This window comes from Alosa pseudoharengus, unplaced genomic scaffold (genome assembly GCF_046254945.1).
Source record: "Alosa pseudoharengus isolate Yale_2024_CS ecotype anadromous, Long Island Sound unplaced genomic scaffold, YU_APseudo_1.1 YU_APseudo_1.1_scf_11, whole genome shotgun sequence".
NCBI lineage: Eukaryota > Metazoa > Chordata > Actinopteri > Clupeiformes > Clupeidae > Alosa > Alosa pseudoharengus.
In genome coordinates, this window is record NW_027468576.1 from 25,565,940 (window position 1) to 25,708,902 (window position 142,963).

Genomic DNA, 142,963 nt, shown 5'->3' on the forward strand with positions numbered 1-142,963 from the left:
TTACTAAAGGACATTACTGTAGGCTACATAGTGGAAGGACAACACTTGAAAACAGGTTTACTGACCACACAAAGATATTCTAATGTTAAAGATTAGAATTTACAAACCACTGGAGAACAGCTGCACTTAGTAAGTAGATTATTTGACCGGAAGACTGTAGGAAGACTATGACAATAACGATGCCATTTGCAGGCATGTGAGGCCATGCACTCTGAATTATTCCTTATACTACCCATTCAGTGATATTTTAGGTTATCAGTCTCTCCACACAGGCCCGTGTGAAAAATATCTGGGCCACTGCCTGTTAAGAAGGGACAAACATATCCCGGCTGTTGATAGGCCTATGGCCCCGCCAATGGCTCCTTGAGTTGTTTGTGGATGCTTGTATATTTTGAAAAGCATGGTCCGTCACATGCGGTTTTATTTTATGTATTTATATATCAAATATTAAATACAACACCTACTGTTTCATTCTGTCCTTTCCTTGATTGCATCAATTAAGAATAACCCAAATGTAGGCTATGCTATATTGAAATAACAATATCCAAAGAGATATCTGTGTCCTTGTTGCACCCATGTCGTTTTAGTTTACTTAGGAAATTATAAAGCAACTTGCGAAACTGCAACATGTCAGTTTGAATCATGTCTATTAAAGACGCTAAAAGAAGGAGTCGGAAAGACCATGCGTATGTGCTGGAACAGCTGAGGCTATCGAAGGCCCGCCTGGAATGCGGTAACCGGCGAGAGGAACAGCACATTTATGGATACTGCCTACCGCTACGTAACTTCACCCATTCGACTTTGCGTCCCCGTAGAGGGAGCCGGACACGACCGTCTCCACACATTTGGGAATTTTGATTTGTGGTTGGCATTTTCTCCGTCAATACAACCTGAGATTTCTATGACAGAAAGAAGTGGAATATTACTCTGAAGGAGGTAATTTAATTTCAAATGTTTTTTTTTCGTGTGACAATGTATCATGATAAAAATGCACCTGCTTCACCTGTTACCGTTAATTTCCACATCAAGGAACAGTGAAGGCCTACTTGGCTTAAGTAAATAACAACTAGGTCTATTAATAAATGCAAAAATGACAAGTGATCGAATTAAATAGGCTACTAATTAATCACAGTAAAATGGGCAGGGCAGGCAATAGCCTATGTGTAGGCTTTGCCATGTAGCCTAAATTACTTTTGGCAACATTGGGGCTTTAGTATTCTTCCTTTTAACAGCATTCTCAGGTAACTAGAAGAGGTTTTGTTATGTATTGGACAAAAATCAGATGTCCCATTCCAAGAACATATTTCTGAGAAACTTTGTTCATTTCTTTTATTTATTGATTGTAGTCATCTGAATAGTTTAAGAAAGTATATAACTATAATTTCTTGTAAATCTCCTCCATATTCATGTCAGGTGAATAATGTTTGCCATAAATAGGTAGTATTTTGACCGGGCCTATATTAGGTGTAGGTTATCCATGATTCATATGGCAGTTAGGCTAATGTAGGCCAAACACTGATTTGTGCTTTTATGCCATATTGTTCTGATGAACACATTTGTGTACATTTGCGACAGTGATATAGTTTGTTGTTAAAATGATTGTGATATGTTAATGTGAAATAGATCAACACAAAGACATATTTAACACTAAATAAAAAAAATTACATTCAAATTCAGCAGTGCAAATTAGGCCTTTTGGATTTGGGCTACTTTGTCTTTTGTTTCAGGTATCTGAAACAGTGCAAGTCATTTAGGCAATGAAATGGCAGTGAGGCAGCGATCCAACTTCCATTAGTTTCAGCATTTGTAGTGGTTTTGCAAGATGTTCTGGAACCTTCTAGAACAAGACCACCAAAACAGTAAAAGGGGGGTAATCTCAACTGTCTTTTGTTCATTCCTAGAGTATTATCAGTGTCAACAGAAATAGATCAGTGACTGTCTCCTGGTCCTAGAGGTGGTGCCATGCCATGCAATACAAATGGCATTGTGTGAATCATCTATTGTTGGTGCCATGTGTAAGCATTCCAGGTTAGGAAAAAAAATAATCATTGTAAATCAGGTGATAAGAATTAACTAATTCAACAATGGGATTGAAGCAGTAAGTTGTTACTACGCAACTGTTAATGACACCATATTTATAAAGTAGCGCTGTCTCCTTTTATGCTATGCCCTTGGGTTTAGCTAGAAGAAAGTACTTTAAGCACAGCAAGTGTTGGGAACATGATACAGCTCAATGACGTTAAGTTCATCAGGGGCGAAAAGGTTTATAGCTCAAACCCAGCAACCAAGCATTTTGACATCCCCCAATACTACTACAGCTGCACAATTCAATTAATTTGGGAGTTTCACTGTAAAGGTGGTCCCTATGAGAAATAAAGCAGTACAGTAACCAAACAGTAGAGTAAATATGTCTTTACAACTCTGAGACTGGCACTGCAGACCGTTAGCCCTGGCAGCAAGAATCTCCTGGCACTTTTGTGAGGAGTCTGTTGACCGACATGTGGTGCTGACCCCCTCTCTGTCCCGCCACGTATCTCTGATCCAAAATAGCCCAGGTCACATGTCCTGAAACACAGAAGTGGGTTATAATTAGGGTCTGGACATTGTAGTGGCTCAGCATACTAGGGCAGCCGCCTCAATCTCTCTCAGCAATGGCTCCCACAGAGTAGGCCAAGAGGCCGCCATCTTGTTTCAAAGACACAACAACAGGGTAAAATTAACAAATTAAGGACTAGCCTATATATTTAGATTAAAAGATTTCACTATTCAAAAAACGGTTAAATGATTTTGAAGTTTTGTTGTTGAGGTTTTTGATGAAGGATATAGTTCTTAGCATACATTTTATTTTCAGGGTTAAAGGTTCTCTGAGTACGGTAGGGTAATGTCACTTTTGTTGATGTTTCAAGCAAAACAGAGAGCTAGCTCGCCCCTCCCTCCCGTGCAATTGAAGCTGGCGTGAACGCACATCTCGTCAGTGATTGGCTGGAACAGTTTGCTATGTTTCATGGTCCAGGCTGGACCAGGCTGTTTTTGTTGCCGTTTTTAAAGCCTGGGCTGTCCACAAAGACCTCGTTTTTTTACAGTGTTTTCAGGGGACAGGCAGCTAGCGGATCGTGATGAGATGTTTGCTGTATGTGACAAAAATGTTTTAGTTTAGAAACCGGGTAACATGACTTAAACTTGATGTAATGAAATTCAATGTCTTTTTTTCTTCTGAGCTGGGGTATACATATACAATATCCTCCCCTCTTGAATCCAAAGTTATATTCTTTTTAAGGCTTGGAGATTTGAATATTATTAAACATTACTTTGACATGCAGACTCATGTGCATCTATACGTTCTGTCCAAACAGCCTCCAGTACAAGGAATTTGAAAGTGGGCTGCGTCACTGAGTGTGAAGGAGAGCAACCATGGCTGAAGTGGCGAGCATGAGCAACCTGGAAACCATGGAGACTGTTGATAGCATGAATGACACAGAGGAGGTTCACACTGAGGAAGAGGAGGTTCACACTGAGGAAGAGGAGGTTCACACTGAGGAAGAGGAAGAAGAAGAAGAAAAAATCACAGAGGGGGTCCAAAGCTCAAATGACAACGCAACGACAGCAGATGAGGCCAAGGAGGATAAGAGTGCAATGGAAGAGGAAAAGGCTGACACAGTCAAAAGTGAGGATGCACAGGCTATGCAGGATGTAAAGATGGATGCAGAGAGTGTGAGTGAGGATGTTAACATGAAGGATGTACAAAGCAGTGCTGATACTGAAAAGGTAAACAATGTGGCCAGTATGAATGGTGATGCCAAGGAGCCTGAGACACAAACTATGAATGGAGTTGAGAGCATGGATGAGGACAAAAAGAAAACTGACAGTCAAGCAGACGCTAAGACTGAAACCAAACGGACCAGGAGCAGGAAAGGAGCCAGAGGGGAAGGGAGAGCTCAGAGGGACGCCAGCATGACAGACATAAAGAACATTGCCGATGTCGTATGTGAGGAAGATGATGATGTAAATGAGGTGCAGGTAAAACAAGAGGTACGGCACCACATGCCTTGTGTCAGTGAGTTACAAAGCTCAAAATATGAACATCCAGATCCATATCCAGAAGTCAAATAGTCAAATATCAGAATAGTCATCTTATGCGTGGTTATGATTCTTCTAGTGTTTTTCTCAGTTGCATTTATCTAATCTCTGTGTCTCTTCCATGTAAGTGACTCTATCTCTCTCTCTCTCTCTCTCTCCCTCTCTCTCTCTCTCACACACACACACACGCACACACTCACATTAAAGAAACTCTTCAAAGCCGCTAAGCCAGTGCAGAGGAGCTACGTGCCAAAGATTGGAAAAGGAGACGTAAAGAACAAGTTTGAGGCCATGCAGAAGGCCAGGGAGGAGCGCAGCCGGGCAAGGAACCAGGATGAGCAGGCTAAGAGGAAGGAGCAGTACATCAAGGAGAGAGAGTGGAACCGCCGCAAACAGGAGGTCAGCATTCACATCACCTCACATTGGCCAGCCTGACTGACGTTGTCTTAGCAGACATGGCTATTCATACCCCTGTTTGATTTCTGTACATTGAAAGTGGCAATTGATCTATTCATTTTGTATATTTATACATATATTTACATTTATATTGATATAGGCTATGATATGATTATTTATGTATGATGGATTCATACCTAAAATTGATGATTTAGTAAGACTTTACTTCTTTATTAAGAGTACAGTTGTCATATAATTGTTGTCTTTTGCATAATGATTGCCGCTCATCAACCGGATGTCCACTCTGTCTTGTCTTGCCTGTCTGCATGCCTGTTGATCCCTTACCATGTCACAGGAGATATACCCAATCAGCAGTTTCCTTCAAGGTCATGTGATGCCTCCCTTATGGGGATTAGGCGGTCGGGCTTGCTGGTACCAGCATGGCTCCTGAGCTAGCAACTGTGCAAAGGCAGATGATCCCAGATAAACCGTAACCTCTCGGCGCTCTCACCATCTGATCTGTTGCAGATAAAAGAGCTCTTGGCGTCCAGCGATGAGGAGGACGTGAAGCCGGCAAAAACGGAGAAATCGTACGTTCCCAAGATCACAGGTAGGGTTGACCCCGGAGATTTGACCTAGAGTGGAGTAGGAGTTCTGGACAGGGCAGTAAAACGTAGCAGCCTCTTCAAAAAAAAAGTCAAAAGCGACTTACAGGAGGGTGGCCATGTGCTTCTGCAGGCAGCGTGAAGGGAAAGTTTGCTGAGATGGAGAAACAGAGGCAAGAGGAGGAGAGGAAGAGGACAGAGGAGGAGAGGAAGAAACGCGTTGCACAGGAAACCCTGGAAAAGGCAAAGATCCAGAAAGAGCTGGCCAAGAAGGCCGAGGAGGTAAGATGGCAAAAGTTGAAGGGCAGTATGTGTGCGTGTGTGTGTTTGTTTGTCTGTGTGTGTATGTTTGTCTCTCTTTCTCTGTGTGTGTGTGTGTGTGTGTGTGTGTGTGTGTGTGTGTGTGTGTGTGTGTGTGTGTGTGTGTGTGGTAGTGAAGGGCAGTGGCAGTACAGATTCAGCATGCAAAGGTCAATGATCTGCCCCCCGTGGGGTGAATCTTGTTCCATGAATCAGTAATGATTCAGGTAATCCGCAGCAAACACCCTGATGAGTTATTTTAAGTAACAGTTGAAAGCTCTACCGTATGTGTAGGCTGAGCCTAAATCCTGCACTGGAGTAGAATGGCAGAAGACAAGTGTGTGGCGTCACTGATCTAGGCACTTAGATCTCCCATGAATCAGTTTGGGTAGGGATGTATTCTGGATCCCTAAAATTGTTAGTTGACTTTTTCTACATTTCAGATCATATACAGTATGCTGAATACGATACTCTAACACCAGTACAATAGGTCAGAAGGCAGAGTAAGTTAGATCTGGCGTCTATTTGGCCTGTTCAGTATTCAGCTCATTCACCTCAGCAAAGCCTCCCACTATCTCCATCTCTACAGTCACAGTCCAAAAAAGAAACATGACGCTGAATGTGCCATTAGTGAACAGGAAACCATCATCTATTAATATAGATCACTGGAGCCCTGGGGTTAAATGCACTCAATCCCCATCAACAATGCATTTAATCTTGTAATTTTATTTGCACAGGAGGACATGCGGGGTGCAGTAGATTTTGTAAGGTGTTAACTCTGGCCACTGACACACATTAAAGAGCCAGAGCCAAAACAGAGGAAGTTGGCAAGCGTGTCCAACGTCTACGTGAGAGACTGGAAAGTGTTTCCCACACTGCAGTCTGGCGAAACTGGCCACAGTCCCTCCGCACTTTCGGACAGAATTAGAACTCCCTATCTCACACTGACCCAGTGCAAATGGTGGCCAGAGAGGCCAAAGGAATGTCCTCCTTAGATACTGAGTGATCTTATCTAGAAATGCGTTTGTGTGTGTGTGTGTGTGTGTGTGTGTGTGTGTGTGTGTAACAGAGAAACCGTAGTGTATACTGTTGTTGTTGTTGTTGTTGTGATTGTGTGTCTGTCTACTGTTATAGTGAGCTTGTAGATTTGGTGATGAGTGTGTGTGTGTGTGTGTGTGTGTGTGTGTGTGTGAGTGAGTGAGTGAGTGAGAGTGTGTGTGTGTGTGTGTGTGTGTGTGTGTCTGTGTCTGTTTGAAGAGGAGAGAATGAGAGAGGAGAAAGAACGCTTCGCAATTCCTCCTAGAATGACACAATGCTGTGGCTGTCATAAGACACACTCTACTTTACAGGAAGGAGACGATACCATCCTGGTGCGAGTGGTCCCAGCCAAGCCATTCAAACCTCCAGGTAAGATTAAGATGAACTTCGAGGACATGGAGAAGAGCCGTGAGGAGGAGGAGAAGAAGAAGGCCGAGGAGGAGAAGAAGAAGAGATATGACGAGAACAGGCGCTCCTTCCGCGAAGTTAAGCGCCGCTCCATGGCCCCACAGGTGCACAAACAGATCCCATAAAAGCCTTTTCTTCCCTACAATGTGTTAGGGAGAAGATAATCAACATTTTACAGACGTTTCAGAGTATTGTATCAGAAAGTAACATTTCTGCTGTCAGCCGATAAATAGGCTACTATTCATTAGTTTACGATATATAGTATCCTAACAAGCACCTTTGTTTGGGTGTCTGTTCTCTCAGGGCTAAGCTACACAAGGCATGTAACTGAAACGATCCGTTCCCGTTGCGTCTGCTGCAAAAATTAGCTTCCACTTTTTGTCATACCCAAGAGTGCAGCTAATGTTCGACCGTGTCTCCATAATTCTGTTCTCTCTCTCCCACAGAATGAGGAGGATATGCAGCCCAGAGAGAGGGAGCAGGTGTGTCCTGGCAAGCTGAAGATGACGTTTGAGGAGCTGGAGAAGGAGCGGCAGGAGCAGCAGAGGAGGCAGGCTGAGGAGGAGGCCAAGCGGCGCCTGCTGGAGGAGAAGAAAGCCTTTGAGGAGGCCAAGTCCCAAATGGTAATGAACACAGAAACAATAAGGGCTGTACAATGTGGGGAAAATATCAAATTTTTTCTGACAGATATTCCAATTGTGATTTTATTTGCGATATAATTTTTGAGGCAAGATTCAGTTAATTATTTTAAATTTCGCTTTAAGTTGGGCCACTTCTGAAAGGTGAGCATGTAAGCACAGTTCTTCTGTTAACTGAGCTTCACTGTGTGTCACACAAGGAGGATGACATGAATATTAAAATAGATGAGACAAGATTAACCATAGGAACAGAGTTATGAACGGCACAATTAATTTCTGCCATTGCGATTAGGAAATTGCACTGGTCCAAATTGTGTTTTCAATAAAAAATAAATGGATTAATTGTGCAGCCCTAGAAATTAACAGACGGCTGGACATGATGGATTGATATAAAACTACATGCCAAAAGAACTGGCACAAGAACTCAATGCAATGTTTTTTCTAACTTGTCACATACAATTAATATGATATATGATATCTTGCATGTATTTTATATAATTCCTTGTTATAGTTACATTGTTGTTTTGTTCAGGGGGATGATGAGGAAAGCATGCAAGATGACCACGGAGACAAGGAGGAGTTCAGGCCAGGCAAGCTGAGGCTGAGCTTTGAGGAGCTGGAGAGGCAAAGAGTGGAGGAGGAACGCAAGCGGGCGGAGAAGGAGGCCAAGAGACGGATGGAGGAGGAGAGGAGAGCTTTCGCCGAGGCCAGGAAGAGCATGGTCTGTATTGCATTATCCTTCAAAGATATTGTTTTGTACTGACTTATTTTTTATATACTACACTGTGTATCATAGCTATGTCACTACAAAGGTACTGTACGCGATTTTTAAGACATTTCTAACCCGTAACACTATTCGTCACATTTAGCAAATATCCCCTCAGAATCTGCTAGCTGTCCAATCTGTGTACAAAAAAAAAAACGGTCATACACAGCCACAGCATCGTAACAAAACTGTTCAGTCAATCATCGAAAGGCGTCGACGGGAGTCTTGGGGAAGGGGAGTTTGGGGAGGGGAGGGGTGAGATCACTCTCTGGTATCAACAAATGTGATGTCATCCAGAATAGCTTACAGTATTTTTAATGACTTTAATAACATATGCAGTGTAGTGCCTGTTAAGTTTTTTGAGTATTACCGCACATTTCTGACTGACTGTCTTTTTTTTCATAGCTCCTAGATGAGGACGACGACGTCTTGCTGGCCATGATCAATGCTGAGGGTGCCAAACCGGGGAAGCTGGGCATCAGCTTCGAGGAGCTGGAGAGACAGAGGAGGGAGGAGGAGCAGAAGAGAAAGGAGGAGGAGGCCAAGCGCCGCTTGGAGGACGAGAAGAGGCTCTTTGCCGAGGCTCGCAAGAGCATGGTAGGGTGGGGGGGGGGGGGGGGGGGAACGATAGCAAAGAAAGACAAAAAAAAAAAAAAAAAAATTGGCGTGTGTCCCGTAACGTGTCAGCATGAATCAGACCTGCCACCTGTCCAACACTAATTTCTAACAAACAGGAAAATAGACTGCAATACCAGCGCATGTCTCCATCTCATTTTGCTTCCCTGTCAGTTGAGGCTGCGTTTAATGTGTCAATTTATGCGATGCTTAATTAAAACTAACACAGTTGAATTAACTCAATAACAACGTAACTGGCAAGTGTCTTGCAAAACATTGCATGCAGTCTTGCTTATTATTCTGATATCATCTGAGCACAGATCAAAAACAGATCAATACCCCTGAGCTAACAGTTTGTTCACCCTGAGTTCCACAGTTCCTAATAAAGTTCTAATGAAGTCTGACTTCAACTATCAACACAACAAGCCAGAGTTTTTTTTATTTTAACTCTAATGTGCTCAAATGGTATACGTTCAACGCTTCTCTGTTCTGCAAATTATGTTTTTAAGAGCCCAGGAGGGGATCAGGAAAGGTCAATGACTTCATATGGAGATGGAGAAGTAAGACACTTTCCATTTCACATTCGAATTGACTGCTGTTCCTATGTCATTAAGGCTATACTCTTGAACTCAGAGTAGGATGTTCTTACAAAACCTTGGCCAGTTGTAAGACATCTTCAAGAGAGTCCCTTGTTTTGTTATCCAAAGCTCCAAAGAGTGCATGCATGTTAGCCTGACGTAGCCAGACTCAATTCTATTTAGAATTTGAGTCTGATACTACACCATTGGGACGTGATTATGTGGCGTTTCAAGCGGGGAATATAGCCTATACCGTGCATCCTGTAGGGAGAACAGCCAAAACATCCTTCCTCTTGGGAAATGCCTTAATCACTGTTTTCTGTTCGTTTTTTAAAGTTATTGCGCTGTCAATATATTGCACAACAGATGTGATAGCAACATCTTAACGTAGCTTCTCAAGCGACTAGGGTTGTAACGGTACACAAAAATCACGATTCAGTGTGTAGCCTACTTCGGTTTTTAAATCACAGTTTGGTAAAAAATAAAAAAAATGGTACAGTAAGCCTGTAGGTACTGCTAGCCTAAAATTCACTGACATTATTTTTGATGCACAGTGGTATTAGTCAAATAGTTTTTGTTAAATAAAACTAAAAGTTGTCAAATGTTTTTTGATCTTAACTGACTAAACTGACATATGGTCCACTAATTATTGTTTGTGTGGGAACTTGAATTAGAAACATGGTCCGCAAGCAAAAAAGACTACTGTTGAAGACCACATTTGGTACATTCAGTAGGCCTATACATGTACTGAACCTAGCTTGCTGTAGGCTACCTAAATGGTTTGCTATGAATATGTGTACCTTTACACCCCTTCTAGCGACAGCCTTTTTTGCAAACAAAATCATATATCCATCATCGTATAAAGCCCGCCCAGACGATTTGATTGGTCGCCCAGTTTTCATACTGGCAAAGAGGCTTCTCAGGTCCAGACCGAATTTCCCGACCTCAAATTTTGTGGCCGGGTTAAATTCGGGCTGGCTTCCAGGCTACATGCATGTATGAATATACTGTCAAATGTATAGATGTTGTATATGTATGTCTTGTTGCGCTTAGAGCCAAGCTTGCTACGCCATCACCAGCCATATTCATTACATGCAGAAATCACCAGACTTTCAGACTAATACATAATGCATAGCTATAAGATCTGTAGTGTAGATCTGTAGCCAAGACTATGGGGTTATGCAGTGGCTGGCTGTTTGTCTCAACAGGTAGAGGACGATGAGGAGGGTCTGGTGAAGACAACATCTCAGGAAGCCCTGCACCCTGGGAAACTGGAGATCAACTTCGAGGAGATGCTGAAGATGAAAGAGGAGGCCGGGAGGAAACGCAAGGAGGAGGAGAGGCGGAAGAAAAGGGAGATGGAGAAGAAGGAGTTTGAACAGCTCCGACAAGAGATGGAGGAGGTCTGTTAGCTCTGACAGTGCCCTAACATTCAGATATAACAACTATTTCCACACTTTTAGTTTAGTATTCTTACTGTAGTGCTCAACGAGGAACATTGATGGTGACAATGGACAGTAATTAATGGTTTTAGAAGTCGTAATTTTATGTTATTATAGCATTTTATAAAATGACATACATGGGGTAGATAGTACTTTAACCATTCTTAATGACTTATTGGATTTCTTGAAGGATGAGGTGAACGAAAGCTCGGAGACGGTGAGTGCTGAGTATGCAGAGCTCACAAAGCTGAAGCGAACTGGTTCCATTCAAGCCAAGAACCTGAAGTCCAAGTTTGAGAAGATCAAGCAGCTGACTGACGAGGAGATCCAGAAGAAAATTGAGGAGGAGAGAGCGAGAAGGAAAGCCATTGACCTTGAAATCAAAGAGAGGGAAGCGGAACGATTCCAGGAGGTACTGCAAGAGCATGCTTTCTCACTCGTCTCCAATAGGAATTAACGTCTGTCTTTTTCAGAGATGAGTTGAGTGCCCGCTTTCCTGGTCCATGCCTGAGACTATTTCTATCTAAATAAACTCAATATTCATTATCACAAGCCTTGCTCTATGGCCATAATGAAAACTGGACCCTTGTATCCTTTGAAGCATTTGTCATAACAGAATTTAAGTTGAGGGGTTTTGTCTGCATAGGATGAAGAGGAAAACAGACATGACGCTACAAAAGAGATGGACGCGCCATTTAAGCAGAAGGTGGACATGCGTGCACGCTTTGAGCAAATGGCCAAGGCCCGCGAGGAAGAGGAGAGGAGGAGGATTGAGGAGCAGAAGTTGCAGAGGATGCAGTTTGAACAGCAGGAGATTGATGCGGCTCTCCAAAAAGTAAATCGCAAGAGGATGCCACTGTGCAAGAGCTAAGACTGACACTGAGTTTTGACCTGTTGCATGGACAGTGCCACATGCATGAGTGGTGTTTGGCGGCGTGATACTTCCATTTTAAAAAAAGAATGTGTTTTTTCTGGTAAGATTTGTGATGTGTTTTGTGGCAGACAAAGGACGATGAGGAAGAGGAAGAGGGAAGCATCATCAACGGCTCAGCAGCCTACGATGATGAAGAGGACCACGCCAGGTCCGGGGCCCCGTGGTTCAAAAAGCCCCTGAAAAACCAGTCAGTGGTGGACGCCGAGCCCGTCCGGTTCACAGTGAAGATCACAGGCGAGCCCAAACCCGAGGTCACCTGGTGGTTCGAGGGAGAAATGCTCCCGGACAGCGAGGACTACCAGTACATTGAGCGCGGGGAGACATACTGCCTCTACCTGCCGGAAACCTTCCCTGAGGACGAGGGAGAGTACATGTGCAAAGCCGTCAACAGCCGAGGCACAGCCGCCAGCACATGCATCCTCACAGTGGAAAGTAAGAGTGCTCCCCCCACTAAGCTCTTGCTTTCAAGTGCTCCCCCCACTAACTTCACTGCACGCTGGCATGATCTCCCCTTCAACATTTGCTGACTAACCCAGAGTGGACTGCATGCACCTCTTCCTCATCTATGTTTATTATTATCTTCATCATTATTGCCAACAGCATGGTCGTCAGCATCTTAATCATCCTCAAGCTTCTTTGGATAACAGCCTTCTCTTTTTCTTTTCTAGCGGAGGACTACTGATTCACCCCTTCTGTGGAACTTTCCCCTTGGTTTTTTTCTGTTTTTTTTTTTTGTAAATCTTGATCTTCATTTCTCATGGTAGGGCCAAACAATAGAGAGGAGGCAGCAGCATTACATTATTATGTCATATTTTCTTTCTTTCTTTCTCTTACCATTCCTCCAAAGGAGAACATAAACTGCTATCAGTGCAAAAATGTTGTTTACATATAACTGTACACAAACCTGCACTTACTCAAAGTAATTATGCTCAAATCTGAAAGAAATCTGTGCCAAAACTCAAGTTTTGCTCCCATGTGTGGTTGCTATCATGAACTGTGCACAAATTATACTGTTTTTAAAACTCTTACATGAAACTTTTGCAGGGTTTGGTCCGAGACCCTCATTATACTGATGATTTCCAACAGTAACAAATAAGATAAAATTATCTAAAATGATATTCCTTCTTATGATTTGATGTTTCTTTTTTAAGCTCAAAATGAGTATCAAAAGTGTAGTTTTGCATACCAATTAGAATTTCTGTTTAGAATCTTTTACTTTTACATTTTGTGATTTAAGTATCTGATTTATGTTCATTATGACTGAATGTAAGTTTTCATATCTCCAAAAGTTTTTCATGTACCGAATGTTGACTCTAGCAGAATTGACATTAAGGCACTGTAATAGCACTAGCCTATAACAGTAGTTACAAATAAGGCTTTGGTTAGACAGAATATTTGTGATAAATGAAAATTATAATAAAGAAAAAAACTTAAAATAGCAATCTGGTGACACCGGTGTCTTTTTCATAGTTAACGTAACATAATTTGGTTCAAGCATGAGTTACAATAAATCACCAAGTTGTCCATATCAGGGTTTGTTGGATGATGTCTTCTATTAAGATGAGGCTTGGCTCAGAGGTTGGCAACCTTAACTCTCAAAAGAGCCATTTTTTGACCAGAAATAAAAAAAAGAAATCTGTCTGGGGCCACACAAATATGTGAGCCCATGGAATCCAGGGAGGCCTCAGCATATTGGTCTGAATTAGCTGCACACCATCACCTACACCTATTTGAAAATATGTTTTTCTTTTACTAGGCCTACTGTTTGTTTTTTGTAGGCTAGCCTGCAGCCACATTACCGTAGTGAAGACCCTGTCAGTGCACAAATGAAATAAAGAAATGTTAAAGAATGGCTTTACTTATCTGAATGAATGTTACAACTGCCCCTGTGGACCAAGTACACCTGCCATAGACAGCAAAAGATAGGGACCGGCACTCTCCCGTACTCCGTCTCTTTTTCACTAGGTGGCTCTGTTGCTCGGCTCTTGCGGCTCTGGCGTGTACATTTTGACACGTGGTTCTGAACACAGAGGTAACCATAGAGACAGCGCGATACTGGCTAGCTAACTTGCGGCTAACAAATAGCTAGCTAGATGAGGAGTGGGTTTTTCTTTTACTGTCTATGGTTTGTTGTCGTCTGGGTCTGACCGGGTCTGGTGTTGACTTCGCCGATTCATATCTGCAGTGTAATTTGGTGTTTGCCAGAGCTATCAAAATGAGTGCAATACACAAAGGGTTTCCGAATTTGAGCTACCTATGGTGACGTTATTATGATCCGTGTTGGTCCCAGCTTTTCCAGTAACGACGTTAACGTTATGGGGAGAAGAAAAATGGTGGAGGAAGTATCTGCATCACTCGTCAGAGAATATCTCAGCCGAAAAGTAAGTTGAAAGCAAACTGGTAACGTGAGGTGAAAGACGTAATTCTTAGTTTCTGGAAATGGTACTTCTGACAGATGTAGCTAATATGGCAAATAAGCCTGGGTCATGTAATGTATGGACAGGCCCAGCCATCGAGTGACTGACTGCTCTGCTCTTCCAAAAAGAAGAAAGGGCTGAAGTTAGTTTGTTAGCATTGAGATATTCATGTAACTGCTACATGGCCCTCATCTAATTGCAACAATGTACATACATGGAAACAGTTTTGCCACACACTGTCCAAACACCAATCTTTCACAGGGACTGAAAAAGACTATTGCTTGTATGGACGAGGAATTACCTCGGTCAAGTTCCAGCATAAGCAGTAGGGAAGATCTGCGCCGACTTCTCTGTCTTGATAATCTTTACAAGAAAAACAAGGTAAGAATAAGAAGTAGGTATTCTGCCAACTTTAAGCAATAATCACTACACTAGGTTAAATACATCATAGAGCTATTGAGCCATTTTGGCTATGTTTTGTTACCCCGAGCGATTAATGAAAAATGGCCTCCATATGCATCACTATAGATTACATTTCCCTAACTTTTAGTTACAGGAGTTTCCATTTAAAACACTTTTGGAACTCATTGTGTGGTACCGAACTGAAGAGAGCGGAGGCACCAAGAGAAAGCAGCAAAGTAATGACTCTCAGCCACCTAGAGCTGAGAAGAACCTGACAAATTCTGTTGGCAGCTCTGTCATGATGCCTAAGGAGGCCAGTGGAACAGATGACAGCATAACAGGCTTTATTCAGCAGAAATCAAATGTGTCAAGGTATACACATGGCTTTTTGATACATTCTACTGTATTCTACTTTCAGTAGCCTAGAATGATGATTTCAATTGACATGGAAATTCAACACACAAGTAACATAGCCTATATCATTTACAGGTTGTCTAAAAGTGAAACTATCAGTTCACCTCCCATAGGGCTGACATCTTACTCAAAGGGTGCAAAATCTCCAGTCAACACTAATTCCAGTCTCACTAAGGGTGCATCAGACAGACTATCTTTGTCTAGCACTTCAGAGACTTCTAGCTCCTCCGTTGGGATAGACCAGTCTACAGAAAAGCGGAGCTTGGTCAGTGAGAGCCTTAGGAGCAGAAGCACACGGATTCAGAGGGGTATGATGGCAGGACCAGTAGCCAACTCTCCTCTGGTAAGCATTTGTCTCAGCCTGCAAGACAGCTGACACATTTTACTTTGTGTGTTTCCGTAGCTCTGCGTCAGAATGACCCCCCTCCCACTTCCCCCTTCTCTCTTTCCCATCAGGATGGTAGTAAAAAACGTGTAACACGCAAGTCGGCAGGTCCCTCTCCTCTCTCAGCAAAGGATGGAGAAGTGAAGGAGTACAACACCTGGTTAAGCAGCATGACTCATAGTGCCACGTCTGACAGCGTTTTTCCAGAGAAGGGTATCCCAGCACCCGCAGCCTACTGGGAGAGGGTCGAGGACTTGCCGTCCGAGGGCCATTCGCCAGCAAGGGCCTGTGGTGAATTTGAGAAAGTCCACTGGGACAAGCCTCAGTCTGACATGTAGGCTTAATATCTATTTACTTAAAATTTTCTGAGAGAAATATTCCTCTATTGTAGGGGCTAAATGTATGTCTTTTGTGTATTTCTAAATGTAAAGGGACAATTTTATGCAATCGCTTGCTTTCAAGATTAATACTCAGCTATCGTGCTGAGAATTCTTATTCACTTTCAGTTTGAGCATACTTTCAGTGATCCTGAAATTCTTACTAGAAATTTTTTTTTTTAGACCCAAACGGGAAGTGAGTCCAATGGCTAGTGAAGTTCATATGATGACGCTTGGTAAGTTGGTGTTCAGTCTTTAGCAGATAAGCAGCTGTACTGTTTTGTTGGTTTTCGTAAATTATGAATTCAAATACAGAGTATACACTGATGAATCAGAGTGCGAGAACAGAGCAAAGATCATAATAATCATTTAGTTATTTTTTTGTAATAATCTGAACATTTAAAAAATCTATATTATGTCCTCTTACCATGAAATTCAACTGTTGTGTTTGAAGGACAGGACGTTTTGTTTTTCATTGCACATAAAGTTTGCTTTTGAATTCTATATCTGAGAGTGATGTGTCTTTTCCTCTTCAGATGATATAGATGATAACGAGGAGGAGTTGTGCGGTCTCGCTAGACCGACTCTCAATCATTGTCTGCCTCAACACACTTTTGACTCGCATCCAATAGATCTTCCCACTGCCACTGTAAGAGTCCTTGGCCAGGAACTTCAGAGGGTGTTTTTGGTTGCTTTTCACATTTTTGGGTGATATATTTACTCGTTTTTTATATTTACTCGTTACTCATAATTTCTTGCAGGCCTTGAAAGAGCTCCTCCTTGGTTCCCCTGTCAGTTGCTTTGGTGAAGAATGGAAATGTCAGAGTTTCGTTTTTTCGGATAAACCCAGTTTAAGATATGGGATTATACAGAAAAAGGTGTGGCTTGAATTTAGGCTCGTATCCAGGAGAGAATGTTACAGTGTGCAATCTTCCATCATCATTACTACTCATTAAAACTAAGACGGTTGTCTGAATGTCAGTCATAATGTTTGAAACGGTGTTTAATTCATACTGTATGACAGCAAGTCTTGATAGCTAAGTGTCAAAAAGTTGTAATGTTACAATTTGCATTTCAATGAGTAATGTACTGACACTGGTTTGTTATTCTCCATAACAACAACAACAAAAATATGTATACACCTGTGTGTGTTCTGCAGGGAGGTCCTTGTGGAGTGCTGGCCTCTGTACAAGCTTGCGTTCTGCAGAAACTTCTGTTTGAGGACACAGAATGTGACTCACCATTTCGGTAAGTCATGCCATCACAGAACCCTCCTCTACAGACACAGTAGGACAGAAAGAAAGTGTCACTAAAAAGATAATGACCTGCTTTCGTCTTTATTTGAAATTCTCTGCAGGCAGTTGCAGCCATCACAATCAAAACGGACTCGCTGCCTCGCATTGGCTATCGCTGACATCCTCTGGAGAGCCGGAGACAGAAGAAAAGCTATTGTGGCGATGTAAGATTGTTGGCAATAGACAACAGTTTGCATGTGAGCATGAAGGAAATTAAATTATGAGTAGGATTACATTTGGTCCCCCAGCAAAGTCATTGTGACTATATGCTTGATCATTGCAGAAACTCAAAAAGAAGTCATTTCACTCCAGTGAGACACTACAGATCAGATGGTGTTCTGGAGATGGTGAGGCATTTAGACCTAACAAGCGTTCATTGGAAACATTTACAAATGTAATTTTATTGAAAATGGAGGCAATACATATTGTAGATGTGTCTCTATTTTGTGTAATGTCTCCATGTGTAATATTGCAGATTACCTGCAATACGGTTAACAGTTTGGAAGAGCTCAGATCATTTTTGGAGCAGCATATATTCCAGGTAAACCATGTTAAGACTCTTGATTACATGTTGTCTCTCTTTTGACATCTCACTCAGTTTCTTTTATAAATGTGTTCTGCGGTGTACTAGCATTGCTGGTATAGATGTTTCACACCTCTGATCAGCTCTTGTGATGTGATTGGTTGTAGTTTGAGTGCGGTCCCTTTGGGTGTATTCTACTCACTGTCTCTGCCATCCTCTCCAGATCGATTGAAGGGTAAGTAAGTAATGTTGGAGCACTTTGGCAGACAGATAGTTCTAAACAGACAATGTTGAAGATCCAAAGTGCTCTGTGCATTCCCTTCTCTGTTGGTTTTCATTAAAGGCGCCTGCTAATTCAAGGAATGTAGTTTGGGGAAGAAATGTCTATGCAAGAGAATTAGCTTTTGACAAATGGCATAGCTCTGCTCTTCTATGCTGTCTCCACAGTTGTAGTTCCAGAAAGTTGCGGTAGTTGCATTTTTAAAACGTGATGTAATCGCGTGCTACTCAAGTTCAAATGGGTTTGTCACAGTGTGCCAGTAGTAGGCATTCTTGAAGTGCACCATGTACATTTATTTGTTCTTTGTCTGCCTTCCTTCTCAGACTGCGCAGTGACATGGATGTGCCCACAACCACTCTGATAGGAGCCCACGGCTACTGCACACAGGTTTGTGACATGCTGAGGTTTCCACTGAAATGCAACATGTGGAGAGCTGCCAATGCTGACACACATCCAGCCCCGATCAGACTCAGGCTCTGATGATCCCGTGCAGAGAGGACTGACGATCTGAGAGGGAGCTGTGAACACAGTTAACGCAGTTAATGACAAAGGCTCCTTGTTTGTTCCAGGAGCTGGTTAATCTCCTGCTGTGCGGCAGGGCTGTCTCGAATGTCTTCAACGGTGAGATGACACTGGAGTCAGGGAATGGCATGTTCACCTTGCTGAAGGGAGTCTCCGCCCGCAGTGATATCGGATTGCTCTCCTTGTTTGAACATTACAATATCTGTAAGGTACGGTCATTTAAGACATTTATTTCAGGTCATACTGATAGAGGGATGATTGTTCATAGCTCATCTCTGAGCTATGGGGTAAATGAGACTTCTAGCTCCTCCGTTGGGATAGACCAGTCTACAGAAAAGCGGAGCTTGGTCAGTGAGAGCCTTAGGAGCAGAAGCACACGGATTCAGAGAGGTATGATGGCAGGGCCAGTAGCCAACTCTCCTCTGGTAGTCAATGTCCCCAATGCCCCCCGAGCGCCGCTGTTGTTGCAGGCAGCTCACTGCGCCGGGATTAGTGTGTGCTTCACCTCACTGTGTATTCACTGTGTGCTGAGTGTGTTTCACTAATTCACGGAATGTGATAAATGATATATGTAAATGCATTGACTGGATCCCCGGTCAAAGACTCTTGGAATACCATGGCGTCGTACTAAAGCGCCACCTTGTGGTTTGTAAGGAATCTGTCATTGTAGTGTAGTTAGACACTCACCAATAGTTACTGCATTGTAATAGCAATGTATGTTGCTAGACCACATTAGATATATGCAGATGTATATAATGAACAAAAATACATTTTAAAATGCTTTTTAAATTCTAAAGGTTGGGGATTACCTGAAGCATCCCAGACATCCAATCTGGGTTGTATGCAGTGAGAGCCATTTCAGTGTGCTCTTCGCCTTGAACAAGAACCTGACGTCTGACCTGGTGGAGAAGATGACCTTTGACCTCTACTACTATGATGGCTTGGCCAACCAGCAAGAGCAGATATGCTTGACCGTCTGTAAGTCCATCTGGCTCACCTGTCCATTCCAGTTCAGTTTCCCTTTGTCCTTAATTTTTAGTTCACAGGGAATCTAACTACATTTTCTGCTAACTGACGGTTTTCACTGTATACAGTTCCCTGAGCATGTTGAATTACCAAAGAAAGGTTGTGTTTTTGAAAGGAAGGCTGTGCAATTCCAATTGTGAACTTTGTCAGTTTTTTTTTGTTGTTTTTGTAAAGTTTGGCTCAAGTCCTTCTCATATTCTGGCAGCTTTCACTGACAGATACTGTATGCATGGAAGAAAATCAATTATGTGAATGTGACAGCGCCAGACTTAATTCAGGGCAAATAAATATAAAATTCAATTGTTGAACTGTAAAATCCCACCAATTATAACAAAAGACTACCTGCCTGCCAATCCTCTCACATAACAAGTGAGGGCTTTGGTGAGAGCAATGATGGGGTATTTGTTTAGCTGTTGAATTTCTTAACGGCTTAGTGTACCTCCATCAAACTTTCTGAATGTACCTGAAACATATAATATGTCATATAGTATGACACTCACCTGGTCTCTGTCCCTAGGTACTCGATTATCATGGTACTCAGTTACCTGGTACTCAGTTTGTGATCATGGCAGTAATTCATACCTATTTACTACCGCTTATCCTTCCTGCCGTCAGCAACAGGCACTTCAAAGATGACTGCCGGTGGTGACTGCGTGGACAGTGATCTTATTCCTCCTCTGGAGCACTGCATAAGGACCAGGTGAGGAAACTGACCCCAGACCACACCAAACTACAGGCACTTGCCAGAGCTGCTTTAAGACGAACAAGCATTTTGAAGAATTTGTAATATTATTTTTCTGGGAAAGCCACAGAAGTTGTTTATAAGCAAAAGAGCTGCTAAGCAGGGTGCTTTGAAACGAAGCAGCATTCTGCCTGAGGATTTATTGCTTTGCGGAACACTCATAACTAATAGGAAAATAATTATAGACCCATATCCACATCAGTTCACTGGCCCTTTTATAAGCAATCCTTTAGCAGCATGCAAATCATTTTATTTTATTTTGCTTTTCATTTTATTAATCATGTCTCTTTCTTAATCCGTAGATGGAAGAATGCAGTGGTCGACTGGAATGATACAGAGCCTATACTTTGATGTGACATTTATACACATCCAAACAGACAATTTAACATGGTTCGTTCCACAAGTTCACAGCTCATCCACATGATGTATAGCTTACAGTATTTACTGTGCATATGACTAACTGCATGTGTAATGAACATCTTAACTTGTCATTCGTATGAATGGGGCGAATCCTCAAAGAGCTATCCAATTCATCCTTTTAAAAAAAAAACATCTAGAGTATAGAAGCACAGGACACATATATAGACCATATATATAAACGTATCCTTCTCCTCTCTAAGAATTCCTCTTTTTTTAACATGTCCTTTTCCTAACATGATTACACCAGATCACCTTAACATTAACATTTACGATGTGCAGGAAAACTAAGCCTTTTATGTGCCTATGCCTAAATGAACATAACATGTACTGTATTATCATTTTTGTTTCTTTTTTAAAAAATAACAATTTATCTGGTCAATTAGACCTTTTCAATGTATTTTTCTCCATTGTCTTATGACATTGTTAACATTCATTATGCTTAGGTAATGTTTGTCCTTGATGTGCCTATACATGAGTGTATGTATGACATTATTTATTGGAGTACCATAAGCCTTTCAAAGGAATTGTTTTCCAAACAGTAAACATAAAAAAAGGTCTATTGTGTCTGCGAGGTTCTGTACAGTATCAGGGTTGTTGTGGGGCCGATTCCGATGTGAAATTATTGACCTTTAGGGATGTCCAGGATGAGGGCAAACCTCTTATTGATCATTGCTCTCTTCTGCTCTGTTTGTAGATGCAATAGTATCTCCTATAAGTGGGTAGAACCACGGGGCAAGGTGAAGTAGAGCACATGACACTCTTGCATCAAATGACAAAAAAGAGCAGATGTTTATCTTGATGTGCACAGTCTGTTATTGTTTTAAATTGTTAACAATATTTTGGGGGTAAGGAATTCACATAGATATTAAAGCCAAAGTGCTTCAAGCCAGCTGCTCGAAATGAGTCCAAGAGGACATGATGTCTGAGTCATCCCATATGTTCACATTTCGCCACCCCGACCCTCCCCACTCCCACGCCTCCTATCTCTTGACGTAGGGGATGCTTCACATCTCGTATGGCCAAAAGTGCGCTGAGACCTTGAACTGTGTGTCGGACATTTTTCTCAAACTGCCCCCCTCTTGGTTTAATTTTGCATTAGGCGCACAGTGGGGAAACCGTATAACAAGCTCAGACGAAGCTTTAGTGAGAGCCATTAGCCATCTTGTGAGTAATAGCCGTCCTTCCTGAGGTGAAAGATGATTGCATGGCCTAACTGATTCTTTTCATGTTAACTACTGACAGCATTCGTCAGCTGAATGTGTTGTGCAAGAGGAAGATGTGTCCTTTCAGGACCTGCAGGGGATCGAAGAAGTTTCTGCGTCTTCTATCTATAGAGCCCGTTTTCCACCTGAATACACCCATGGTTTTTCTGTTGAGTTGGCATGGGAACATGTCTGGAATGCGTTTATACGTAGGCCTACGTGGAATAATGAAACAGGTTTCCTTTGTTTTTTTCTAAGAACACTAGACCGGTCATCTAAGTGTGTCAAATGTGAACTAAGTCTTTGTAGGATCTGCAGGAGTTCACGTCAGATGTTAGCCTGGACTGCTATGAGGGGTAGAAGTCATTTTGTTCATTGATTCTACTCTTGTGCCACTGTGGTTAAGTCCTTCCATCATGTTGGTTTGGTCCTTATAGTTCAGGGGACATATTGGGCAACTGTACCACTCAGAACCACAACTGCCTCCCTGAGTGTGAACTCAACACTGTAAAAAGTTTAACGTAAAATTTACAGCAACTTGCTGGCAGCAAATAACCAGCAAGTTGCTGTATTTCACTCTACAGTACACCTACTGTATATGAAATCACAGTACCTATGCCTGATACTGTAAATGCAAACTACAGTAGTACTACCAGTGCTGTAATGTATACAGCATTGAATTGTCTACCGTATTTTTAATCACAGTACTTATTGATCGATCATACTGTAACTAAGTACAGTAGTAATACCAGTGCTGTAATATTATATACAGTAATTTGGGGAAATTCATATCCTGCTTTATCTACAGCCAGGATAAATTTGGCTAGGCCTAGGTATGGTTTAGGCTACACAAACTTGCATAAATAACCATTGACAACTTGTTATCAGTTTGAAAAGCAAGTACATTTATTCACTTTTTTCCTTTTAGAAATTCTCGTGTGCTGCATCCTAACGTTAGACCAACGGTTGCAGTCAGCCTGATCCACCACCAGTAGCAGAGTGAAGCAGCACCTAGCAGAAATAGAAGAAAAGATAAACAGTGTTAGATAACAATTTTCAACTAAAACTGAAGGCTACTTACAAGTGAAACTTTAGAATAATCATTTATACATATACTGTATGTTTTTTGAGTTTACTGTCAAAATGCCAGGCTGAAGATGGTGTTAGCATAACTCAGTTTTGCAAGGTATATTTAACGTTAGTCAGCTGGGTGAGCTCATTGATGATGTTTGCTTGCAGCAACAGCCATTCGCGCTGTTCGTCCGAACAACGGTTAATGATAGTCAGATGTGACTTAAAGTTAACTTATATCAATATTGCTAAAGTTCGCCTATTAAACTCACAAAACCGTACATGATTACGAGGAGTTAACGTTACATAAGTCAGCTAAACCTCCACGTTAACGTTGACCAGCAGCACATCATCTTCAGCCTAACATTGTGACAGTAACATACTAGGCCTAGCACTACTAGTGAATGTTTTATATAAATGATATGAATATAATAAACTGTAACTTACTGAGAACTAAGGTAGGCCTAATATAAATGAGACTGCCATAACATTAACGTTAATGCCACCGTCACAGCAACAGCAACTATAGCTAGCCTAACGTTAGCTGCTACTTAGTTGATCCAACAAGCATGGATGAGTTGAAAGTTAGACAGTACAACGTACATAGACTGTACATATGCCCGAATTTAATGTAGTACAATTTCACAATGAAACATTAACGTCCTACATAAATAAATGCTTACTTACCATTAAGGTGGAGCTGCGAGCTTGTCAGAGTGCTGAACACCGTTGGTCTGACTCTGACTGAACTGTTGCTCAAAAATGATCTCCCGCCGGACAGTTCAAACGTCGTCGCGCGGTGCACGTTTCAATCACCACGTCAAAATTTCCCAGTAAACCATAAATCCATGACTTTTCAAAATGATGATTTGGATGGAAAATCAACATAATATCAATGTCACTTTGCTATCTGGGAGCTTAACTTTGTATTTATGTGCAAAAAGAAAACAGAAAACCCCAACTGATTTTCCGCCATGTTTTTTCAAAATTTTCAAAAAGCTGACAAGTGAGGGAGGAGTCAGATGTATTACTGTGTTATGATTCGCAGCAAATTTTTATTACTGTAGTTTGACCATTTTTGACCATAATTCATAGCGAAACCACAGCAACATACTGTATTCACAAATACAGTACACATTTTCCCCTAAAACAGCAGTGATGCTGTGAAAATCACAGAATCTTGTTACAGTGAAGGTATACCAGTACAGTATGCATAGATACAGTAATGTGCCTGAGAAGCCATGGCCATACTAGTCCTGAACTTGGGCCATTATTACTGAAAATCACTTGAATGCAGCCACCACCTTGCCTGAGCATGCTGCTGCCGCATTATGCAGGCGTCTGTTTTCACAGCCACACAGATGTTAGCAGAAGATATGGTCGGTGGAGTGGTGCTTGGAGCCAAGCCATAGAATGTTGCTGGACTCTGGGTGCATGAGCTGGCTCTCTACGCTTTAATACTCCACAGGAGGAGATTTTTTTTTTTTTTTTTTGCAAATACAGAACTTGTTTTGCGGTTTTGGTTTTTTACGATCCCCCGCTTATCTGGAATACATTTTGGGGCGTAATTACTAGTGGATATAAAATTTGCTGCTTTCAAACTTGTTTTTTTCTCCACATAGCTCACAAAGGTCACTCTAAGTCAAGGTACTGCTATTGAGCTTTTATCAGGGCTTGACCGTGTATTTCATGTCATAACATATGAGTGCTGATACTCTCCATTCAACACAGTTGGGTCATTTGTGGTTTTAGTATATTTTATGGCAACAAAGTGTTGGCAAAAAAAATCACCTTTGACCAACTACCAAAAAAATAATATATATATTCTGCAAAGCAATTGAATCCGGTCTGCTCAACTATTGTGTTGTCATATGATGATATGACACCTGTGGCCCTGCGTGTGCTTACTAGTCAGGTAGCCTAATCTGTGCTCGATGCAGTCACAGGGAACCTCTCCATATTTTACTTGTAGATCTTCTTGTGCTCAGTCATGCCAGATTAAATGCATTGGCTCCCTTAAGCATGTGCTAATACAGTACCTATAGTGGGGGTAGGAGCACTTCTCATAGCCATCGTTCTTCCTTCTCAAGCCCTGTGTACTCTCTGAGCAGGTGAAGCTGCCTCTCTGCTCAAGTGCAGATTGGCACATGACCTCACAGAGACTTCACTGACATGTCATCAAAAAGATGAGTGTAATGTCTCAAACAGAGAATAACAGGTTCTGTCACCTGATGTTGTGCTTGCGGTTTATTTGTTTTATGTGTGAGTTAATAAATGCCTTTATATATGAAAAAATGATTGAATTACTTTCTGATGTCACCAAGACCTTTATTGCACACAGATGAATTCTTGATAGGTTTATTTCCTCCAAATATAACCACACTGGAGCTCAGCATTTGTTACTTAATAGTCTCTTAATAGACTCTTTTTTTCTTTTAGCGAATCTTCCTCACTGATTTGACACCAATCACACTCACTGAAATTTGGAACAGTAAATTAGTGGAGAATTGCCTTCATGTTGACCAAATTATAAATAAATTATTTCCACATTTATGTTGTGTAATTTTTTTACTTTTTGTCAAATTCCATTTGACAGTTTTCACAAAAGCATACTTTTGTCCAATCATCTCACCAAAAATGTTTGCATTTTCTATATGGATAGATCTTGGATATGGATCTTTCTTGATTTATTTACACATGCTTGCACACAGCATGCAAAAAAAATAACTGTTCAAAACCTTATATACAAAGTATCTTATTCCTACCACAATGACTGCTCAAAAGCTATATTGAAACAGCAGATATGCATTTTTAACTGAGCAGATCATTGACATATTGAGCAATAGCTAATTAACTTGTGTAAAATAGACAAACCACATACTGTATAATGTGATGTGGATGTGACCATGTGATCACAGATTACAAAAGGACAGGACATTTGTTTTTGTCCCTTTCCCTCTTGTCCCTTTGTATCTTCTTTTACTGTTTGTGCACTTTTTTCACATTTATAACCAAAGGCCATGTATGTTGAATATTATGTTGATCACTGGCAACAATTGTATAATTTTAATGAAGCAGGAGCTTTCAACTAGTTGTCTGCAGAGATGTAAAAGTTCGGCTTCAGAAAATAAAAGTCCTGCCATGTATTGGTTCTACCTGTGCACTTAACACAGGTGATTTCACTAATTAACTGATACCTGGCTTAAGAGTTGTCTTAATTAGAATCAGCTGATTATGTGAATGGTTGGAATAAAAGTGTGGCGGTACAAAATATGACTGCCATTCAGTCCTGCACATTTTCTCTGCAAAAATAAATAATGCTTGTCAATTTGTCTCTCCATCTCCTACTCCATCCCCTACTCTTGCAATTTTTTTATATGTAAATGAGTATGTGCATAGTGTGTATTTGTTTTTGTGCATATGGGTGCTTCTCTCTCTCTGTTTGTGTGTGTGTGTGTGTGTGTGTATGTGTATGTGTGTGTGTGCGTGTGTGTGTGTGTGTATGTGTTTATGTGTGTATGTGTGTGTGTGTGTGTGTGTGTGTGTGTGTGTTTATTTATGTGTGTGTGTGCGCATGCCTGCTTGCCTGCATGTGTGTGTGTGTGTGTGTGTGTGTGCGTGTGAGTGCATGCGTGTGTGTTTATGTGTGTCTATGTCAGACAGGGGTGTACGGTTAAGAGCGCTTTTTAACACAACCAATGCCTGCACTGTGGATGTCAGTATTAAACGACACAGACTTATATCTTTTTTAGAATTGAGTAAACAACTGCATTACAAACCATTTACAACAAAGACGTGATTGCTATACTTCCGAAAAGATTCATTAAGAGTGTAATGTGCCAATTTAAGTTTAATTTCACATCTGGTTACGCCCCTTGAAAATCAAAAGTGAACAAATCGTTCTCAGTCCCATTCTCAATCTCAGTTCAGATGTGAGAATCGGTTTGGTGTCGGACAGGCTACAGGGAACTTAATAATAATAATTAAAAAAAAACAATGAATCTCATATTATCTATGTAAATGTATTGCCATCAACTGATGGTCTGATGGTTTAAAAGTCATGCTATGAATGAAAAACATAATCGTATGTTATTCTTCTGTAGCTAAGCTAAGTGTAATCAATCACAAAAAAACATCAGCAGTAGCAAGGCAATCACAAAAAAAAAGAAAACAAATCTTTCTCTTCTTGAAAATCTTCAGGTCAGGATGATCCTGATGTGATCAAATACACAGCAAGCAGAACAGCAGTGCTCAGTCAAGAACCATCTGGTGTCGTATTTTTGGAGCCTCCATAATAGAGCAATCCACCCACACACTCTAATATCACACTATCACAAGGTGCCAGGATCCGACTTCTCAATGATACACTGTATCAGTTTCACACTGTGTCTGGCAGTGTTGAAACTATTTACATCACATAGTTCATTCACATCATATCACGTGTAACAGTTTCAAACGTGGACTACGTTGAGATAGAAAACTGTTTCTCACTGAGAAGCTCTATCTATCTATTTGAAGTTGTTTTGAATATCCTGTTGGGTCCCAAGGTGTTTTCAGTGGAAAAACACCAGTTTTTAAGCACTAAATAGTTACTGAGTATGCAGTTAAATAGACAAACTCAATAGTTAGACAGTAACACATCATATATTATCATATGTTTGTATAAAGAGGGCATCTTTCTGAAGAAATGTAATCTCATTCAACACAAACCTGAAGATCAGAGCTTCATCCTTAATTCCGTTTTATTTTTATTTTGGCAGAACACAGAGCTAAAGAAACAAATACTGCTCCACTCATCCAAGTGATCTCAGGCCACTCTGTTCTTCTGCAAGTTTTCAAGATTCTGCAGAAAATCAATTCAAATTGTTTTACAGTGTGGTGTGAGGACACTTAGTGGGTAGGTGCATGACAGTGTCAGTGCCATTCATGTCTGGAAAACGAAACGTGTTGGCAGATTTCTTTAATTCATGCCATGCACTCACTGGGTGCTGGTGGCATGAAGAGGTGGAGAGAGCGATTCCCAATGCCAGCATGCCAGGGATCAAAGACGGAGCAACTGGCACCACGTCAGATGAAAAGCTTGCCTTTATCCATCACGGAGGAAGTCACTTTGCAGCCATTTCTTTTGTATGCGCCCTCACAAATGAGCATCCATCAACCCTGAAGACTCTGCCAACCACTATAATCTGCTTCATTATTAATGCTATTAGATGGTGAAATGGACTGAAGGTCCACCATCTAATGTAAAGACCCCCAACCCCCCACCACTACCACCGCCTGGCCTCATTCATGCGAGACTATCACTGAAACAAGTGTAGCACAAGTAAGCACTTAGTCATATTTGCAGCAGGAAATGTTTGAGTTGGTCACATCTGCAAACCCTTTACTTAACTTTGATGCGGAATGCAAATGCTGGAGATTAAAGTCTCTCCCTTGGTATTACTGATTTTGGCTCAATTCACACTGCACATCTTGATCTCTCTTAGCAGCACTCTAGCTCTGTACAAAATGTTTTAAGATAGCTTTAAGTTCATTCATGCTTTTGATGCAATGGGATTGGAATAAAACTGTTTGACTTGGTGAAATATGAAGTGTACCCATGTTCCAGGCAAGTCATCTCTTAGTCACATTGCAATTTTTCCACCTCCAAAACTGATGCTGATGAATAAAACATAAGACGTTACAAAATGGATCAAGGGTCTTTCAAAGAATATGCCGTGTGTGGGCATTAAAGATACTACACACTTTGGCTATAAATAAGAGTTGTTACTCATATGCACCCTGGGGGTTTGTTAAATTGGATTAAAATGTTTATTCTTGCTCTGTTTGTCCTCAAGGCTGAATGATTAAAGCCAGTACATATCTGCATAAGTGAAGCCCTCTTCCGCGAGACCAAGGAATATGCATGTAACCTAGTCGATTCATTTGTGATTGAAATTGTACAATTAAATGGTGCAATCTACATTTGTAGATACAGTATCATCAATGACCACACCCCTGACTAGCTGTCTTTCTTGGTTTTGTGTTTAGTATAAAAAAAGCTGCCCATGACGGCACTGTAGTGTAAGCCGCTGCAGTGTCTGTGCCACGTTCGGGTCCAAGTGCCCACGGGGACCCAGGTTCCGAACCGACCCGCGGTCATTTAGCGATTCCACCCCATATCTCTCTCCCACTGGAACAGTAAAGGCAAAAAGCCCAAAATGTATACAAAAAGTTGCCCATGGATTATTGAGGAATACTGACATAATCAAGCATTTTGGCAGAGATATCAGGCTGCCCTTAGACAAAAAACCTGAGAATTACACCTACAGGCGTTTGGATGAAAAAGACAATAAGCCAAGACTGCAGACAGAGTCGCAAATTCCCTAAACTTGACAAACCCAGGCTTGTCCATTCTGAGGATGAGTCACTCTCGGGGTAATCAGAGCAATAAGCGCCCGTCCGAGCAGCGGGTAAAGACCAGCCTCTTTGTCTTTCCCTTCCGCTGCGTCGTGCCGAGGGCTCCTCGGTTCAGTGATGAAGAACTGAACGGACACACAAACTCTTACTCAAACAAACACACACACACACACACACACAAACATGATCTCTCTCTTTCTCTCTCTCTCTCTCCCTCTCGCTCACACACACACACACGCACACACACACACACACACACACACACACACACACACACACACACACACACACACACACACACACACACATACACTCTACCTCTCTCTGACTGTCTCTCTCTCACACACACACACTTCAGAGTCGGGCCGGGTGAAGGGGGGATGACCCGGCTTTCCTTGTATTTATTCACGGGGCATCTCTCTGGTAACTGGAGGATTTGCTCTTGCTTGTGTGTAATTGTGTTAGTGCCCTCCCACATGGTGTCCCTGGTGCATCCTCTGTCTCCTCTCTTAATCTCCACTGTTTGTCTTTGCTGTGAGTGATATCCTGCTCCGATTAGGATCGAGTGTCCTTGCCCACCCGAGAAAAACCATCACCGGCACGCCTCTGCGGACCCCCCTTTATTTATAGCTGGGTAATCCTGTTAGAGCGATCACTCAGGCTCAGCCCTCCATATTTTAGCTTCTTAATTGTTTCACAGAAGAATGGGTTCAGACACTCAGACTACAATAAACCTCCGTTAGATCCTCACCACTACCACCCCCACCACCAACCCTCATTATCATTAGTAGTATTTCTGCATTCATTGACAAAAGTGATGCTTTTTAACCAGTGTGTGTGTGTGTGTTTTTTTTTAAACATTTTTTTTTAAAGTAGTCAAAACACAGTCTCATATGATCAATATAATTTCTGATGCAATCACAGTGTCCAGACGACAAAAGCACATTCTCTCAAGGGTGTTCTTAAACTTTTGTCAATGACTGCAGTATTGGTTATTGAAGTAATACCGCCTAGATCATTTCAGTTAGTTTTACATTCAAAAGGTTTTAAGCATATAGGATACATCTGTTTTATTTGTTTGTACGAGTTTGGCCATAGATGCACATAAAAGTTGAGATGTGAATGAATCGCACCCTCTGATACATGGCGTGTATTCTGCTTGTGTCTTTGAGAATGGGGAAGTGTTTTGTGAATGGTTCAGACGGCTGACTTTTATTATCCTCTGGGACAAGTTAAGTTTGCCTCCTTTTTTATAATGCTGTAAACATCTGTCCCAGCCACGTCTCTGGAGATGTACATGACGTGCTAAAATGAAAACCAATCCCTAAAAGTATTATAATACTAAATCTTAACCACAACACCGTTGAGAAGTCCCAACAAACTGTGGGTCTTTCACCACAGACTGTCATATGCAGACTATACCGACCAGGAGCTGTAACAAAACAAAATCACTTATTTCACATATATATAATTATCCCCCCTGTGACATACATTATATCCATTATATCACAGTGACAAAGAAATTACGCAGTATTTGCTAGAGAAAATATCCACTGGACAGCCAGAGGGTTCCTGGTTCCTGACCACACAGTATGTCTCTCTATTTATCTAGGTTATGTTTATGACCAAGACATGTTCCCATAGTGTGACACTGCCTTTTGGGATACACAGCAGCCTTTCATATAAATGATTGATAATGGGTTCCAGGTCACGATAAACCTTGTATTGCAAGGATAGAAGTTCCATTCTAGACCGCATACTGACTTTTTTTTTCAATTTACTCCAAGAAATGTTGTCTCCCACCTTCCCATTAATAAATGGCCTTCAGTGGAACAAAATTTGAGGACAGCTGTGCATTTTATGTGTTTAACAAGCCTAAATTACATATACACACACACACACTAACACACACACACACACATATACACTGACACCACTGCTCACTGACTCTCTGGTCCCCTTGTGCCACATAACATTTGACCAGATTATTCTTATGTCATGACAACACTAAATGTCAGTAAGGACAACATTCATCCTCTTTATATACAAATAATTGTAATCGAAGCAAGGGCATCACTGTTTATCTCTAAGACTCATGTCTACCGAGACCACTTCCTTTCCTATAACACCTCTAACAGCCTAACGTGCAAAACTCACACTTAGAATGCACTTCTGTCTAACATTCTGTAAAGCGCCATGAGACGTGTAATGTTTTGCCGCTCTATAAGTGAAATTAAATTGAAATTGAACTTTTTCTGAAAGAAAGTTCATGTTATAGCAAAATGGCATGACATGTTTAGAAAGTGTCAAAAATCCTGAAAAAAAGATGCAAGCTTGCTAGTGAAATGAGTCGCTCATTCGTTCATTTAGGCCTGCATGTCAGCACTTCAGACTTGAGCAGCCTTGTACTTGCCGCGGAGCAGAGCAGATTAATGATCATCCATAAATCCTTTCCTCCTGGTGATTTAAATCATTTGGTGGAGACTGCAGAGACATGCTGGCGTGAGAACACTTGACATGCAGAGCTCTGGCGAGCCTCTTGTTTGTTTAATTGTTAGTTAATCCAGTTATATTCTTTTGCGACGAGGGGCTTGAGATGTGTATATCTGTCCCCAGACAACAATTATGCCATATTCCCCATAGCCGTTTTGTCATCTCCATGGATAAAAGAAAGAAAATCCAAGAAATTACATTATAATGTAGGTTAGGATTAGCAGAACACTAGCAATAAAATGTATATCCTTAGAGTTGAATTGTTTTCATTTTGCTGGCTATATAATATGCCAATATAAACTTTCTCTTTAAACTGACTTAGAAAGGCAGAACTATTTCCACTGAAACAACATGAACACATTAAAATTAGCACTAACACTCTGTTCATGATTCATGTATCCACTAATATGATTCTCTTCTTCTCAATAATTTAATGTTTAAGATATCCCCCTTTTTGTTTCGGTTTCATGGACATCAGTTCAGTACCCAGAATCAGTGGCAAATATTAAATCACCAAACAATCAAGACATAACAATACTTGACAAGGATATTCATTGACCAATGCAGTGTGCAATATGCAAACAGGTGTTTGCGAAGTTCACTGGCTCCTGTCAAAGAGCTCAGTCGTTCAAAGGCTCATTTGATTTGACAGAAGCAGATGACTCACGTGCAATAGGATAGAAGTCAATAATGCAATAGAGATTACTAAAGCTGGTTCATATGAAGTCTATATGAACCAGGGATGATTGACAGTACTAATTAATGTCCCCCTATATTAAAAATTAGAGCCAATAACAGTTGTTCTGAGGACACAATTATGCAACATGCAAGACAGATTTTATTCAATGCCTGGCTATGACTCAGTTATGGCAGTTCAGAGAAGGGACAATATTATTCAATTATCAGGAAGTGTTCTGTTTCAAATTTGTTTCAACAAACTCTGTTTACAGAGAAGTATGAAAATATTGCTTGATTAAACTATTTATCAAACAATTAAAGCCGTGTAATTGTCTTTGAATGAGCAAAGCCCTGAAGTACATAGGGTCAGAGTTTAAAAGTTGCTTTGTGTGTGTGTGTGTGTGTGTTTGAGGGAAAGAGAGAGAGAGGAAGTTGAGAAACTCTGAGAGTTTGTGGTCCCCCTGAGAATGTTCGTTGCCTGCTGTTTTGAAATCCCCCTGAAAAGCTGAATTCAACCATGGTTCATAATGAAGAGTATAATTCTCTTCATTCCCATCTTCAAATGAGGTTGATGGGTATTTAAAGAATTCAAGATTTTTTAGCCACAACTAGCCAAAACAGGACAAAAACATGTCTGCTAATGTGTCGAGTGAAATGTTAGAAAGTGAAGCTGTTGTGGAAAAACTCGGTTTAACCAAGACTTGACATTATGTTTCCTCTGTCCAGACCACTCTATGTACATTCACCAATGGTTTCATTTTCTTGCTGTTCAGCTGATTAAACAGTGTCCCATTCCACACACTACTCTATCATTCAGCAAGTTGATGCAAGAAATGGTCAAACAAATCAGAAGAAGAATAAGGTCTACAAGCCCGAGTTTACAAAGAATATTTACCTTTGGGAGAATCTGAATATAAGGAGTGCAGATGGCCGTATCAAATGGAATGTGCACGAATATGTCCTTTATTGTTTAAAAATCTCAGTGCATTATCTCCAACCATACCAATTCGCACATTATACGTTTTCATTTTTTGAAACCAGCTCTGTAAGTGCCAAAGAAAATCAAAGACAGCAACATAAACAAATATAAGACCAGGGTTGGTCATTGTCAGAATTATATATTTACAGAGCAAATAACCTTGGAATCATAGTGTGCTAGGGAAACAAAAATTGTACAGCACATTTAAGGAAAACAAGTTTGATGAGTTAATTAAATAGTATATTTATGTCATAATCATGAACTACTATTTACATAACATTTCAATAAATAGTGGACTGAATGTTAAATTAATATTTTTAAAGATCCATGATATAAAAAAGCAAAAGTGCTCAATAAAACTATATTTTAAAAGCATCTGAATATTAACACCAATCATAACAGTAAAAATATGGAACAAAAAATGGAACAACAATAAAAAAACTAATACAATTTGAATGCAGATATGACAACAGTTAAATGTTGGCATCTGAAGGCACTTCCTTGGAGAAAAATCAGTCCCTTCTTCCATCAGTCTTGAACCTGGTTAGGGCACAAACACAAACCTGATTTCTCATAGCTTGCAACACTACATGGTGTATTCTCATAGGTTTGAGGTATCATAGGTGTATTGTCAATGGTTTCTATGACAATAAGAAATGGCGAGAAAATTTGATGTGGAAATCTATGTTGTCATACTAAACATTTTAAACATGCATATTATTGCTATTACGGAGATCATCATTCATTAATAAAAACAACACGTGAAACTTTGGACTTTGTTCATAAACTAGAAATGGACTTGCTGCGATGACCTTTGCAGTGCATGGCTGGCTATCTTAGAGAACCTGCATAGCATGCCATCAGATCACTTACTATATAACCCCAACCCACTGCTCCACAGAACTCCACAATAATCAGCTCTTTACACGGAGAAAGGCCTAGAGGAGCACTAGCTCTGTGGGTTTTAAGTAATAATAGAAATCAGTGGTATGCACTGGCACCTCAGCAGCGAATCAAATCCCTGTTTAAGAGTACAAGTAATGAATAGCTTATTAGAGATAATGTGTAAGTGCTGATTCCGCGAACAGTATTCATCGGCACTCTCTGCTCTGTCTCAAAATGGGGTTTATCTAAAACATGGATCCTTTGAAACTTTGCCAAATGATAACACTCACTTGCTATTCTGAACTGCTATTAAGTCCTTTGGCAAAGGGCAAAGAGTTGGTTTCAGTTATAAATAGACAGACATGTCCATATAAAACAGATTGAAGAGGGGGGCTTACTTCTTACAAGGCACTGTGTTAGTCTTTGTACTTAATACTAGCTCTGATTTTTGTTTATGCAGGATAAGCCCTAAGCCGAAGAAGCAACCCAGAAACATAGATAACACATGGCTCTTATTAAAGTGATATTACATGCAATTCATTCTCAAGATTTCACCAAGCTTGTGATAATTACTCACAGATCTAACAAAAGAAAGAACCCCCAAGTGCGGTGTTATCAGCTAATTTGTGATGTGATGCTTTGGCTTTTTCGATCTTTGAAAAGTTGTTGGAATTGGAACTGTATGCCCAATGTTTCCAACATCAAAAAGTCCCATGATTTAATGTTTTGTTTGTGTCTTTTAAGTGTTAAGTGTTTTCATGGATACACAATTAAGTCTGACATGTTAAATTCCATGCAGAGAATCATTTTTTGGTACTTACATGCATAACACTTACGACTGTGTACAGAGCGGACTCAATGCTAGCCGCGTTAGCAATCTTGCACATCTTTTGTAGTCTGTGAATGACAAAAAAGAGTCAGTTCCCACAGTTCACCCATTTCCATACTTTTTCAGCAGCATTGGCTCAGTTCTGAACTGGAATACTTAACTACCAATAACAGCATGAGGTCTGTTCCTAGTTTCCCGTTATGGAGAAGAATGTTAGCACATGGTGAGAGGCTAGACAATGTATTCCATGTATAAGGAGGGAGGGAACGGTGCCATACTTTATTTGCTCAATAAGGTGAGATTCTTGGCGAGCGGAAATTCATAACGCTTCATAAGTGCGACACAGATTCTAAACAAATCTGCCCCACCCATCATTCTCTTACTGTCTTGCAGTCCAAGAAATGCTGTCATTCTCCCTGTTCCCTTTTCACTCTTGAGGGTGGTTTGCCAATCCTGTTGCCAATGGCTTTCAGCAAGCACCAGAACAGTAAATGAAGTGTCCTGAAACTAAGAGTGTTTTGTAGGCCTGGATTCTCTTTGGTATAGAGTGGCATGATATCTAAATCTACTAAAAACAAAGAGAAATATCAAAAGCGGAAAACGTGTTCTTGAGCTAGTATTACTTTAAATGTACATAATTGGTGTTCTAGGTGCCTCCTATGTTTATCCAAGACCTCTGCCGGTCACAATACTCCCATGACACAAAAGGAAAACTTGGAAAGACACTTTCCACAATTATTGTACAAATAACAGAGAATTTCAGAGGGCTTGATCCAAGAGAGCAAATATCTTAACATACTAGGAGGGCTACGTTCAAACAAAAGACCAACAGTTTGTAACAGATACATATCAACAAGGTTCTGCAATGTCGGACAGCACCCTTGAGGCCAGTGGACAGCAAGGTCCAGACTCACTGGGTGGGTCTCTCTGACATGACTAATAATGGAGTTAGTTGCTGTCAGAAAATCATAGTTGATGGGCGAAAAGTGGCTGTTTTCGCAAACTAGATTTGCCATCTAGACTAATGACATACCACAGTGCAATGATTAAATGTTTAAGATTTTGTTGCAAGGGGGAAAATGCATTTATGACCCTGTCCTCTGTATACTCAGTAAATGGAGAAGTGGAATAAATGTATAGTATGTCTTTCAGAGCCACAGTCAAGCAAAAAGATACAATAAACAGACATGTATTATTTTGCAAGCCATTTCAGAAGTATGTTATGTAAAGGTCCACACAAACAGTACTCTAAACCCCTTTGTGGTGACTGAGACTAGGCAGATTATTAAAGAAAATAATCCACAATACAGTTGGTGCTTAAGGCAGCCAACCCTGACACATTTAGCAACTGAGTCTGGGCTAGTTGCTTATAGTGCATATAGTATCAATAAAGTGATTAGGAGGTCACAGAGGTCATGACATGGCATTTAAATAACAAGGGATGAAAAGTAATTGTATTTATTACACTTTGGCTTTATCAGTGTCAGGGGTTGATCTACTTAATAATATGATTGATACACGGTCATTGTATGGTCAATGTGGTAAAGGTTTCAGAAGAAACTGTAGCATTTCTTTACATCTATACATTCTGTTCTTGCAGAGAGATTGTTACATCCAAGATGTTTTCTCTACATGCAAACAATCTCTATCACACCTGATTGAGTATATTGGCACTCTAGTAATGGTGGGAATCCCTATAGACCTATGAGGAAATTTGCAGCTGCTCTCCTCACAGACATCTGGCCTGTTCCAGCGCTCCAAGTTCACTGAGGTTTTTGTTAGCTTTATTATATATTTTTTTATTATGCTTTTGGTAAACTGTGTCTTCTTTCGCTTCATAAACTTTCCATGATGATACCGAATCAAACAACTGGAATTTCATGCTGACTTTGACACTGATTTCTACTGATATTGCTCCAACAGAATCAGCATTATTATATTCTTATTTTGAGTCTGTTTGGGGAGAGGTTGAAGTTTGTATAACACGACTTGAATGGGAATGTGTCTGTGTTGTGGTGGACTTACATGCTGGTCTTGAGCAATCCCTTGTATTGTAATAAAGTCTCTGAAAATGTGTTCTGCACTCAGATGAGAACTTCACTGGTCCTGCTTGAGAAAAAGAAACTCTAATCAGGATTAAATTTCAGACATTCACCTCTACTTTCTCACAGACAGGTGGACAATTTGTTCCTTGGACAATTTGTTATTACAACCTATTATATCTATTTGTTAACTTTACTAACGGGTATGTGTTTTGCAGATCTCCGCTTTAATAAAGGAAAAATGAGAATCCTAGTGTGTATATTCTTTGGGGACTTTGATTGTGTTTGGTAATAATTCAGATGTTAATTAAGCATGTTCTCTGACCCAATAAGAAAAGGGTGCAAATGCATGGCATGACATCACATGAGGGCAAGGGACTTAATGATTTCTGCAAGGCACTCGCTGCCTCTTTGTGCGAGCTTCCGGAGAATGGATTTTCACACCAATTCCAGCTGCCTGGTCTGGTTTTACACACAGATCCTGAGACAAATAAGAGGCTTAGACGTACTTTTCCTTCATAGACGTGGCTGGGACAAGCAAAGTATTTCAGCTCCACACGAGCCCCCAAAGAACTTTCCCTGTGCTTGCCAGGGTGCTTTGGAGCATGGACCATGTGCAGGTTTCCAGAGGAAATGTCTTAACAACTGTTCGCTTTCAGGTTGCTTCTTCCCAGCATTTAAACTGTTCCATGTTTATCCTAGGATTACCATGTGGACATTATAGTTATGCTACTGTATTGATTTGTTAGCATTTGCTTACCTGTAAAATGATTTATGAACCTGTCTTTCAGGCTTGTGTCTCTTGGGACAACCTCTAGAAGAGAAAAGTTCAACACTGTTATCATTGTTCCCATAACCCAGGGACAATAAGCAAATAAACCATACAATAAAATATATGCTACCTGAGAAGTTTCATTAGTTACAATTAAGTCACACATTATTTTAAGTAACTATCCAATCTTGGCAATACAGATATTGAGCATGGGGTGTATATATATTGTACATTATAATGTGTTTGATTTTCAAACATTATAATGCCATAATGAGTAAGGCAACAGTTGTCTATGTCACCAGTCACACATGTCAAATCTGTCTCTTCACAACTACAACTTCCATTTCAGACACACTAAATATGTATGAATGAGGTCTTCCATAATAACTTGCAATCTGCAGCCAAGATGACCCCAATACACTGTCCACACAGGCAGAGCAAATGGTTGTCAGATGTGTTTGAGCTAACACAGTAAGGAGATTATTGCTTACAATAATGTAATGCTTATCAGTGTCAGAGACATAATTCCACGCCTCAGCTAATTTTAGCTCCTAGACAAAGGGATAGCCAACAGGTTCTATATATGATGTATGAATCTGTGATAATCTGTGTCATTACATACAAAGTATAATGCAGAGGCATGTCTGAGGAACACAAATCAGTTTATAGTTAGCCAGCCGATTATGATACAGTGAGCCATTTATGTCATTTGCTAGCATCATAAAACCTGTCCCTGTACCCACAGTAAGACTTATGTAAGACTAATACGTAGATGACTGGATGACTAGTTGTACTGTAAACCTAGTTTTGAATGGAAACAGGAAAGGTTCAGTACAGTTCGTACTGTACATACATGTAATAAACAGGATTAGAAAAACAATTATCTGGGAATGTGTGGTTTTTTTATCTAAGCAAACAAATACATATATTCATAAGACCATGTGGGGATACTTATGAAAGCTACAGTGTGCACAATTTAAATATGGCTCAACAGTCCATAGACCTGATGGTCAAATCACTGCATTGTGAAGAACAACTTCCAACATCCTTTTTAAACAAGACCAAACTGACAGACATGTCCTGCACTAAGAACATGATAACAGTTTTCTGGCAAATACAATATGTTGACATATTTCCAGTTGGCCAAAATCCACTCAGCATACGTTGTTATGAAACGCCTTAGTGTCCATTCTAATTCTCACATGGATGTGACATCAAAGCTTTCACACCTCCTGTGACGGGTGTGACAACGCACTGCTGTAATCTATATAGCAATTCAAACTGTATTGGAATCATACTCATATGAGCAGTGAGTGATACAAGCTCACATGCCACACATATAACATATGCTTTATTCCTCTTTCTCTGTATAAGTCTAACCTGTTGAATATCCCAGTGCACACAAAGTGGCTCACTTCCTTAAGAATATGGACTTCTTTTCTCTTCTCTTGGAGCCACAGACAAAATCAGTTTTAAATTGAATGGAACCTACAGTTGCACCTCGCTGCACTTTACATTTTAAGTTGAACAGGTAAATGTGGCTGCAGTTTGTCTTCTCATTAAGATGCATTGTAGGCGTCTTCTGATCAGTTATTTTGCTGTATTTCTTATGTAGACCCATTGGACCAAGCTGTTATGTTTCTAAACGATATGGTTATCTGGTTTAGAAAATACAATTCCTGGATGACAGTTCCCAGAACATGTCCTGACACTTCAATAGTGCCCCTGAAATGTGTTCCCTAAATGTAGTGCATGGTACAACTTTTTAATGCTCTTGACTAAGGATAAAATTGTGCAATACACTGTAAAAAGCATGAAACGTCCCCACAGCTGTGGTATGCAGTACATATTTCTATCCAGAATTCCGAAGGAGGCTGTTCTCAGATCAGGTCATATGATGCTTTATGTAAAACCAACTCAAAAGAGCTTTCCTTAGATGTGTAATTAAGAGTATGCCAAATGTGTAGAAAACAAAGTCCAGGTATGACATATGCATGAAGTAGGCCTACTAATCTTTTTTTTATACTTGAGTAAAGATCTGTACCTTCGTCTGACTTTCATGTAACACGTTAAAAATCAAATGATGACATCAAATGTGGTGCATGACTAAATGCTGAACACACACACACACACACACACACACACACACACACACAATAGTAGCACTTCTAACGCTGAAATGTCTGGATGAGACCCTGTGCTGGTGCTTAAAGTGCACAGTTAGCCTAAGTTGGATTTTAGACTCAAATGTGTCAAAACCAACAATATCTCAGTGTCTTTCTTCCGGGCTATTGGCTGCAGCTTAGCAAGTCTAACACAATCCTACAAGGAATTTGTGAACATGCCATGAACGATAACATCGTTTGCTTACCTATTGGTCTGCTTCTGTCTTGCTTGGGAAAGTATGAGGATTTTTCACGCGAGGAAAATTTCAAGTCTTGAGGTACAGAGAATAGGCCACTGGTGATGCGTCTGGAGGCGAGCTTGTCCCGTTGATTGTCGCCAATTACTTGTAAGATTAAATCCAACAGTGTTCTTCTTTCTTTCAGCTTCGCCTCCTTGCTGTCCATGCACTGGCTCGAAGTAATGAGCATAATGATTATACTCAAAAGTATGTGCCATTTCCTCTCCGCCTGCATGGCTTTCCAGCCTAACAAACACAATAAATTAGGGAGCATTTCACAAACATTTTTCACATATGAGCAGGCTGCAGTGCAAACTTACAAAGTGACACCGATGAACTTGTAACTCAGTATTATATTTAAATCAGGACCATCTTTGTTGACTAGAACATTAAACATAGTAATTTAGCCACCAAAATATCCAGCCAGGGAGTAACTGCAAGGTCCAAATACATGTTTACATTTTCCTACAATAACTAAGTCGATTGCGCATTGTGTTATCCAAGAAACCCAAAAGGTGTAGCCTAATTATATTAGTCAAAGACTAAATTTATACTATTGTTGTATGGATGAACATTGGAAATGTGCTTACGAGAGTGGTGAAGTGTCTGTAGGTTATAACAATAACTTTACAGTCACAACTTACACGATTCACTGTCGTCAAATACTGTGCGCTCCGAGTAGCCTACGTAATTGATGGCAGCAGAATATTGTTGAGTCTTCAAAAATGCTATTCCAACGGAAAGTCGGCAACAGGTTTCTGTGAGTCGTATCTTTCCTGGGCACATGCGTCCCGTTTTTATACGTTCAGTGTGAGGTTCTTGAATGCAACACTATCGATTTCAGGTGGGTGGCAAAAGTAGACATCTTTCGTTTAGATTTTTTTCCAGCTCGCTCCCTCTGTCAGTCGCCCCTCCTTTTGGTCCAAAGACATCACGAAACTACACATAAAAGTGACTTCACTTCTTTCTTCATTTATTTCAATTGAAAGACCACTGAAAGTAAGAATACTACAGCGCAAACGCTGCGATTGGTATCCATAGTTCCAAATTAACTCTCCAGTTGACAGGTGGAAAACATGGACCTCTATAGGCTACGCAGTCCACAGCGGCTTATAGCCAAGCTGACCTATTACCATCGTGTCATGCTTTTGTTCATGGATGTTCGGGTCTTGTGACTGCACTAAGTACGGGAATATGTGCTATCCTGAAGAGCTCGGGTGTGTTCTACTTGGTCTGTGGAAATTTAGGCTACGATTGCCTCACTGGTATGCGCTTTTCTTTCCTATAGCCTCTATTACTTGATGGGAACACATGGTTTCCCCATATCGTGGGCATACAACACTTCATTGAGCAATATTAGGCTAATGCCAAGCCTAGGATGTAGACAAGGGCGTTGAACACCACATTTCAATCTTTTTTTTCTATCTTTTAATGTTAAGGTAACAAGTGTGAGGGGAATAGAAAATGATAAGTTTGAGTTGTTTTAAGACAAACCCTAATAATTCTCACCTTTAAATGTAGGCCTACCTTTCGTTTATGTAAGTAGGCTATATAGCATGCCTCTCAGGACAGGTGCAGAACACCAGTGGAGCCTTCAGTGCGAGGCCATGAATGGGCTGGCGACATGTAGCCCGAAACGTAGCCAGCCACGCGCTCCATTCAGTAAGTAGTATAAAGATGATTGAAAATTTACCATTTCCAGATGTTTAGATAGCCTAGTTTATTCTTCCTGGTTGGTCACAACGATGGGATTAGGTTCGTTCATTGCTAAAATAGGTTCGTTCGCTTTTCAACGTTACCTAATTTTCTAAAACTACTCGAAGTTAGTTGGTAGATTATTTTTAGCCACGTGCCCACTAATGCATGGCAACATTTTTTTTTTATATATATATAGTATTCTCTGCAAATAAATCTGTTGTTATTGTGTAGGTACGTGGCTGATTGTAGCCTATAGATAACAAGTAACAACACTCAAAGAAAAACTAAACTTATCATAAAAGGCTGCAACTACCAGTATGGGTGGGTGCCGTGCGTGCACGCGCAGTCTTGACACCTGATCCACATTCCCATGCGTCTGGTATCCAAGGAGACGACGTTCACTCGTTTACTCTTGAGGAGTTTTTCTTTTAGTGTTGCTACATAAAACAGCTTTAAATCAAAAGGAGGCCACCAGCGCTTTATCAAAGGTGTTTTTTGTTAGCTGTCGAGACTGGCCATGTCTCACAGGTCAGTATTTAGCAAACATCACAGGTCAGTATTTAGCAAACAGACTTGACTGGTGAAGAACACAAAGCTACAGTATTGTTACTCTTAGCTCAATATCATGTTAGCTAGAAGCTAGCTGCCAGTAACGTTAGCCTTAGTTATTATGATCAGTGTTTGTAGTGCAATTTGGACATTCAGTAGTCTATGTGTGCAAATGTTTGGCCAGCTGTAGTTGTGTTGAAAGTCATGAATAGCTACCCAAAAATGTAAAACGTTAATTTGACCTATTATTCTAGTTTCGCTAACATTGTCAGTTTCCCTCAGTTAATTCCCCTTTTCTCTTATCTTACATTCCTCCAGCACGTACAATAAATTCTGGGCTGATGCCCATTTTGAGCTGAATAGCCTGCTAATTCAGGAGCTCCCTGCCCAACCAGCACGTCCGGAGAAGGACAGAGTGGTCTTCTACCAACGTCTGGCTACTCTGTATGTGCGTTATGTTCAAATTTTTAGACGCATTGAAGAGGCCTATGACCAGATCACACACCCTCAGAAAAAACGTGTGATTCGTCAAGTCCTTGATGGTGTAATGGGTCGGGTGGTGGAACTAAAAAATGAGATGGTGGAGAAAGAGTTTTCTGAGTATCACTACATGGATGATGTCATTCAAGACTTAAAACTGACACCTGTGAGTAGGCTATATTAAGTCCAATGATATGGTATTATTAAATCTCAGTCTGATCTGACACTTCAGGCCTACTTCTGGCCTTCATGCTTTTTTATACTACACTGATGTCATTGTTATTATTTTCAGGAAGCCATTGAGATTCCCATTCCGAAATATTTCATAAGTGAACGGAAAAAAGTGCTGCAGGACAGAGCTAAGATGCTCTCCGACATCCTTGACATAATGGGAGTGGTGGACAACCCTAAAGTGAGTTTAAAGGAGATTCCAGATCTCTGTTTTTCGAGGTCACTTTGGTGGTACCTTTTTCGAGGTCACTTTGGTGCTACCTAGTTTAAGTTGCTGCAGCCAACAGCTAGAGCAGCCAGGCAGCTACAGTGCTACACTCTGGGGGCATAATCATAATCATGATTCTTTCTAACATACTTTTAAAGTGACCTCTCCATGCAAAACTGTCTAGCCTACTGTATATCCCAAACCTCATGCTGCTTTTCTTACTAGCCCATAAGAGACCAGACCCTGAGCCTGGAGGAGGCCATTAGGGTGATCCAGGTTGCCGAGAGGGCCAGGCAGGGCAGACTGCGTGCCAAGTTTATGAGACAGATCCAGCGCGATGAGGAACGGCAGAGGAGGGCCAAGGACCGGAACCTGGGCGCAGACGCCATCGACCAGGCGGTTGTTCGAATTCAGAAGGCATGTTAGTCTGTCAGCTACTTCACATAACTTAAACATTTAGCAACACATGGGAGATTTTCATAGTCGTAACGTGAGAGCAAAACATATTCAAGCGGGATTTAATGTAGATCCATTTCTCATAGGTGTGGAAAGGTTTTGTGCAAAGGAAGAAAACCAAGAGGGAACGTGAAGAGGAGATGATATTTTTGGGCATGGTGAGATTTTTTTTTATATACATCTAAATTACATTTAGGTTACATTTATTTATTTTGAATCAAATTAATTGAAATGACATAATCGGCACAGGTTCATTTTTTTGTTACTATAGCTTAAGCCTCATTCATCATCAACCAAAAGTAGAGACTGACCATCAGTCAAAGATGTAAACTTTGCCTTTTCTCTCAGTTTTGTGGTCCATGCTGCCAGTAGATGGAGCTCTACACTTATTTTTAGACAGAATCTTTGTTTGACTTTAGTTCACCATTTTTGTCCATTGATTGACAAAGTTGTGAACTCCCTTTTAAGGAATGCAGGCATGTATGCATGATTGAAAACCTCTAGGGCCAGACTAACTTATTGACAAGTAACCAATGCAGAAGTATTATTTTGATAACAAAGCCCTGCCAAACAGCCTAGGCCTGTGAAATATTACAATGATGTCCCCATGCCACTGGATTCCATGGAATTTATCTGAATTCCATTGAATTTTTCTCTCTGAAAATGTTCTCTGTAGGTCATGGGTCCACAGACGAATCAGCCATGTAGCTATGCCGCTGCGGTGTACGGCAACAAGGCCCGGCGGCGGCAGAAGCAGAGCGAGTACGAGGAGGACTACCTCAAAGCCATCACCACCATCACAGACAAGATCCGAGACCTGGAGGGCCCTGACATCAAGGAGACCATGAAAGACCAGATTCGCCAGTGGTTCATTGAATGCCAGTGAGATACTGAGCATTGTTTAGACTTATACTTCTGAAATCTGTGTTTATTCAGTTATTCCATTCCCCTACTAGCTCAACTGGCAGAGGCAAAATGCTGATAACTCCGACTTGAACTTAAGGATGCTCAGATGAAGATTAAATAATTTGCTAATTAATTAATAATTTGCTAATTCACTGTTTGAAAGTTTGCTTGTTAAATACACGTCAATACAAAGATCTCTTTTTAGAAGTATAACAGTACCTTGTCCTTGTTTTACAGCGATGCAACAGGCTCCTTTCCTGACTACCCAGAGGAGGAAGACGGAGGCTCGGCTCTTATTTTTGCTGAGAAAACTCCACAGCAGGTTTTAATATGTCTTGTCATTTTTACAGTGGGCTAGTGCTCTCTTAATACACAGGTGATTTACTGTAATTGAGGCAAAATGTATTCCACAGCTGAAGATATCAATACATACAGCTGACCAACACTGGGCGGTTTCGCTCAACCCCGACTGAGACCAGCAGGACACCTGAATCATGTTAACTGCCCTCACGCTGTTGCTTTGTCATAAATTGGTGCTTGTGCTTGTTGTCCTGCATGGCTCACAATAAATCATCTGCCCTTGTTTAAGTTAATGGAGGAGCTGGCGGCAAAAGAGGAAGAGGATGCCAACAAAAAGCCCAAGGGAAAGGAGGAAAAGAAGGATAAAGGAAAGAAAGACAAGGGAAAAGGCGGAGAAGAGGTGGATACACGCTCGCAGGCTGTGTGATCGTACCGTATTGTTGACTGTGTGGGGATTAAAGTTGGTGCTGAAAGCCAGCATACACAGGGGTCCCTGAGGAACAGGCCCTGGCAGGGAGTAGCTCTTAACTGCCTGCATGCAATTATAGGAGGAAGAGCCGGGGTTGAAGATGCTGCCGTCGGCTTTTCTGGAAGACCTTGAAGCTGGACAGAAAACTTATAATGGTATTTGTGGTATTGACTTACTGAAGACAAAACAAATACATCTTAAAGCACCCTCCTGTTTGTGTGTGTAAAAAGAGCGTTTTTAATCAAAGTTGTGTGTCTCGCACTGCTCGCAGAGGTGTGGCAGAATCGGGACGAGTCCAAAAACTTCAGCCAGAGGCACGAGGTGGAGCTCATCAAAGAGGAGAAGAGGAAGGAGGTGGAGGCAGAGATCCGACTCCAGGTGAGGACGGGAGGACCGACTCTCTTCCACCCCTCCTGCTGCGCATCACCACTCCGCCAATAACGCCTGGCTGATAAAGCATTAGGCAGAAAAAGTTATGCCAAGAGGAAGGGCTCAGGAAGCTTGGCTTGGCTCGGCTTATGAGAACAAATGCCTCTTACTTATCCTCGCGCCTAGTCCCTGAGTACTAACGGACCCTCTCCCTCTGCTGCTCACTCAGGTGGATGAGCTGATGAGACAGGAACTGGCTAATTGGAAGTTGGCTGTGGACAAAGACAAGGGTGGCAAGGCCAAGGGAAATGCCAAGGTATACAAGCCAGTGAAGAGCCTGACCTCAGGTGTTAGGCAATGCTACGTCTGCTAGGGCTGCATCTCCTTGTGTATGTTTGTTTTTTGTACATGTAATGTGTGCATCCATCAAAAGACCATAACTATGCATGTTTTTCACATAGAAAAAGAAAGGAGCTAAAAGTGCCAAGAAGAAAAAGAAAGACAAGGACTTGACAGCAGATAGGTGTGTTCAGTTTTTTTTAGTGGTGAAATTATATTAATTGATGATTTTACCACATACATGATTTTTTTGTGATATGATTTTGTCATTGAAAGTCTGTTTCTTTGAAGCTCCTGTATTAAATATATATTTATATATTAGGACTATGGAGTCCTTGTTTCAGGAGCTAGTGCAGCAGGGGCTCCTGAAGCAGGCAGATGATGTCAAACTTAAGAACTATTTAGGTATAACATAATATACTGGTATCACAACTACTCATACCGCTATTACTATTGCTACTACTACTACCACCACAACTGATACTACTACTGCTATTACTACTACTACTACTACTACTACTACTACTGTAATAATATAATCAACAATCATTATCATCTTCATTGATACCTGCACCATATTTTAGCAGTCAAGCTGTTAATTGTATTATTTTTGTGTACAGGAGACTATAGTTACTTGGGAACAACACTAAGGCAGTCAGACATTGAGCCCATGCCATCTCTATCAGATGTGCGTCAGCTTATGGTCCTCTATGGGATACTACCGCTGGGTATGTCTTCTGCGACAGTTATGTGTTTGTTTCTGACGTTTTAGTGTAACATAAAACGGCATTACACAACATTTCCCTTGAGGAGAAAAGAAAAAATAATAGATAAAGAAAAGAAAATGGGTAATTTATTACTTGGAATGGCTAGCGTGAACTCTCACTTGTAATGTCAAGTTATTTTTTGCCTGGATTGTTTTTTAATGTCCAGGGCATTTATTGGCCATTTACTATCCTTCCAATTTCCCCTTAAAACCAGTGTTGCTACAGTTAATTGACTCTGGCTTTTAGATCCTTAAAAGGTTGTACATTGATTTTGTAAAATATCTTCATGTATGAGGTTAATACACAGGGGTGGGCTTTACATGGGAATACATTTCTTTTCTTCATACTTCATTATGATTAAAAATTCACTTTATTTATTATTATTATTAGCATAACATATTGTCTTGGGGTTTATACACAATGCAGTGTTTACCACAGAATTCTATTTGTGGTGGTAGGTTTGCAGAATTAACTCGAATGCAACAGTTTTTAACAAATTAGTGCAGCGCGGTTATGATTCCAACCAGATTCAAGCACAATTTAGTACAACCAGGAAAATCATTGTGTGGTGGTCAATGTTGATATTGTGGTGGGCCACCACAAATAATTCAATGTATGGGAAACACTGCGATGTGGCTAATACAAGAGAAATTACTATCTTATTACATCCGATCTGATATCTCCATATCTATCTTATCGTTCACAGGCTCTCAGATAGTGCATGAGAAGGCGCCCCTGATCAAGGCCATGCTTCTTGCAGGACCTGCAGGTGTGGGCAAGAAGATGTTGGTGCATGCAATTTGCAAAGAGACTGGTGCCAACCTGTTTGACCTTTCACCTCTCAACCTGGTGGGGAAATACCCAGGCAAGAGTGGCCTGCAGATGATGCTTCATATGGTGTTTAAGGTGAACGTCTGAAATGTGTGATACTACAACAATTAGAGTAGACCTGGTTGTGTTATAATATTGTAATAATTATTATATAACATATAATATGTGTTCATGTTTAGTAATGAAATCTCTATGACATTTTTTGTAGGTGGCACGAGCCTTGCAGCCCTCAGTTGTATGGATAGGAGACGCTGAAAAGATGTTTTATAAGAAAGTGCCTAAGGAGGAAAAAGAGGTAATGTATGTAGTTTTATCAGGACAGAATAATTTACTGAGCTCAGAAACGTATTAAAGGAGCATCTCAGCGCTGGGAAGATGAATATGTATTTAAATTGGGTCATTTATGTAGTAGAAATGTGGAGTTATCATTGAGAGCACATCACCCCTGTGTTAGCTGATCTGCATTGGTTCCCTGTTTCCTATAAAATTGATTTTAAGATTATGTTAATTACTTACAAAGCTCTGAATGAAATAGCACCTTATCTCTGAGCTTTTAATATCTTATCAACCACAAAGGAATCTTCTAATGCCAATCTGTTAATTGTACCAAAAGTGCTCCACAAGCAAATAGATTTTTCTACATTCAAGTATAGTAATTATAAGTATATATACTGTATACTCTTTTGATCCCATGAGGGAAATTTGGTCTCTGCATTTATCCCAATCTGTGAATTAGTGAAACACACAGTGAGGTGAAGCACACAGTAATCCCGACGCAGTGAGCTGCCTTCTACAGCGGCGCTCGGGGAGCAGTGAGGGGTTAGATGCCTTGCTCAAGGGCACTTCAGCCGTTCCTACTGGTCGGGGTTCGAAACCGGCAACCCTCCGGTTACAAGTCCGAAGCGCTAACCAGTAGGCCACGGCTGCACGAGTGCTGCCATTAGAGCTGTAGCGAGCCAGAAGCAGATGGGCTCCCCCTATTAAGTCAGGTTCTGCTCAAGGTTTCTTCCTGGAATATGGGAGTTTTGGCATATATATGGCATATATCCCATATATGACTGGGTTTTTAACGATACAAAGCTTAATGTAAATGGGTGAAGTGTCCCTTTAATTCATTCATTCATTCATTCATTCATTCATTCATTCATTCAGTTAGATCCTAAGCGTTTGAAGAAGGACTTGCCAAAGATCCTGAAAACCATCAAAGGAGAAGATCGAGTCCTCATCATTGGGACAACTCGAGAGCCATTCAATGCAGATATAAAAGCCCTCAGTAAGGTCTACAGCAAGATCATCCTCATTCCACGTCCAGACTATGCATCCAGATATAGTAAGAGGCTAAAGTTTTCAGCATGCAATATTGGTATACTGTACTATGATATTATTTAGTATGCAAAATGAGGATGTAATCCTTATTAGGATTATAAGTCTATTTGGTCTACAGTATTTATAGTCATTCTCAAATTGAAATAGAAATAAAGACAGGAGAAACTGGATCCCATTGTGCAGTAGGGAGGTCTTGAGCGGATTTATTTCTAAAGAATGACTAGCGGACTATATATTATCCTGCTTTTTATATGGTAACTTGCCAAAATGAAGTCTTGTTTGTTGTTTGCAAACGCCCACCATGTGAGGTGCTCACGGCGGTAAAGAATTCTTTGAATCAAGAAAAAGTGTCGTGGCACACTCAGAACTTCAGTATGCTTCAATATTTATTCGACTAAAGTTTCGGCATTATGCCTTTATCAGGGTCATTTTCATATACAAGTTATTCAGGATTTCTTTATGTTACACAGGAGTCTCTTGATTGGACAGGTGTTAATTAGGGCTGTGTCAAGAGTCAACTTGCCGAAATGATAAAAGACATTTATTCAAAATGTCTTTTATTATTTTATTTTATTTTAAAATAGTCAAATAAGTTTGTTGGCTTCTTCTGAGAATAATATGACATGAAAGTTATGAATTAAAAGCAGCAATCATTATTCATTTTCAGTGGTAATTATCAAAAAATATCAGACTGTTTTGTTGGGATGGCCTATTCTATTCAATGTATAATACGCTGTATAATAAATACTATTACTGTAGGTGTTCCCACCAACGTCATAAACATTTACATTCTGATCATTCTCTATTGATATATGATCAAATCAGAATCTAATAGCTCGGACCACTTTCTTAGTGATATGGCGACAGCTCATTGAGAACCACGGTGGCCAGGTGACCAGTACCCTGGACTTCAGCTCGCTGGCAAAGATCTCTGACGGTTACACGCAAGGTCACATGGTGCAGGTGGTGCGTAGCATTCTGACGGAGCGGCGCATCCAGCAGCAGGCCAAGAGGCCCCTGACGGCCGCGGAGTTCATCACCCCACTTGCCAAAATCGACCCCGTGTTCCAGGATGAGGAGGAGGCTCTAAAAGTAAAGGCCCAGTCATGCATATGTTTAAAAAAAAGACCTGAACTATCCATTTTTATTAGACGTATGAAGAAGAAGGATGTCATTGGGCTGAGGTGTTTTTTTGTGTGTGTGTCTTTGCAAACATGCATTTCATTGTGTCCTCACAGGCTTGGTATGCGAAGACTCCCCTGGGTAAGAAGCGAGCCAAGGCGGCCTCTGGAAAAGAGGGGGAGGAAGAGGCGCCAGCCAAGGGAGGCAAAGATGCCAAGAAGAAGAAGAAATAACTCAATCCGCACCTTCATAACACCAGCTCAGAGCGCTGTGGATATCGGCGAGAGAGAGAAAATAAACACACTTCTAGTATTTTTTGCAGAAGCTTTGGTGGACTGCATAAATTAATTTGAAATATCATGTCTAAATGTTCAGCTATTGCTGACAGCATTGTCCAAAATTTGAAGCCGTGTAATTATTCAGAGTGGGGAATTTCCACATGGAGTTAATGAGCAGGCCTATTTTGCTGACCGACTAAAGCCAGTGCAGTAATTGAAGTCTATTAATGGGTCTGCACCACGGCCTGTGTCTAAAGGGAGTCACTGCTGTATATATGAGAGGGTGCAAACTCTCCTCCCATGAACAAGGTCACATGGCTCACCTAGTGGTGTCATCATACTGTCTGTCTATGCATCATGAAGTCATCGGACTTCCTGAAAATAAGTTTGTGGAGAAAAGACTATTTCATCACTGATGTGTCATCTGAACCGGGATGTATACAAACATGTATGGAATATGCATGTGATGTGTATGATACGATGCATGAATGCTGATGAAATATTCTATGGCGATGGAGGTATTGCAATCCTGTATGGTTGCTGACCTTGTTTTAGGTGAAGTTGTTTGTCGGTCACCGCTTCAGATTCCATTCCTTAAGATGTGTTGAATTCATGTTTGGTTGTCGTTGGTAACATCACACAGGGCGTCTTGGGAGCTGATGTGCTCGCATGAATAAATCTGCCTTTTTTAAAGAAAGATGGACGTTTTGACGCTACACAGGATGTGCCGGATCGCAGGATGTGCCGAATCGCAGAATGCGCTGGATCACATCACTTAAAATCGGAACAGTCTGTATTGTAGGAAACTTCTTTTCCAACCCTTTTTATTTATTTATTCCTATCATTGTTAATAAAATATGTGGGCAGCACATAAAAAATGCCACGTTTGTGACTAGTGTAACTTCATTGGCTTTACAATCACAGCCTTCCCACCCACAGTTCACAGTTGTGAGCCGCAGGCCATACATAGAGGTGTGAAAGACTGAGTTCTGTCAAGGGCAACTAATGGGAGTGGGGGATTTCACAGGCCCAGTTATGCCCTGCGCTGCTGTCATTGGTCTCGGATGAAACTGAGACGTCCCCCAGACTGGGCTTTGGGAGATTATGTTGGATCAGCAGTGCCTGGGTCGTAGCACGACAAGCCCACGGTAAACACGAGTATTTTATGGACTGTCAATTGCGTGATGTGGACGAATCCTGTTTCCCATAACTAGAAGTCTTATGAGTCCTCATTGAGCGTGTTTTGAAGATTTCTTTATGAATGTATGAATGGATGTCAGCTGTTTCCTATGTTTTGCGAGGTCAAAAGCAGGTCAAGGGCAGTGGTATCTCTGTCCCTGAAGCATGTCATGGTGTAGGCTACGTTGACAATGTTACTGTCATGAGAATTCAGCACTGAAAAGTGTCGTAGGGCAGTTTTCTATCACACATAAACAAAGGACAGGATCAACAGACTTATGAAGTAGGTGTCATTGCGTTGAGCTTTATTAGAAAGCCTGCCTCCTTTGTTAATAAAGCGAGGGCATTGACCAATAGCTTCGTGGCCTTTGCCTCAGGGCAGTGAAGTCTGTTGTCAGCAGTGAGAAAAAAATCCAAGACCAAAGGAAACGTGAAACGCATAGGGACAGGTTCCAAACAAGGACTCAGGGAGCTTAGGTGCTGCTCAGCTGTTTTGTCAAGTTCTAAATTCATTCAACACATCCTCACATTGCCCAGGCATCTTTGGTGTGGGTTCTATTTTTAACTCATATATGCCCCATCAATAGTGTCTCCCTGTGGCCACATTACTGAAAGGGAGAAACACTCAAAACATCATCTCAAATGGCCCACGCTGTTATACACATCAGATGATCTTCAATGCTGACATCTATTCAGAGAGACTATGAATTTGCGCTCAGATTGAAACCTAATGGTCCAACTTGCTGATTGTCCACAACTTTGTCCAAATTACATTAGTTATAATAACTTGTAAATGCTTGCATAATTCCTAAACACATTGCACACAATGTATAGCCTGGCTAACGTGGTTTAGGAACCAAACGTTCATTTTCTCGTATTTGAAAAAAATGCCCAGATCCGTTTATTGGGTGCCACGGATGTCTATCAAATGCGTCTGTGCATAGCTCATCATCGTCTTGCTTTCCCCCCTGTTCTGTGATTGGTTCCCTATCTGAGGCAAAAATTAGGGCGGTAGTTTCCAGGCTGCCTTAGCAGCGTGAATCAAATCGAGCGCAAGGCAGCATGGGAACACCCAGGCTACACAATGTATTTATAGTAAGTGTCATTGGAAAGATATATATGTATAATAAATATATTAGTTCAAATATGCATTAAAATAAAGACATAAAACAACAGTTTACTGCCCAGACTACTATCTTACTGTTTGAAGTGAAAACCCTGAGAGTGGACCTTGTGAAAATGAGTTATGCTGCTCTCACCACCTGAGGGCCGTGTCCCCTCATCCGGAGCGCCTAGTACCCAGCCCAGACAGGCTGTCTCTGTGGTCAGTGGCCAGGCCCAGAGATCACAACACACTTTCCCAAGCCCTGCTGGACACATGCCCTTGTCCGTCAAATGTACAGGGATAAACAAAACGAAAGAAGAATAACGTTGGCCAGTGTGTGCTGTGCAAACAGAAGCAAAACCCACACAAGTAAGCAAGCACCCATAGAGGAAGCACTGCAAATTACAGTAGAATGGTTCCAGTGACTAATAAAGACTAGGACCTGTAAGCATATATGATGTAAGGAATGTGAATTATGAGAAAAGCCCTTGATTGATTCTACACTCTACTGTCAGACCACAATCATATTTTCCAATGTACTTGGCTTTGACCAGACTCATGTGCAACTTGTGGGTTTTTTGAGAAAAGATCCAGTTCTTCTCAAATCCCATATCTTGCCTGACAGCTCCAATCACATTTTCAGGCTCACTTCAGAGGAACTCCGTAGGGAAATGGCGGCTGTATGGTGACAGAAGAGAGCGTGTGTGAGTGATGCCTTTGGAAGATGACAACTTGTATCACTTAATCACCCATGACCTTTCAATCTCTTTTGACTGCGTTGGATTTTGTCGGTGAAGCCTGACAAAATCCAACGGAAATGATGGTGAACAAGAAACACATCAAAAATCTGTTTTTCACTGTTACTTTATGAAATCTGGGTACAGAGCAAGAGACTCCAGACATTTGTGGTTTGGATGTCGGAATTTCAGAACTCGTTTTTTCTTTTCTCAATTCTATAAAAGACAAATACTTTCTTCTTGGGGAGTGTGTGTGTGTGTGTGTTGTGTGTTGTGTGTGTGTGTGTGTGGGGGGGCGGGGTGGCTATTAAACTTGTTTTACTAGTCTTGTTTTTGACATTTATAGGACAGTATTATTCAGGTTACAACAGCAGTAGGTATGCCTGAAGCAGAGCCCTTGCACCAGAGCCCCGAACCTGCCCTGAATTGTTTCAGCTATCGTCTATCATGGGTGCGACCTGCACGTGATGGCTAGGCTCCTATTGATGCTGGCCGTGGTAGCGGGAGACAGGACTAGCCCTGGTACAGAAAGCTGTAGCTATCTTTGTGTGTAGAATGGCACAAGCTATTTTAGAGAAGAGAGTGTGAGGGGAGATATGTCAGCTGTTCAGCATTAGGCTTTACCAAAGCTGGAGGAAGAAAAAAAACGCAAGGCACAAGGCGCATCCACCGAGGGAAACAGGGGGTAGCACACTGACCTGGCCACACAATTCCCTCACCACACTTTTGTTGTTAATCTTGGGGGGATTTACGTGTGAGAAGAAAAAAAGGATAAATGTTTATGGCACCTGAGATTTACCCATTTTCAGTGAAATGTAACAATTTTTTTCTTTCTTTCAACCCTGAAAAAGAGAGGAGAGCTGCCTCCCATGTTCCAACTGCCCAACACAGAAGGTGAGTTGATCAGAAAATGACCTAATTTCAGCCTCAGGTGGAACATGGATTTATTTCAATATTATGAAACTTGACATTTATGTTGCTCATGGATTTGCAGACTTTTAGTCAAAGGCTATATGTTTAAACTTAAAATGTGTATTGTGAACTCCAACCTTATTGACTCCAACAGAGGCTATTGTGACACGGGCATAGAAACATATTTTGTTGTCTACATAGAGAATGTGCATGGTCCTAAAAAGTTTTAATCCAATCTAATAATGTTCCTTGGATGTGGTAGCTGTCCCTGTTGCAGTGACTGATATCCCTGACCAGTGCTGGACATAGGGAGAGGTAGTGTCAGGTGTCTGATTGTCAGGGTGCTAATAGGGAAAATCAGGTTCCTGGAGAGGTTCACACTTGTCCCATATACAGAGTGCTGTGTGTATGCTCTACTGAGAGCACACACATTTTGTGAGGGAATTCTGAACTGAACTGAAGTTTGTGGCCTTGAGATCTCTCTGGTCCTGGTGTCAATGGCAGGTCGTTAATCAGAGATTGTTGTTGTCGTTAATGATGTGTTGTTTGACATGTATTCATATCACATTTCACTGTCACCATAACTATATGAGTTCATGGAACCAGTTACATAGCCATGAGTAAAATGTATTTTAGTCTCAGTTTCTCCAGTCTCAAGTCCTTGTCCTTGAATCAAGCCAGAGGTTATCCTGCTGAAAGACATACTTTACTATGTACATAGACACATGGGGAAATACTTAGCTCTGGCTATTGCTGGCTATTGATGTCTAGGCCAGTGCTCATGTTCACATGATGTCTTGTATGTGGCTGTATAATAGACCCTAAAATACTGTCCATAAAATGTGTTAATATTTGCTAGTAATTTACTGGATAACATTTATTTCTGTTGCTTTAGTGTTTGTTTAATTATGCTAATGCTAACCCATGTGAATCAGAGATTGATCTGAAGAGAACCCCTTCATGGTAAAAGGCGGCCCATCCACCTTGAAGGAGAGATGAATGATAAGACAAACCCAAAGCTCAACATGGCATGTAAGTATACTTTCTCGTAATTCTTCTTCAAGAAAAGAAAAGTGATAAAAAGTTGTTTTCCCTTAATAGCTTGTGATATGTCTAACTACACCATGACACGTGATGTAATCTGCGAGGTGTTGATTCAATTCAGATCAGGAATGTAGCAGCCGAGCAGCTGTTTCTACAGTCATGGGCCTGTATACTGCCAGGAAGGGTCAGCCTTATGTTCCCACAGCCCAATGGTCCCACAGCCCTATGTTCCCACATTTCTAGGTTAGGGTTAGGGTTATGTTAGGGTTAGGGTTAGGGATAGGGTTAGGTTAGGATTAGGGTTAGGATTAGGGTCTGGGTTAGGGTCTGGGGACATAGGCACGCTCCCCTGCAGGAACCGCTGGGAGTTTGTGGAACTACATTCTCTCAGTTCTACAGCCCACTACATGGGCTGAGAGATTTTGAATCCCAATTTGTATTTAACTGCCTTTATACAGTGTACTTAAAGGAACTTTTTGGGAAATAAGCTTATTTGCCATCTACCTGAGTTAGATTAGAGGATACATACCTTTCTCTTCTCTGAGCATACATAAAATAACCCAGTCTGACACGTTTAGCCTAGCATTTTAGCTATAGGCTTTAAGTTAAGTTAGTAATAAATGCATTAACCCCAAATCCTAGCCATAGATAGCAATCACAAGTAACACCATGTTGTAATACAGTTACACTGATTATCAATTAGTCGAGCATTCTGTATTTAGCACCTGACTGCACTTCAGTTCAATTTTTGTGTTTGTGTTTAAAGTGAGAGTAACCATAAATGAATACCGGTATTGTAATAAATAAATCATGAATCACTGATGTGTTGGTATCAGTGAAGAAGATTCAGGTGGTGAGGGGTCTGGAGGATCTAGAACTGCTGGAAACAGAGTCCTGCTCATTCGAGGTGACTCTCAGCCATGGGTACGTGGACGGCTCCTGGACCAAGGATGGCACCCGGCTCAAGTCCAAGCCCAACTGCCGCATCAGTACCCAGGGCAAGAGACACATCCTAACCCTCACCCGGGTCTCCCTGGGAGACACAGGCGTGTTCTCTTTCCAAGCAGAGGGTATTCAAACATCTGCTAGACTCGTGGTCAGAGGTATCAACAGTTACTGCAAATGTATAACATCTACAAACTAAGCTTATAATCTTGGCTAAGTCAATTGTGGTGAAAAAAAACAACAACACATGTGTTCTTATTTTGTTACCAGGACATGTCTGTGAATATTTTAATCTTGACCCTCTCAGCTGTAACTGTTCCATTGCCTCCCAGCCAGGGATATCAGAATACTGAGGGATCTATTGGATGCAGATGTGACTGAGAGAGAGAGTGTATCTTTTGTGTGTGAGGTCAACCTGGAGGATGTAGCTGGACAGTGGTACATCAACAACAGCAGACTGAAAGCCAGAGACAATGTCAAAGTTAAACACGAGGGTAAGTCAATTTCAGTTCTTGTTGGCCCCGCTGAGATGATCAGCAATGGCATTAGGAAGCAATTTCCAATTGGCAAGGTTTATGCTTTTTCACGGCAGAAGGTTTTCCTTATAGATAATCAGACATTCTGTCAGTCTCAGTGATCATACTTCTGCCTTGTATGCATGCAATGAATATTATGCAATTCAGCCTCAACAATCACTGCATTCACAATTAAAGACACAGTCAAGGTTATGCCATTGTTTTTATACAGGGAAAAAGCATACGCTCATCATTAAGTCTGTTAAACCGGAAGATGCTGGTGAAATCAAGTTCACTGCAGAGAGTGCATCTTCAACTGCCACACTAAGTGTTGAAGGTAAAGAGCTTGATTTATTTGTGTGTCTTCCCTCTTTTACCTCAATATGCAGCATTTTCTTTTTTTGTAAAACAAGGAAATGTTGTTGCAGGATGTTATGCTATGGTCTGGTTTAAACTTAGGTTTAGTAGAACAGAACCCATGTTCCCAGCAGTTAAATTCACTTAAATAAGTAATTTTTTTGTCGAGGTAAACCAGTGGCTCTCTTGTCCCAGAACTCCCAGTTCAGATCATCAAGCCGCTGAAGGTGAAGATCGCCATGTACAAGCACCGAGGCCTCCTGGAGTGCCAGGTGTCTCGTGCCAGTGCCCAGGTCAAATGGTACAAGAATAACCGCGAGATCGCTGCAGGCCAGAAGTTCCAGATCCACAGTGATGACGTGTACCGGCAGCTGATCATAGAGGATGTGGCCTCCTCTGACGAGGACACCTACACCTGCGATGCTGGTGATGATAAGACGTCATGTCAGCTACTGGTGGAGGGTGAGATGCTCAGATTCTGATCAAAGCTCTCTTTTTAAGTTTAACTGGTCTAATGTGTCAGAGTAGCTGGAATAGCTGTTCTGTTTTCTGTTTTTTTTTCTAATCATAGCATTATTACCCTGTGTCATCGAATGAATGAATGAATGAATGAATGAAACTCAAAGTGGATAAGACATAGCAACAATTAACACTTTTAATGAATGAAAAAATGAACAATGAAGAAATAATGAAAGAAACTCTCATTATGAGTGAAAGAATGAATGTGTGACAGGAGGAGCAAATGAAATAGACCACTTTGTTTTTGCCAGTAAACTGAGACATGGCTGCTGATACAGTTGGAATGGTGTCCGTTCTTGCAGAGCAGGCCATCAGCATAGTGCGAGGGCTCACCTCGGTTGTGGTGATAGAACCAAAAGAGGCCAAGTTCCGTGTGGAGACCAGCATAAAGTCAGTGCGGCCCCCGAAGTGGACCCTGAACGGGCAGGTTCTGGTGGACAGCCAGGAGGTGCGGATCGAGAAGGAGGGCACCATGCATTGGCTCATCTTCACGTCCACCAACAGCACCATGTCCGGCCCTGTGCAGTTCACCTTTGGCAAGAGCAAATCCACTGCACAGCTTACAGTCAAAGGTAAGGTGTCATCCCCTTTAGTTTACCATCAAAGACAGGAAGTCTTCAACAACTTCAGGATTAAGAAGACTGTCAGAGTGTCAAGACTGTCCCAAGAGTGGAACTCTGTTTTAATCAAGTCTATTTTGAAGGGTTTGGTTCTGGACCCTTTTGGTCAGAACCGTTGTCAGAAACTTTGGAGAGGGGTTCTGCACATAACCTATGAAGGACCTATTTTGTGTGTGTGTGCACACGTATCTGTCTGAAGTTGCATTGTTTCTGTTCTGATCAACCAGAGCGCCCATTGGCTGTTGTCCAGCCACTTGAAGATACAACCACCAAAGAACACGGCTCAATCACTCTGAGCTGCGGCTTTAACCCCTCTCCCCGCCTGGTACGCTGGTTCAAGGGGAAGGACCTGCTGTCGGACTCGGGGAAATACAGCATAAAAAGAGAAAAGAACCGGGCTGAGCTGACCATTCAGAACCTAAGAGGAGCGGACTCAGGAGAGTACCGCTGCCTGGCAGGAGGGTCAGAGAGCAAGGGCATCCTCACTGTGGAAGGTGAGTATAAAAAAGGCATCTCATGGATAATAAGCATAATGGAAGACATGCATTAGAAGCAATTATTTGGAAATATGTATTCATAAACATAGCTATACAATTTTGATTGGTAGCTTTTTCCCTCCTTACTTGCTGTGAAGTTGGAAGCCAAGGTGGGTAATGCTTTTTTGCAAGGAATTAGTAAGATTAGTATGAACCACCTCATAAAATGAATGCCCTTCACTTTGTTGGCTGGTTAGGTTATTTTACATTTGTAAATGTTTTCACTTTTTGCCATTCAATCCCACTTTAGATGTTCCTATTCACTTTTTTTCCCAATGCACTTCAATGCAGTGCAAAACAATCAAACATGACTCCAGTGTTCCTCTGTAATATCTAAAATGGCATATTTACCATTAACCTTATTTGGCCACATTGTATCCTTTGGTAGTACGCAGACTTAAGATCATAAAACACCTGGAGCATGTGGAGGTAGAGGAGGATGCCAACGCAACGTTTACATGCGAGCTGAACTACGAGGTACCCAGTGTGCAGTGGATTCTCAACGAACGGATCCTCCACACAAACAACATCCACAAGATAAACAGCACCGGGAAGATCCACAGCCTCACCCTCAGGCGGCTGTCCCCGCAGCAGAGCAGGGTGACCTTTAAAGCCCCCGGGGTCAGTGAAGCAGCCATACTGAAGGTCAAAGGTGAGACCAAAACACCAACAGTCAGGTTCAGTAAGGGCTTCTTAGATGAATTGATGCTGTATTTAGTGATATAGGTTGATAATTTGGATGATCATGACTTTATTAACGAATATCAGTTATTATTTTATTTAAACAGATAAAATGATAAACTCTAGGGCATACAATTGTTTTGTAATAATTCTTTTTTTTTTTAAACAGTGAGGAGTATTTTGGCTTTGTTTTAGCATGTCTTGCTGTATGTACAGTAAAGCCCAATTATTGAAATTACAGTAGATTTGCATTTTTCTGAAGTGTAGCCCATGCAGGGAGATGTTTTAATTCTGTGCGCTGGCTGCCTGGTTGGTCTCTAAGAGAGGCCAGCTGTCTTTCTCAGGTCCCTGGAGGACATGTCTGGGGAGGAGCGGAGCGACATCTGTCTGACGTGCGAGGCCTCCAAACCCAACGTGGTGCCCACCTGGAGGAAAGATGAGATTGTCCTAGAGGCCAGTGAGAAGTATGAGATACTTCAGTCTGGAGGATCCCTGGCCCTTATCATTCACAATCTGTGCAAGGATGACGCAGGGGAGTACGTCTGTGACCTGGGCACCAGCCAGACTAAAGCCACTGTCACTGTTCATGGTATGCACAATTCCATAGGTTTTAAAAATATATATTTAGATTTTTTTTACTACAGTTCTAGTACACTACATTATACTATACTATTTATATAAGTTCCCATTCATTAACTATTACATATAAAAGCTATGTGAATCTTTTGGGTTAAAAAAAATAAACTTCTTGTTAAGATCTTCACATTACCATTGCCAAACGGCTGAAGACAACATCAGTCCTCGTAGGGGACAACTGCAGCTTTGAATGTGTGTTGTCGCACGAGCTGCTGGAGGAAGCCTTCTGGTTTCTGAATGGTCAGCTCGTGGTCAGCAATGGCAGGATGCTACTCTCCAGCAACGGCCGGAGGCACAAAATGAACATCGATGAAGTCGCTGTCTCAGACGCTGGTGATATCATCTTCACCATCAAAGACCTCAGCTGCCAGACTGTGTTGTTTGTCCAAGGTGATCCATCCACTCTTTCCTCATTATGACCTGCCATTGCTCCCATGTTGAAATTCCATTCATTGTAAATGTAGCTGTGTGGCCTCTGTTGTTTTTTCTACAGAGAAGCCCGTAAGGGTGTTCCGGGACATGCTCAACTTGCGGGTCACCCCAGGGGAGGACGCCGAGCTGAGTTGCGAGATCACTAGACCCGAGACGTCCATCAAGTGGTTGAAAAATGGCCACGTCATCCGAGAGAGTCCCAAGTACGAGATCTCCCAGAAGGATCACCTGGTGAAGCTGATCATACGCAACGCCACTCTGATGGACTCTGGAGAGTACTGCTGTGAAGCTGAAGGGATCGCTACCAGGGCCAAGCTAGTGGTCAAAGGCAAGGAATTCCCTCATGTACAGTGTGATGTTTATTTACTGAAGTGGCCCGACTGAACGAAGAAATAAATGTTCACAATTTTAAATGGCCATTGAGGAATGACTCACTTTTATTTTGTAGTGTGTGTTTGTGTGTGTGCGTGTGTGAGTGTCTGTATGTCTGTCCTTTTCTCTCTCTTTCTGTGTGTCAGTGTGTGTGTGTGTGTGTGGGTGTGTGTGTGTGTATGTGTGTGTGTATCAGTGTGGGTGCTGGTGTTTTGCCATATTACAATGCGGTCTTGCTTAAACTGATGGAAAATCAACCATCCTCTCTCTCCCTCCCTCTTTTCCTCTTCATGATTACTCTTGGCTGAACACTTGTAGACCTTCAGCACACGTTTGCCAAGGAGCTGCGGGACACGCGCGCTGAGGAGAAGAGCATGGTGATCCTGGAATGTGAGACCAAGCAGCCGGCCACCAAGGTGACCTGGCTCAAGGGCATGATGGTTATCAGCACGGGCTCCAAGTACCTGACCAAGCAGAAGGGGGTCTATCTCTCCCTGACCATCTTCAACCTGGAGTGGAGCGATGAAGATGTGTACACGTGTGACGTCGGCACCATGCAGTCCAAGGCCCAGCTGACCGTGCACGGTATGACAGGGATAGGGGCAAATTGGGCCGTGGGAGAATTTAGCTTTTGAACATTTAAATCACATGCAAGCATGTGCTAGATGTTAGCCAAGTGTCTCAGCCATGTGTTTCCTGGGTCACACTTGGTTGGTCTTCTGTAGACTGTCTACAGATGGTCATATTATAAACAAAATCTGCTTTTTGGTTAAGGGTGGGTTTAATTAAGGTCATATTCAGTTAACAATTAGAAAGACAGAACTTACATTTCAGCAAACAATCTGTAAAGTCTTTGTAGGCAGAAAGTAAAGTGATACTATTTTCTGTATCTGACCTATGTTATGCTTAACATAAGGCTCATCTGCTTGACCTTGTTGTGACCCCCTCACTTAGGTCGGAAGGTCCTGATTTTGGATGAACTGGAGGACATTGAGTGTTTGGAGGGGGATACGGCCATGCTCAGGTGTCGCATCTGCCCGAGCGACTTCATCGAGGTGAAATGGTACCTCGACGAGACGCAGCTGTACACGAACGACCTTAATGAGATCCAGGTGAATCCGGGAGGGTATCACTCTCTTGCCATCAAGCGGCTTGCCAGGAAAGACTCAGGCACCATCTCCTTCGTGGCGGGAGACAAGCGATCATATGCCTCGCTGCTCGTCCGAGGTAATGACCATAACATGTGGTGGAGAATGAAGATGGGTCTTTGTAAAGACCCCTCTGGCATCAGCCAAGATAAACGCTTACACAGAATATCCAAAGGAGTGTAATCATATTGACTTATAACCTGTCTGTTTTTTTTCTGTGTTTGGCATCTGATCACCAGAGAGGAGGCCCACGATCCTACGGCCTTTGGAGGACACAGAGGCGATTGAGGGAGGAACTCTGGTTCTGTCGTGTAGGACGTCAAAACCGTGCCACATCCTGTGGTATAAAGACGGATTCCTGGTGTGGAACTCCTCCAGGTTCTGGACCAGCCGGTCAGGGAACGAGGCCAGGCTCACTATCCGGGAGGTGATTGATACTGACGCTGGGGTTTATGAGTGTGATGCTGGAGCAGTAAGCACTAAGGCCACAGTCACAGTGAAAGGTAATGTTACCGTTGCATAATTCACTATTTTACTGTTCAAAAATTCACCATTACATTGATTTACGATGGACAATTAGGGATACTAAAGTCAAAAATAGCACAAATATGTGCTATACCCGATACTATAAATCTTTAATAGCTACCAATTTGCCAAAATGATCTTCTATGTGAAATGTTTCTTTTGGTTTTAGCTGTGCCTGCTGAGTTTACCCGTAACCTCGAGGATGTGGACGGCAAAGAGGGGCAGAGTGTCACACTGTCCTGTGAGTTCTCCCTGCCTGGTGTGGTCTACATCTGGAGAAGAGGAGCGGAGACGCTGAGAGCAGGAGATAAATATCAGATGAAGCAGAAGAAGTTCGCCATCCTGCTCACAATCAATGATCTTAAGGTTCATGACAGTGGAGATTACAGTTGTGTGTGCCGGGACCAAAAGACGACCGCTAGCCTGATAGTAAATGGTAAACTATGCATAAAACACACACACACACACACACACACACACACAGCCAGAGACAGATACACTGGAAACAAGTCACCTTTGTCCAAATCCCATCACTGAATCTGTCTGCCATTCCCAGCCATTCCAATATCTTTCCGACGAGAGCTGCGTAACCAGGAGGTGGAGGAGGGCCGGAGCGTGACCCTGCGCTGTGAGCTCTCCAAGCCTGGGGCACCGTTTGAGTGGAAGAAGGGGGCAGAAAGGCTGACCAGTGAGGGACCGTACCAGATCAAGCAGAGGGATCTGATGGTGGAGCTGATCATTAAGAAAGCCCTGGTGCAGCACAGTGGCATGTACAGTTGTGTGTGTGGAGACCATATAACCACAGCCACACTCAAAGTTAATGGTGAGAAGATAGCTTTTTTTTTACAAACAGGAGCAACCTTAAAGGTTGGTTGTCATAGATAAGATCCTATTCACCAACTATGTCTCTGTCTATGCTATGCTGGTTTGTCTATGTTATTTTAAACGTTTTGTCTTGTTTAGCATAATGCATAGTTTGGTGTATCTCTATGTCTATCTTTGCACTATTTCAGGTTTTGTTCAGGTTCAGGTTAATGTTTTTCACAATTTTGTATGAGATGTTACTTTGACTTATGTTGTTATGGTGTTTTATAAATGGTTTGCAAAGCATAGCTTTGTATTTAATGAAAAGTGTACAGAAGGCACACACCAAGTTTTGGGTGCTGGACAACAGCAAAAGTCACAGCAATAACAATAAAGTCTGCACACCAGGCGTAGCTCCCAAGCAAATATTTAATGACTTGACGTTTTGGGGCAAGCCATCTGAGGAAGGGTTTTATTGTTATTGCAGCTACGTCTGGTGTTCAGACTTTATTGTTATTGCTGCAAATTGTAATTAATACCTGTTTGCTCTGGTATTAATAACACTATTATCCCTCTTACTAATCTGTGAGGTAGATTTGTGACTTTGGTAATGTGATTCATTTCCCTGTCTGTGATGTGCCTTGGTGCCTCCAGCCCAGCCGGTGACCTTCAGGCAGAAGCTGCGGAGCGTGGTGGTGGAGGAGGGCAGTACAGTGAGTCTGCGCTGTGAGCTATCCAAGGCCGGCGCCTCAGTGGAGTGGCGGAGAGGAGAGGCACTCCTCTGGAGCGGGGACAAATACCACATGAAGCAGAGGGACATTGTGGTGGAGATGAAGATCCTCGATGCCACACTGGCCGACAGTGGACTTTACAGCTGCATCTGTGGCTATCAGAAGACCACTGCCACTGTGACAGTGAATAGTAAGTGTGACGAGATAGAGTTGCTCATATATGCACATATTTTTTTCTATTATTCTATTCTATTCTATTCTATTCTCTTCTATTCTATTCTATTATTTGATTGGGCAATCCAATGTATATTTATTGGTGTTTGAATTTACATTATGGTTATTAAATTTACATTACGCCCATTTACATTGAACTTATTTCTCTCTAGTCATTCAGGTCACCTTTAAGGAAAAGCTAAAGGATCAGATGATTGAGGAAGGCAACAATCTGACCCTGCGCTGTGAGCTCTCTAAGGCAGGAGTCCCAGTAGAGTGGAGGAAGGGTGGAGAGCTCATCGAACCCGGAGAGAGGTTTCAGATGAGGCTCAGACAAGCCACGGCCGAGCTCTTCATCTTCGAGGCCGTCCCCGAGGACAGTGGTGTCTACAGCTGTGTGTATGCTGAACAGAAGACAAAGGCCACCATCAAAGTCACTGGTACGGGGCAATGTGCAACCTTAAGCCTTTGCAACAACATTCAGTGTATCTTTGGTCAATAAGCCAGGTGGAATGCTGCCATTATATGTAATTGAATGTATATATACGTGTCATCATTGCTTCTGTAGGTGTACCTGCCACGTTCATCCAGTCCCTGAAGCACCAGGAGGTGTTGGAAGGAGGCGAAGTGGTGTTCCGCTGTGAAATCTCCAAAGCTGGAGTCCCAGTCGAGTGGTACCGAGGGGACATGGGGATCCAGGCTGGGCCAAAGTACCAGATGAAGCATGACGGAAGGTTTGCTGAGCTCCAGATTAGAGACCTGCAGCCTGAGGACGCTGGGCCGTTTAGCTGTGTGACAGGGGGACAGAAAACCACAGCTGAAGTCAAAGTGAACGGTGGGTCTATTTTTGTTACAGAGACACAGAGGGTCATATTTCTAGCCCTATAAATGCAAACCGATATCACATTAATTTTACAAGATGTACGATTGTTGTCAGCATTCAGTCTGGCCTGTTACACAAATGAGTTTTGCACCAATGAAATCACAATAAGTCTTTCTTTATATACTCAATTTTATTAATAACGTTGTTGGCAGGATTCAGCTTGGCTTTTTAAACAAATGGTATTGGCAACACATTAAGTCACAGTTCCGAATGTTTTTCATTTTCTATGCTTCGTATTTCTGAATGGCATTCTGAGTGCATTTTTGTATCACAACATGACACTGAACAGCATGTTTCTATTGAAACCAAAACAGCACAACTGTGAACGTCAGCTTCTTTAAGAGATGCCGTAAAATATACTCAGAGAATGGTCATTCAAGGGGCTCTGCCATTCTAATTCTGATTTTATAACCTCAGCGCATCCGGTAACGTTCAACCGAGAGCCTCAGGACCAGACAGCAAAGGAAGGGGACAGTGCCGTGTTCAGCTGTGAGATCTCCAAACCTGGAGCTCCGGTGGAGTGGAGGAGAGGCAGACTGATTCTGAAGTCGGGGGAGAAATATGAGATCAGACAGGATGGAAAGTACAATAAGCTAGTGGTGCGGAAGGTGGAGGAGAGCGACGCCGGCAGATACACCTGCAAGACTAAAGATGCCCAGGTCGGGGCAGAGCTCAATGTGAAAGGTAAGACAAGTCTGTACAATGCTCCGGAAAGCCCAAAAAGGCTATTTTTGGGGGCCAAGCAGCGAAGCTGTGAAGGCACCCATTGAGTTACTAGCTTTTCCTATTATTACACTTCCGCCATTGGAGTCTATGGCAGCCCAACGCCTGGCTAAAAAGTGCAGATTTTTTGGCAGAAAGTTTCGGGACACTCCACTGACCATTCACACTCATTTACGGACCTCTAAACCCAGCCATCTAGCGCCACCAACAGGTCAAAATCTGGCCGAAAATTAAACCGCTGGGTCTAAAGTTATGAAATTTGGCACACTGATTCAGCACTGTCCAATGATCACTCTCACCAAATTCCAGAACTCTATGCTGAACACTCTAGCACCACCAATGGGTCGAATCTGGACTCACATTCACGCATGTAACAATTGAACGGTGCATTCGATTTTCAAAAATCAAGCACAGTTGAAATCCCTGGACTGACCTGAGTTGAATGACCCCTATTACTAGCCTGGGTGTTCCCATGCTGCCTTACGCACGATTTGATTCACGCTGCTAAGGCAGCCTGGAGACCATGGAGCAAATTTTCGCCTGAGATAGGAGACCAATCACAGAACAAGGGGGAAAGCAAGACGATGATGAGCTATGCACAGACGCAATTGATAGACATCCGTGGCACCCAATAAACGGATCTGGGCATTTTTTTTAAATACGAGACAATGAACGTTTGGTTCCCAGACCACGTCTCATTGAGAAGTGGTGGCGTTAGCCAGGCTACCCTATTACATCACTTTCCGCCATATTGGACCTCCGCCATATTGGATTTAGTCCAAACTCTACGAAAAGTTTCAGCGTTCACAAATTTCATCCGATTTTCACAGAACTTGGCGGAGATGATCTTCTGCCCGAGCCGCACAAACGATACTTGTCAGATTTTTCGATTTCATTTTTGTTTGCCCGTGACAGCCAATCAAATATGGTGATGAACCCGCCAAACAGGAAGTGGACTAACATCTCCGTGACACTTTGAGTTAACATAACAAAACTCGATACCATTAGTCAGGACACAGTCCCAATCACTCACAGCAATTTTCATGCATATATATTGAACACTCTAGCACCACCACCAGTTCAATGCTGGACATGCGTTCATGAGCGTGATCCTTGACTCTTTTGTCTGATTTTCACAATTGAGATAGTGTCTGAATCCTTGGACCATACAGAGTTCATCGACCCCTATCCTATCACTTTCCTCCATATTGGACCTCCGCTATATTGGATTTAGTCCAAACTCTACGAAAAGTTTCAGCGGTTACAAATTTCATCCGATTTTCACAGAACTTGCCGGAGATGATCTTCAGACCGAGCCGCACAAACGATACTTGTCAGATTTTTTAATTTCAAGTTTATTTGCCCGTGACAGCCAATCACACATGGCGACGATGCCGCCTAACAGGAAGGTGGCTAACATCTCGGCTATGCTTTAATGTATGAAGTCCAAACTTGGTACAGGGACTTGGTATCTGATTGTGAGGACGCACTACGAAATTGGCATCATGTGGCCTCTATAGGGGGCGCTGTAATACAGGAAGCGAGCTTGTATCTCAGCAACGCTTCGGTGTAAAAAGTCCAAACTTGGTATAAGGACCTGTTAACTGATTATGATGACGCACTAGGAAATTGGCATCATTTGGCCTCTATAGGGGGCGCTGTAATACAAGAAGTGGGCTCATATCTCAGCAACGCTTTGTTGTTACATTATATTACATTACATTACATTTGGCTGACGCATTTTTAGCCAAAGCGACTAACAACATGGTAAACAGTTTAAGTTTTAGAGCAATTCTCAACATTTTTAGGACAATTTAAAAAAAACATTAGAGTACAGTAAGAATAAGTGCATCAGTGAGTGCTGTTTTTTAACAGTTACGTGTCAGTTTAAGACGGCTGGTGAGTGCTAGGATCAGCAAGACTTGTTGTAAGTGTTGCTATGAGAGGAGATGTTCTCTAAAGAGCTGGGTCTTCAGGAGTTTTTTGAAAATGGAGAGGGATGTCCCTGCCCTTGTAGGAACTGGCAGTGTGTTCCACCAGCGAGGAACAGCAGATGAGAAAAGTTTGAATTGGCCTGAGCGTACCGGTGGTAGAGCTAGACGTCGTTTGTCTGAGGAGCGCAGCGGTCTGGAGGTAGCGTATGTCTGTAAGAGGGCATTCAAGTAGGTGGGAGCAGAACCGGAGACTACTTTGTAGGCAAGCATTAGAGCCTTGAATTTGATGAGAAACAAACATGGAGTCAAATTTGATGTTGATGTCGTGGTGTATGGTAGGTTTAGCTGGGAGGACCAGTAGTTCAGTCTTTGAGAGGTTCAGCTGGAGGTGGTGTGCCTTCATCCATGTAGCTATGTCTGAGAGGCAATCCGAGATCCGTGCTGAAACCAAGGGGTCATCAGGTGGAAAGGACAGATAGAGCTGTGTGTCGTCTGCATAGCAGTGGTATGAGAAGCCATGCGAACGGATAATCTGTCCCAAGGAGGTGGTGTAGATAGCAAAGAGAAGGGGGCCCAGCACTGAGCCCTGGAGGACCCCTGTGGTGAGATGGTGAGGTGCAGATAGCTGACCAAGCCATGATACGTTAAACGAGCGTCCTGTGAGGTAGGATTCAAACCAGGAGAGAGCAGAACCGGAGATTCCCATGTTAGCGAGTATAGAGAGAAGGATGCGGTGATTAACCGTGTCAAAGGCAGCCGATAAGTCAAGCAGAATGAGTACTGATGACCGAGCGGTCGCCCTGGCTTCTTTTAAAGCTTCTGTTACAGACAGCAGAGCCGTTTCGGTAGAGTGGCCGCTTTTGAACCCAGACTGATTTGGATCCAGAAGGTTGTTCTGTGAAAGGAAGTCAGAGACCTGTTTGGAGACTGCTCGTTCAATGCCTTTGGATAGGAAAGGCAGGAGAGAGACAGGGCGGTAGTTCTCGACTTCAGCAGGGTTGAGAGAAGCTTTCTTAAGTAATGGTGTTACCCGGGCCATTTTGAACGCTGTTGGAAATGTGCCGGAGGTTAGCGAGGCATTGATCACATGTGTGATAGCTGGTGTGATGGTCTTCATTGTTGTATGAAGTCTAAACTTGATACATCGACATATTAGCTGATTGTGAGGACATGCAAGGAAATTGGTCTCATTTGACCTCTAGGGGTGCTGTAATAAAGAAAGTGAGCTCACATCTCAGCAACACTTTGGTGTATGAAGTCCAAACTTGGTAGAGGGACATGGTAGCTGATTGTGAGAACGCACAAGGACATTGGTGTAATTTGGCCTCTAGGGGCGCTGTAACAAAGTAAATGAGCTTATTTCTCAGCCATTCTTTATCCAATTGCAATCAAACTTGCTGTGAGTGCTTGCTCATGGCATGGCAATGCCATTCCTGCTATAGCGCACTGCTTGGCCCCCACATTGCTGCTTGCAGCTATATTTTAAAAATATTTTACTACACATTACAGGCTAATATTATTTCCCTTGATCTTTTACAATGATATTTAATCTTTTTGACGGTATATTCTTATACATTTCTATAAGTTTGACCTTTAGGTCAAAGGTCCTGTTTATCACTGTTGGATGTAGAAGACACAAACTGAGACCCACAGTATTCAAAATTCTTTTTATTTTTTCTGTGTCTTTCTCCAGCTCTTCCTCCTACGTTCATAAAAGAGCTGAAGAACCTTGAGGCTGAAGAAGGCAACAGCGTGATGTTACGTTGTGAGCTCTCCAAACCCAACGCGTCGGTGGAGTGGCGTAAGGGAGCGGAGCTGCTGCGGACTGGCGAGAAGTATCAGACGAGGCAGAGAGAGGGCGTGGTGGAGCTGTTGATCAGGAAAGCCCTTCCAGAAGACAGTGGCGTCTACACCTGCGTATGCAAAGAGCAGAAAACAGCAGCCATCGTGTCCATAACTGGTAACAGAAATAGGATTTCAAGAGAAAGACAGACATTGTGTGTGTGTGTGATGTTACCTTAAAGGTGTAATCAAACAACAGACATTATAGTTTAACCAAGGACCAAACGAAACACACCAGAGAGGTAGCTTAACCCTCCCTTCAGTATTCCCATAGAAACTCCAAACAAGGTTTCATTACAGGCTGCCCCCACTTTGTTTGTTTCCAGTTTTCGGAGCCTGGGTTGCCTACAGAGGCCGGGTTTTTTACAGTGTACTTATGGAATGGGCAGCTAATGGTCATGAGAAGATGATTGTTGAATGTGACAAAAAATGTTGTGGGCGCATACAATCGCTGACTGCATCTTTAAGGGTATTTCCTTAGCTTAACTAGGAGGAGCAAGATGAGACATACCCAAACCCACTTGTATTGGTTGTATCTTGAACATGCTATCCTGCTACTACAGTATACTGCTAGTCTCTGCTACATTCTAAGTCATGACCTATCTACGAGTTGATGCTACATTACTTCATGCATCTTGTTCCCACACTGATGAAACATTCACTGTCACCCCCTCTTTCAGCAACCCCTGTGACATTTAAGCAAAATCTGAAGAATCAAGAGGCCGTGGAAGGGTACACCATCACCTTGAGATGTGAGATGTCCAAAACTGGAGTTATGGTCAAGTGGAGGAAGGAGAATGAACTGCTGACTGCAGGAGTGAAGTATGAGATGAAGAGAGAAGGGAAGATTGTGGAGTTGCTCATCAACGATGTGTCTTTGGAGGACACTGGCATATACAGCTGCTCTGTAGGGGACCTGAAGACTACGGCAGAAGTGAAAGTGAGAGGTATCGTTCATTTTCTCTTTCAAGGTGTAAACAACTTATTGGATTAATGTGTGGAAAAAGCAATTACTGCAGATATCATCAAAATCAAAGAATTAGTTCAGATAGATTCGGTGATGACTCCAAACATTTATTTTCATGATATTTCATTTTGGCTTGGTTGCACAGCTCTTCCTGTGACCTTCAAGCGAGAACTTCAGGACCAGGCCTCGAAGGAGGGCGACACCGTGGTCTTCAGGTGTGAGCTGTCCAAGCCTGGCGCTCCCATCGAGTGGAGGAAGGGACGAGTGGTCCTGATGCACGGGGACAAATACGAGATGAAACAGGAAGGCAAATTCACCAAGCTGGTGATATCCAGTGTAGAGGAGAGTGATGCTGGGAAGTACACGTGCAAAAGCAAAGACTCTGAGTCAAGCGCTGAGCTCACTGTGAAAGGTAATATAAGGTTTGCCATTCACTAGGCATGCAAGGAACTCAGTGTAACTTGCCTCCTTTTTGATTGATGTAGGATATTTGTCAGCATATCTAAGCAGGTGTGTTTGTTTGTTTGTTTCTAGTTCCCCCCATCACTTTCAAAAAGAAGCTGGCTAACCAGGAGGTTGAGGAAGGAAACAGTATCACGTTGAGCTGCATGCTGTCGAAACCAGGCATCCCAGTAGAGTGGAGAAAGGGAGATGAGGTCCTCAAGTCTGGGCAGACCTACCAAATCATACAGAAAGACGCAACCATGGAACTCTTCATCAAGAAGGCACAGAAGGAAGACAGTGGTGTCTACAGCTGTGTGTGTGGAGACCAGAAAACCAAGGCCACCATTAAAATATTTGGTAGGAGGAAGCTTTTGTTCTCACACTTTATACTACACAACTCTTGTTACATAGTAACTATTTAGTACAGTGCAACATTATATACTCCAGAATAAAGTGGAAAGTGATATGTATAGTAAAACTAAGGCTGAAGGAAACACATTTGCTTAAGGTTGGCAATGCAGTTACAGAATATTAAAGTGATGTAGGAAACTGTTAGTAAATTTGGTACACTGTCCTTTATAGTGCATTCTATTACAATATGGCAAGAGCTCTGTTAATAAGGATTCATATCCCATCTTTGAAGTGTCCTAGCATAGTTGATTTTCTTCCTCAGCGATTCCTGTGACGTTCAAGCAAAGTCTGAAGAACCAGGAGGCCTCGGAGGGAGGAGTGGTGATCCTGAGGTGTGAGCTCTCCAAGGCCGGCGTCTCGGTGGAGTGGTGGAAAGGCGAAGACGAGATCCTGCCCAGTACCAAGTACGCGATTAAATACGAGGGTCAATTCGCTGAGCTGCAAATCAACAACGTGAAACCCAAGGATGTTGGGGAGTACAGCTGTGTGATTGGAGAGATGAGGACCACTGCAGAAGTAAATGTCAGGGGTAGGTGCAATAACATGGACAGGGCCATTTTGTAGTGAAACGTTCACCCAGAGGAGCAAAGAACCCATGTTTCATTTTGATTGTTACTTCTCTGTACACTGCCTAGGAGTGCAATTGAATGAGAGTATTTATGAACATGAACTACAGATTAAAAGCATTCCAGCTTAATTTGGTATTCAAGTTCCAGAAGCTTCCTAGGATTCAGTTGTCACAATTTCACGAGCTTTATTTGCCATTGTAACTGTACTTTATTGTCTACTGTCCATTCCCCCTGTAGCGGCTGCCTCTGTGTACTTTGAGAAGGAGCTGCAGGACCTGGAGGTCACTGAAGGAGAGTCTGTCACCCTAAGCTGTGAGCTCTCAAATCCCAACGCCCCAGTGATCTGGAAGAAGGACGCTGAAACGCTCAGCCAAGGGGCTAGGGTCTCCCTAGAGCAACAGGGCAACACACATGTGCTGGAGATCCGCCGGGTGAGGCCAGAGGATGCCGGAGTTTACACCTGTAACACGCGAGGCAAGGTGACCAGTGCGAAACTTAAGGTGAAAGGTAAGATAACATGCTTTTCTTTTGTAATGTGGCGTGTGTTAGGTTTGAGCTTTCCTTGAGCTGCCAACATATTGTGTGTCTAAATGTAGTTTCTCTGTTCATATGTCACACAGGTATGGTACTACAGTGAAATATAATTAAAGGCCAGTTTTCCTTGTATTATATAGATTGAGCATAGACTAAAAGCTTTTTTTCAGTGGAGATTTCTATTGAGGTTCTCTTTAAGTGTAGGACTAGGCTTAATCCATGTATTGGACACTGGCCCTAAATGTATACAGTAGTTATGAGTTGATACCACAAAGAACTGCATGGATCCTTTCCCTTCTCCTCCAGAAAATGTGAAGATAGTGTCAGGGCTACGCGACCTGAGTGTCACAGCTGGAGAGGACGCCCACTTCGTGTGTGAGGTTTCCCATGACGACTACGCTGATGGCGTGTGGTGGCTGGGCTCCACCGTCCTGCAGAGGAACGAGATGAACCAGATGAGCTGCCGAGGCCGGGAGCATCACCTGGTGCTCACCAGGGCCACCGCCGAGGAGGCCGGGATCGTGGCGTTTGCCGTGGGGAACGAGAGAACCTCAGCTCGCCTGCGTGTGCTAAGCAAACCCAAAGGTGAGGAAGTCCACAGGAAAATAGGATAAGCAGTGAGTTTGACATATTAAATGCAAGGGATTGGAAGATTCATGACCATCAGTACAAGATATCATTTTTCATTTTACATCTGTCATGCGATTGTGCTCTGTTTTTGAAAGTAACAACCATTCTGTCTCCATGGTCATAGTGTTAATCGAGCAGAAGTTGAAAGACACCACCATCTTCGAGGGAGGCACGGCCACTCTATCCTGTGTGACTTCTGACACGCGCACCCCAGTTGCATGGAAGCGGAAAAACGTGGTTCTCTTAGCGGGAGAAAAGTATGAGCTGCGTAAGGAAGGGAAACTGAACCTTCTGCTGATTCACAGTGTAGAAAAAGAAGACACTGGGCTATACACGTGTGACACTGGTGATATGCAGTGCAGCGCTACTCTCACTGTCAAAGGTAATATGGATTCCAGAGAAGTATCCTTTAGGTCTGACAAAGGTCATGAAGTGCCAAAGGTCGTGAACCACATGAAGCAAATTGCGAAACGCGTTGTTCACGCTAAAGTCAGCAAAATACACCCTCCAGTGTGCGATGTATACTACTTTTTTGACTTTTCAAAGGTCATGAAGTCTCTTGAACTCCATGCAACAGAGGGCATCGCTTGTCACTTGTAGATATTAGTAGTACTAATGTTGTATGCAAATACTACAGTAAGATGATCCATTCAGCAAATTCTCAAGATGACATGGAAGAGAAGCGCTACCATTTATTTGGTTTTTGTTTGGTTTCCTCAGAGCATCCCCTGCGTTTCCAAGAAGAGTTACAAGGCAAGGAGGTTGAGGAAGGCGACACAGTTCTCTTATGCTGTGAGCTCTCTAAGCCTGGCGTGCGGGTGGAATGGAGGAAGGGTCGTGTGCTGCTGAGACCTGGTGGCAAGTACGAGATGAAGCAGGATGGCTGTGAGCTGCAGCTGCGTATCCATGACGTCAGCGCGCAGGATAAGGGAGACTACACATGCTCCGCTGGAGATTTGCAAACTACTGCCATTGTCAAAGTGAAAGGTATGATCAAAGCTGTGACACAATAAATCACAGACAAGTGGACTTTCACAAATTTGTATAAGCTTCGGTGAAGTGCTTTACCATTTTCTAAGCAAAACTGACAGCAAGCACATCCAAGTAAATGTCTTTTTGTTCACAAAACGTACCCATTAGCCATTAGCAGTTCTTACAGACCACATAAAAGAATGTGCTTATTGGACTGAGGTCAGGAGTACACCTGATTTTATTTTAGTGAAGATAATGAGGTTCGCTCAACCATTTAATCAAACTCGTCAGCAAGACCAGAGCTAGGGCCTACTCACACTATGCCATCCGTACCATACCCGAGTAAGCTTGACCCGCAAAGTCCGGTTCCTTTGACCAGAGTAGCTCCGTACTGTACCCGGGCACAGTACCCTTATCCGTGCCCGGGTCCGCATGAGGTGGACTCGGGCACGGTACAGTTGGGCTTATGATCGCGCCTATGCAAAGATTCTAGAACACAGCAGCTGAACCGTGCCTGGATACAGTTTGATAGCATGCAGAGCGCGGACCAAGAACGGGAGAGAACCGTACTCCGGCATGATACAAGTGAACCGTGCCCAGTGTGCACACGCCCCTAATCTGCTAAAGAACTGCAGAAGAAGAGCTTATCACAGAACATGGAGTGTCTTTTACACCCTAAACCTGACATTTCAGAACTTTTGAAGGAACAATAAACGCACAAACATGAAGGAATAATATTCCATAAATATGACTGCTGAACCCAGGAGAACATTACAGAAGAAGTCAAAGACAGCTTAAGTCGAGTTGATCTGGCATTTACAGAAGACAGCTAAAGTTGTGGGCCTGATCTGAAAATCGCTTGGAAGAATTATGCAGTGCTGTAGATTAAGATAGATTATAGTAACAATATTTCTTTTCATGTGACTGAGAATTGAGAATGAAGAACATATGTATAGAGCCCTAGAACCCTGATGCAACTTTGCCTGCAGCTCCTGGTCTAGATTTGCTGAAGCTGTCAGCGTTCTTGTTGTCATGGTGAATGTAACACAGAGAACAGAAAGGGTTTGGGGTGTGTCGGTTTGATGTAGGGAACTGTTGATAGTAGAAAAAGGGGAACAATTCATCCAGGGTTATTTTAGTACTAGGTGTTGTCCTGCTGATCTATTTCTCTTAGTTACTCACTGAAAGCGCTGCTGTTAAGAGCAATGTTCCTGTATGCTGGTATAAAAGGTGTGCGACTTTATGGATGTTTGGGTAAGCAGGTAAATTCAGTTCTAGCTAAGTAAATAAATAAATAACAATGAGGCAACAGTTGAGTCTGCCTATGTTTTGTTTTGTTGTCGTTCTGGTTTATTAGTTCCATTCATCCAAGAGAATCTACAGATATACTGCATTTACCGTGTCACTGACAGTACTTGCTTTTCTGCTTTTCACCTAAACACTTTACTCCCATTCTGTTCACCCACTACATTTCATCATCATGTGTTTGTTTGTGTTTGACACAGTACTTTTTTACTCCCCTCATTTTACCCCCAGAGCATCCTCTTTTCTTCCGGGAGGAGTTGCAGAGCCAGAGGGTAGACGAGGGTGAGACAGTGGTCCTTTGCTGTGAGCTCTCTAAGCCTGGCGTGCCAGTGGAATGGAGGAAGGGTCGGGTGCTGCTGAGACCTGGTGGCAAGTACGAGATGAAGCAGGATGGCTGTGAGCTGCAGCTACGTATCCAGGACGTCAGCCCGCAGGATAAGGGAGACTACACATGCTCGGCTGGAGATCAGCAGACCACAGGCTCACTGAGAGTAAAAGGTAGAAGTATTCCAATGTCCTAAAGGGATCTGGTTTAGCTTATGTTACACAGCCCTATGCAGACTAATACAATATGACAGGTCGAGGCATTGGTGAACACCCACGCTTATGGCCAATTCTGACTTCGACGTGGCCAGGGAAAAGACAAAAATTGTTTCAGACATTTACAGCTTGGCGCCTCACTAAACAAAGTGATTACAAAATACACACTGGAAAGGAAAACATGGCACACCGCCTAGACCAGCTGTATGCATTGTCTCTGTTTCTACATGTAAGACAATCTTATGTCTGAATGTAAATAAGAATTTACAGTGAGTCTTATTCTGTCAGCGCCTTGGTCAGTTTTATCCTTTGCATCTAAACTAATGTTTATTTCAGAATGCACAGTTCCCTCCTAAATCCCTACACTTAGGGGGACTTTTTGTGTACAGTATGTTTGTGTATGTCTGATTAGTTATGCACCATGAACATGCTGACCCGATGTTTGTGTTTGGTTTTCTCCAGAGAAGCCCTTATTCTTCCAGGAAGAGCTGCAGAGCCAGGAAGTAGATGAGGGGGAGACGGTCCTCCTGTGCTGTGAGCTCTCTAAACCTGGCGTGCGGGTGGAATGGAGGAAGGGTCGTGTGCTGCTGAGACCTGGTGAGAAGTACGAGATGAAGCAGAATGGCTGTGAGCTGCAGCTGCATATCCATGACGTCAGCGCTCAGGATAAGGGAGACTACACATGCTCGGCTGGAGACCAGCAGACCACAGCCCAAGTCAGAGTTAAAGGTATGCTAATGGTTCCTTCATGCAAGTGTGCTGAAGGTCCCTGCTGGCTCGGACAGACCATGAATCCATTTGGGTATACACTGCTCTCACCCGTCCTCAACCTCGTGAAATTAAGTTAATAGTTTTTCATGTGCCAAAAAGTTAATCTCAAAGATAATGGCCCGCAACCTATAGTAACAGGAATAGGCACACAAAGCTATCTCATTTTAGAAGCGGGGCTGCTATTTGTCCACCCCAGATAGCATTTAACTCGGGCATGTATCCAGCAAATCTACTGTAGTCACTACTGCTGTCAGGGCCACCAAGATGCTTCCTATCAGTTCCTTATGTGGATAGTTTCACCATTAACATAAGTACTTAAAATGATCCACATATGCCCGTGTGAGTCAAAATATAGGCTCATGTTTTGAAAGACTTTAATGATGAAAATTAGATGATAGGACCAGGACAAATAAAAATAAAATGATTGTGAAACAAACTACCCTTTTATGCATATTACACTACTATTAAATGCTAAATCAGCATTCTCTCTCTCTGTGTACAGTATTGATTTGTTTAGCTGTAACAAAATGTTGGCACATTTTGCTCCTCCGTAATATTTCCAGGGTTGCTCTTTTTATTATTCCACCCTTGCTGTGCATGCCATGTTATGCCATCACTGTTTCTCTTGGGACCTGTCTTTTGCTTACTGGAGAATTGGAAACTCCATTGAAAATGTAAATGTGAGTCGACTCCATACAGAACATATTTCAGAATAAGAGAAAAGAGCAAAAACACATTTGGTGTAATTGTGGGATATTATATTGTCACCACTCACCAACTCCTTGAGGAGTTTTCTTTAAGGGGCCTGAAGAACTCCAAGAGTTGGACAACTCCAAGTGAAGGTCACTAAGACGACCTGTGTTTTCTTCGCCTGCTTGTGAAGTGAGCTGGCTCACTTAATTGTTCCCAAATTTCGATATTTTCTCTCCCCAGAAAACCCCCTGTTTTTTGAAAAAGAACTGCAGAGCCAGGAGGTTGAGGAGGGCGAGACAGTGGTCCTTTGCTGTGAGCTCTCTAAGCCTGGCGTGCCAGTGGAATGGAGGAAGGGTCGGGTGCTGCTTAGACCTGGTGGCAAGTACGAGATGAAGCAGGATGGCTGTGAGCTGCAGCTGCATATCCATGACGTCAGCCCGCAGGATAAGGGAGACTACAAGTGTGCGGCTGGAGACCAATACACCACAGCTTCAATCAGGGTGAAAGGTACTGTATAGCTCTTAACAGACCTCAGAGTGTAGGTGTGGGTTTGCTCCTCTTCCCAATAGACCCAATGGACATTTATTCTCCACGGGAGGCGGTTTGTTTATTCATTTAGTGTGTACCTACCTCGTCACTGAAGTCTTGAGTTCACTTAGTGAGATTCCAAGACATATATCACACCATAATGCATGAACCAGTTAACTTCTACTCTTACAGTATATAGTGGCTTCTGTGTAGATCACTTAAAGTAAATAAATATGTCTGCAATTCTTCTGTATGTATTACATTTTATATGTTCTGTTCATTTTCCCTTTCCCCCAATTTTGCTTCATGACAGTTCCTTGTATTTAAATGTCTGTCATTTTGCCATAACCACGGCAATCAGAGAGGACATCAACTCGCACACTTCTCCATTAACATAGCTGACCACTAATTTCCATGTATTAGCTGCCTGCAAGTTCTGCCAATCTAAAGACATGAAAGAACATTCTAATTTGCTTGAAATTGTTCGCATATTAATAGGCAACTCCATACTGTCCACACAGTAAAACTAGAAGAGAGGTTATCCAATTTTCTATCCCTCCCTATGCATGCAGCCAATCGCATCCACTCATTAGTCAACTCAGAACGACATAGAGCCAAGTCTGAGGTCTGACTTGATTAATGTTGGACTGTTAAATCAGACACAGCAAGACTCTGGTCATAAACCTTCCCATCAATAAAGTTACCACGTGCCAAGTATTATGTGAATACTTTCTGTTTAAATAGAATGATCCGATTTTCAGCAAATTGACTGACCTGATCTGCTCTGCTCTGATCTGATTTGATTCCCCCAGAGCACCCCCTGTTCTTCCAGGAAGAGCTGCAGAGCCAGGAAGTAGATGAGGGGGAGACGGTCCTGCTGTGCTGTGAGCTCTCTAAACCTGGCGTGCCGGTGGAATGGAGGAAGGGTCGTGTGCTGCTGAGACCTGGTGGGAAGTACGAGATGAAGCAGGATGGCTGTGAGCTGCAGCTGCGTATCCATGACGTCAGCCCGCAGGATAAGGGAGACTACACATGCTCCGCTGGAGATCAGCAGACCAAAGCCACTATAACAGTTAAAGGTAAAAATTTCTGGTCAAAATAATTTGGGACCTTAGTAATTCACCAAAAGTTTCCTGAATCTCAGGAAAATAGGCTTAGTGGTAACTGTGAGTAGTGGCACGACAAAGAATCAACAAAGGATAGCCTTTAATCAGAATACTTCATGCAGTTGCTTACCTCCTGTGTTTTCTGTTTTTTTAGAGTACCCCCTCTTCTTCCAAAAAGAACTGGAGAGCCTCGAGTCAAAGGAGGGTGAAACGATCTTCTTGAACTGTGAACTCTCTAAGCCTGGAATTCCAGTGCAGTGGAGGAAGGGTCGGGTTTTACTAAGGCCTGGTGGCAAGTATGAGATGAAGCACATTGATTGTGAGCTGCAGCTGTGTATCCATGATGTCAGCCCCCAGGATAAGGGAGAATACACATGCTCTACTGGGGATCAGCAGACAACTGCCTTTGTAAAAGTAAAAGGTACAATAATCTAAAACATCATACAATGCCATAAATATTGGGACCAAATATGTAATTTGTTAACGCTGTGGTTTGGCGTAATTTTTTTTTCTTTTTGTCTTTATATTTTTATAGGATCAAGTGATATATTTAGGTTATATCCTAATAATCCTATATCTTAAAATCCGAATCCCTGATATCTACACAACAGTACATTTATTCAGAGAGGAGATTACAAGCTTATGGAATGTAAATGCCTCATGTTGATGCAGCGTTCTCTGTTTTTGCAGAGGTGCCACTGGTCTTCCACAAAGAGCTCCAAAATCAAGAGGCAGAGGAGGGTGACACTCTCATTCTGTACTGTGAACTCTCTAAACCTGGAGTCACTGCGCAGTGGAAGAAGGAAAACGCTCCTCTGAGGTCTGGTTTAAAGTATGAAATCAAGCAAAATGGCTGTCAGCTAGAGCTACGAATCATTAATATTAACCCCCAGGATAAAGGGTGCTACACATGTTCTGCTGGTACTGTTCAAACCACAGCCTCTGTGGCAGTGAAAGAGGTCAGGCCTGTTCCTAAGGATGAGCCAAAATCTAAACCAGATACAGTTAAGCCTGGTGTCGCCCCTGCTAAACCTGTGGCTAAGGCAGGGAAAGTAGAACTGGAAAAGGAGACAGTGGTAAAGCAGCCTGAAACGGATGTCAGTGATAATAAAAAAGTGGATAAAGATCTCAGGAAGAAAACATTAACAAGGCAAAAAGTGGAAGATGACGGCGTGTCCAAGATTGAAGAGAGTAACTATGCCAAAGAGGAACCGACAGAACCAGCCCCTAAAGTGGTCTCAAGGTCTGTTGGACAGCAGAGGCAAGGTTCTGTCAGCATTCAAGATGAAGGCCTACGGGAGGCTGTCCTACCAAAAGAGGCGGTGAAAGAGCCCATCAAAGAGACCACCAAAGAGACCGCCAAAGAGACAGTCAAAGAGACCGCCAAAGAGACAGTCAAAGAGACCGCCAAAGAGACAGTCAAAGGTGCAGAACAGCTGCCTGTTCCTCCTAAAAGGAGAAGAAGTCTCAGACCTACAGAGGTTAAACATGAAGAGACAGCAAAAGGCAAAGAAACCATTAAGAGTCCTGTTGAAGTGACTGAAAACACTGCTGCAATTCAGAACAACAAAGTAGTGGTTAGCGCATCTACAGACAACAAAGATGAAATAACGGTATCTCCTCAGGAAAGCAAGGCACACATCAAGAGTCCTACCGAAGTGATCAAGGAACCCAGGAAAAGCGAGGAACCCACCAAAGAAATTACTGTCACAAAAGAAAGTGCTGTTTCCATCCAGACCAATCAAGAATCAGTCAAAACTGCTAAAAAGGGTATAGAGGAAATCACTGTCCCAGTTCGGAGAAGTAAGATGGCTGGACAGATATCACAAGAAGGCCCAGGAGAAACTACTGCTCTCATCCAGAAAAATGGGGAACCTAGCAAAGCTGCAGCAAACACTCCAGAGGAATACAGTGCTGCTGTACAGAAGAAAGATGAATCTAATAAGACTTTAAGAAGACCTTCAGAAGGACAAATACCTGCTGTTCAGAAGAACAACGAACCAGTTAAAACTACAACAGAATTACCAGAGGTGCCAACTGTTCCTGTTCGAAAGAACAAAGTATCAATTAAAGCAGCAGCAGCACCTCCTGAACAACCTGCTGCTTTTGTAGAGACAGACAAAAAAGCCATAACTGGCAAACAGCCTGTGGATGGAGAACCTACTGTTCAGAAAAACAAAGAACCCAACAAAATTGCAGCAAAAGATACAGTGGAATCCACTGTTCCTGTTCATAAGAATGGAGAACCTGTCAAACTTGCAACAGCTACAAAGGATGAATCCACCATTACTGTACAGAAAAACAAAGAACCCACTAAAATTTCAACCAGACATCCAGAGGAATCCATTGTTTCTTTGCAGAAGAATGGAGAACCCATCAAGCCTGGAACAACGCCTAAAGAAAATTCCATTATTCCTGTGCAGGAGAACAAAGAACCAACCAAAACTGGAGCAAGACATCCAGAGGAATCCATTGTTTCTATACAGAAGGATGAAGAACCCATCAAGCCAAGTACAACACCTAAAGAAGAATCCATTATTCCTGTGCAGCAGAACAATGAACCTATCAAAACCGCACAACAAACTCCAGAAGAGTCTAAACCTGTTCAGATAAACAAGCAACCCATTGTAATTTCAGCAGGACACAAAGAGGAAGCTATAATTTCAGAGCAACAATTGACTGAGCTTGAAGAACAGAAAGCATCAAGCATAGACATAAATGTAGAGGAGGAACCAGAGATGCTGGAAGCAGCCATCAAGATCCAAGCAGTGTTCAAGGGCTACAAGACTCGCAAGGACATGCGGCCTGTCTTCAAAGAAGTGTTCAAGAACCAAAGTGTGGAGTTAAATGGCACCATTCGTCTTCAGTGTATTGCAGAGGGTAAGCCCAATACAGTGCGTTGGTTGAAAGATGGTGAGGAGATCAGACCAAGCACACGCTTCCATATCAAGAAGCAAGATGATGGTTCCTGCTCACTGATAATTGACAATGTAACCCAGAAGGACACAGGAGTATACACATGTGAAGCAGTAAACAAGTTTGGAACTATAAGCTACAATGGAAATGTAACAGTTGAGACCTCTCCAAGGCCTATTCCACAAGTTCTTGTAAAACCAGCTACTGCCTTAGTTCCTGAAATTGGAACCGAATCGGAACTAGAACCTGTATCGGGACCTTTAAGACTGGAAGGAGGCTCCTTGAGACAGGTGTATGATCTCCCAAAGGTTGACCAACATGTTGGAGCCAAAGAAAAACGCAGAAGTCTTATTTCAGCGAGCTCTGGTGAGTTCACTTACAGCAATATTAATTTTCTAGTTTGTTATTTGTAACTCTCTTGAATAGGCCTAATTGACATAAAGTGCTGTATGTACAGTATGTATGTATGTATGTCCATGTTAGTTCAAATTGTCTCTGTACTCATTGGTTCTATTTTCCCTAGTGTCCTGTCCCTCTGATTACGACACAGCACCAGATGGGGCAGAATCCCTGTCTGACTTTGGCTCCAGAGACTTCCCAATCAAGTGAGAAAGCAATAAACAGATCTGTTGTACCTGACATTAATATAAACTACTTAACACTTAACACTTATGGTATATTAACAGAGAAAAAGCGTTGAAGCAGGCACCATCAGGCAGTGAGCTGCCAGAAACTACTGAAGAGCTTCCAAGCATCGATCTTCAACCCCAAAAGCCTTCCTCACAGCTTCAAATCCAGGGTTAGTAAACACCCTTTGGCTTCTTAAAGGATAACTAATAATTTATGAGCATATTCAATTGTTTTGTTTGGCAAGAACATGCTAAACTGTTAAAAAAACTGTTTAAAAAAACAACAATAATGGAAACATGACTTTTAACTAAAATATATCGCAGTATTGTAGATGTTTTTGGCTTGTGGGTTGATTTGAAATGTAACTGTTCTGTATCTCATTCACTTTTTTAAAATAGTGCAATCACCTTTCCTCCCGTGGTATTAGCTCAGTTAGTAAACCAATGATGTAAAGCAAGCTATCACTAGTTCTCTATGTAGGATAAGACAACGCTAAAAATGGAATATGATTTTTTTTTCTTATGACATAGATGTCAGAAAAGTCTTTGCACCATACCACGAGAATGATAATTCATTACACTTCCCTATATGTCTGTAATTCCTTCATGTTGGTGTATTCTCAGCAGGTGGTATTGCTGTGAGCAGGAGCCCCTCTCCAAAATACTCACCTTCCCATAAGCCATCTGCCAATGAGTCCCTCTCAGAATCCGACGGAGAGGAAGACAGAGGAGAGGTACAGTTGGGCTCAAGTCAGGGCGCTGCTAAACATTTTGGGTCCAATGAAATTATATAATATTTGGCCTTCCAAATAATAATAATTATCCTTTATAATTTTCATGACATAATTGAGCTGTCACTTTAGCTGAATGGGCCCCCCTGTCAATGCAGGACTAGGAATCATCACCCCACCCCCTACAGCCACCTATTATGCCATCCCTGACTCACATAATTTATTAGTATTAAACATTTTTGTAGTGGTTATACTGTCTATTTTTCACTAGGTTTCACTAGGTTAAACTGTAGTACTGATTAATCATTTATTTCTGCTAATGTTGTGCAGATATTTGATATCTATGTGGCCAAATGTGATTGCAACCCCACTGGTGGTCACAAGGAGACCTTTGTGCTGAAAGAGGGGCAATATGTGGAGGTTCTGGACTCTGTGCATCCCACACGTTGGTTGGTGCGCACCAAACCGACCAAAATCACTCCAGCGCGCCAAGGCTGGGTGTCACCAGCATACCTGGAAAAGAGGGGAAGGGTATGATGGAAACTCACTCACACTCACATTTTCTGAATTTGTTATATTATATATTTTTCATGCTTTAATGATTGAATTGGTATATTTATGTTGATTAAAGTTGATTGAACACAGCACAGTATGAACATTGTAAGAATTTTCAAATAAGTCCGCACTTTGACATGTGCTAAATCATTAGGGACGCTTTCAGAAACAGTCATGTTATGGTTTAGGATCATGTTTGGTACAAAATGAAAATTACTGATACTTCTGTTTTTTCTACAGGAGCCATTTTCAATGTTATTAGAGCCACAGCTGTATGAGAAAGCGGGAAGGGAACCCACCAAGGATGAATTCAAGAACACTGTGAGGTGAGTGAAAATAATATATGAAACATATGCATAACTAAATATACATATCACTGTATGATTTGTTGTGGGAACTCAGATTGAATTGTCTTGGTAAGGGAGTTTTTTTTTTCCTAGTATTTGCTTAGGAGATTCTTATCTGGCGTATCTAACACATTCATCATCTCTCACACCTAAATTTACATCCCATCAGAACATTTTCTTGAATAATTTAAGAAGCATTTACGTTACACCCAAAAGTAAAGCTTCTCTTCCCTTGTCTTGGTATGCATGATCAGTGCCAAGGTCTGTGTTTGTTATCTGAGTTATAGCTTTGGGTGGACAAGCTAAGAACATGTTTTAATTGCTGATCAATAGCATTCTCATGCCAGTAGTTAGGAGACCATGGTAGCCTAACATACTTAGATCAGGGAATCCTTGACCTGGTCTGTAATTTTGCAGACAAACACCAAGTTATTTTACAACATGACAGAAAGTATGTGACTGGTGTGAAATGGAAAACATTGTACTGGGCTGCTCCCTAGTGACAAAAAAGCACATTCACAACATATCAACTAGATGTACCACTCTGCTGTACATCTAGTTATCTCCAGTGTGATGTTTAAAATCATGTGAGTGAGACCTGTGTGATGTCTCTGTGGTCCCTGTAGTGAGCTGATCCAGGGCCTGCTCAGTGGAGAGGAAGAGTTTGTGAGGGAGCTGAGTTTCTTCGTGTCCCACCATCTGCGTTTTATAGAGACCAGCTCCAAGGTGCCTCTCACCATTTTCAGCCAGAAGGAGTACATGTTCCGCAACATCAAAGAGATCACAAACTTCCATGAGAGGTAATGCTTGTTATTTATTGTGATTTTCAGTTTTTCACTTTGTTGTTGTTCCTGGTGTCAACGAGAATTGAGGTGAACAGTGGAATGATGGATGAAAAGTGTTCCATCAAGTGCCAAAACGCTCCCCAGTGTCTTCATGGATGAAAGGTTTCAGGCCGCATATCCTGAAACGTAGCCTAACCAATCAAAGAATTACACTGGTGCTTACTTTCGGATCTTTGTACTGTGCACAACCTCCTACGTGGTGCCACAGGGTATTTGTTATTGTGTAACTTTAGAAAATCTTTTGCCACAGAGATTTGTCAAATCCCCTTTCTGGCTTGCTTCTCCCTACATTTTTGTGAGCTCAGGCTAAAACATGTCTGCACTTAAGTCTCTCCTCCTCTCATGTGTTTGGGTCTTTGTCCTGTTGTGATTAATAGGGTATGTCTGATGTCCCCCACAGGTCAGTTCTTCCTAAGCTTATGGAGTGTTCCACAGACGATGATGTGGCTATGTGCTTTGTGAGCCAAGCGTCCGACTTTGAGAAGTACCTTCAATACATTGTGGGCCAGTCCCAAGCTGAGGCCTGCCTCAATGAAAAGAACACTCAGCACTTCTTCCAGGTAATGTGACAGAACACCATCTATAATGTACATTTATTCATTTAGCAGGTGATTAAACATTTTTAAAGCAAGCTTTTAAAGCAAATTGCAGTACAGCTGTACACTACAGCTGTAGTACAGAAATACAGTGTCATCAGTTATATGTACTCTATGAGATGAAACCATTATTATATCGATAGCTTGTTGCCCTACAACCTGAACACTTAGAGTACATTATCTATCATCAAATGAGCATTTTGTGCAACAGTCATATTATTTGAGGAAAAAGCCATCATACCGCTACTGATGCTTTCTGTTTCTCTTTGTTGTGAAACTCCAGAAATACCAGGAGACTGAGTTGGCACGCCGACATACCGAGGTACTAAGTGTCAGCACTTATTTACAGAGGCCACTGGAAAGGATAGAGATGTACAAGTCCCTGCTGAAGGTATGCTTTCATGAGAGAGAACTCTTTGAGCATTTTGAGCATCATCAAAGACTAGATTTCAGATGAAACATCATGATCTCATGCACCTCATATTTGAAACAGCTGATACGTTTGGTAGATTTCCGTTATTTGAGTCAAATTTAGTTGAGCGGCTAAGTATCGGATTGGTTTAATTTTCGCATAGAGCATGAAACTTGGCACAAGGGGTACTACTGCCTGCACTTTTTTAAATTCACTTGGGGTATTAGTATCCCTGGCCTGTGCCAAGTTTCATGCTTTCTGCATTTTTCCTAAACTGCTGCACTAATTATATTGTTGAATCATAAGCACACATTTATACTCATCAGATATTTCGCTGGATTTTAATTATTTATAGGAGCTCATAAGGAACAAGGCCAAGTTTAAGCGAAGCTGCTGTCTGCTGGAGGATGCATTTTCTGTGGTGTCCAGTCTGCCCTGGCGTGCTGAGAACATGGAACAGGTGGCCATGATAGAGAATTACCCCGCCCCACTGAGTGGACTTGGAGAACCCATTCGTCAGGTAGTGATGGGTGGATGGATGGATTCATTACCATACAACACTTTTCATTACCATACACAGCTTTTGTCGATGCAAAATGAAGACGTATAATGATGCAATTATCATTCTAAATACAGCTCTGTATTTCAGCTCTTTTTATGTATTTTTTATGTTTTAAATATTTTTGGAAACACCTCAAACAAATCAACATACACAGAATAGTAAAGAGCAGTTGCCAACAGTCATGCTTCAGTTATACATGCCATTATTGTATGCTTAGAAGCATTTACATTTTTCATGACATAACTGTTGACAGTGCCTTTCAAATAGAAAATTTGCATTTTGCTATATGCCACTGTTCTCCTCACACTTTGAGAAGAATCCTTTTTTCTTACTATTTGACGAAAGCCACACACTGTGTGACTGCAGTGTAGGCTAATCAAGTTTTGCATTATTGTGGATGTATTTGGATTTTGCACAGCAAAGAAAATGCACATAATCACCTTTCAACAAGTCAGTGCGTTGTTTAAAATTGGATCCAGAGTCTTTGTTTTATTCTGTGTTCTCTGTCATCATGACAGGGCCCGTTTACAGTGTGGGAGGAGTCACCTGGAACCAAGCTATCATTCCGCGGCCAACAACGTCACGTCTTCCTCTTCAAAGACTGCGTCATCTTCTGCAAGCTCAAGAAAGACCCTGACACACACGGTGACACCTACATATTCAAAAACAAGATGAAGGTATAAGGGAATGAGGGGCCACTGGGTATACAGAGCTGTCTACAATGTGAAATTTGAAGTTTGAAATGCCTAGCTTACAAATATGAATTTTACAGTCTGAAGTCTACATTCCTCAGGCTAAAAGAAGCTCTGAGCAGGCTGATTTAGGAGCCATTTCTTTGTTAAGAGCTGCTATTAAACATAACAGGCATTAATGTGGACGAACCCTAACTGCTAAGACTATTTCTTTCTAGTTATATCTCAGTATGAGTTTTGAGGTATGACTTTAGGCATGTTTATTTCTCTATTGTGTGTGTTGTGTGTGTGTGTGTGTGTGTGTGTGTGTGTGTGTGTATGTGTGTGTGTGTGTGTGTGTGTGTGTGTGTGTGTGTGTGTCTGCTCAGCTGGGTGATATTGAGGTGAAGGAGTCTGTGGAAGGAGATGAGCGGGCCTGGGGTCTATGGCACGAGCACCGCGGCACCGTACGCAAGGTCACCCTGCAGTCACGCTCCGTCCTCCTCAAACTGTCCTGGCTCAAGGACCTGAGAGAGCTGCGCCAGTGCAGCTGCCTCCCCTCGCGCTGTGAGTCACTTCTCATTGTTCTCAGCTCGGCCTTTTGGTACCAAATATTCCATGCGCAACAATGCCCCGTCTTCAAAATAATACATTATCTTGTTATAGCAGTTATATCAGAACTATAAAACTTAATCTGTTTTAGAATAAACCAGTTATATTAATTTGGGCCATGGCATTCTGAAAGCTTGTATAATCAGTTGTGACTATATGTTTGATCAGGTGCACCTCACTTTGACCTACTACTGGGCGACTGCACCACCAAACTCGGGCAGACAGTCAAATTGTCCTGCAAGGTCACAGGATCTCCTAGACCGGAAGTCACCTGGTACAAAGGTAATTATGAGCCATAAACATTCTCTCTCAAATTGAAACATATTCTTGGCATTTAAAGTGTATTGAGTTAGAAAATAAATAGAAATTTAGCAGTGATAATCTACAGTATGGCCTTTCAATCTGAATGGAATATATATGTTTTTCTTTTTTTTTTCATACAAACGGTAGTGCAGCTCATTGACCCTCTGGTTTAATTTGTGTTGTGTTTTGTGGTGGACATGTCTGTAGATGGCCAGGCTGTGGAGGTGGATGAGCAGCACATGGTCTCTGAGAGCAACACTGGCTCCTGCTGTCTGGTGTTGACTGGGGTCAGCATGGAGGACTCGGGCCAGTACATGTGCTACGCCACCAGCTGCATGGGGAATGCCAGCACCCTGGCAAAGATTGTGGTGGATGGTGAGTTTTAACACAAAACATAACAACAAAAACAACTTGCATTTATACAGTATAGCCCTCTATCAAGTCACCCAAAGCGCTGAAGGGGGAACCTCACTAACCACCACCAATACAAAACACAATCTCTTGTATGCCAAATTTACACTTGTTCCCAAATGTACAAACGTTTAAATACAAAAAATGTTTGATATCTGTGGGGAATCTGTGGAGAAATCTTCTGCTTTAATCTTCTGTGGGCAGTTACTGCCCATGCATGCACATTATGCAGCAAAATATTTCTGAAATGAATACAGAACGTCTTTGTGTGTTTTGTATTGCAGTGCCTCCTAGCTTCAAGATTAAACTTCAGAATGTTCAGCTAGACATTGGGAAGGATGTCCAGTTCCAGTGTTCTACACTATGCACTCCTTTACCCAGAATAAGGTATTTCATTGCATTGAGAAAATTAAGTGAGTTTTTAAATATCCCTAGGGATATTAAGTTCAAGGATTTTTTTGTTTTTCAAGTAAATCACAATTGTCATACTTTTCTAGACTTTGTTTTGTGTGTATGGCCTTTTATTCTTCCAGAAAAATAATAACCACTCTCTGATTCACTACTAATGATGTACCTCTGATCAGAATTTCAGATTTCAGAATTAATTTCAGAATTTTTGAGATAGTTAAGATTCTATGAATGTTTGGTTGTATTAGGTGGTTCAAAAACAGTAAGCTCTTGGAGAACCAGAAGAAGTACCAGATTGACTGTGACCCCCAGACTGGAGTACTCACACTGACCATAAAGAGGGCTGGGAAGGTAGACCTGGGGCTTTACGAGTGTGAGGTACGGACGGACACATCTGTTTTTCATTGTACTTTACTACTTTAGTCAATGTGAATTTTGCTACATTACAAGATATTTTGTGTGTATTACTTATGCTGCGTGGTTGTTCTCCTTCCTTTTGCCTGCCAAAGCTGTGGAATAAAATCGGAAGTGCCAAGTGCAAAGCTGAACTTTGCCGTCCACCTGCCACTCCCATGGAACCCGTCCCAGAGAAAGCTCCACCAGTCTCTGCCAAAGGTAGGAGAGGAGCATAGAGTCAAGGTAAAAGTTCATGCTGACCATGCATTCCAACCAGTGGTCCCTGAGGTGCAACTGGCACAGCTGGTAGATTCCCAGGAAACACACATAGGCTTCTAGTGAGAATGTGTATTTGTGCTTAAGTGACTTTAAATAATAGAGTCTACTAAATGAGACTATCATATAAGAGTGAGCAAAGGTAGAGGACATGAAGCTAGTTAATACACAAATAAGTGCATGACCTTAAGAAAGGTCAGAGATGTAAGCAAGTTCACATTCATTGCAACACCAGAAAGAGTAGAAATATCAGCACTGAAGCCAGCATGGAACGAGGAACATTCAGAAGCTTTTCCAAACTCTCCAAGCGGACTCGACTGAACACATGCCAATGTCACCCTTCAGCCTATTTTTTTATCCCGGGCAAGTTCACATTTTTTGCAACACCAGGAAGAGTAGAAGCAGCCTGCACTGAAAGCCAGCGTGAAAGCAAGGAAGGAGCATTCAGAGGACTCGACTGAGCACATGCCACGTCATCCTTCAAACCCATATTTTACCCCCATGTCCTTTCCACCTTCTCCGCCTTCTCCACCATCGCGTGAGATACGTAAGAGATCCTGGCGGTTGTCTGTCATGACTCAGTTTCCCTCCCATCCCACCTAACCCCTGTTTTGTGAAAACCATAAACGCCGAAAACAACAGTGTCTGCCTTCCACTGAACACTGAACACATTTATTTCATTACATATTAATGAAAGAAACCTCCATTTATTTTTAAGTTGTTTTTGCCATGCCGTGCTACTTTTCCCTTTGTTTCCTACTCAAACGTCCAATTTCTGGATCAGGAATTGGACTCTATCGAGTAATTTTCCTTCGATGTGGCTGATCATGGTTGGATTTCCAAAAGCTTTTCATATTTTCCAAAAACAGTCCATCACTCATTTTTAGTAAATCATTTACTGGAAGGTCTTCATTAGATCTTTATCATCATCATAACTGTTTCTCTTTGAATCTCATAATAGTCTCATTTCATTCTAGTATTTCACAAGGACATGAATGTCATTCAGTCCAAACAATCAAATCACTTCTGTGTAGTTCAGAATGTATGTTGTTGTGTCCATTGTACTGTGTTCATATTCATGCATGTAAATAGATAGTGCCCATGTCTCAGATAACGCTCCAGATAGTTGGAGTTGACTCCTCAAAAGAATCCTCATGCTCCATTACATGTATGCCATGACTATCATCATTCATTGGTTCCTCTCAAGAGCCAGGCGATACACTTATGCCTGATAAGTGGTTAATCAGTAGCTTTTGGACACGTGTCAATCATGTGAACCCCCCCCCTCCCCCACATGCACCCACCCTCTCTCTAATATCATGCCTCTTCATCCTACTTCCTTCCTCTTTTAGTCCCAGAACAGGAGACTAAAGGGCCAAACCAAGCCATCCTCATGTAAGTGTGTCATCCTGTCACGTTGTAGGCCTACACACGCACACGCACACACTCACACACACACACACACACACACACACACACACACACACACACACACACACCTGGTGCATGCTGTATGTGTCGTCCTGTCTCTCCTGTCCCAAACTGGTGCATGTCCACCACATGTCCATATGTCCACATACCTTCTCTGTCTCACCCTACCCAAATGAGCTGGCCATGTGCTTGGTCTCGAGTGGACCCCTACTGGGCCTCCCCTAAAAAAGGTCTTGCGCCTGGCACCTCTCACAGTGATTAAAGCAGAAGGCAGTTTAATGTGTGTGACTGACGTTACTTGTGCCTCGTGACACATGCATTGCCTTGAGCCTGTATCACCAAAGGTAAGTCTGACCTTTCCTATTTTGACTCTGCTTAAGGATTATACCAGCAGGTTATGGTGTTTATGGCAGGTAATTGTCTGTCAAGCTAAAATTAATGTTTGAAATAAGTGTGTTTAGGGTATTGGGGAAGGTGGTGATTTTTCATTTCAGTGACAGTTACAGTGTTTTAATCCATTGATCGTTCATGACATTTGCGTAATTGGAAAACATTGGTCAGGAGTCCACTTAAAAGTGTGAAGTGGTCCTTTCTTTAGCTGTCACCAATATGAGGTGGTCATCATGTCTGATCCTGTAGAACCAGAGGCGGAATCCGAGACCTGGTCCGGCTCCCTGGTGAAGAACTGGTTCCAGATGGACTTGACCCCCTCTGGCATCTGCAAAATGCTCTTCCAGCCCGGCTACGCTGAACCGTGAGTGTGTGGAGTGTGTTTATTTTTTACACTATTGGCCACTTAGGAGAGTCATTAGAAAACCATGCGACCTGAAGTTGAATGATTTTGAATGTGAATTTGACGTTGACTTCATCCTGAAACTTGGTGTTTAAGTCAGGTGTCTAGTGGCTAGATCTTGAGAGGAGTTATGAAACAGCAACTGTTTGCTTCTCCGTTGTCTTTGCAGAGCTACTGCAAGCACAGGGGGAGCTGGGCCCAAGCAGAAGAAGAACATGGCTCCGAAGAAGGCTGAAACAGTGTCAAAAAAGGCTGAAACTGTGACTAAAAAGCCTGCAGCGGTTGCTGAGACGGTTGCTGTCGCTGACAAAGAGGAGGAAATAGAGACAGGTGTGTGCTCTACGTGTGCGTGTCTGTCTGAACAGGCTGTGCTTTAGTGGTTTAGTATTTTGGTAGGTTAATGGAGATAATGTTGTTTTTTTTCTCAGATCCACCCTCCATCCAGGTTCCCATAGAGGATCAGTGTGTGAAACTCGGACAGCCTGCAAGTTTCACTACTATCATTACAGGACAGCCTCAACCAGAGATTTACTGGCTTAAGGTGCAGAACTGTTACAGTAGAACCATTCTCATTCCTATACACAACATATTGCAGCATAAATAATAACCGCAGCATAAATCAATAATCTAAAGACCATACATAATAATACCACTTCAGCAATATGACCATACCTGTGTGCACAATTTTGCTGCACAAGTTAACATTATCTATAGGTCTATTAATAAAACTACTTTTATAATAGGGTAACATCAGGAAAGACGAAGAACATTTATAACTAAGTCCTTGATTCTGCATAAAACCTATTCCCTCTATGATATACATCTGTCTGTCAGAAGTCGTATCTGTGTGTTGATCATGCTCTGTGTTTCTGAAGGATGGAATGGAGGTGCTGCCCAGTGAGAATGTGGAGATGGTGTTCTTTGGGGCGCGGAGCTCTCTGAATGTGTTTAGTGTGACGCGGGAGGACTGTGGCACGTACACCTGTGAGGCGGAGAACAGTACGGGCCTGGTGGACTGCCATGCCCAGCTCACGCTGGAGTCGGAGGGTACGGCTCAGGGCTTGACTAGTCACTGGACAGCAAACTCAATTGACTTTAAAGTTTTGTATTTGTCCAACAATAAATGTAAACATGTAAAACTAGACTCGACCACATGCATGCAAATGAGGTGTCGCGAAAAGGGGAAAAGACATTCTAAAGTTACTCCAAAGGACCATGCAGACCTATTGTATCTGAAATGAAGTTAAACGATAATAAAAAAAAAAATACCACTACATTGTAATACTGTCCAACTCTCTTCAGTCCCAGAGGTAGCAACATTGGAGGGGACAGAGGTGGAATTGGGCAGAAGAAAGCTGCTCTCAGTCTATGAAGTCCATGATGAGATAGGAAGGCAAGTGTCCTTATTACACAGTTTTTGTATCATTAAATTACATTTTGGATAGTATTCCTTAAATACTCTATATAATGATCACAGACAAATGGGGGTTACATTAGTGCTGTACTTAAAATATTATGTCTCTGGTTCAGGGGCACGTTTGGAGTGGTAAAGAAAGTGTCTCACCGGGCGACAGGAGAACCCTTTGCTGCAAAGTTCTTGCCTCTGAAGAGCAGCACAAGAACCAGGGCCTTTCAGGAGAGGGACTTACTCTCTCGCATTGCCCACCCCAGAGTGGCCTGCCTCCTGGACTTCTTTGTTACCCGACGCACTCTGGTTCTGGTTACAGAAATGTACATATGAATACAAGCTGCTATTATTGTCAATGTGCAGTGCAGGAGTGTCAGAACAATGATATGATGAATGTGACGGTGTGTTTAAGGTCATTTATTTTTGCTTACAGGTGTTCTTCTCAGGGACTTCTTGACCATTTATTGATGAAAGGGTCTGTAAAGGAAACAGAGGTAAGGTCTTTCGCTTTGTTTTTATTATTTGTTTTATAATGTACAGTATATATTTGCTTGGTGAGCACATGTTCATGATAATCATATTTATTTGTGTGCACTAGGTTCAGATGTTTATTCAGCAAGTTCTGGAGGGCATTGCTCATATTCACAGTCTAAGCATCCTGCATTTGGATATTAAAGTGAGTTTTATTGTGTTGTATTACTGTGTTATGTTTCAAAACAGGGAAAGAAACATGATGTAAACATATACGTGTATGTGTATTCCTTGAAAATTAACTGAGAACACCACTATATGAAAAACAGTTTGACACAGTACTTTTTACACCCCTTCATGTCATATTCACCCTCTTGTCATTCCCACTCCAGACTGACAACATCCTGTTGGTATCTCCAGCCAGAGAGGAGGTGAAGATCATTGACTTTGGATTCTGCCAGGAGATAGACTCATCCAGGCACCAGTACAGCAAGTTTGGAACTCCTGAGTTTGTGGCACCAGAAGTTGTCCACCAGGAACCTGTGACAACAGGAACCGACATTTGGTAAAATTATCTGTTTTACTGAGTAACAACTACTGTAGATGATCACATAATCCCAAGCAAACTATTCTTTATGCCACAAATAATGACATTGAATTCCTCTCCTCTAGGGCTCTGGGTGTTGTGGCTTACTTATGGTAAGTACAAATCAATGAAAGTGTGTAAATACACCCACATGCTCTTTTCTAATGATTCAACTGAGGTCAGGAGCATGGTGTTTTCTATTTGAGCAGTCTCTGGTAGTGGCGTGATGTGTGCGGTGTCTTGTCATGTCTATGCAGTCTGACGTGCCATTGCCCGTTTTTCGGAGAGAACGATCGGGCGACCCTCATGAGAGTTGCAGAGGGAACTCTGTTTTGGGACACCCCAGAGGTGACGTGCAGGAGTCCGGAGGCTCAGGATTTCCTTCGCAAAGTGCTCCACCCAGTTCCAGAGTGAGTCCAAGACTCCTTGTGTGTGTGTGTGTGTGTGTGTGTGTGTGTGTGTGTGTGTGTGTGTGTGTGTGTGTGTGTGTGTGTGTGAGTGTGTGTGTGTGTGTGTGTGTGTGTGTGTTGGGGGGGTTGTGTTATGTTTGTGTTATGATTATATCTTATTCATTTGTCAGTGAAAGCTATGCTGATTTTCCATTGCTACAATATCTACAATGGACAAATAAGATGTATGTTTTTCTTAGAATGCGACCATCAGCCTTTGAATGCTTGTCTCATGAGTGGTTTCTGGTAAGTACCTTTAACTGTCTTGACCATAGTAAACTCTTTTGACAAGCCCATCACTGCTACTCTGAACATGTATGTTACTGGGCTACAGGGTCAGAGTGCTGATGAGGAGCCTGGAGACATAAACACAAAGAACCTGAGATCTTTCATCTCCAGGAGGAAGTGGCAGGTAAGGCAAAAAACCCTAACTCCTGATCTCCAATACCTTAACTTCATCTGTCTCCTTAAGTTAAGTTATACTTTATTAGTCCTGTAGGAAATTTGTTCTTTGCATTTTACCCATCCGTGGGTAGTGTACATACATACATACACACACACTCGGATCAGTGAGCTCATTAGAAGCACACCCACACTAGGAGCACGCATACACACCCGGAGCAGTGGGCAGTCTTAACTTAATCCGGTGCCCAGGGAGCATACAGGGAGATATGTCTGTCTTACCACCACATGCTACCATATTAATCTACACCCAAAAGTGTGAAAATATTAAAGGACATTAAGGAATTTTGTTGTTGTTTTGAACTGCATGTTGTTGCTTTTGTTTGTGTAATTTATATTTCTGAGATAAAACTGTGAAATTTATCATAATAAAACTGTGAAATCTAAAATAATTGTCCAATAGAAGTTGACTATAATGCCAAGATCATATTTTATCAATGTGTATGTGTAATATACAGTACAGCAGTAGTCCTTCTTCAAACTCATTCCCCAGTTGTTGTTTGTGTAGTGGTGTCTAATGCAGTCTGCTGGTGTTCACTGTGTTGCTGCAGCGCTCGCTCACATGCCTGGGTTCCGTCCTTACCCTGAGGCCCATGGTGGACCTGCTGGACGCTCCTCCGGAGGAGGTGTCGGTCACAGCGCCGCGCGAGCCCCAGGAGCCCAGCAGCACCTCCCAGAGCAGCGGCTCCTCCTCCGAGTACGACGAGGCCGACGCCTGGGAGTGTTTCCAGCACTTCAGCCCCGAGGACGAGGACTGGGACGAGGACGAAGACGAGGAGGACGAGGAGGAGCTGGAGGAGGAGGAGCTGGAGGAGGAAGTGGAGTACGACCCCCACGCACAGGTTCCAGAGAGGGGCCGGACGCTGGCGGAGCTGGGCCGAGCCAGGCTGGACGACGAGGAGGAGTTGATTTTGGAGAGGCGGAGCGGCCAGCGGGGGCCACTGGTGTTCCCCACGGGTAAACCCGGGGATCAGCCACAGCAGCAGCAGCGCAGCAGCAGCCCGTCGCTGTACCTGTCGGAGGGGGACGAGAGCTCGGTGGGCAGCTCGGAGAGCCGCGCGGCGATCATCATCCCGCGCGGCCGCCTCATCCGCAGCACCTTCTACAGCAGCTCGCAGCAGCTCTCGCCCATGTCGGCGCGGCACATGCTGCTGCGCGACAAGCAGCACGCCGCGCGCAAGCAGGAGCGCGGACGCAAGCCGCTCCGCTCCAGCCTGTCGGGGCGCCTCAACGAGCCGCTCATCGAGTACGTGGAGGACGCGCCCGAGGCGGGCGCGGGAGGCGCCGGGGAAGGGGGCGCGCGCGGTCAGAGGAGGGGCTCGGTGCATTCGGCCATGCTCAAGTCCTGCTCGTTCGACAGCGGCGTCAGCCTCACGCACCCGCTCCCGTACCAACGCAGGAGCCGCTCCCTGGACGAGTCCACCAGGAGGTCGCGGGCGTCCGCCGAGCTTCGGGAGCCGGGCGAGGAAGAGGAGGAGGAGGAAGAGGAGGACACGGCGTTCAGCCATAAGGATGACTTTACTGACGAGGAGGCGCAGCAGAATGTATCACCACAGCCAGCAGAGGTCAGCGACGCGAGGAGGAGACAGAGTGTGGTGGCTAAAGTGAAGCCCAGAACGCAAAGGGCGGGTGAGGAGGAGGTTGCGGAGGAGGATAGCACTGTAGACAGCCAGCCCCAGGCTCCTGAGAGGACACGAGAGGCGTCCAGGCCTCTGGCCGGTGGGGAGAACTTGAGCAGCTCCCAGGCTTCTCTCGCGGAGTCTTACGAACCAGGCTCTGGAGTCTCCAGCAGAACAGGCTCCTTGGACGACTTCTCCCCTGGTCGCCTGGCCGCTCCCAGGAGACGGCTGTCCTCCTCTGGGATGACCTCGCCTTCGTCTTTCCTGCATGGCTCCGATGAGGAGGAGGAAGAGCAGGCGGAAGCTCGCAAGCCCCCTACACCCCCGAGCCGGAGATACGGATCAAGGCTCAGCCTGCAAGTCGAGAGGGGCGACCTCTCCCTGAAGCGCAGTCCCTCACGACTCTCTGACCAGGTGCCTACGACCATCCCGGGCAGCGGCGAGGTCCTCCAGAGGCACGCCTCTGCCCCGGCCCTGGAGGTCAAGCCACCCAGTGGCAAGTCCCCCAAGATCGGCCTCATGAAGCTGTTCCGTCGGCAGTCCTGGACGGGCCACTCGTCCTCCCAGCCGGAGGGAGTGGACAGGAAGCAGAAGGAAGCGGAGCAGGCCGTGCCCAAAAGCCCCATGCTCACGCTGAAGAAGAAGATGAGGGCCTCGGCCTCCAGTCTCACCAAGCTGTTCACCAGACAGTCCAGCAAAGAGGAGAAGAAAGGCGGTGAGCTATTAACTGCTTAAAACCCTTAAAGGTGTAGGTTTTTGAACGTTCTAAGTTCCGCAACAATTAAAGGTTCTAAAATTCTATGTTGAATTCAATGAACCCAGATATTCTTTGGAACGTTCATTTCCCAACATTCCCGTCACACCGGTGTGACGGTACTCCTTTAAGGGTTAATGCCTACCATAACAATAACCATAACTATAACAATAAGAATGTCTCTAACAAAAAAATCTCCAGTATGGATAAATGGTCTTTTATTGCATTTATTAGTGGAAATGTCAGCGTGAAGTGACCGTAAGTGCTGTGGTCTTTTAGGGCCCATTTACAAAGGTCCTTCCCCAGTGGCTCCAGAGAAGAAGCAGAAGGCCCACACTCGCTCTGCACCTGCGCTGACTGCCTCCGCCCCAAGCAGCCCTCAGAAGAAAGCCGCCAAGCTCTTAAAGTCCATTAAAGTGCCCACCTTCAAGAAAAGCAAAGGTGATGAAAAATATACTCTGTGAAATAAGTTGAATCCTTCACTTAACAGGTGGGAAATATGAACACTGAATTATATGAGGCCAGATAGAGTATGAAGGCAGCCTCACGGTCTGTTTCCACACCATGCCTTTGTGTTCCCCAGAGGTGGCAGTCCGCCCAGCAAGGCCAGATGTGCACCAGCTGGCAGGAGGTGGCGTGTTGCTGGTGTGGAGACCTGTCAAGTCCAGCGAGACCTTCACCTACTGCCTACAGTACAGCACTGCAGGTAAGCACACGCTCACTTATTGCCTACAGTACAGCACTGCAGGTAAGCACATCTCCACCTACTGCCTAGAGTACATTACTGCAGGTAAGCAGACCTTCATCTACTGCCTACAGTACAACACTGCAGGTAGACTGAGATCCAAGGTCTTCAGCAAAGTCGTGCTGGTACTACTTATTGTTCAGCACAACTGGTACACACCTAAGATGAGATCTGCTAGTATTATAGTACAGCAAAGCAGGTACAGCCAGTAGTATCAGTCATACATGGATCACACAGGTAACACAATTAGTGTACTGAGAAATGGTGATTGTAAGATGGTTGTAAAAATGCACAGATAGTGCATGTTCAGAGCTTGTGGTGAAAGATGCACAGACACTGATTCTGTTTGTGACCAGATGAGGTAGTAGTAAAACAATACACTGGTACTCTTTCGGCCTGTGTCATGCCATCACAGGTGGCGTTGTGGAGTGGAAGCTGTTGGCAGAGGACGTGACTGACAGCTGCTACACCGTCACCACCTTGCCCAAGGGTCCCGGCTATGTGTTCAGAGTCGGCTGCGTCACTAAAACAGGAGCCGGACCCTTTAGTGATCCCACAATCCTGGCCTTCATGGTGGTCCAACATGAAGGCAAGACCTGGACTTCAAACTAAAAAAAGAGCTACCTAAGCCGGAAAATTAATTAACAATGACATTGAAAAGAAAAGATGAGGATTAGTTTACCATTTTAAAAGTGTACGCAGTGTGTACTAGCAAACATTACTGCAGCTAACTGAAAATTACTTTGAACAAATGTACATGTAATGTGGATGCTACTGTTGCAGTAAGTTGACAAACATGAGGAACATGAGGAAATTAAAGAAGAGAATTCAAGGCAGTAGTTGAGTTCAAAGTTCATCTGTGTAAGATCTTCAGCCAATAGAACATTACATTATCCTGCTCTGAATGCTCATAATATTTGAACACCAGGTCTTATAAATGTTTTTTAAAAGGTAAGAGTATCAATGCAACTGCCTAAGCTGCCTGACTTGTCACATGCTACTGTAGATGGAAGCTAATGTGCTAGGTTTGGAAGTTGTAGAAATCTGTGGGAGGAGATACTGTTCAGACGTTTAAGGAAAGCCTAAAATAACAAGCCCAAATACTGAGAAGAAAGGGGTGAGTTGGCTTTTCAAGCCAGCTTAACACAATGAAGTAATAAGAGTGAAGAAAATTGGCAGTAGGCTGACGCAAGGAAAATCCTCCTTAAGTGAAAGTCATCTAACTGTGGCGTAAAACTAATCTTTTAAAGTGGCATTAAGCTGGAATACAATGAATCCCGCATGACGGGTGCTTAATTCTCCTTAATTCTCCTTCTTCTCTCCAGACTCCCACATTCCTCTCATTCAAAAGGAATCGCTCAGATCAAAGGTCATTGTATCAGGGGCCCAGGGGGCCCACAAGATCTACTCTTTCCTCTCTGAGATCAACAGGTACCAAACTAAGTCTGTTTGTGATTCATTGGAATATTATCTCTTTTAGGACATTTCCACACATTATTGACACCCCTAGTGGCATATTTCAGTGTAATGCCATTCGGTTTAATTCATCATATTTATTGAGATAGCAGCATAGTAATTCAGTATTATCATGCTGCATCAGGTTTTTTTTGTTTCAGCCTTACAGTATATCAAAATCATAACATTGAAACCGTGACAATTGATTCCTAGGTCTATATTCATTTGTGGTTGAGTCTCCTGCGTCAGGTCACACAAGTCCGGTTTTTGTGAACATGGGTTGTGTCAGTGAGCTAGCCCAGTGTTCATGTGGGGTAGCTTCACTGTGGTGGCTTGGTGTGATAACTAGTGTGGAGTGTGCTGGTGTCTCCTCCAATAGGGGTCGCTTCAGTGTGGTCGCCCAGTGCCGTGAGGAGCAGAGCCAGCAGCACCTGGCGGCCAAGATCACGCCCTACCGGGCCGAGCAGCGGCAGCTGGTCCTACGGGAGTACCAGCTTCTCAAGAGGCTCAACCACCCACACCTTGTGCAGCTGCATTCGGCCATCATCAGCCCCGACTACCTGGTGCTCCTGGAGGAGCTGTGTGCCGGACGGGAGCTCCTCTACAACCTGGCTGAGAGGCAAGTGACGACGCAAAGCTGCGATGCAACAGGATAGCAGGCGGCTCCGGAGCATATCTGGCATAGATCCGATTTGGCTCAAATGTGTCTCAGATCTGGCCCAGGTCTGGCCTAGATTTGACCCAGGTCTGGCATGGATCCAAACAAAAAAAAGGATCTTTTTTTAGATTCAGCTGCTATCCTGGGCGCTGTGCGTCACTAACACTCCTCCAAATGTCAAAGCATGTTGTGCAGGTGTCACACTGTCTGGCCTGCCTGCATTAGAGGGACCAGGCCAGCAGTCTCCATTGACATTTACTGAGACTGAAGGGTCAATGACCTATAAATATGAGTCTTTCTATTCCTTAAGGTCCATTGTAATTACGTCTGCTGTGCTTCAGGGATGCCTATGCAGAGATGGATGTAAGTGAGTTACTGGTGCAGATCCTGAGTGCTGTGGACTACCTGCACAGCCGCCGCATGATGCACCTAGACCTCAAGTCGGACAATATGCTGGTGACGGACGGCAACGTGGTGAAGATTGTGGACTTGGGCTCGGCGCAGCTCTACACGCCGGGCCAGGCTGTCAACGTGGAACACCTCAAAGAGCTGACGGAGAGCAAGGGTGAGGAAAGTCATGTGACACACACACACACACACACGTCCGATCTGGCCAGAGAGATCCTCTCTCAGAGGTTTCATCAGTCTTTTATCCAAAGGTCTGTTATAAAACACATTTTGTACTCTGACAAAGAATATGATATACAGTTAGTCTCTAAGTGTCTCATGAATACTAGCCTACCTAGTACTTATAATATTCTTACAAAATGACTCAAAGTCTCTACATGACTCAAACTGGGACAATGTAGTCAGATATGCTAACTTTATTTCCACTGAATGTCTGTATGTCTGTCTATCTGTCTGTCTGTATGCATGTATCTATGTATGTATGTGTATAGACTTATATGTACTGTATAGATACAGAAATGCTTGTCTATACAGTATATGAGTGTGTTTATGCAATTTCCAAATGTACTGCATTGAGAAATGGATCTACAAAATGTGAAATCCAGAGGATGACAACATATCATCAGTTTTTAAGGATACATTTTATCCAACTGTTATGTTTTTGTCAGTTTACATTGTCCTTCCCAAAGCTCCTGAAATCTTGGAAGGCCAAGGAGTTGGACCTGAAACAGATATCTGGGCGATTGGCGTATTGGCTTTTATCATGTGAGTATGTCTTGAATCTGAATTTACCACTTCAGAGGTTAATCCTTTCCTGTCAACATAGTGCCATATTGACAATCATCTGACTTTTTTGAGAATTGCAATATCTTAAGCTGTCATATTTGGTAATAAAACACATAGATGCCATAAACACCTGGCTAAGAACACTGGAATGATGTCATGGGAGCAAGTAAACCGTCTGTGTTCCACAATGGCTCCACACTGGCACGCTGTGGCCATGACAGCATAGCAGCAACACTTCATCTTAGTCAGAAAAGCACCACATTATCTTATGGTGTTCCCATATAATATGCTCAGGCTCAGCGCAGACAGCCCGTTTCATGCCGACCTGAACTGGGAAAGGGATCGCAACATCAAGAAGGGCAAGATCCAGTTTGGCCGCTGCTACCCAGGCCTGTCGGAAGGAGCCATCAACTTCATGAAGAGCACGCTCAACAACAAAGCCTGGTGAGCAAACACACACACACACGCAAGCATGTATACATGCACACACACACACACACACACACACACACACACACACACACACATGCACACACAAACACACACACACACTTCTGTTGAGTCATGTTAATTCCACAGGCCCGGTCTTTCTCACACACATCCATGAGCAGGCTCCATGTGTCTGTATTTGGTGAGTGTGCACATCTCAACTAGCAGTTCCAGATGTGCAAACTGGCTACAGTATGGGGTATTAATTACAATAGCTATCAGCATACATTAACATCATGGGGGTAATAGACATGTTGAATACAAATACCAAACCGTTTCTTCAGTAAAATAGTGATAGAATGTATGAATCCCTTTACAAAATAAATATTGGACTTATGGGTTTGCTACTTAAAGCCACATAAATTTCATGAATGAAATGCCATTCCTTGTGGGATAGCTCAAAGAGAGATTTGGGGAAAACATTTAATAGTTGGATTTTATTAATTGTTTTCATTGATGAGGTGGTATACTGAGAAATCTTTTTTAATCAGGGCAGACTTACTGTCGCTCTTCCTGAAAAGAGTGGTGTTGCACATTCCTGTGAGTATAATACAGGATTTACTGAAATACTCAATCATTTTGAAAGTAACATTATTTATAAGCCAATACATTTCTACGTCTGGGCGTATAATGGCCATGTGTAAATAATGGACTACATTAAAAAAAAAAAACTGTTGTCACAAAGATGAAAGTGGTTTGAATCCTGCCAAAGTGCATCATGCTTATTGTCAGACCTTTTCCACATTTTATTTCACCAGGCACAGCAATGGTTGTATATCATGTTCATTGCACACTATAGCTTGGCACTGTTGTTTTGTTGATCTTGGTGCCAGAAGGCACAGGGCCCTGAGTGTCTGCTGCTGGCTTTTCATGTGTCTCGGCACAACATACGTGTTTTCAACATTGTGTTCCTGTTGCTCAATGCTGCATGGGGTCATGAGATCAATCCCCACACATACTGATGAGGAAATAAATCTGTCTGTCTGTCTGTCTGTCTGTCTGTGTGTATGTGTGTCTGTATATCTATCCAACCATCCACCCAGAATGTATATCAGCACTGTATTGGAAGTTGGTTAGGATGAAAGTATCTAAAAAGTGTGCAATAAATAAATACATAAATAAATAAATGGCTGTGGCTGCTGCCTGCCTGTCTGCAGGGGGAGACCCTCGGCTGGGGAGTGCCTCCAGAACCCCTGGATCCGTGGGGACGCCCGTGCCGCGGCCAGACCCAGAGACTCCATGGTCTGCTTCTCCACTGACAAACTGCAGGCCTTCCTCCAGGAGCGTGAGGTCAAGCGAGACCACATCCGAACCAAGGCTAAGGTCCCGCTTCTGCAGTAGGGGACTTCTGGAGGGAGGGGGCCCTGAACTGTCAACAGGGGAACTGCTTTAAAATGTGAAAATGTGAATCTATTTGTGAGATCTTTGAATGAGATATTGTGAGATATTTTCTTTTTTAACGCTGCTGTCATTCTAACATGGAGTTAGCATGTTATGAAGAAGTGCTGTATAATTGTGTTTAACATGAAAAGGGTTTTAGTAGCCTATGAGACATTTGTCAACAATAGTGTGCAAAAAGTCTACATTTAATTTATGGTATACAAACAGCATACTTGTCACTTTATGAACTGCTATGTTTATAGCTAGTAAACAACTTTGTTTTTGTTTACATGGAAGTGACATGGAGAGTAACTGAAAATGTGTGATTTAAAGAGGCCATTGTAGCAACAGGGTTTTGTTTATTTAAAATGAATACTTTTAATAGATTGACCTTTTTGCATAGGTTTGTAAATTCTTTGGTTAGTTTGAACCTAGAATCTCAGTTTATCTTACCATAAGAAAACAGTGTATTGCAGTTTTTTGTCAATGTTTTTCAAACACAAGGTTAATATTTGAAATAAGCTTAATTCTGGCTCATGTGTATTTATACATTTCCTTTGTGATATCAGGGATACGCTTACAATAATAGGACATCAGTGCATGGAGGCAAGTCCTTTTTGGCTGTTGCATTAACTTCTTTTCAGTCTGCTGCCTATAAGATTCTGTCTTTGTGGGTTTTGGGAATGTTCAGAATGTAATGTTTAGCTTGCACTGGTTCTGTGCCATAAAACTGCAAATAAAGACTTGTTTGACAATTAGGAGCCATTGAATAATGTTATTGTTAAGCACTACAGGAGGTGGTTGCAATTTTTCATAACTACAAATAATACCCAACATATTATGGATTAAGAGATTGGATGGTAGGCTATCTAATAAAATCAAGTCCATGAATAATATATTAGGAACATTTCACTAATAGTACCACCCTTATCAAAATCCTCAAAAGTTTCGCTGTAATGATACGCCACGCCACTAGATGGCGATGAGCTAAGTTCAATGCACTATTTAAAACCAAAGAAATACTCAACTGGCTTGCATTGTATCAATGAAGAGTGCAGTAAACTAGCTAAGCTAATCACATCTGGACAGATAAACTACACAAGAAGCAATTAAGTGGACAGGTAAATTGAATTTTCAGCAGAAATGTAATTTCACCATACAAATGGACGTGTAAATCTGATAACTGCAGTGCATGTGTTTTCCCGTGAATCCCGCGCAGCTAGGAGTCAGCTAACTTAGCTTTGCGAGCTAACGCAGTTGTAACGTTAGTCCTGTAACGTTATTGTTTTGTTCTGTGTATTCGATTGCCTAATATCCCAGTTGCGACTTAGGAGAAACATGTTAGAACTGTATTGTTATAATATTCAGAACGGTGACTAATATCTACATGCCAGAAATCCCATTCTGTAGCCCATTAGCTAACATGTCCGTTAACTACAACGTTACCTTAACACACGTCGATAGCTAGCCATCGCTAGCTACTTATTTTGACGTCGTAGTGTCCGCTTTGCTTTACCTTGGCAAGGTAATTGACCTTAGTTTGCTAGCTTTGTGTTATGGGCTTGCTGGTGCGCTGTGGCCCAGTCTTCGTCCTAGAGCACGCACGCAGAAATTGTGTGTAGCGGTATCTCGATACTGTACTGTCATTTAGCGTGTCAAATGTAAAACCTTGTTTGTCTGTAGTGTCGGTAAAGTTACATCATGGCCGGTGCTGATGTGAGAGACATATTGGAGCTGGCAGGTGGAGACGATGCTGGACCCATCAGTAAAAAAGACATCATCAACTCTGACAAGGTAAGAGGGAAGAAAAGCTGTCTGTGCCGGAGTGACATGTTTTCTGTCTACACTCTTATCTGGGGACCAGCCCTGTTATTTCTGAAATTGTGCTTATGGGCATTTTCAGTTCTTGATTTGTGTCCTCTGCCTGATATAGAAAAAAGTGAAGAAAACGACAGAGACGCTAACATTCAAACGGCCAGAGGGCATGCACAGAGAGGTTTATGCTCTCCTCTATTCAGACAAAAAGTAAGTACTAAATCTTTGCTATCATTGCTTTAATAATGCAGTGTTCATAATTGCTAATTAACTTGTTGCTTTTTCCTATATATATAGGCTATATCAACAGTGCATTGTAAAATGGGAAAACTCCGGTAGATCAATTTGTAAAGCCTATAAGAACACCAGTGTCAGTTGGGTTATCACTTATCAGCCAGCACACACCCCGATGTTCCAAATGTCAATCCTGTTTGTGCTTGGACAACAGTGTCTGATAACAGAATGAAAGTAAATGTAGAGAATGTCGTTTGTTTGTATTCAAGTAGAGACGCTCCGCCGCTGCTGCCCAGTGACACTACTCAGGGATACCGCACTGTGAAAGCCAAGCTGGGCTGCAAGAAGGTACGGCCCTGGAAATGGATGCCCTTCGCCAACCCAGCCAGGCGGGACGGAGCCATATTCCACCACTGGAGACGAGTGGCGGAAGAGGGCAAGGACTATCCGTTTGCCCGTTTCAACAAGGTAAGAGATGCATCAGAGCCAGTGAGAATCAGTGGGTATCATCTGTGTGCCCACTTATATAACATTAAAAGAACTGGACCAATGTACCTCATATTCTTATACAAGGCAGAGGGTCACTATATCTTGGTCCTGACATGATCATCTGGATCCAGCTCAGAATGTAAATGAAGGGATTTGGCTTCACTTTGCTTTTATTTTGCTGGACAGGGGTGAGAGTCTGCAGTCAACTGACTGCTCTCTCTTTTTTGTGTGTGTTTTAGGCAGTACAGGTGCCTGTGTACTCTGAACAAGAATATCAGATGTATCTGCATGACGACGGCTGGACTAAGACAGAGACGGATCACCTGTTCGACCTGTGTAAACGCTTCGACCTGCGCTTCATCGTCATCCATGACCGCTATGACCATCAACAGTACAGGGTAAGACCATACCCATTGCTCCCAGCTGTAACATATGTAGTTGTTTGTTGTTTTCATTTTGCTGTAGATTTGAACCTTCAAAGGTCTCAGACCATGTATGGATTTAGGTTGATTTTTACGGACTCACTTACTTAAAGAAGGAAACCACATCATATATATATATATAATATAGAGTGTTTTTCTCATCTGTGCTGTGACTCGTCCAACAGAAACGCTCTGTGGAGGACCTGAAGGAGCGCTACTATACCATCTGTGGCAAGCTGACTAAAGTACGCGCTGCTACGGGGACAGAGCCTAAAATCTATATTTTCGATGCGGGACATGAGCGGCGAAGGAAAGAGCAGCTGGAGAGACTTTTTAACCGTACCCCAGAGCAGGTGAGACGCACGCACACACACACACACTCACTCACATGTACATACCCAAAGCTTTCGATGGATTTTGCAATATGTGCTTTGAGTGTACATTAACAGCGTGAATGAGAGGTCCTCGTGAATGTCATGGATGCAAGTGGTCCTGCTTTGCTGCTGGTACACCTGTAGGTGGCAGCAACTCATAAGCTACACAGCTGTATATCAGGAGTGGGGTTATTTTTTATTTTCATTTTTTTGTCTATTGTTTTTCTTTATGATATGTAACTTTAATTCCCACTGCAAATCTATATTTGTATTTTTAGAATTCAAGTAAGTAGTATTTACAGGGTTCCCACGGGTCATGGAATTTCTGGAATATCATGGAATTTTGGAAAGTCTGTTCCCGACATAGAAAGTTTTTTGCGGACAAAGTCATGCAATATCAGGGAATTATGTTGTAGCCGTTTAAAATGTACTTGCCAAAATATATTTCCACTCTGAATTGGTGTATATCTGGTTATTAGCTTTACTTCTTTGTTTATTTAATACCAATTTATTCATCTACAAAAAAGTAAACGATTTTTGAACGCTACGTGACTGTTCTATAATCTGTATGAAGGTTATATTGTACCCTTTATTATATAGTAAGTCATGGAAATTAAGGTTTTCTGTCAGGGAAAAGTCATTGAATTTTACATTTCAGGTGGGAACCCTGTATTTAAGAAGTATATGGATGGAGCTTGAATTAACTAATAGATTTTGAATTTGGAAATGATGCATATGGAAGAGCTCTGTGTGACACACATTAAATGCCCTTTGGCACATGATTTGAGACCTCTCTAGAAATTGCTTATTTACAGCCACCAGAGGTTTTTTTTTAGATGCTGATTGAACCATATCATGTTACTTCTCCACTGCCCACCTGCAGGTGGCAGAAGAAGAGTATCTTGTCCAGGAGCTGCGGAAGATTGAGACGAGGAAGAAGGAGCGTGAGAAGAAGGCCCAGGACCTGCAGAAGCTCATCACAGCGGCTGACACCAACACAGAGATGCGCCGTGCTGAGCGCAAAGCCACCAAGAAGAAGCTACCGCAGAAACGCGAGACCGAGAAACCGGTACCTCACCCAGCACCACACTCAAGCTGTTACATTTTGGAAAGCTATAAAATCCCATTTTCTGTGAAATGAAATTCAGTCAAATTCCTTACAATTTTGTCTAAATTATGCATATATCATATTTCATCCTTTTAATCTCTCAGCAGTGGGAGGCTGACTTTTTTTTACTCTGTGTATGTCATCTCTCTCAATCTCTCTTTCTCTGTGTCCTGTCTCTCTCTCTCTGTCATGACAGGCTGTTCCTGAAACAGCTGGCATCAAGTTCCCAGACTTCAAATCAGCTGGAGTCACGCTTCGCAGCCAGAGGGTAAGACACACACACACACACACACACACACTACCTATCACTGCTCCATCACCCCTCACTCTCTTTAGACATTGCTTTTGTCCTGCAACATAGCCCCAGTCAAGCCCAGACTACACTAACCTCACCAGCTTCTTGAGTGTGCCGTGAGTGTGTGTGTGCGTGCGCGTGTGTGTGTAGCCCTTTTCTGTAATTAGCACCCGTGTGATGTATGTGTGCGGCTGCAAAGTAATAGTGGCTCACTGTGGGATTCATCTTAAAGAGTGATGAGGGGTGGTAGCTCTCTATGCAAAAGACATTAAAGCGCCCGCAGAAGTGTATTACTCACATCTCCCGGGCGATCTGTTTGCCAGGCTCCAGTGGATAAACACATTTTGATCGGCCCCCCTCCGCAGTGCATTTCATAGGTGTTAAGTGCGTGAGGGATGGGGCCTCTCTTTGGCCATCACTCTCACACTCCTTTCCAGTCGGTAGCCACTGGAGATTTGAGATGGGATCGCTCCAGATGGAGTAGCGCCACCACCGAGGAGTCTATGACCAGAGGCTCTCCTGTTTTCTTAAGAGTGTAGACTTGAGAGTAAAGCAGACTTTAGGCCGTTTGCGCCAATGTTCTACCTTATTTGCTTTCTGCAATTTGCACTTGGTCAAAATGTGTAATTTCCTTTTGCAGTGTTAAGAAGTCTGTCTAGTAGATGTAAACTCTTATTTGTGCTGATTGTTTGCTTTTGTGTGCGTCTCAGATGAAGCTCCCTAGCTCTGTTGGCCAGAAGAAGATCAAAGCCATTGAGCAGATTCTCACAGAACAGGGCGTTGGTGAGTTCTGTGAATATATGCAGATACACATGTACAAACTATTATGCTGCAGTAATACACAAACTCACTTTCACTTACACAAACATCAGTCGTCACACTGCTGATGTAATGTTAAACTCTCCCAGTACCTGTCCTTAACTATTATTCATTGTACAAAGACTCTCATTACAAATATGCCCTTTTCTATAGAGCAATTTTAAACAAGGAGCAAGGAGTTACTCTTGAAATAAAAAAACATCAAATTCCCGTCTTCCTTCCATCACAGATCTGAACCCAATGCCCACGGAGGAGATCGTGCAGATGTTCAACGAGCTGCGCAGCGACCTGGTGCTGCTGTACGAGCTCAAGCAGGCGCACAGCAACTGCGAGTATGAGCAGCAGATGCTGCGCCACCGCTACGAGGCCCTGCTCAAGGCCGGAGGGGCCGTCCCTCCGCAGGGCGAGGGCCTGGGCGTCGAAAGTCAGAGTTGGCCGTCTGCTGATGACATCAAGACGGAGGCCAAGGAGCAGATCATCGATGTGGTGGGGGCCCCACTCACTCCGAACTCGGTGAGTAGAAGGAAAAAACCCAAGATGCTTTTTTTTCTGTTTTTAATAAAACACATGAACTCTCCAAGCATTTGTATGCATTTCCATGTTGGATGCAAGACTCCGGTAGGCTTGACTGTATATTTTCTTTTGATTGACAGAGGAATGTGATTGTGTAGAATAGGCTCAAGAAACTATGTACAATAAATACCTTCCAGAGTTCACTGAACAATAAAGGTGTTGCATTGATACATAACAGCTCAAATAGTATGTTTAATTATTTTACAGCCGTGTAGTGCTTTTAACGTGTCCGTGTCCTGTTTTGCAGCGGAAACGACGGGAATCAGCCTCCAGTTCCTCATCCATCAAGAAGGTGAAGAAGCCCTGATGCGGACGATGTGTTTTAATCAGATGGACATATTGCACTGAGGGGGGAGCAGAGGGCATGTTTCCAGGATTTGCCCGCAGCAGAGGGGGCCATGTGGAGGGAGGAGGGACAGGCAGGAGGATAGAGGAGGAGGGGGGTGGATTATTTCATAGGGCTAGTCATCCATCAAGCGCCCCAGAAAGAGCCAAAGCCCTGGCTCTCCTCCTAATCGCGGATGGCGCTCTCGCTAGACCCCCCCCCCCCCCCCCAATCCAACTATTCTTTCTCCACCGCCCGCCTCCTTTCTTCTGCATCCACCGGACTCGACTCAAGCGTCACCGTGACACAGACCACCGCTGACATTCCATTCCATTACCACTTCCCCCGCCTCTGTCCCGCCACGGGCCAGCCTGGCCGTGCCGAGGCCAGATGAACTGTAAATTGGCAGCCAGGGCTAATGGATACCTGCAACAGTACTGGCCTGTCTGTGCAAAATTAAGCATTGAGAGGGGAAGGGGAAGCCAGCTTCATCCTGCTTTCCTACTCTGAGGGTATATTGTGGGTACTATGTTTTTTTTTTTTTGTCCCCTGCCTCCCCTCCCTGTCATTCTCTAGTCACTGGTATGTCCAGACCTCAATCTAATAAACTGTGTTGTGAATGTCCTGCATTGTCATGGGGGGGCAAAGCAAGGCATCTCTTGTTTATGGTTTCACTCTTTGCCCTCTGTGTGCAGTGCTCTGATTGTTACAGAGCAGATAGGTGGTTGATGCTGTGACACCTGCTTCAAAAAGGCAACCACATTCTCCCTGCTCTACAGTGGCCTCTGAAAAAATTAAATAAATGTTGTGCTTTTGTATTTTGCTTTTTTCTCAACTTGGTGTATAGTTTATTTCTATCATTTGTGTGTGTGTGTAAGCAAGGAAGAGAATCGGAGAGAACCCTCAATTTCACTTAGTTGTATTTTTATAGAAAGGCTCAAAGGAAAATGGATGAATTCGATCTGATTTTATGGTTTGCTAGTGAGTCACACAAAGTAAACCAATTGTGGCCTGTTTTAAGTGCTGACCCTGATGTAGATGTGGAAGTGTTAAACCACTGCATGGTCAGGTCACTGACCGCATTCTGTTAAGACGGGTAATGTGGTGTGGTGTGCTAGGTAGGCCCAGGGATTGACTGAAACCTTAATCCAGGCAGAGAATGTGACCCCAATCTCAAACTGTTCACGTCATCATCTGGACTACATCATCAACATTTGCCCCCTATGGTCATCTCTGGGGTGGATTACAAAAGTAAAAAAAACTGACGAAAATCTGAATTTCTGGTCCAATTTGGCTCTTGGTAAATAGTCCATCAATGTGCACTGATTCGAGGTAGCCTAGCATTACAAACTATGTAGAATGTAGAGAGAACTTCTGTTTCTGTCTGAACAGAGGGGCAGCGATCTGTGGTAATTAGGCTACCCATTTACCCCAGACAGTTTGATAGGCTTAGCGTCTTTTTGACCCCTCTGAAGGATCACCCAAGGTGCATGTAGGCTTACAGACAACAACATGAACACGGCCTCAACTCCCACTTCGTGTTGACAGCCCTCCGATGCATCGCGGGTGTGTGTGTGCCGGAAACTTGCGACTTCAAGCCGTCGGGGTGTGGCAAGTTGTCCTCTTGTCAGTTTCTGAACTGTTAAGCAGGCCTAGCATTGGCTACTAAACACTATTTTAATAAAACTCAATTCCACTTGATAGCCCAGTGGACATTTGATGTCAATTCATTATCAATATGATTTCAACATTGATGTCAACATTTTGTCAAGAATGAAAATTTTATGAAAAGTTAATGTGTATCTGTTGATGGCATTTTGATATTATTTGTCAAGCTTTGTTGTCATTTGATGTCAATTTAGAATACGCTTGACATCAAAAATATTTAGCTCTGTTGAGGTCATTTTGCTGCTATTTTGATATAATTCAATGTCAAGCTTCAATGTCAATTGAACACCAATATGACCTTAAACATTGATGTCAAAATTACATTAAAAAATAGGTTTAAACTAAAAATCAAGTTGACGAAAATTTATTTTAAAAACTAGATGTACAAAATATGACCGCCACTCAGTCCTGCACATTCTCTCCGCAAAAATAAATCACGCTTGTGAATTTGACTCCATCTCTTACTACATCCCCTTGTAACTTTTGTGTGAGCGTGTGGATAGAATGTGTTTGTTCTTGTGTATACAGGTATGTGTGCTCCCTTGTGAGTGTATGTGGGTTAATGGTGTGTGTGTGTGTGTGTGCATGTGTGCATGCGTGTGCCAACTGCCTGCATGTGTGTATAATTTTGTGTGTGTGAGTGTGTTTATGTGTGTCTGCGTACGTGTTTGTGTTTGTGTGTGTGCGCCTGTGCATGTGTGTGTACCTGTGTGTTTATGTGTCGTGCATGCGTGTGTGTTTATGTGTGTGTCTGTGCCTATGTGAGAGCGTGTGTGTAGCTGATATGGCCCCCAATGAACCGAATTCCACAAAACTTTGCCTGCATTCAGAGGGTGTCATAATGATCCTACACTTCAAATTTCGTGCCATTTTGAACATGTCAGCCAAACCTGCGATTACAACGCCTCGTTTTTGCCTTTTCATTTTTAACTAGGTGGCGCTATACCTTAAATGAGCAGATATGGGATTGGTTGACATTGCCCCTTGACACCAACATACGAAAAAAAGTTGGTCATCCTAGGCCCTACGGTTCTCGAGATATTCACAGAAAACTCTGTCATATCCTTTTCGGAGCGGCGGGTGAGCGACAGATCAATGAAAAGAACGAAAATCAGTGGTTCCGTGTCATCCTTGTGGGGCTACATGCCCACCAAGTTTTGTGCAGCCCCGTCTTTCAGTGTTCTGGGAATCGTTGACACAAAATGACTGAAGAAAAAAAAAAAAATCGAAAGAAAAAAAAACTGATTAAACCTGACCACTATGCTGGCTACGGTAGCAGCGGTCATAATAAATAAGAAATAAATCCGTTGCTTCCTCCAGAGATTTCAAGTGTCTATAAAAGGGAACAAGAAAGCAAACATTGCCCTGTTCATTAGCATAGTTAATGCTTACGACTCATCAGTGTTGACAATAAAAGAAAACCCACATTAATGGCCTAGTCACCATAGTCAGAGGTGTAGATGTGTAGGCCCAGTTAAAAGGAAAATCCGGAGTTAAAACAATAAGTATATTTTTGGGGCTTTTTACCTTTAATGTAACAGGAAAGTGAAGAGAGAGAGAAGAAGCAAGGGAGAGTGATGGGGTGGCATCGGTAAGTTATTCGGGTTGGACTTCAACCCGAGTCCCCGTGGACATTTGGTACCAAAGTGTGGTACCCCCCCCCCCCCCCCCCCCCCCCCCCATAAGAGGAGTTTTGAACTAGACAGTTGTTTTCATCAGCAACAAAATGGTTTATAGTGTGTTACAGCAGGCATATATGTAAAACAAACCCGCTATTTTCAGACCACTGACAAAGTGCAAAATAGCCTTACACTTGGGTACACATAGGAAAATGCAATTCGCAATGTGATTCGCAATTTTTTAAAACGTTTTTCTGTTTTTTTGTTTGACATGAACTGGTGTATGATTACGAGTCACATCATAGCTGGTCAGCCTAAGGCCTCAATGGGAGAATTAATGGAAAATTTACTTCCGGACCGTAAGCCCATTTATTTAGCCTGGAGGACCAGACGCAATCCAAAAGATTAAGGGTCTGGGAGTAATGAAAATGGCCCAACTCGAGGGTCGGCATGCATTTGGAAATATCACTGCACGCAATTGGATAATAACACTACGACCAGTATTTACTGAGCGATTCCGGACGTCAGCACAATTGGATAACACTGCGACCAATGTTTCCGGAAATCGACATTGCGGCGCTGTCGTCATCTGTTTAGCTCGCCTCTGGCCCGCCTATATCAGATACACCAATGTGATTGGTGCAGCTTGGTTTCATGGGCATAGGTAATGAGCATTATTACTTGTCGCCAGTCACTCGCTGAGCAAATTCAAAATTAGCTCTTTCCAGAACTCTGCATTTCCAGGGTAGCATTTAATTTTGCGCTTGCAAGGATTTTTTGGTTTCTTTTTTTACTCTACTCCACCAGTCCTCTTTTTCTGACCATCCTCTTCACCGGTTGAGTTGTCTAAAATTGGTATTGGTTTTTGGGCATGGCGGTGAATGTCGGAGTCACACCTGCTTTTAGTGTTTTGTTAACTCATTCCTACTTATGTTATCGCTTGTCAAGTTCATGACCTAAATGACCAGGCCACAAGGAAATGTCCTGGTGCTCCAGATGGGCTGTCAGTGTGGTGAGCCCTCAACCTGAATGAGATGGCCAGTGCTTATATTTCTTTTGGATGTCAGTTAAAGGCCTATGTGTAATTAGAAAGTCATTTGTATGCAAATGGCCGTGTGGAAGTGGGTTAATTTTAGTGCTGATAGACTCGTAAAATGAAGGGGTGAGACAGAATTAAGCTTGGCTCTTGGAAAAATCGCACCTCCATTTGTCAGGCCAATTGATATGAAACTCATTTTCTGGTGTTGGAGTGAATGACTCAAAAGCCTATTTGGTTTTACATAGGTTGAAGACTTGATAGTGAAACCTTGATATACAAAATAACGGATGAATTAATAGACAGTAGATAAATAGGCTATGTGCAGAAGTGATCAAGATAGGATCCTGCCAAGTCTCCCTGCCACATTCATCATGTTCACTAGTTTTTCAGCACAGCAAGAAGTCGCTCTGCTCACTGCCTGTAAATTGGCTGTCAAGAAGACGCATCAATAACAGCGACCGCACAGATGACAACACAAGGCCTATCACAGATCACCACTTCATGATGTGATGACGATAAAGACCCTTTCCAGTAAATCTATTACAGTATTGGATTTGACAGGAAACATTCATAATTGATATGTCATTTTTATTCTGCGGTGTGATTAATTCATGTTGATTTAGAGAGCAGAACTGTTGAGGACCCGGCTCAAAACCACAGTTAGACAGCAAATGGATAGCTTACACTTTGAGATAGCAGAAACTAACCATTGTATTGCAGTCTGATAAGGTTTTCCAACAGTACTATGACAACTACTTATGACAGCCAGTTCAACACATTTGCATGTAATGACACAAGCAATGAAATAAAGCCAATTTGTTTTATGGGGTAGGACCAGTATAGGGCATTTTGACCAACATGACATTAGCCATTGAAAAAAAAACAGTAGACATTTGTACAAAACCAATTGCATGGATGTACTAAAGCATTGCTATTTGTTCAAGATGAGGATAAACTTGCTTTAATGATGTGCACAAGTGATAAGATGATATGGACTTTGAACAGTTTTGAGAATATCAATTCTGATCTGAGAAATGTGCCTAAGCAACTGAGAAAAAACTGTATAGTGTCACAATGTCTGTCAACAGAAAAAAACTTTGAAACATATCCACTGTCTTGCAATCAACCCCCTCCACACGCAATAATGTCTAACTTTGTAGTTTTGAAATAGAAAATAGTGCTGTCTTGCATTGTTCATTAGAAAATACTTACATATTTACAAAATATTGACATATATATTTACAAAATATTGACAACAAAACTAAACAGTTTGACTATCTTGACATAAACAATGGCATTAGGACTTGACATTTAGGCCATTAGGACTTGACAGTTTCATTGGTCTAAATATTTGCTTTTGAGGCATAAACAAAGCATTCTTAGCAAGAGACGCACTTTTGCAGGTAATCCATTATGCGGTGCAGTTTGCTCTAATCATTTTGAAAATGCACTAACTGTTGTGCAAATATTAATGATGATTTGAGAAATACACCAAAGCGACTGAGAAAAACTGTAATTCAAATGGCAAAAGCCCCGAAACCCTTCAATTACATACAGTGACGTGGGCTAATATTTTAGTGTTTGGCTTATTGTAAATAACAATTACAACAAAACCATAGAAGCCAGAACCTTGTCTTTCCAAGGTCATCTCATGGGTTGGGTTGAACAAAAAATGACAATATGCTGTTAGAGACCCCATATATTATGTGGTTTCGAGCTATATTTTTTTTGTTTAACTCATTGTTATGTGAAGATCTTAATTTAAGAAGTTGGTCTTGGCTTATTTTAAACTGGATGTTTACACTTGTATAGTTTTGTGTGTGTGTGTGGTTTGGTGAATTAACCCATCAAAGGTGAAGAATAATAGAGTAAAGCAAGGATAATCTCTGTAGGAGCTACCAGCTGTGATCCACTGAGGAGGAAAATGCAGGAAAACACTGGTAAAATTGATTCCTGGCGTCTATATTTCATGTCGAAAATTGGCTCGTAAATCCAGTGGTTTGATCTATGGATGCCGTCGTCTATAGAAAAAACCTCGGTAAGTGTGTAATTTCTCCCTTGACAGAACACAGTCGAAAGGCGATCCTTCTTTTTCCTCCCTCTCCAACCCTCTGTCCCCCACCATCTACTGAAGCTTCACTTCAGCTGGGTTGCTGCCCCTCTTTCGCCCCCCACCCCTCTGTCTTCCCCCTTCTCTCTCAATCCCCCTTTGATGTCTCCATCTCATTATGGGGTAACCATTTATCAAACCCGTAACTGTAAGGGTGACTTTTATGTGATGAAAATCTCTGAGATCTGCTTGAGCTGTTTTGGTGACAGTCTTGGAGTCCTGGACCTTGTTCAAGTTATTTACTCTTTAACTTGCCTTTTAGTTTCCCGCTACATCTCTGGCTGTGTGGTGAAATACCTCTATATGTCGTTGAGAGGGGGAGGGTTAGCATAGGTATTAACGACCACAGCGTCCAAATGGAGATTTGGTTGCTGGGTGGCTGCGGTAAGCACTGCTTAGCTGCTCATGTGTAAATGATCAAAATGGCCAAACATCTATCTGCGACGGAAGCCAGTGGGGAGGGCAGTATGAGAGAAGGGGGTTGGAGATGCAGAGGGGTGTACAATCCAGACTCTCTCTCTCTCTCTTTCTCTCTCTCTCTCTCTCACTCTCTCTCTCTCTCTCTCTCTCTCTCTATCAAGCGTGCTTGGGCCAGGGGAAGACGGCCTCTCCATCACGGCCTAAGAGGTGTGAAGGGTTTTTATCATAATTGAACTCTCCCCAGGGCTAATTGTGCTTATACGTCACTGTCGGGGGGCGCGGGCATCAGCTGCCGAGGCGCACTCAGCCGAGCCTTGTGATTGAGAACTCAGGGCCCTGGTAGACAGAGCTAAGCACTCTGTTCTGTAGATACAAGCTGATCTTCCCCATCAGACTTTTTTGCACAATGCAAATGAGGATGGTCAAAATAACAGATGGTGTAGAGCAAAAATATTGGCACCATATAGTGGGGACTATTTTGATCTTGTCTGATGCTCTTGATGGTTTTCATGCTTTGGGATATCATGGGTTTTGTAGAGGTATACGTTTTGTTCCAAGAGATGCAAAATGGAAATTTGAGGTCACAAGATGTCCTATGAGAACCCTCATGTGTTAGATCTCCTACATTGGACAAGATTGTTAACATTCCCTATGCAGAATGTGAGGAAGGTTCTTTGAGTCTCCACTCCTGTCCCACAATCCATCTGTGCCTGCAGGTCTTCATCCCCACTTCTTTCAGCCAGTGGATGAGGTTATGTTCCCAATCATAGGCATCACTGTAGTGTTCTCTTTAGGGGCAGTGTCCATATTCATGCCCTTAAGACAGCAAAGAGGAGATTGAGTGTGATTAAATTGGAATGCTCTCCTGGGAAGGCTCTTTGTTCACTTCTGAGGACACCTTGCTTAGATTTAGTCGGTGGACTAAATGGTCTAAATGGGATGGTCTCATATAAAAGTGTGTTTTAGCCCAAAGGAAATGATGATAGAGGAAGCATTAGTGTCATAGTGCTATGATGCTAAGCAAAACACATCAAAGAATTAAGGTTAACATTGCCCAACAGTTTCTTTTTCCTCCTTTCTTGACACACAGCCTGTTTAAATGGCTGTTTAACACAGCCGTGGCCCACAGTGAGCAGCCGTGGCCCACTGGTTAGCACTCTGGACTACGGACCAGTGGGCTGCGGCTGAAGTGCCCTTGAGCAAGTGAAAGTAATTGTAGTGAATAATTACTTAATATTAATCTTAGACTGGCGAACTTCAGGAAAACTCAGGAATCAGGTTTATTCTGTTACAAGCTGAGAGGGTACAAAAAAGGTCTATGGTCTATGTAGGCCTATCCCAGGCCTGAAAGGCCTAGGTTGGCCTGTAGCCAACTCCTCTCTTCCGCTCTACATCCTTAGTCTGACAATCCAAAATCTGATCTGACAAACATTGCAGTTTAGTTACTTTTAAATGTTTTAAACAAAGAACAAAATGGCGCCAAGAACAATCCCACTTGGTTGGCTCTTCACTTGGTATCAGACACACCTACTCACACCCACTTCACACCTATGTGAATAGCATGAGGAGAGATATCTTATATATCAGAAATATCACTTATAGAATGTTCCAAACATTCTCACAATCACATCATTACAATCCTTGTAATGAGACTATCAAAATGATACCAGACATGAATACATTTACATTTCATGATACATGGATACATTATATCAAGGTAGCATCCTTTGTCTTGTGTAAGTGATAGGCCTTAAACCAGCACATTAGCATTCCATTGAGGGAGGGGATGGGGTCTTTGTTTAAAACCATGAAGGGTTACATGGCTAAATAAAAGTAGTCTTGAAGTTAAATTATTATCCATTTTAACCATACATTTTTATTGCTATCACAAGGTACCTAACCCCTCACTGCTCCCCGAGCGCCGCCGTTGAAGCAGGCAGCTCACTGCGCCGGGATTAGTGTGTGCTTCACCTCACTGTGTGTTCACTGTGTGCTGTTTGTGTTTCACTAATTCACCGATTGGGTTAAATGCAGAGACCAAATTTCCCTCACGGGATCAAAAAAGTATATATACTTATACTTAAATGTGTTTATTCCGTGAGACCGGGTTGGTTTATTCATATTGACTGTACACTATATACTCACCATGTGAAATAATCCTTTTTATTATTATTGTGAACCTGCCCCCTCAAAGTCCTTCAGTCAGACTCTCGTTGTTGTTTATGTCTCTTGCAAAATTGCTGTGGAGCCACTGACATCCCAACAGCAGGGTTTTGTGCAGAGGACAGTCACCTGTCCTCACTGCTATGTTATGTGAACTGGCAATCATCCAATGATGTCACTGACATTTCATTAGATGCTGCAGCTGATCCCTAAGCCTTGAGTTGCTGAGGTGGGGCATGGAGTCTGAGATGAAGACCCCCCCCCCCCCTTCTCCCCAAGATCCACAGCCTCTCCCCTCACCACCTCGGCCCCATACACACACACAAACACACACACACACACACACACACACACACACACACACACTGAGAGAGAGTGAGAGAAAACAGCTGCAGCTTCTGGGGGAAAGCGAAAGGCATGCAGGTAAGCCCTAAAACAGGTGGTTAGCGCACCTGAGCTGAGGTAGTGGTCCCCATTAGCGGGGAGCAGAAAGAAGTTTAGCCGGCAGACTGTGTGGTAGCGGTGAGTGTGTGTGGGCTCTGGCGACTGTGGGGTTATCCAGGGCTCGACCGCCAGGCTAATCCCAGACGAAGCACAGAGCTTAGAGATATTCTTCAGCCTGACGACCGACGTGTCCCATATCTGCCACGGTTGACAGCATTTTTTTTCCCTCCCTCCTGTCATTCTAGTGACTGTAGACTGGAGAGATTAATGGACAGAGGAAGAACTTGTAGAGAGAGAGAGAGGGAGAGAAATGTCTAAGAAAGGCAGCTGCGGCTCATAACTGGATGGAATAATTCATAACTCCGGAAAGTTGGGATGGATCACACTAAACTTTAGAGAAAGGACTTCCATACAAATTCAAGGAGCATGTTTTTTTACAACTGTGAATGAATCACTTCATGTTGTACTTTGTGACACATATAAAGCTGTCTCAAACAAGGTGTCGATCAGGGCGTGCAGCCACCCCAAACGAGCGGAGTGGTCTGGACCGTGACCATGTTTTACACTTACTTTGGGACGCTGGGCTGTGAAGTACGTGGCAGATACCCGTTGAGTTTGGCTAATTAGCGGTATGATCCGGTCCAATGGGTCAGCAGAGAGTGAGAGGAGTGTGGTGGGGGTAACAGGCTGGGACTGCAGGCGGAGATGAATGTGTGGTCAGTCTCAGCCCAGCAGATCCATATTTAAACTGTCTCTATGTTTTATAGCATGGGGCACAACAGCAGAACCTCCCTGTCTGAGAGCCATAGCTCAGCATTAAAATTATACATCACCTCTAATAAATCACAGGGGTGCGCCCCGGGGCCAAAAGGCATGGTAGAGATAGTAATGTGCAAGCCACTTTGAACAGGTTTGACCCAATGCAACGCAGTCCCTGCTTACTTTAAACAAACATTCACATTCAGTGTCCAACCACCCGAGTGTAATGGTGCTCTCCCAAATGTGATCAATGGTGACTAGTGTCCTGGTATTGAAGCACAGGGAAAAAGAATAAAGTAGAAGTGACAAAAAGTCATTGAAAAAGTCTACCCTTGATGGTATTGGATAACATTGTCCAGAACTAATTGCTGTACTTCTCTCTATCTTTGGAGAGTCCCAGGCTGTGCTATTTTGATTATTGGAGGTGAGACTAATAACTTCACAGGGTCCTTTTAGTTCAGCTGAGCTAGCCTCATGATGACACACTGTACGAGGCTTAATATTTACATTTGATAAACAAAGACTAATTTGGACATACAACATCTCAGTAAGATTAAATAATTTACTTTAAAGGTATGCAAAAGTATATAATAACATATAGAATTGTGTATAGTACAAGTTCCCACTTCCAAGCCAGCTGAGGCATCATTCTACAAACAATTAGCTAACTGCCTTAGCTAGCCTTCAGGTGTGGATAAATGTCCCCTGAGGCCTGTGCATTAATTCCACAAGGGTGACATCCAGTGTAATTCTGGCCGGATCCCAGCACAAGAAAATCAATGGCCTTAACAGCAGCAGTGCTTCTCTGTGGGGTTAATTACAGATGAGGGAGTAAGTGAGAGAGACTGAGAAAGATTGAGTCTTAGCTGAAGATGCCACTATGCTCTCTACAGTTTGGGGGTTTTATTTCTACAATTCAGTTCAGCACCCAAGTGTGATTAAAATGTTTCATTCAGAGCTTTTTTAAATTATCAATTTGATTCAAAGCAACAGAGAATCAAGAAGTGAAATGTGCTTTGCCTAAGATATTTATAACATTGGCTGTCAGGTCATTTTTCCTCCAACATTTCAGTCTGTGATTTCCACATGATGTGATTTTAACTGATAATTAACTAACCAAATTTGTCGAATGTTCAGGATGCATGTTTGCCAGTATCCCACAAAAAAGACAAATTCCAGTTTCAAGAGGTAACATGTATTGGCCTCTTAGGACCTTTCCAGGTTTAACACAGACATCATTGCTCATTATTACTGTTTAAAAAGAGGACAAATACAGTGGCAAGCATGAACTGAGAAGCGGAGAAGCTTTATGATAGCTTCATTAACCTCTCATTAAGGCAAACAGAGTTAATGATGTCTAATATAGGGGCAATCAAACATTTAATGCAAAGGTCTACTTTTGGAAGGCTCTTCATAAAATTGTCAATTAGAAAGGCACTATATGAACCACAGGGCATTCAATAGAGCTTAATATGCATAACATGTTTGTCTTGATCACAGACTGTTGCAAGAGAACTAATACAAGAGTTAACATGTTAACTATTTAGACATGGAGGAAATGTGATATCAGGGGTTGAGTGCTAGATATCTGTCATTAAGAAATTATTAAGCAATTTGTTTGAAATTGTGTCATAAATCAATATAATTGAGTCAACACCACTTAAAATTAGGTGTGGATATTAGCACTCAAAAGTAGGAGCGATACAGAGTTGACACATCATGGTTTTATATTTTAAATAAAAAATATATAGCTACTAATATAACCGCTAGTGGTGATTACCAGTGTCCAAGCACAATGTCCTTGGGGTGTGGTGGTGATTCTGTGAACCAAGTTTGGTTATGATAGAACCTTTATCTGAGAAAATAATGGCCATAGAATCATTATGGACCACATTCTAAAATTTTATAGATGTGTGATTTTGAAAAGAAGTAACGAATCAAAAGTTTGAGAAAGCAATTGTGTTAACATTGTGTGTAGATGTGTGTAGATCCAATGCAAATGCAAAAAGGAATGAAGCAGGAAAATATTATTTGTGCAATCTCATGAAGTTTCTATATGAGCTAAAATGTAAACGTGCATACTGTATCATAGAATCCCCTTGTGGCCAATGTATGTCATATTTGATACATATATGTCATTAGGATTTAACCTATGAAGTTTGATGTGGATTAGGCATTTACAATGGCATGTATTGATAGCTGAAATTTGATTGGCCGTTGACGGTCATTTTAAAGAGTGAGTCAATTGGCACTTGGGAAAGTTATGGAATGAGGCCAGGTCTAATTATGATAAGTGTAGCGCCTCCTATGGATGGAATTTAGTGAAATCTGGTGTGCGTCCAAATAATTTTGTGATTGTGTGCACAGATAAGTTTAAATGAGATGTTACCTTTACACTAGAAGGTATAGGCAATAGAATCATAATGGGCAACACCCTGAAATATGATTAATGTATATCTTTAAAACGGAGTGACAAATCAAAAATCATTGTGCAAAATAATTTTGGTCAACATGAATTAGAACAAGTACAAGGAAATAGACATGTATACTATATCACTTATAGTTTTAATAGTTTATATATATACACACACAACATTTATCCATCAAACACCTATACTCTATCACCCTATACCATTTTTTCTTTGTGTGCTTGGACAATGGGTGCATGGTCTGGTTGGAGATTTTATTCTCTCTCTACCCCTCTCTCTTTCTTTCTCTCACTCTCCCTTGCTCTCTCCTTACCCCTCTCCCTCTGTCAGCCTAGGACACAATTACAGTCTTTGATTGCTATCAGACAGGGTTGAGGGGCTCTCAAATTAGGGGATAAATAGGATTTCCTACATGGCGAATGGCAAAGGCCAGGGAACAGTAATGAAAACCTATACATCACAATCAGGCCGACAATCCTATTCATACGGCAATGCGTTACGTTCACTCTTCATAATAACGGCGAGATGACAGTCGTGGCTGTAAGGCATGGGTGAGACACTCATGTCTGTCCCCCTCCCCCGCAGATCTCTCTCTCACTCTCTTTCTCTCTCCCGTACACACACACACACACACACACACACTGCCTTGAAATCATCCCTCCTGTCCTCTATGATACTGGTTAAGGCTCAGTGGCTGTTTGTCTGTTACCTGCACATCCTCGAAGTGTAAAGTTAATTTAATTTATTTGTTCACCAGAGTGGAGGTTGTGTTTTACCTGCTGAGAGTCGGTTGTAGTGGGTGGATGTTAACAGAAAACATTAATATGTGGGTACGATGTATGTTGGTTAATATAATACAGTATAAACAATAAAAGTCAAAGCTTGGTTATTCTTTAGAAACTAAAATGAACTTTGAAGGAAATTATTGTAGTATTATGTTAATTATACATAAATTCATAAAATTAGATGTTTCTGTTTGAACTGTGTTCTGTCATGAAAATGTGGCTGTTCTTCTGACTCAATAATAGACAGACACATACCCACAGCAATACCACCACCACAAAAAAAAAGTTAGCGGAGCTGAGCGACTGAGTCAGAACCACAGACCACAGCTGCCACCCTACTGCGTCCGCCATAGACAGACCCTCTCATAGATGAGGACTCATTTACCTCCCCAATCAGCTGGAGGAGATCCAATCTTCCTCCTAATTTACTCACGCCAGCTGTCAGGCAGCGGCAGAGCTGAATCACCGTGCGCCACACAGCCTTCGCCCACTCCCGGCCCGGCCACAATTACCTGGGCAAAAATTGGAATCCTGGACCCTCTCAAGTTGGAGTCTGTTAGCTTGGTGGGTGCGTGTGTGTGTGTGTGTGTGTGTGTGGGGGGGGGGGGGGGGGGTGGAATCAATTATTGTGCAATGCGATGTGTAATGCAAACTCATTCACTCAGCTGTCTATTGACAAAATGTCAAGGAATATGGTTGAGAGGATGATGAGAAGATACGCGATTGTGCCGAGGAATGGCACAGAGAAACCGCTTCACTGCAACAAAAAGTGTTTATGTTGTTTCAGACTTTCAAAACTACCACATCAAAATTGCACAATTGTTTGTTACTATCTTATTCCCCATATTGTAGGGTATATAAACCTTAGGCCTATCAGGAATAAAATTGCTCTTTTTGGACATGATCTGATTTTATATCTAAATCCTCAGTGGTCTCAGAGCTCTCCTCAATGGTATACATAACATCATAAGTGAGTTATGTATATCAATGAACTGCAGTCAAAAACTTTCAGTTAATTACATTGTAATTTGAAATTGTATTAATATTTTTAAATTGAAAAAGATTCATTTGAAAAGGCCATAGGAGTGCTATTAAACATATGGTATTACAACCCACTTGAGGTGTAGAAGCATGTGGATCATCCCCATGTCTTACTCTTTGGCTGCCCTGGCCATGTATTTCCTTCTTTCTGCTCCCCTTTATGTTTGTCTGATAGAAAAAGACAAAGAGCAAAGATTTGTTTCCATGCACCTGCCACTCCAGGGTGTTCAGTCATGCTCCTCCTGTAGGAAGCATGCTTTAAAACGAGCAATGGCACTCGTGGCCTCTTTAGCACTTCGATCCTGCGCTGGCGATCGATCCCAGGGCAGCTAGTTGGGGAGGACGTCTGAGGAATACACAAACATATATTTAATTTCTTGCCAAGGTGACAAGCAAAGCGCACAGAGTGGCGATCAATACCATGAACGTGAAATCGCAGCGGAGGTTGAAGGAGGGGAAAGCAAACAATGGTCTATCAGATTGGAGTTGACTTCTCCTTGTGTCTCTGACAGGTGTGTGACAATAGATTGGCTCAGAAATCTAATGGCGCAGGGAGACAAAGAGGCAAGATAAAATGGAGATTCCTAATGTGTGTCTGTCGGGCATTTTAATCTGTGACAGTGCAGGGGATTTGGTGAAAGCCATTATCACGCAGTCCCTCTGCACAGATAACACCGCTTATCTTATCACGGGGGCTAATGAACAGATGCTTTTGAAGAAACTATGTGCATGTGTGCCCATCCGTGCGTGCGTGTGTGTGTGTGTGTGTGTGTGTGTGTGTGTATGTAGTGTGTGAGTGTGTGTGAGAGAGGGTATGTGTTAGAAAGAAAAAAGAAGAAAAGAAATAAGTAACACCAAACTAAAACTGAAATATGAGATGACAGGCTTGTACTCAAGTTGGAGTCTCATCACTTCATGAGGCCTCATAGAGGGGGGCTTGTGTCTTCTGCCTGTCACTGATCCAAATACATATTTTTCACAGCTCAGCCACACAATAATACCTTTTTATTAATTTCCGGTTCAAATTAAAACCTTTTATCAATTTTTTTTTAAAGAAGTAACAATGACTCAGTGAAACAGACTCAACTTTGTAACATGCATCTGCTGTCAGTCACCAGGAAACAGTGACCGAGTGGTCACCCATGGCATAATGCAGCTTGCACGCATCCTCTCTATATGGGTCACTCTAGAGACCCTCTCGGAGAGGAACATTATCCCGCCTTACAGTATATCCCCAGCACCTCGTCACTTGTTTAGTGATGTGCGCAGCCAAGTATCTGAGCGTGATGGGGACAGCGTAGAGAGGAACTGGCCATGGCTGCGGCGCGGTGCAGTGTAATGGACTGGGGAAAGGTAAATGCCTGAGAGGAGATGAGCCTCCTGGGCTCTGGGCCCGTCCGAACATGGTGTTCATCATGTTGTCCCGCCCGCGATCGGTCCAATCCATCAGTCCTCCACGCTCGTCCATCATCACACCCACAGTCACACACACACACACACACACTCACACACACATGCATCGCTCCCTTCCCAATCCTGTGGGGGCCCCCCCTGGATCATGAGAGGTGGAGATGAACAATGCGGATTGCTTAGTGAGGCGCTCAGCTCAGCTCAAGTCCCACCTATGGCACTGGAGATGGAGGGAGTATGGCTCTCCCCTGTAGCTCGCCAGAGCGGAAAAGGAAGCCCATAAACTACAGCACTATCACACTCTACTTACAGGTTTGTGTGTGTGTGTGTGTCTGTGTGTGTGTGTGTGTACGTGTGTATGTGTGTGTGTGTGTGTGTGTGTGTGTGTGTGAGTTTGAGGAGGGCACACACAACCAGGATAGATTTGATCCTGCATATATTTCCTGGTGGCATGAAGTCGCCTGTCCCTTGCCTACGTTTCCCAACTGATGTCACCCTCCCACACACACACACACCCCTTGCCACCCTGGAGCTACAAGGGGATCGATCTGCCAAAACACTGCACTGTGAAACCAGTGCACTGGCTAATTCACTATCGATCCAGACGTTGGGCAATCTTCCCTTCGCTTTGTTTGTGACTGAGTATCTGTCACGGTCCACTTCATGTGGAGAGGGAGACGCAGGGACAGAGGCGGAGAGGGAGTGAAGAGAGGAGAGGAGTAACAGAGAGACACTGTCCCATTGTGAGACACTGGAAGCCACAGGCTCCCCTGACACGTCTGTGAGCTCTTTACAAAGGTGGTGGTGGTGGTGGTGGGGGTGGTGAACTGAGTGGAAAGATAGTCTCATGTCACAGTGGGCAGTTTGCTGAAAGGGAATCCACTGAGGATAACAAACACTGTGGTCGTGTCAGGAAATGGACACACAGACAGACCCACCACATTCCCTCGTTTTCTGACACAAGGGAAATTTGTCTAACTTCCTTTTCCTACCTTCTGTTTTTGCAATGGAACATATACTGGAACACATATGTGCGAACATGAATATCCCTTTGGGACAATAAAGACAATCTATCTAATTTGTTGATGGTACCTGCATTCACTTTCTCTTATTTCAGTGATGCATATTTTTTACACTACAGGTACTCCAAATATTCACTAGGATTACCTCCCATAATAGACTATGATAAGCAGAACTTCAAAAATATATCAAAACACGCATGTCTTAATTACTGTCCATTAAGAGAGCTCTCCAAGCAGCTGCACTCCTCAGCACGCAGGGAATCACATCACCTTAAGCAGCTCCTGCACAGGACATAATTGGAATGAACTTTGACCCCCTGGCCTTGTATTTATTGCTCAGCACCGTATTACTCCCCTGTGTTAACTACCTACCATATTAACCCCTCACTCACCCCGAGAGAGGAAGAAAGAGAGATGTTTTTCAGTAGGCATTTCAAAAGCTAAGGCACAGTCAAGTTCTTAGCACTGTGTAAATAGTAATCCATGACAAATTACCGCTATGTGAAGTAGAATAAAAATAGTTGAAATTTATTGTTTCAGTTTTTTTACTTACCATGTCTTTGTTTCTTTATGTTACTATATCATTCTGTGTCAGTAAAGTGAAAGAGAAATGTGGCAAAATGTATTTGTGAAATATGTTTTTCCTTATAATCTATGTTTTATCATTGAAATAATGTTTCCGATTCATTATTTCTTTAACTAAAATGCTTATATTTATAAAAAAGGAAGAAAATATGAACACCATACACTTCACACCACATATAATCCAGTTGTGCTTTGTAAAATGCACTTTTGTGTTTTGTTATTTACACTGTCTGAAAATGAAAATGTTTTTTTTAAAAAAAAAAGAAGATATTAATTAGATTGATACATGTCAGAAATTGTAAATACTGAAGAATACTCTTTTCTTCCTCATACGCTGAATTCAGTGCACAAAAGACCGGCTGCCGACTCTGTGTCGTGTACTTAGGCAGGTGTCGACTAGCATGATGTATTTGGCAATCTGCAAGGGGCCAGACGCAGCCATCTCCAGGAGTGAGGGGTGAGCACATAAAAGGTGAGGGGAGAGACAGGGGTGGGGGATGGGAGCTGTAAGATAAAGGTGGGTGGGGGGTCGGAGGGTCGGGGTTTGTAATTCCAGGAGGGGGTCATCCGACGTGGCCCTATCTGTGTGATGAGGGTGACACAGTTGTTGCTATTAATTAGAAGTGTGTCACTAAGTAAATGTGTTGTGACCCGGGCCACAGCCAGACGCTGTCCCCTGACACGCCGCTGTCAGCCAATCTCTCCGACCTGTTAAACACGCCGCCAGCTGCTCCACCCTGACATCGCACGCGCATTTGTGGAGGTGGACTCAGAGCAGAGGAGAGGGAAAGGGGAGGTGGATGGAGAGGAGAGGAGAGAAGAGAAGAGGAGAGGAGAGGAGCAGAGGTGGATAGAGAGAAGCGTGGAGGAGAGGAAGAAGTGGATAGGAAGGAGAAGAGTGGAGGAGAAGTGGGTAGAGAGAAGAGGAGAGGAAGAGCGGTGGATAGAGAGGAGAGCAGAGGAGATGGAGAGGTGGATAGCGAGGAGAGGAGAAGGCAGGGAGAGTGGAGGTGGCCAAATAGCAGAGCAGAGGAGATGGAAAGGGGAGGTGGATGGAGAGGAGAGGAGAGAAGAGAAGAGGAGAGGAGAGGAGCAGAGGTAGATAGAGAGAAGCGTGGAGGAGATGGAGAGGTGGATAGCGAGGAGAGGAGAAGGCAGGGAGAGTGGAGGTGGCCAAATAGCAGAGGAGATGGAGATGGAGAGGGGAGGTGGACCGAGAGAAGAGAAGATGAGATGTAGCAGAGGAGAGAGCTGATCATGTACCCAAAAAATGACATATTCCACCTACCACTACCGGTAATTACATTTTGGGATAATAGCTGGAGAGTGAAGGGCCAATAAATTGTTCATCTCTCCCATGGGTGTGAGCTGTAGACTGGCATCACATCGGCATCACCTCCTCCTCAGGCACATCTGGCTGGCTTCCATTCCCTGAAAATCTGCACAGTCATTTGGCTGTTGTGGTCTGATAATAAGATGATTCTCTGTCTTTCTGAGTTTGTGTGCACATGTGTTTGTGTTTGTGTGTGTGTTTCTGTCTGTGTCTATGTGCACACGCTCACTGGAGGGTGGAAGTGTTCGGATCAGAATTCACTGTCCAAACCCTCCGCCTGTTTGGACAAAGCTCAGACGTGCTCATCTCCTCTCACCTTGTCCAAGTCCTCTCTGTCCTCTACTCTCTCTCTCTCTCTCTCTCTCTCTCTCTCTCTCTCAGCGGTGACACCCTTCCCTTCCGTAGGCTAATTGGAATCTAGTCTCTAAGTAAATGCCTTGTGACCAGTCTCTGACAGCCGTGCCGTCCTGCCACAAGGTTCCGGCAGCCAATCAGCATCAGATGGACAGCTTGGTGGCAGTGGTGGCAAGGAGCGTCTGTTTGAACCAGAGTGAGAAGGTGTGTGTGCGACTATGTGTATGTGTGTATGTGTGTGTGTGTGTGTATGTGTGTATGTAGGGGGGTGATGGTTGTGGCTCTCTTGGCGGTGACCTGACATTCGTATCAACGGCGGGGAGAGTGAGAGGAGAAGTGAAGCCAGCCAGGCATCCCTGTCCCTGGGAAGCAGGGATAATGCACTGCCAGAGTGTGTGTGTGTCTGTGTGTCTGTGTGTGTGTGTGTGTGTGTGTGTGTGTGTGTGTGTGTGTGTGTGACTGACTTCATCCTTGCCCCCGCTCAGCTCATTTCCTTTCCAATTAGACAGGGGAGATGTCGGCCCTCTCAACCCCCCCATTCCAAACCCCTTTTTTTCTCTCTCTCTCTCTCTCTCTCTCTCTCTCTCTCTCACACACACACACACACACACACACACACACACACATCGCGTGCTCCTCTCGGGCCTTCACTCACCCAGGCTGGGATGTGACAGAGAGGGCCGGCTCCAGAGTTTCCTGCCATGTCCTTGATGTCCATCTTGCTTTGCTCCTCTGCCGATGCTGCCAGGGAGGGAGAAGTCACTGTTGTTTTTGTCAAGGATGCCACACCGTGTTGTGTTGTATGTGCTTACACAAAAACAGAGAAAGGAGACTGGAGGAGGGAGAGGGAGGGCGAGGGAAGGAGATGAGATATGTCTTCTAGGAATATGTCTGACATATTCAGGCATTTCTGTTTGTGGATCTCCCCCAAACAGCCATCAGGGTCAGCTGACAGCAGTACCAGGGCCAGCATTTCCCAAGAGACAGAAAATAAGGCAAAAATGTGCAAAGAAAATATTTTAACGTGCCAGTGCAAAAACAACGACATTCCATTCCCACATCCATCCTCACATTCCCTCCTCTGAGTCCTGTAAGACACACAGCCACTAAGGAGTCTCCATTTCGGCGCTGAGGTGGTTTGATCTACTGTACATCAGAAACAAAGACTTTTTTTCTCACTTGTTTTCCAATGAGTTGCATTAAAGCGTGCAGCCCGGCAGGTCAGCTTGGCAGGAGGCACAAGGTGGCTGACAGCTGTCGTTGTGACCCTCTGTGTGACATTCCATATGCACACACACACACACATACACACACGCACGCCCTGTGGGCACCACAGGGTATGCTAATGCGGGGTGACGTGGCACATGGCCGTCCTTGCCAGGGCCTGGCAGTGGCCACGGGGTCCATCACGCTAAGCGCGGTAATGCGCGGCAGCGGCGCGATGGCACTAACATGTAGATGTCCTCGCCGCCGCGGTAATTAGGCAGGACGAAGATGCTCAGGGGGACGTCTGCTCCCACTTAACATCCTGTGAGCGGAGCAGAGTGGGGCTTTAAAAGAGCAGCGTTCGTCCGCGGCTAAAAAAAAGAGGCCCCCCTCATCCGCAGGCAGATTTCCCTTGAGACGCGCGGGGAGAGAGAGAGATGAGGGGAAGGACGAGGAGAGCCTGAGCTATGCTGTCCATCTGAGGCAGGTTCTGAAACTAAAAAAATGGAGCAGATTGTCACCAAAGTCACAGTATTTTTTATTTTTTTTTAAGAAAAAGTTGTTAATTGAAAATGTTATTTGCACCTGGAAATCTATGCACATACAATGGCTGCAGAAAAAGAAGTCATGTGTTTAACAGACATGCTTGCAGGCAGAGAGAGAGAGAGAGAGAGAGAGAGAGAGTGGGTGGAGAGGGTGGTGAAGGGAGGGGTGTCACTGGGTGCCACGGCTGCGCTCGAGCAGCTCTCAGTTTAGGGTGGGATGAGCGGGGCGATCTGCTGCGGGAGGCCAGTGCTGATTAACTCCATCACATCCATCAGGTCCACCTCCAGCCTGCCCCCACCCACCTACCCCCAACTCATCTCCCTCCCCTCTGCCAGCGTCTGCTCTGGGCTGCTCTGCTCCGCGTGCCTGTCCTCTGCTCGGGCTGTCTGATTGCCTGCTGCCAGCGGGCCCCGTAATGATGTCCCCGGTAAAGAGAGACACATTAGGGAGGAAATCAGAGCTGAGATGCAGCCACGCACATGCCAAAGGTTTCGTCTACCTCCCTCCTCTTCTCGCGACCGACCGCCCAATCCACCCCCCCCCCCCACCCCCACCCCCTCCACACAACACACACACGCACACACACAGCACCCCCCATGCCTCCGAGCAGTGTGAGATTTAAATCCAGACACACCAATCCAGACGGGAGAGGTGTGAGAGGCCCTGGATATATAACCAGAGGAGGTGTCCATAGGAGTGTGTGTGGGTGGCTGGGCCAATTATGCCATGTCTTGTAGAGGGCACTGGATACAATCCGCACAGTTTATTTTCTGCCCGCAAATCTGGGTCAGTGGTCCGATGAAGCAGGACATCCACCTAAAGTCCTCACACGCCACTTTACAATGACAGCAGGGAAACACACACACCTACACACACACACATCCACGCAAGAGCTTTCTGTGAACAGTGTCCCGGATCTTGCATGGCGATAAATGTACAGCAAGCTGTTATATTTATGCTTATTTTTTACAAAGATCTATATATACAGTTTGCCATCATCAAGGATCATATTGCCTTCACAATAAAACAAAATGTAATTTAATGCCATTGTGTCTGAATATACAATAACCATTAATTTATGTTAAATTGTCTGTGCAAATCATTTAGTTTTTCCCTGAGATGGGATTTGTATGTGAAAGCAGTTTTCCTGAAGCCCAGAATGCAGTCGCAGAAGAAGGATGAATCTATCTGTAAGTCATTGCTTGTAGTCCAATACCATAAAGATAGGCCATTAATAATTATATGCCATTAATAGATATAGGTATGTTTAAGAGCCACCCTGACACACATGAACATGCAATCTGAAGGTCACGGAGACATGCATATTCATGGCAGGCCCAGGCGCAGGATCGATGGCTTTTAATTGTTTTTCCTGGTTTGTGGAAGGAAGTGGCAGAACCTATTGATCTGTTGGAGACGCGGCAGAACACAAACCAGGGCTGGGAGACCTCCGCCCGGCGCTGGGACAGACGCTGGAGAGGACGGGAGTGTGACAGGGAAGGTGTCACCACTAACAAACAATACAAGTGCCACATCAGAGTACGCATGCATAAGCACACATCCAGTGTCCATCACGCTCACCTCTCCTGGCAAGACACGTACATTTGCACACATCCAGTACCAATCACTTTTAGCTTTCTTAGCACATACATATATAAATACATACATTTGTTATACAGTACAGTACAGATACAACACATAGGGAAACTGAAAATAGCTATCTGATGCAAGTATCATGGTGTTAATAGCTGAAGCTTTTGTGAGAGTGTAAAATCCAGACATGTGCACAACTACATATTTCAGTGTCAATAATGTTCACTTTCTGGATAAACCACATTTGGGTATGTGCAGTTGTAAACATGATATACATATGATATGCTATATGTGTATAAACAACACATCAGGCTCTTCACAATAAGTTTACCCAAATACATATTCATTGTTCACCTCTCTCTGCCAACCCCTTTCAGACATATATAAATGTGATGTAACTACTGTATATGATCTATGAGGTAAATGTGTATGGTGAAATAAACTGTGGTTTCCCTCACCATTCTACTTCATGCAGTACCGCATCAAGCTCTAAAAATATTTGCCAAGTAGCTGCGGGATACCAGACATTCTAGCCACTCAGAGACAAGCATCACGGGGAGAATGATTCAGAACCCACTCTTGCGACTGAAAAGGCTAAAACAACAGACTCCTTGGCAGCCGCTCCCTCCCAGAGACTCCAGTGTGGTGTGAAGGCGAACTTCCAAACTGCGCTGCTCTTGCCTTGACCCCGCGATCGAAAAACATTCTTTCAGCAGCAACAACACAGAGAGAGAGAAAGAAACAGTGAGAGAGAGGGAGAGGGCAAACATTGCACTCAACCAAAAGAGGAACCGCTGAACGTAAAACTATTGGGACACCACAATGCGTCCTTTTCTCTGACTGTGATTGAATCAGCCGGCACAATCGGCTTGGCCAGAGATGGCCCCTGGACGGCGGCTTCTGTTCAGCTCTCCCCATGTCTTGTCACGTCGCCTCCTCCTCCTCCCCTGAGCCTCCCCAAAAAGGGTGTAATCAGCGTGAACTGAAGCACGGCGAAAAAAACATTTAAGTGAAGTAATGAAAGGGGATTGGGGAACCACTGAAGAATAACATTGGGGCTGCTTTGCCGCCGTCAAATCGCATCAGGCTCCCGGTAATAGATTCTCCACCAGACACTCAATTCCATTCAAAGGAGAGTCCTCTTTATCCCACCGCATCAAATATTTAAACACTTGTATTAGAGACAGTGTCAAGCTTCTCGGGCAGAGCGTCACGGCGCCAATACCCACACATCTATTTTTTCCCAACACACTTTCTTCTCCTCTTGTTAGAAGTCAGTGCACCTCGTACCTACAAGTAAACCCACATTTTTCGTTTTTGTCTCTCCCCCCCCCTCAATCCGTCTCTCTCGAGACATAAAATATTAGAGGGGTCTTCTGTAGTTCAGTCTTTGTGGCTGGCTGGTCTTTTCAATTTGATGTGGGTGGGTTTAAAGTTCTCCAGGGAGAAACAGAGGGCTGAAGTTGGGGCAGGAGGAGAGAGAAACAGAAAGTACGAGAAGTGACAGAGCAGAGTTGGCCAACTCGGGGCCAACGCAGCCTAGCTTGTCAAATCTGTGGCCTCTAAATGAATTGGCATATCTGTTCCGAGCGTGGAGATATGTCTAGCGCTGTGCTTGGCTGCCGCCGGATTACACTGTCTGTTAGTGATGGGCATCTACAGACCACAAGCAAAAAGCAGCGTTTAACACCTCTCTATCCATTCTCCCACAGTCATGGGCCACTCTTACTCTCTCTCTCCTCTCCATTTCTCTCTCGTTTACTTATTATTCTCTTCTTCCTCCTCCTCTTCCTCACTCTTTTCCCCCTCTATCTCTCCCTCCCTCCCCCTTCGTGCTCCATGTCCTCCAACACACTCAAACAGGGGCCCCATTAGTTTAGCGAGCAGTGTTGTATGAAAGCCGGTGGTTGGTGGCTAATGCTGTTCCTATTCTCACTGGTCTGTGACAGCCCCCCGGTAATGCTGTTCCTGTCTAAATGGAGGGAGCCTTTCCATTAGGGCCCGGGGAAGGGCGCTGACACCTAACTGAGCCTTCCACTGCACTCCACTACTGATTAGTGGCTGGAAATGAGTTGGCGCGAGCCGAGAGGGAGCCTGACAAGAGGCTGAGGAGGTGGTGGACAGGACAGGACAGGACAGGACAGGACGGCATGGCTCCACAGCGCGCGCGCATGTGTGCGTGCGTGCGGTGCACGCATGTGTGTGTGTGTGTGTGTGTATGGAGTACGAGAGAGTATCAGAGAGTAAGGTAATTTGGCCAAAGAGATTGTTGCCTGTAAAAGACGGGGACTGTGAATGTTTTTTATTGGCAGTGGTCATTACTTATTCCAACCTTTGCCTTTTAACTGGAGGCATATGGTTGCCTACCACACAAAGGCACATTTACACAGAGAGAAAAAGAGATAATAAGGATTCCTGTTATTAGATTTATACCTGGAGGGAGTACAAAGAGAAGCCATAGCATAGATTGAGATTTTTATGTCAGTGAAGTCTATTGCAGTCTACTGGCCGCACTTTCCCCCTGTGACTATTCCGCTCTGAGAGAGCGTTCCCCTGACCGCTTTCTGCCCAAACCGAACGTCTCTTATACATATATTATCCACCTTCCTCATTACACCGGATCATTCCAGAATTAGATTTCAGCCCTCCAATATTGGCTGCAAGAGCTGGCTGCTTTGTGCTGTAGTCAAAGGTTAAAATACCAATCAAGGTAACGCGGACGATGGAGCTAGACATTTTAATATTCGCTTAGCCGGTAATTGTAAGGGGAGGTAATATCTTCTCCCTCGTACCATTATCCCAAAGGCAACATGTGTTAACAGGCCAGTAGAACTGGAGAGTGGTGATCGTTTATGGAACTGCAGATAAGAAGGGGAACACAGAGAAGTCAAGGGGAGAGAGCTACACTCGAAAGACGTCCAGAGGATGGACAGGGGAGAACAGACAAGAGGCAAGGACTCACTCTGATGTTATAATCACACCCTACATCAGAAAGCTGTTTTCAGCAGGGAGGTTCCATCTGTCTCAGAGAGATCTAGCCTCCTTAAGAATATTTTCTTACTGCATTGTTCCGAATATGTAAACCATTAGTATAGGAAAGTAGAGATCTATAAACATGGCACTTGGCATACAGTATATGTTTTTTATCTGCCATGTGCTTACAGTGCACCCAACTTGTAAGGTCCTTCGGATAAAAGTGTCTGCATGTAAATGACTACGTGTATGTAAATGAAGTTGTAGGGCAGCCAGGCTAGCATGTTGTGATTGTCAAAGAGATCTGAGGTTGTTGTCCCGAGATCATCTCGGTGTGTTTGGCTATTGTAGGAGCATCTCCTTACTGGGATAGAGAATGTCACTATTACCCCTTCTCCACCCTCCACCACCACCACCAAAAACACACACAGCCCTGAGGGCCTTCATAGTACCCCTCCCCACCCCCACCCCTTTCTGTCCCCATGATAGACATGGTAGAGTACAGGCTAATCACTGGTGACACGGCATGGAGGGGAGAGGCCTGTTTGCAGTCAGCGGTGCGTTTGTTGGTAATTATTTTGAGAGTGTCACGTCAATGTCAGCCTCCTGGCTTGGGGAGACAGGGTGACGGAGGGAGAGAGGGAGAGAGGGAGGGAGGGGTAGACTGGATGAGGGGTGGGCTGAGGAGGGGAGGGGGGTGCTGCCTGTCATTACTCCTCACTGTTAGCCACTTTGCCGTCTGCGGAGGGAGAGAGGAGAGAGGCGGACAGGGGCTGAGAAAATATAAGGGAATCTTCGGCTTTCAGCTGTTTATTCGTCTGTTTTCCATACTCCCCCCCGCATCCTTGCCCTCCTTGCCTCATAGAAACGCAGCGCCTTGTTCACATACGTCGCTTTGAAACAACATTAGCTAACCATGCGAGTAGACACACACATACACAGGTCTGGTCTCAGCACGCTTGGTGTTGATAGTTTAATGACCGCTTGGGTTTGCGGGGCTGGCTTGGCGCGCTTGTGAATGATGTGAGTATGTAAACAGGACCGGGCTGAAGTGAAAGACCAGGGAGGCTGGCCGGGATGGGGACCAGGACGTCGGGCGGCCCAGCTGTGTGGGGCTTTAACCCCTTACATGCTTAGAGGAGGCGCCAGGACTCAGGGGAGGAAGCGATCAATGACAGAGACCCTAATGTGCCTAGTTGTATTACTTGTCACATTCGAGCTGGCTGGTCTGTAAGATGACACACACACACATACACACACTCACATTCACACACTCCCATACACAGACACACACATGTGTGTGTGTGTGTGTGTGTGTTTGGAAGGTAAAGAGAAATTGAGCTAAGCTGTCTGCCTCTCAGTCTCTCTGTTTCACAGACCTTCTCCTCTCCTCTACTGTGTCACCTTCTTTCACCTTCAGTGGCTGGTTTATGTTAATCCCCCCCCCCCCTAAAGTTTAATGAGGATATAACTTCTTCCTGACAAACTAAAAAAAAACTATTGTTTGCACCGATAACAAGACTTCACCAATCAAGCATAATTTCAGCATTCATCTAAGGTACTTAACGCTGTTTAACTGAAATCTGAAATGAGGATAATAACCGTTTCACCAAGAGGATGTGCTGTTGTGTATTAGGCTACTCCATTACCAAAACAAAAAGATCAGCAATTAAACTTGAATTATGTCTAATCACTCTGCAACTATATACAAAGTAATTAAGTTTTTATGCTTTGAAAATGAATCTAGGTGTGAAATGGAACTTTTGATTTGAAAGTATGCCTTCCAGCCTGCAACTACTTACTTTGGGTTTCAGCTCCAGCGCGCAATTATCCAGGCAATAAGTTAAAAGAGTAAGTTAACAGTGTCTGGCATCATAATGAGCCTAGTAAGCACTTGGATAGCTAATATTAAATTGTTATTTAATTAGCGGTGTCCTGGGCATACATTACATTGACTATATGAATAAAGAGAGTAGATCTTAAATTTACTGTAGAGCCAATATACACAAGATATCCAAGTTCATAAACCTTTAAGCTTTACTTTGAGATAGCAACAATGACATGCAAGAGCACAAGTGTATTTGTAAATACCACGGCTGTGATGAAGTCAAGTCATGCAAACAGAAGATGATTCAGACAGAGTGGGGCATAGAGGTTGACATATCGTGGACATCACAGCAAATCAGCATCACACACACACACACACACACACACACACACACACACACACACACACACATGCAGAGACGAGGACTGTCAGTCTTGTAATTAGGAAGCTGACCAGTCCGTGTACCTTGGGGTGTCAAATAATTCTGGAACTAGAGACCACAGAAGATTATGTGGCCTCTCTTAACTTTGGTATGTGCAGTGAGATTTTGGTAAGAGGTGAAATTCAAGCAATGTCAAGGCACTTTAAATGTTAACGTATGCAAATATTTTCCTACAGGAACTGTTTTGGCCCATTTACGTGCAGAATAACTGAGATACCTGATCTGTCGAGTCAGAAAATAGATTTGAGGGAAATCTTCCCCACAAACTGGTTCTGCATGGATACAGAAAAGATTAGCAGTGTTACAGTACAGAAAAGGAGATGTCCGGTAAAGTGGATTTTTATTTGCTGATCAATTTCAAGGGAGAATCACTGCCTCCTCAATTAGAATAAAAAAAACACATGCTTTTTGAAAACCTCTCTCTCTCACACACACACACACACAGACAAACACACAGACATACATGCATACCCAAATATCTGTGACGGCCATCATATGCTTCAAGCTTGTCAGTTAAACAGAAATGAAGTGTCACATTAGATTACCCATGAATAGTGTCTCCACTAGTTCAAGGCAGTAAGGAATTATTTCAATCTGATTATTACAAAATGCTCTAGGGAGGAGAAATAATTATATCCACAAATCAAGAATATTTTTAATATTCAGATAATGTCATATTGAAATGTGGGGCAGCACACGCATAATTAAAAAATGGCTGTTGTTTTACAGTGAGCTCTTTAACTTAATGGGGGGGGGGGGATATGTCTAGGATTTATCATTATTCCGCTGATGTACATAATATCATTATTGTACAATGTATAACATTTACTGCAAGGCCAAAGCCTTCTGGCACACTGTCAAATGACACTTTTAGCAGAACACATCCTGTGAATATGTAAAAAAAAAAAATGTCCATAGTTGTCAACAGAACTAACTGAGTGACCCTCCATATAAAGGCAAGACTCACTGCAACATGTATATAATATAGGACTATGTAATGGTCTTAAATATTGTAACAAATATTACATAATCTTTTAATATGACGCATTTTTTTTAATATGTTCATATTAATATCAATAATTTAAAAATTATGACATTTACGAGATTAAATGTCTGTAAGACATACTCGCTTGTAGATATATGGCTGTTAGAGAAAAAATATGCTCCTTTGTTACCTTTAGTCATTCTCTGATGTTCCCATGGACCAACAGGTGTAATGTGTGTCTCATCCAGCAGGTGGACGCTGGTACTACACATCGTAACAGGGGAACCTTTCGGTCTAACTTTAGAGTATAGGCTACCCCTAACTTGAACAAAAAGCCCTGGGACTTTTTGACCATACTTTTCCAGACATAAAGCAATACATAAATGTGAAAATCTTGATACTGTGGTTACCCTAATTAGGATTTTCAAGCAATAGAAAATGTCATCTCTCATCTCTCCCAATCTAGGACTACTACAGCACATGTCAATTCCATGAAAAAGAAAGAAAAAAACATTTAGCACGTGTGGTGAAGAAATTACCATTACCAATATATCCAATATCTTACTCTGATATAGATGTAGCCTAACCCAGTAGGAGATAATGAATTCACTGTTCACAAGGCGGCTCGAATGCTCCCACGGGAGAGAGCGAAGACGAAGGTGGAGGAAGGAAGAGCGAGAGAGAATGTCATTCTCAGAGAGGACCGACGTTGAGCGGTAGCACTTCTCTTGTCAGCCAACCTCGCCACAGTTGCTTCGCGCAGGACCCAAGTGAAGCCTACATGTTAACGAGGTTCATACGTTTAATTTCAAAGCAAAGGTGCATTTACTCTGTTCGCGACGTGTCGGACCCCCACGAACAAACCTCTACTGGTACGTTTTGAGAAGGGACGGAAGACGTTTCACATCGCTGGAGGGACTCCTGTCATCATCCCGTGGGTAGGGTTTTAAAATAATTGGCAAATTTGTTTGTTGTTGTGCATACCGTTATTTCAAACGAGCTATTGTAGGTGGCTATTTCTCATGAACATAAGCTCGTTTCTTTACCATGGAAGTTTATGTTGTGAGAGCGCTTGGTGTATCAATGCTTAGCCTACTACAGAAGTTGTTCTGAAGTTCCAATTTATAAACAATAGGATTAGATTATACATAGCAAGCATTTCATTAAACACACACACACACACACACACACACACACACACACACACACACATATATATATATATATATATATATATATATATATATATATATATATCTGATATCTGAAATATCATAAAAAATACTGCATAACTGCAGCTGATAACATGCACACTAGTTTATTACAGTAATAGCCAAACTAATATGTTGGGGACAATAAACTTGTAACGATAACTGAAATAGAATTTATTTTCAGAAAAAAGACATAGGACACTCAAAACCTCTCTTAAAGTGCCTCTAAAAATAAGAAAATCACATTTGAAATAATTCAGAGATGTATACTTTGTTATTATATAATAATAATATCAATTTATTGCTGCATATTATATCTTATAATTTAATATTGCTGGATATTAAAAGAATAATCATTTTCAGCTACAGTAACACTTTTCTGTTGAATTCGTTTTGGTCCGTGTGAATTTATGTATATGGGTCTTTATGTGTGTTTAGATTGAAATTAAATAGCAACTATTGGAACTCGGTTTCCTGCCTAAATAATGTAGGCTATTGCACATACGCCATATGTTTCATAGAATTTATGTCAACGGTTGGAACACGAAAGCACCAAATAGCCTACACAAAATGTGTTTTGCCGCCTACAGTATACCCCCGTGAAGTTTATTCTAATTCTTAAGCTTTTATTTTCTTGAGGTTTTCATAAGCTTTTCGTAATTGTGAATTATAATGCGAGAGACTTCTGTTCTCAACAACTAGCAATCAGTTAAGTACTTTAAAATAGATTCTCACCTTTCAGCACCCCTTACAAAAGCTTTACAGTATCGGTGACCACTGGCGCGCGTAATTGACATAAAATGCCTTCGGAGGGCAAGGCTTTCACATGGCCAATTTCCGTTTTGAACAAGACAAGGGCACCATTTCACCTTTCAATCGGTGAAAATATATTTTTATGATGTTATGGATTTAGTTTTTTTCCAGATGAAAGCTAGTTGGTTTTAAAACTGGGCTATTAACCCACCATTTGGTGAAATTTTTAAAGACTGTGGACAGTGTAAATCTGCATGAATCTTTAACAGTTGCCCTGGGAAAGAACACATTCGTTTTCTGTACATAGTGCTTTTCAGGCATGCACAAACATGTTTGCAAATTGATTAATATTTTCTAAAACAGTTTAGGTTTTAGCATTCATTATAAAAAAATCCTGAAACTAAGAATCAACATCATTTAACAATTTCCTCCTCTTCTTGTTCTCCAAATAACCTTAGTATCCCTGGATGTGCTTGTTTGAGCTTGATTTGCTGGATTTGAGACTCTGCAGTGACAGACAGACTCGGAGCCGGGCGCTGGCATCTCCATTTCCCTCTCTCCCCTGCTCACATAGCTGGGCCCAGCACATCCAGATGGACCTCCATCGTGCCCCCTTCAAGATGGATAGCCCCTCTTACCTTCCCAACCCGCTGGCATCCCCTGCCCTCATGGTCCTGGCCTCCACTGCAGAGGCTGGCCGTGACGCCTCCATCCCATGCCAGCCTCCGCGGCCGTTCGGAGTGCCCGTGTCGATGGAAAAAGATGTGCACCTGCCCTTCGGCGGAGGCGCCTACACCTTCACCTCCATGTACCACCACCGACAGGGGGCCATGCCAGGAGGCTTCCCCGGCCGAGACTTCCCAGCCTCCCTGCTGCACCTCCACCCGCAGTTCGCCCCTCCCAACCTGGACTGCTCCCCCCTGGGGATGCTCAACCACGGTGGGGTGGGCGCCTTCCGGCCCTTCTCCTCCCCGCCGGAGGAGCGTGACGGGGCCTCCTACCAGTCTGCCTTCACCCCCGCCGCCAAGAGGCTGAAGGCCTGCCTGGAGCCCGAGACGTCTCCCCACCTGCGCTACACTGATGTTGAGGGGAAGGAGTACGACTTCGCTGTGGGCACTCACGTGCCCTCGTGTTCGCCGGGCTCGAGGCAGTCTGGCGAGGATGCTGGGAAGAAGCTGTACTCCATGTCGGGCCTGCTGTCGGATGGAGAGGCCTCGTCCAGCCCAGAGGAGCGAAAAGAGCTCTGTGAGTGTTCACCCTTATGCCACTCAAGCACACCATCCACCAACACTCTTACATGATTCTCCTCACATCTCATCGGCAGTGCCATCTTAGCGTTATACGGCATACAGTTTACACTTCATATTACATTATAAGCATACATTTACAAAAGTGGCTCAGGAGTTGTGAAACAGTGTCTGTTTTTTTTTAATTGAAACCTTCATGACATTCATAAACTGTTGTATGAATATAACCACAGTGCCATTGCAATAACCACCTATTATGAGGGATCCTTTCTGGCTCTTTCCCTATTTTAATACCGTTCACAGATGTTTTAAGTTTTAGATGTGGACAATTGATAGACCAAGGCTGAAAGAGAGAGACCACAAGTATGTGCAACTGGGAAGATGTGTGTGTGTGTGTGTGTGTGTGTGTGTGTGTGTGTGTGTGTGTGTGTGTG

At 43.0% G+C, this 142,963-nt stretch overlaps 7 protein-coding genes across 12 annotated transcripts in view; 6 read left to right on the top strand and 1 right to left on the bottom strand.

Annotated features, from left to right (window-relative positions):
- The first annotated feature begins 786 nt into the window (after window positions 1-786).
- Window positions 787-13,503, top strand: nexn (nexilin (F actin binding protein)). 4 transcript variants are annotated; one of them, XM_076278577.1, is made up of 15 exons: window positions 787-936; window positions 3,354-4,029; window positions 4,285-4,476; window positions 5,002-5,083; window positions 5,212-5,360; window positions 6,710-6,928; window positions 7,271-7,447; window positions 7,995-8,183; window positions 8,634-8,825; window positions 9,353-9,403; window positions 10,630-10,824; window positions 11,054-11,275; window positions 11,510-11,698; window positions 11,866-12,229; window positions 12,466-13,503. In XM_076278577.1, the coding sequence occupies exons 2-15, from the start codon at window positions 3,412-3,414 to the stop codon at window positions 12,477-12,479; spliced, it is 2,853 nt and encodes a 950-aa protein (XP_076134692.1). In that variant the 5' UTR covers window positions 787-936; window positions 3,354-3,411; the 3' UTR covers window positions 12,480-13,503. The 4 variants fall into 4 exon arrangements, with proteins under 4 accessions (XP_076134692.1, XP_076134693.1, XP_076134694.1 ...); XM_076278578.1 differs by having other exon boundaries at window positions 6,728-6,928; XM_076278579.1 differs by lacking the exon at window positions 9,353-9,403.
- Window positions 13,504-13,881: 378 nt separating this feature from the next.
- On the top strand, window positions 13,882-21,157 carry mindy4 (MINDY lysine 48 deubiquitinase 4). 2 transcript variants are annotated; one of them, XM_076277590.1, is made up of 18 exons: window positions 13,882-14,178; window positions 14,476-14,595; window positions 14,765-14,988; window positions 15,106-15,373; window positions 15,487-15,749; window positions 15,976-16,028; window positions 16,329-16,441; window positions 16,554-16,670; window positions 16,952-17,040; window positions 17,150-17,251; window positions 17,371-17,434; window positions 17,563-17,628; window positions 17,778-17,845; window positions 18,214-18,277; window positions 18,460-18,621; window positions 19,210-19,390; window positions 20,054-20,138; window positions 20,483-21,157. In XM_076277590.1, the coding sequence occupies exons 1-18, from the start codon at window positions 14,068-14,070 to the stop codon at window positions 20,529-20,531; spliced, it is 2,199 nt and encodes a 732-aa protein (XP_076133705.1). In that variant the 5' UTR covers window positions 13,882-14,067; the 3' UTR covers window positions 20,532-21,157. The 2 variants fall into 2 exon arrangements, with proteins under 2 accessions (XP_076133705.1, XP_076133706.1); XM_076277591.1 differs by having other exon boundaries at window positions 20,060-20,138.
- A 12,388-nt stretch (window positions 21,158-33,545) lies between these two features.
- On the bottom strand, window positions 33,546-41,409 carry alkal1 (ALK and LTK ligand 1). The gene is made up of 6 exons (XM_076277592.1): window positions 40,999-41,409; window positions 40,322-40,600; window positions 37,939-37,992; window positions 37,162-37,242; window positions 35,129-35,204; window positions 33,546-33,962 (listed from the first exon to the last, which is right to left on the bottom strand). Exons 1-5 carry the CDS (start codon window positions 41,138-41,140, stop codon window positions 35,140-35,142), a joined length of 621 nt encoding a protein of 206 aa, XP_076133707.1. The 5' UTR covers window positions 41,141-41,409; the 3' UTR covers window positions 33,546-33,962; window positions 35,129-35,139.
- A 1,160-nt stretch (window positions 41,410-42,569) lies between these two features.
- Window positions 42,570-51,180, top strand: LOC143115739 (dynein regulatory complex protein 11). The gene is made up of 19 exons (XM_076277593.1): window positions 42,570-42,580; window positions 42,920-43,247; window positions 43,374-43,493; window positions 43,746-43,937; window positions 44,063-44,134; window positions 44,653-44,858; window positions 45,120-45,204; window positions 45,472-45,582; window positions 45,731-45,806; window positions 45,923-46,029; window positions 46,250-46,336; window positions 46,482-46,543; window positions 46,682-46,764; window positions 46,980-47,087; window positions 47,833-48,032; window positions 48,166-48,252; window positions 49,110-49,287; window positions 50,137-50,375; window positions 50,522-51,180. Exons 1-19 carry the CDS (start codon window positions 42,570-42,572, stop codon window positions 50,636-50,638), a joined length of 2,469 nt encoding a protein of 822 aa, XP_076133708.1. The 3' UTR covers window positions 50,639-51,180.
- A 4,385-nt stretch (window positions 51,181-55,565) lies between these two features.
- Window positions 55,566-104,868, top strand: obscna (obscurin, cytoskeletal calmodulin and titin-interacting RhoGEF a). Its single transcript, XM_076278581.1, has 74 exons — window positions 55,566-55,648; window positions 56,497-56,763; window positions 56,938-57,099; window positions 57,353-57,457; window positions 57,673-57,939; window positions 58,299-58,568; window positions 58,844-59,110; window positions 59,541-59,804; window positions 60,156-60,422; window positions 60,590-60,859; window positions 60,963-61,229; window positions 61,592-61,858; window positions 62,228-62,500; window positions 62,661-62,924; window positions 63,116-63,382; window positions 63,503-63,769; window positions 64,405-64,671; window positions 64,868-65,134; window positions 65,263-65,529; window positions 65,995-66,261; window positions 69,928-70,194; window positions 70,757-71,023; window positions 71,189-71,455; window positions 71,578-71,844; window positions 72,161-72,427; window positions 72,705-72,974; window positions 73,308-73,586; window positions 73,756-74,013; window positions 74,352-74,618; window positions 76,140-76,406; window positions 76,911-77,177; window positions 78,153-78,419; window positions 79,253-79,519; window positions 79,701-79,967; window positions 80,237-82,828; window positions 82,986-83,067; window positions 83,149-83,261; window positions 83,716-83,825; window positions 84,153-84,353; window positions 84,618-84,703; window positions 85,351-85,524; window positions 85,970-86,129; window positions 86,449-86,556; window positions 86,933-87,097; window positions 87,658-87,816; window positions 88,200-88,377; window positions 88,591-88,704; window positions 88,933-89,100; window positions 89,421-89,523; window positions 89,793-89,922; window positions 90,054-90,159; window positions 92,287-92,401; window positions 92,610-92,770; window positions 92,869-92,981; window positions 93,316-93,487; window positions 93,743-93,833; window positions 93,971-94,171; window positions 94,282-94,342; window positions 94,447-94,524; window positions 94,712-94,884; window positions 94,992-95,018; window positions 95,163-95,315; window positions 95,555-95,600; window positions 95,689-95,766; window positions 96,368-98,150; window positions 98,469-98,630; window positions 98,773-98,895; window positions 99,350-99,523; window positions 100,260-100,365; window positions 100,769-101,008; window positions 101,389-101,612; window positions 102,124-102,220; window positions 102,536-102,685; window positions 103,888-104,868. Exons 1-74 carry the CDS (start codon window positions 55,612-55,614, stop codon window positions 104,069-104,071), a joined length of 18,054 nt encoding a protein of 6,017 aa, XP_076134696.1. The 5' UTR covers window positions 55,566-55,611; the 3' UTR covers window positions 104,072-104,868.
- A 254-nt stretch (window positions 104,869-105,122) lies between these two features.
- On the top strand, window positions 105,123-111,399 carry dmap1 (DNA methyltransferase 1 associated protein 1). 2 transcript variants are annotated; one of them, XM_076278583.1, is made up of 12 exons: window positions 105,123-105,231; window positions 105,794-105,904; window positions 106,044-106,135; window positions 106,429-106,627; window positions 106,888-107,046; window positions 107,256-107,423; window positions 108,328-108,513; window positions 108,749-108,820; window positions 109,558-109,630; window positions 109,896-110,179; window positions 110,487-110,577; window positions 110,616-111,399. In XM_076278583.1, the coding sequence occupies exons 2-11, from the start codon at window positions 105,812-105,814 to the stop codon at window positions 110,544-110,546; spliced, it is 1,386 nt and encodes a 461-aa protein (XP_076134698.1). In that variant the 5' UTR covers window positions 105,123-105,231; window positions 105,794-105,811; the 3' UTR covers window positions 110,547-110,577; window positions 110,616-111,399. The 2 variants fall into 2 exon arrangements, with proteins under 2 accessions (XP_076134698.1, XP_076134697.1); XM_076278582.1 differs by having other exon boundaries at window positions 110,487-111,399.
- A 30,476-nt stretch (window positions 111,400-141,875) lies between these two features.
- rnf220b (ring finger protein 220b) overlaps window positions 141,876-142,963 on the top strand; it is a 42,618-nt gene continuing 41,530 nt past the window's right edge. Inside the window, exon 1 of the mRNA XM_076275410.1 lies at window positions 141,876-142,533. Within this exon, the coding sequence (XP_076131525.1) occupies window positions 141,876-142,533 (658 nt within the window). The remainder of the gene's footprint in view (window positions 142,534-142,963) is intronic.

Bases quoted from the DNA above. Each gene is read 5' to 3' on its own strand.
- obscna (XM_076278581.1), top strand. From the start codon at position 55,612: ATGAATGATAAGACAAACCCAAAGCTCAACATGGCAT. The intron at 79,968-80,236 runs GTACAATAATCT...CTGTTTTTGCAG, and splicing joins TGCCTTTGTAAAAGTAAAAG to AGGTGCCACTGGTCTTCCAC. The intron at 95,767-96,367 runs GTAAGGCAAAAA...GTGTTGCTGCAG, and splicing joins TCTCCAGGAGGAAGTGGCAG to CGCTCGCTCACATGCCTGGG.
- nexn (XM_076278577.1), top strand. From the start codon at position 3,412: ATGGCTGAAGTGGCGAGCATGAGCAACCTGGAAACCATGGAGACTGTT. The intron at 5,084-5,211 runs GTAGGGTTGACC...GTGCTTCTGCAG, and splicing joins GTACGTTCCCAAGATCACAG to GCAGCGTGAAGGGAAAGTTT. The intron at 10,825-11,053 runs GTCTGTTAGCTC...GATTTCTTGAAG, and splicing joins TCCGACAAGAGATGGAGGAG to GATGAGGTGAACGAAAGCTC.
- mindy4 (XM_076277590.1), top strand. From the start codon at position 14,068: ATGATCCGTGTTGGTCCCAGCTTTTCCAGTAACGACGTTAACGTTATG. The intron at 14,596-14,764 runs GTAAGAATAAGA...CCTAACTTTTAG, and splicing joins ATCTTTACAAGAAAAACAAG to TTACAGGAGTTTCCATTTAA. The intron at 16,442-16,553 runs GTAAGAGTCCTT...AATTTCTTGCAG, and splicing joins TAGATCTTCCCACTGCCACT to GCCTTGAAAGAGCTCCTCCT.
- LOC143115739 (XM_076277593.1), top strand. The intron at 43,248-43,373 runs GTGAGTAGGCTA...TATTATTTTCAG, and splicing joins AAGACTTAAAACTGACACCT to GAAGCCATTGAGATTCCCAT. The intron at 49,288-50,136 runs GTAAGAGGCTAA...CCACTTTCTTAG, and splicing joins AGACTATGCATCCAGATATA to TGATATGGCGACAGCTCATT.
- dmap1 (XM_076278582.1), top strand. From the start codon at position 105,812: ATGGCCGGTGCTGATGTGAGAGACATATTGGAGCTGGCAGGTGGAGAC. The intron at 106,136-106,428 runs GTAAGTACTAAA...TTTGTATTCAAG, and splicing joins CTCCTCTATTCAGACAAAAA to TAGAGACGCTCCGCCGCTGC. The intron at 108,514-108,748 runs GTACCTCACCCA...CTGTCATGACAG, and splicing joins AACGCGAGACCGAGAAACCG to GCTGTTCCTGAAACAGCTGG.
- alkal1 (XM_076277592.1), bottom strand. From the start codon at position 41,140: ATGTGCCCAGGAAAGATACGACTCACAGAAACCTGTTGCCGACTTTCC. The intron at 40,601-40,998 runs GTAAGTTGTGAC...TGTGTTTGTTAG, and splicing joins ATTTGACGACAGTGAATCGT to GCTGGAAAGCCATGCAGGCG. The intron at 37,993-40,321 runs GTAAGCAAACGA...TTTCTCTTCTAG, and splicing joins AGACAGAAGCAGACCAATAG to AGGTTGTCCCAAGAGACACA.